Below are 109,326 nucleotides of genomic sequence, written 5' to 3' on the forward strand. Positions count from 1 at the left end.
ATGTACTATGGGCTATAGGTTTTCTAGAAATGTTGTCCTTAGATTGAAAGTTAGTATATGTTCAGAGTTTAAGCTCTTTAAGCGCATTTCTCCAATTTAACTTTACCCAAATCTTAAAGCTTCTTGACAGGAAGTTACAGCCTATAGGCCAGTGGAACGCCTCGTCTGAAAGCTACACAGTTCTACAATTGTGCTTTTTTTGTCGTGTTTATGTTGCTTTTTTGTCACATGTTTTTCATCATTCATGTCTCATTTTAGTTGTTATTTCAAGGAGCTGCTAGATTTGGACAAATTCGAACTGGAGAAAATGTGCTCTGTTATGTCAGGTGGTAAGAGGTTAAAGGTACAACACAACGGCATCAATATGCACTGCAATAAATCAATAAATAAAGGCTGCTAAAACGATGTAATGACTATAACACAATATTCATATCTAAGGGGAAACACATATGTCGCCCCTGGAAAAGGGAGATGAATGCTTGATGTTTTGTGAGTGAAAAGTTACCTTAAAGTCACACTGTGTAACATTTCACCCAATACATTCCCGAGATAAAATTAAAGCAGTACTAAGTAACTCATTTCCCTAGAGGCCATAAGCGTCACTGCAGGTGTCGTAGCATGTTCCGTTTTTTTTTAATTATTCATTGTCCGTGAGAGTAAATACTAAGGTGACAGAAAAGACAAAGGGAGAGAGGGATATTGTACATCCAATTACACAATGGAGATACATTTTTTTCACTCCAACTTGGCTGTAAATACTGTCTTTTCCCGTTAGCCTGTTAGCTTCTTCTTCGTGATTCCACTAGTGTATTGTGCCTCCAACCCGGTGCAGGCTCACCTCACTTCAGACCTGACTTTGCTGGGAGTGGGTTGTCTCCAGTTCGTCTCCATGCAGATGTTGACTAAAGGCAGCTAAATATGAGATTTGGATTGGTCATGTCCTCGTCCAAATCCATTCTTTGAGTAGGCTACCCACTCCAAAAAAATTCTGTGTCTCGGCTGCTTAATGGGAGCATGTTTTGTTTTGCTGGGAACAGTATAATCCAAAATGTTACACAGTTACCTAAGACCAATAAGTCAAGCAGGCTATAACTTACGGAAAGGACCCTCAACTTCTGCCACTTCACTTTTTGTAAAATAATGATGATTTATTTATGTATTTAGTCAGCACTTGTGCTTACGAGAAAATAAACTTCTACAATTTGATCCTTTTGAGAAAAAGCTAATGAGCCCGGTGTCACAGGCAGCTTTAAGTTCAGAAAAAACTTTAAATATTCTGCCTTATAGCAATACCCTGATCCGTACCCTCTTGTTCTGCATGTGCCTGCCTCAGTGTGGTGCAGTCCCGCTCTTGGCTCCAGTCCTGGTCAGAGACTGGGCTCAGGTTTCGTCTCGTGAGAAGGAGCTGTCACAACGACTTTACAGCACATTCATCATTTGCCGCTGTGAACGGCTGCATCCGCTTCTGAAGAGGGTTTATAATTAATACAGGCACAAATCTGACGGAGGAAGCCACACTTGGATCATGTGAAATATTAAAGAGCGGGTTAAACAGAGCTGTCCAAACAGCCATTCAGCAGAGTGACAGAGAGCAAGGAAAGGGAATACTCTAATACTCAATACTCGAGTACTTCCTTTACAGCGCTATACATCTATTGGTAGCTCTTCTTGAATGAGTACTTTCTTTTCATATCGCGTGCCATGTTTAGCGATTATTACAAAGTAGTAAATAGACAACATGACACAGGGATATTTCCATGTAAAGAAATGTTTTAATAGATAAGTCCATTTGCAAAAAAACACATAGAAACATTGGAAGACACTGCTTATGTACACTGTGTTCGCTACCTTGCAGCTACCGCCTCCTTGAGACAAACATGACTCTCTTTTTTTTTTTTTACAATTATCAAAAAAGATAGCAAGGAAAAACAAAGCATTTTTATTTACCTCATTGTAACAGAAAGCCTTCAAACTGTAGTTGTTTTAAATTATACACCTTACAATAAATACAAATCAGCAAACATTGTTGTTGAAATGAACACACAAAGATATAAAGACAGTGACACTAGAGTTGTGCGTGTCCGGGCTGAGTAGTGCAACTTAGAAACTACAGAAGCTTCACCTTTACCGAGTCAATTTGGTGCTTTTTTTTTTTTAACTCATCTGTGCAAAAATACTGATGGTGGACACGACGTCTGATGTTTTCCGTACAACTTAAAAAGTACATTTGGAGGAGCGGTGACCAGGCTGTATCAAGAGAAGAATGCCATTTTGTGGAGTTAAAGAATTACATTATAATCAAGCTCTAATCTAATCTTGGCACTACTCGATTAAAGGATTTCTTTTTGTATTTAGGTACCATGAAAATGGGAAAATTTTAATAATAAATAGTTTCATAATGTGGAGGGTGGAGCAAAATGCAGAAGACAAGTGCACCATTTTATTGTTTGAAGAATTGACAATTGACAACTTCCTTGATCATTGCTTGAGCCCGTCCTGTAAATGTAGCTTTTCGTCTCCTCCTGTGTACATTTGTCAAACGAGTAAATTTTTTTCAAAACAAATTCTTCGATGAGCCAGGTGTGCACAACACGTGTAACAAAAAAACAAAAAGTGTCTCTAAACGTAATTTGCCTCATTGTCACTAAAGTCCAAAAAAAAAGTGCTTGGAAACAACTACAAAATGTAAAAACAAGTTCCTGTATCCACAGGGTTTCTCTTGTATTATTTCTGATTGTCACGACACGAACACGAGAACCTGAGCCTTATTAAGGACCTCTTCCTTCAAAAGCGAAGGAGACGGACTTGATTGTCTTACATAAAGCTGGTGAGACGACAATAACGACACGATAATGCATACAAACGCTGATCAGGCAAAACATTATGACCCCCTTACATTACAAACTGATGCAATATTCTTACTTTTTGATGAAGAAAGAGCTGCAATTTTGGAGATTTTATGGCATAAAGGCTGACAGTAAGAAGGTCTCGCGTTAGATACCCAAACCACATGGCTCTCCTTGTGTGGAGTTTGCATGTTTTGGTGGGTTTCCTTTTCAATGCTCCAATTTACCCGTACATGGTTACATAAAGACACTGAGGAGTTGTTCAAATGCACAGTACAAATTTCTCTAAAGGAACAATAAAGTATGCTTAAACTGCTGCTCCAAATGTCTAGCCATCAATATGCCAAGCGAAGAGAGTGAATGAATAATGACTTAAATTGCAACTTTGAGCCTTTGGAAAAAGTGCTATTTGAGCCTTAAACATCATTTATAACCTACTGACTCACTGGTCACTTATCACCTATCAACGGTCACCATATTTCGCCTGATCAGCGTGTTTCTGTGTTAGAGGGTACTTTTACTGCATTTGTGAACACGCCTGAATTATACGTTTTAGGGCATGTAGACATACGGGGAGGACTTGTGTTGCCCCGTGCTCATGACGCAGGGCATGACGTTCCTATGCCCCGCCATCATCGACGTGCTCATCTCGTTCTCGGACCAGGGCGGCGAATCCATGGGCTCCCGCTTGATGGAGTGAATCAGCCCGTGGCCCTTGAACTCGTAGGTGCTGTGCTTGTTGTTGTAGTCCATGTACGGCTTGCTGTGAGCGTCCTGAGCAGATTGGTACGTGTGATTGTCAATGAGGTTAACAGACTGGTTGCTGCATAGGGAGTCATTATAGGCGAGTCTGTGCGGGCTGAAATGGCTATCGGACATTTCTTTGTTGCACTTGGCCAGCCGGTTGTTTACTGCATAGTTCTGGTAGTTGTTATTGTGGTTGTACGGCGGACTGATGCCCGCTTTCCCCCTCTGGCACGGCGAGTATTGCGGATCGTAATAATCGGCCTCCGATTTGAGCGGCACGTTGCTATGGTCGTAAATCCCGCTGTTGCTGTAGCGACGGTCGTAGGCGTCGTAAGGTCTGCCGTACATGTCGCAGCCGTTTTCCGAATCCGAATCGTGCTCGACTTTGATCGGCGGCATCTCGGGCATCATGTGACCGTCGTAGCATTCGCCGTAACCATTTTCGCTCTTCACTAAATCCACGCAGTACGCGTCTGGATCGGTGGGGATTTGGACGTTCCCGTACAACTTGGACACGAAAACCTCACCGCCCCGTCCGTTATGGCAATTGGGAGAGTAGCGGTAAGGTTTTCCAAAATGGCCGCCCTTTAAGCGATTCGGAGGGATGTAGCTGCCGCCGCCGCCTCCCCTGATCGCTCCGGCAGATCTCAAAGGCCACGCCCCTTTTTGATGAGCCATGGAGGATTTGCAGTAGTTGAGAGGCTCCTCCTGGCTGTAGTATCCGTCGGCCCGGTATTTGCCGTTGTCCTTGGAGAGGGGGGTCCAGGGGGTGTGGTGGCCGCGCTGGTTGGCTCCCGGAGTGGGGCAGGGCAGGAGCAGAGGGTCGGAAATGTCGCCCATGCCGTCGGAGAATGGGTGTCTTCGGAGGTGCTCCCCTCGCTCACTAGAAAACAGAGAAACAAAGAACAAACATTACATAACATTTAAATAGTAATAGTGATTATAATACAGCATAACCTTTTAAAGAGCCTGTAACGCTGAGGTGACAGGGCAGAATGAGAGACCCACCATCACAGACAATTTCAAAAAGAGAGAGCCCGCAGCATAATTGAGTGGATTACACTGTGTTTAATGTTTATGGAGTGGGTTTCTAAATCACAAACATCAAGTTATTCTCATGGTGAAGGATGATTCAGAGCTCAAATATCTAGGTTTGGTTCATTTCTGAGCACAACTTCCAGAAGTGACTCATCTCTTCCTGGGCTTGTCCTATCTGGAAATTGGGAACAGATTGGGGCAATAACGAACCAAAGGTATGAAGGACAGTTTATGAACAGTTTAGGGCGGGTTAAAGATTTCACAATTGCCTGACTTATTTTTTTGTTTGTTGCATAATGAATGCGTTTTGATGAATTTGCACTTTCCCCGGTAAATGCAGCCCTTCAAATTCTCTGCTGATTTGTCAAGTTTGTACACATTTTATGTTCATTATCTGCACAAAAATCAGATTCATAACTCTACGGCTGTCCTCAAACGCCCCTGTGTGACTGGGGAAGACTTTCAACAAGTCGACCGGGCATTTGTTGGGTCAGGTGCTCGTGACAAATACTGGTTTGGACGGGAATGGATGAGCAACGGCCCACACGATCCAAACAGAGAAACTGCATCGTGCTGTTTATTTTAGTTAACGGTAATAACATCTGCCTCAGTGCCAGACCAAAAATGTGCAGAAACTGTTGCACGTTAAGCCTACAGTGGGACATTTGAATTTCCCGATGTAATTTGCACATCATCAGTCAGAGGCTTTTTTATCTCGGCAGAACAACATGGCTGTAACGTACTTTTCAAGCTCGAAATGGACACAGCAGCTGCATGAACCACAATGAAGCCACTTATAATGTCTTTGGTGTTTTTTATGTAGCATTGTCTTCGCACAGTGACATTTCTCAGTTTGACCTCTTAACCCCCACCTCAACCGAGCGGAAAACTTCTTCCTATATCAGCCTATAGACCAGGGGTAGGCAACGTCAGGCCCGGGGGCCAAATCCAGCCCTCCAACACAGAATCTCTGGCCCCCAAGATGATTTTGAGAAATATTATTATGCAAATAATAATAAATAATAATATAAAATAATAAATGTCCTCTCAGAACGTCCTTCTTGGTCATATAATGTTAAATAGTGATTGTCTACTGGTGGGTCGGGACCCAAAAGTGGGTCACGGAACCATTTTCAGTGGGTCGCGAGTCTAAAGGGAACTTTTATTCAATATTTTCCATCTGAAACTGCATGGAAACACTAACTGCGTCTGTTAAAATGAATGTTATTGGGTTGTTTTGATCATAATTTCAGTCTTAAAGGGATATATACTGCTTGTTTAACAAAAAAATTGTGTGGAAAATACAATATTTTATTTCAATATATTGAATTACAATTTTATTTGGGTCCTTGGCTTGTCATCCGAGGGTAATGGTGGGTCCCAAAGCCCTGCCACTTCGGAACCACTGCATTTGCAGAAAATAGTTCTTTGCTTTAGGCTACAACGTTGAGGTTCGGCCCTGGGGTGTTTTGGCAATGATGAAAATTGGCCCTCCACGACGCAAACTTGCCTACCCCTGCTATAGACCAAGGTAAGGCCATATTTTGTCACTTTTGAATTGCACATATTTGTTGCTCTTTTATTGTGTTTTCATCCCAGTTTTTGTCTAAATTTGGCACTTTTGTCACATTGTCTGTTTTTTGTTCCTCTTTTGTGGCCTTTGTGCCCCGTTTTTTCGCTTATCAATTTGGGCAAAGCCGAACTGGAGAAAATGTGCTCTGTTCAGGTGGGGGTTAAGAGGTAATTACATACAAATGTGGAGCCTCCCTGGTGATCTGAATGTCTTATAAGTTAATTTGAGCCGTGTGCCTTGCCATAGAAACTCTCTCCAATCATAAACATGTAGGTAAACTATCTTTAAACTTCCAGGTAAATTTGTCAGGCAACTTTCCCCGTAGCGACCTTCCGTGCCGAGGCCTTAATGACCGCCGTGTGCTGTAGATGGAGGGAGGGTCCAGTGAACTCTGGCCTCTGAGTCTCCTTAAGTTCTTAATGAGGCCATGGCTTTGGATGTGCTCTTAATTGGGCACAGGTAACCAACCGGTAAATTGGTTTGGTGTCGGGGACGCTGAATATGTAAAGAAAAAGCGTAGGTTTTCTGAGACATACATTACAAGGGTGAGGTCTAGTAGTTTATCGATGTAAAGTATAGTAGTGTTAACAAGTAGTCGTGCAAATTGTTTTGTCTTTGGGTGTTGTCTTGAAATCTTAACAGGAAAAAAACTCAAAGTGCATATATAAATACAAATATTGCTTATTTAGACGGATAGCAGCCAATTAATGAAAAAATGTTGGTCAGAAAAGTGATTTTTATTTGAATTTTTAAGCTGCTGACAGGAAGTGACATAGATAGAGGTAAAGTTCCATATCAGTTTGACTTATTTCCCATTGACGTAACATGGTCGGCACGGCAACAGTTTAAAATTGTTTACCTCTATCTATGTCACTTCCTGTCATAGATACAGACGGCATCTCGACATAGAAGGGGGCGTGGCCTCGCCGAGGGGGAAAATAGAATCTTTTGGGAAACACAATTTTTCACTCTTTTTAGCCTTAGCCATTTCCTTGCGAAATATAAACGTATCTATCACATACACATAAAGTCAAGTCTAAATCAGGTCCATATGGATGTTTATTGACAGCAGATTGTTCAGTAGAAGTGGAAAAAAGGCAATTGTAGCTAGCATTAGCACGATGCTAGCATGAAGCACCATGTTAACATTCGCCGCTATTTATGTAGGCTATTTATGGAATGTTGAACCACTTTGCTCCTCCCCATGTCTTTGTATCTTTATTTAGTAGAAAACTAGTTTTTGAATAATTAGAGAAAGTTTAAATTTTTCTCCAAATTGTTTTCCCCTTTAACTGTTTAAAAAAATTACCATATATGGGCGATTCCAGAGATGCCGTCTATATATCTATTGTCCAATAAGGAAGTGGAACTACAAAGAAAACTGGGTAAAACTTTAGAAAATCTGAAATATAATTGTGCTACCTATGTGTCTAATGTGTCATATACACTTTAATGGTCTCACAGTAAATACCATTCCATCTCTTTTGTACAGCACTGTAATTCAAGTCACTGACATCCACCATTGTGCTTTTCCACATTATAATTGGCCTTTGTTGCCCTTTACTTGTATCTCTCACATCAGTGTTATCGACTGGAGGCCACGGAAAGGTGTTAAATACTTCAGTTTGCATCAGCCTCCGCTTTACAGTCGCAGGGACCAGTGTTGTCAACTTAACCTTTAGCCAAGAAAAGCCCATTAAAATAATCAGCGAATTACTCGCACCTTTCGGCAGAGTGAAGGAAAAGTTACGGGAGGAGACTTCATTTGCTCACGCAGCGCACTTCTTATTGTATCAAGACGTCTTATCTATTCTGCAATTAGGGAAATGTGCACATGAGAATGATCACGTGTGGCTGATGCTCGTGCCAGCAGCTTCCTCAATAACCGTACATGGGGTTACATTTCTTACCCGTTCTCCAGTGCAGAGAAGCCCCCTCCTTTCGCCTTGCCCCTCAGCAGCATGTTCTTCATCTTCATCTCGGTGATGGAGGGCAGCAGGAGCGGCACCGCGACGCAGAACAGACCAAGCTGTGGAGGCAGCAGAGCCCCGGACGCCGACTTCTTCTTCTGTCCGTGAAGGAATTTCAGACGGCCCTGGAACTGCATGGTCTGGGGGTAAAGTAAACAGGGATAAATAGAACGTCATTCATGTCATTCTTCTTCTTCACATTGCACCACATTGCCTTTAGCTCCCCAACCTTTTGCACATATTTTCCCATTAGTATTTCTAATATTTTTGTATTATTTGAATGTGTACATATACAAATCTCTGTATTGGTATTTTGCAAAATACTAAGATTAAACCTCTTAACCCCACCTGAACAGATCACCTTGTCTCCAGTTTGTCTTTATCCAAATCTAAAAGCTTCTTGAAAACGGCGACAAAAATAAGACAAATGTGATGAAAACGCAACAAAAAAAACAATGAAAAAGTGACAAAAAAGCAAAAAAAGACATAGAAAAATGTGATGGAAATGCCACAAAATACCAACAAAAACATGACAAAAACACAATAGAAAAGTGATGAAAAAGCAGCAAAAGAGTTACAAAAATATGATGAAAACACAACAAAAAAGCCACAAAAAGTGACAAAAGTAAGCAACAAAATGCAACAAATAAACTGAATAAAGAGCAGCAAAAGAGTGACAAAAGGACAACAAAAATGTGACTATAACACAACAAAAAAGTGACAGAAGTGGGATGAAGAAAAAGTTTGAAAAGCAATGGCAACATGGCAACAATGTGAGGCTATAAGCTCCAGTCAAGAAAGATTAGATTTGGGTAATGCTGAATTGGTGTGATTATGCACCACTGATTGACTGTACAACATAAATATAAGAGATTTTAAATGTGCATTGTAGAGAATCTTGTGCCAAACAAAATGCATGCCCCAAAAATAATAACTTTTATACTTCGATATCTAGATAGAATAAAATGAACTTTAGCAGCATCAAATCCATCATAACATTTTATTAAGTCTGGCTATTTGATTTAGGAGGAAGTAATAAGCACTTAAACAAGCTTGTTATGACTACTATTACTCACCAAGAAGCCAGAGGTGCTGTCCAAAAGGCATCGGACTCTGGCTATGAAACATCTGTTGAGGAAAGGGGACATATCTGCAGGAATACCCCCGGCCTCTGGAGAGTGGAACAGGCTGCTCACCACATACTCCTCTCCTGGAAAGGAACCAGAACGACATTTAATATCAAAGCCCATTACAGACAAGAGAGGCTGAATTTAATATAATACCATTACGAAAAAATTACTTGTTTTTAGAGGGACAAAAAACAGACCAGTAGAAATGTAATATTCCGGGTAATAAAGCAAATGCTACTTTTAGATCTAACTTTGAGGAATAAAGGGATAGTCTGTTCTTTCGGTGACATCACATCCAATAAAAACATCTGTCTAAACGGAACAAATTGGTGATAAAAAACAAAATGCTGCATTAAAGGCCCTGTTATGCCACCTTACAACGTATTGTAAAAGCAGACAAAGAACAGACCCCGTGTGCTTTCTGCATCTAATTATAAAACATTGCTATTGAAACTTGTAAGTAGCACTAATGCTATGTTCGCAAAGTAATTGTTGTTTGCATTACTTGGTCGGCAGAGTTCTGGAGGAAATCCTTGAAAGTTGTGAGACAGGCTTAGAAAAACTCATTCCCGTGATGAGTTGATGAAGTTAGGAATGAGTTTGAAGTCAGTTTAAACTTAAAGGGACTAAACGGAGTTTAAAAATGTTAAAACTAGAATGAGCTCAGAACTATTCACCACACCTGCCTCTAAAATCCTGCACTGCCACTCACCAAGGTGTTACTTCTGGTCGAAATTGCCGTCATGCACGAGCTTAATATAGAAGGTGCAGTTACATGTATGACCTGAGATGGCAGTAGTGAGTATAAAATGGCCAACTTGCATCTAGCCCCTTAAACTAGCTCCCTCTGTCACAGAAAAATTAGTACAGGCCCTTGAAATTGCAAAAGGGTGTATCACGTAGAACCTTTATCTGAACTTGTAATCGTTTTAAAAGATTGAATAGGTCCAAACAGCATTTATATAGTAGCTGCATTTGTGTTATTCAAATAGTAACCAGACATACTGTGATTTCAGGCCTAAAGCGCAGCATGGTATAAAATGCTTCAAATACACAAGTAACGTCATTATAGTAGCTACACACATTGTCCACTTGTTAACACTGTCTGTATATTTGTGTGTGACCAGAGCGAGGAAGCTACCGACCGGTGGGGCCTGGCAGCGGGTTGTCCTGGTGAGACTGCGCCCCCTGGTGAGCTGGAGGACACATGGCCCAGTGCAGCTGACGCCTGAACTCCTGCCTGTCGTCGATGTGGATGTAGTCGAACACGTTCTGGTGCATCACATCCGTCTACGAGAGAAAAACACACACAGGAGGACGCAGGTTAGTCTGAGATTTTAGCACCAGCGGTTTGAGATTCATTTAAATTGACTATATGTGCTTTGCAAAGTTATCTGAAGAGAACAAAAGAAGGCAGCGTCATACTGCCTGTGCAATCAATGCTAAATATTGGACAACTTGACCTAAACCTCTTAAACCCCACCTGAACTGGTTTGGCTTTACCCAAATCTAAAAGCTTCTTGAAAAAAAAAAACGGAAAAAAGCATGACTAAAGAGTGATGAAAAAGCAACAAAAGAGCCACAAAAAGGTGACAAAAAAGCGAGGAAAACACGGCAAAAAATCATCCAAAAAGGCACCGACAAATATCCCTGAAAAGGCCACAAAAAAGCCACAAGAGCCGCAAAAAAGATGATGATAAAGCAACAAAAACATGACACAAATATGACCCAAAAACTATGAAAACATGACAAAAAAGAGACAGAAAGCACGACTACAGAGTGATGAAAAAGCCACAAAAATGCCACATGTAATGAGAAAAAGGTGACCAAAATACAACAGAAATGTCTCAAAAACGTGGCGACAAAAAAGTTTGGTAGGCCTTAGCTTTCAAACGAGGCGTTACACTGGCCTATAGGCTGTAAACTCCAGTCGAGAAGCTTTTAGATTTGGGTAAAACTGAAAGTGTGCTTGGTTACGGTGGAGGGTAAGAGGTTAAAAGAGGGGAAAACAAACTAGCTATTATCTTTATAAACTAAAGGTACAATAATGTTCTTATAGTACATGCTACAGAATAAAGTAGCATTGTCAACCTTTAGAAAACATTAGCTTTTGACTTCCTAAGGCCAGATTAGATTAAAAAATCAAAAGCAAGATCGAGCCACACACACAACAAGTGAAATTCCCAGTAACACGCACATGTAAAAGCATTTAGAGAGTACAGTCGGGGCAGCTGCGGGGCCAGCGAGGGCAACTGTGTTTGGCAAACATCGCGTGACACCGAGCTCATAGTGTCCAGACTCTCTCCTCCTTAAACACTGAGTCAGGATCTCTCTCTCTCTCTTCCTTCTCTTTCAGTGGCGGAATGTAAAGAAGTAAAGTATGCATTTATTTATGTGCGCTTGCTCATGGATAACCAGATACTATCACTTCACTGTGGTTAAGAGAAAATACCATTTGTTTAGCTTGATTTCACCCAAATGTAACTTTATTTTTGACCATCTAAAGTGTGTGGCTGATAGTTAGAGTCATTCCCTCCTTGACAGATCCCTCACTAAAATGTCCAACCCTCTCCTCTTCCCTTCACCCTCTCTTCCCTCCATCCGTAATTTCCAGCACAGTGGCACGCGAGGCCTTTTGATCAGCTGCCCCCGAAAACTCAAGCTGTTCCCATGTACCCGTCCTGTGGTTTGAAACGCTATACCAAAATTCAGCACAAATCCACTCACTCTTGTTTATGCATTTTATGGGGGGAAAAAGTGGTATTTACCTAACCTTCAAATTCCCAGGAGGAAAAGGGATCAAAAGCTGAATGTGTTTTTTAAGGGGCGTTCTGTAAACCACTGTAATACACTGGGCTAAAGATGTGGCTAAGGATTGTGTGCGAGACCCCGAATGAAGGCCAGAAAACAAGTGCTTTGGAATGACAAAAATGCATCGCGTGATAGGAGGAAATATTTACATGACAGCCTCTGCAATACAACACAATCTGCGGATAGTTAATTTGGTAATTTAATAATGCACATGTGGAGTGAAGTTGATTTTATGGAAAGATAAACTCTGCATTTCTGCCCCATTGAAATAAATCTGCTTTACATATATGCCTGTCGTTTCTGCTATCTTTATTATGCGGCTTGGAAAGCAGTTTATTTGACAACATCTGGTTTATAATTCAAGCTATACCGCGTCGCACTATTGTTTGGTAGCTTTATCGATGAATGAACAAAAACATGTTGTTTTAGGCTTGTCCGAGATGAGCCAGACCATAGAAATCATAGAAATGCCTTTAGCTGTCTGAGCCTTTTCCAACAAATGTGTATATGTTGTTAGCCAGACCTGTTTGAAATTGAGCGTTGTATCCCTATTGAAATGAATGGTGAAGCCAGGCCCAGTACTAAAGTATGGCAAGGTATTTTATGCCCATTTCTTGTCACTTGTATCATTTCTGTGGCTTCTTGATCAATAACATCTCATAAAACGATGTTTAGTGGCCATTGGATTTGTGTATCTGACTCCACAAAAACTAAACACTTCACTGAATTTGATTAAAGGGACTATACTGAGTTTAAAAATGTTAAAATGATGTATTTTCCTCCCCTACATGTTCCAGCAATGTCCTATGGTGTAGAATGAGCCCAGACCTATTCACCACAACTGCCTCTAAAATCTTGCACTATCACTCAAAAAGGTGTTACTTCGGTCCGAAGTGCCGTCATGCACGAGCTTAATACAGAAGATGAAGTTACGCATTTGACCTGAGGTGGCAGTAGTGAGCATAAAATGACAAACTTGCATCTAGCCCCTTTAAACATTTAGCTCAGAGGCCGTCCGTTCATTAATGATTCCTAACTAGGCTTTGACCTCACCTAAATGTGGTCGATGGGTTAACAACAGCTGAAAACATCTGGATCGTCCACATTCCTTAGGATCGAAAGCCACTTCTCCTTTTTATTTCTATGAGCCAGACTGACGCAGTTTCGACATGAGCTTCGATCGCCCTGCAGTAATATTTCTGTCCTGTGTATTTTTATATTAAGTGTTTCAAACTTGAGAGAATAGACACTAGCTGAGGGGGAAGAAACCTCTCGTGGGAATCACAATGTTTCACTCTTTAGCCGTTTTGTGACAGACACACACCAAAAGGACAAAGACTGAATAAGAACAGCATCACAAAATAAACCAATTTGCATCATATAAAATAAAGGAAACCATCACAGTGACCTCAGTTCTGCTCTCATCCTCACAGCCTTCATGGGATGTATTCATTTCTGTTGTGTGCTTTAATATGTGCATCACTTACAATACCCCTGATTGACTTTGCCGACAGCCGTAAAACACAGCGGCACGACTCGTGGGCCGTTTGCTTTATAGTTTCCATGTCTATCTCATGTTGGTGCCTGGACGCCCCGTGAGCTTGTAAGCCAAGTGGATGCAGCGGGGCAGAAAGATTTGCACCCAAACCGCGTGTCTGTTGTGCGTATCAGCGGCACGGAGCAAACTGCAACAGCGAAAAGCACTTTATTCACGGCTTTCATGCAGGGGGGTTGGACAGACGTTATAGTGTTGATATCATCCATAATTAAGAAAGCGGCCGAGTTTAGCCGCTAGAGAGGAGGAAGCTAAAACATCGGCGACTTACAGCAACCCCAGTAACACCCAGTGGTAAGACAGTTGGGGTGAAGCAGAGGTTTTCACCTTCCTGTGGCCTCTTGTGGAGTTTTGGGAGTGGAGGAGGGGGGTGGGAAAAAAAAGTTTAATTTGGCCCTGACGCTTTGAAAAGGAGGATTTTGAGGACGGGGGATGGAAGTGGTGCAATACAGAAATTGGATATTTGACGCAATGTTGAGAAGAGGCAGGGGATGTTCATGTTTTTTTTCTCTAATACAACATTCGGTAAATGTAGGAAAATGACACCAAAATATTCCACTTTCATTATCATGTGGCTATAGACTGGAACTCACCTGATGGAATCCCAAATAGTCCACAATTGTTGAGGAGGCGTAGAAGACCATTCCATCGTTGCTGACCACCAAGGCGAACCCTGTCAGCGACTGCACAGAGAAAAGACAGATACAGAAAGTTAACAACACAAAACATATGTAGAAAATAAGTGAGAGTAACGAATGTCCAAAGCATTTAAAACCTTTGTTACACGCAAGTAGGCTGTACTATATATTGTTTTTGGATTGCGACTTGTCATGATACATTGAAGGTGGGTCCTGAAGTCACATCAGTAGAGATCCACTGATATAATATAAAGTTTTACATACTTGCACCCATACTACACTACTGTATACTATTGGTCACTACATTCATTATACATACTATATTCATAAAAGTACAAATACCATTTTAACCTCTTATCCCCAATTTAATCGGGAATTTTCTCCAATTCAGCTTTACCCAATTTTAAAAGCTTCTTGACTGGAGCTTATAGAGTAACGCCTCATTTGAAAGCTAAGACCAACAAAACTGATTGTACATGTTTGCATTAAAGTGACAGTCTGTAAGTTTAAATGTTGGGTCGGGTCCGATCAGGAGGGAGGGGGAGAAGCTTGTTTACTTTCGAAAATTGTGTTCCTGTACTACTCATTTTGCAAACTAACAAGGGTTGTCTGCTTAAAGAGGGGAGGAATTTGATTTACTGTCAAATTTCACTCTCACTTTGCATCACTTTAATGTCTAATTTTTTAAGCATTTTGTTGTGTTTTCGTCTCTTTTTTCACACTTTTTTGTCATGTTTTCATCACTTTTTTTTGCTCTTTTGTTATGTTTTTGTTACTTTTTTTCTGCATTTTTGTCACTTTTTTGTTCCTTTTGTGGCTTTTCCATCACTTTTTAGTTGTGTTTTTGTCGCTTGTTTATTGTGTTATTGTTGCTTTTCCGGCACGTTTTTATTATGTTTTCATCTCTTTTCTGAAGCTTTTTTGTTGCTCTTTTGTGGCTTTTCTTGCAGCTTTTCCATCACTTTTTACTTGTGTTTTTCTCACTTGTTTATTGTGTTATTATTGCTTTTCTGGGATGTTTTTGTATGCTTTTTTTTCCAGAAGCTTTTAGATTTAGGTAAAGCCGAACTTGACAAAATAAGCTCGGTTCAGGTGGGGCTTAAGAGGTTGAAACCAAGGCTAAATTTGACTGCTGTGACCACACGATTTTTGCAGATTTCAATATATTCTGAAACAACAAATCTGAACTAATAGCAGCACGAGCGCTCCGATGAATCCCAGATGCGTCTAAAGCCTATAAAGTGCGGCTATTACTTCTCAGACTCTTAAAAATATGTTTGGGTTGAGCGTGGTCTAAAAGTGGATATGTATTTCATTAAGTTGTGCCTTTGATGATGAAGTCTGTTTGGAGCCTGGTTTGATTTTTTTGATACAGATCAAACAAATTGATTAAAAGCAGTTAAATCTCGCACTCATCACTGGAAACGCATGAGGGGCGATAATGTGCCAGCATTTAACAGCCAAATCTGTATTAAGAAGAAGTCCGCTGTAGTAGCTGAGGTGAGAAAGCAATTGTGGGTAATTCTATAGTGCAGGGGTAGGTGAGTTTTCTTGGCGGAGGGCCCATTTCTTCATTGTAAATAGACCGGAGCTGCTGATTATTAGCCCAAAGTAAAGCACAACACTGGAAAAATGACCATCTTAAATGAGAAAACTGACTTGCTTGAATAAAAGTTCTATGTTAAATTTGAGTCGGTTGGAACTGATCCAAGATACAAATGCTATAGCGCCAATGGAACAAGAATAAAACCCACTTGTAATTAGACAAATAATTGTTTTTCACTTGAAATGATACAAAATGATCTGAAAATAACTGAGAATAACTACATTCTATATGATGATTTTATGAGTGTTTCACAACAAACTTATTACTAGAGAAACTTATTACTAGACCAGACCAAATCTACTCAAACCTTAGAATACAATTTATTCTATAAGTCATTCCAGTAAATATCCAAAACTGATAAATAACTTATTACTAGCCACCTCAGCATCTCCGAAAGAGGAAGGATGGGGGAGAAAAAGGCAGAAGGATGTAGGAAGCGACAGGAAGGAGGCGATCGAGGAGATAGCGTGAGGACGCTTGACTTGCGTGACTGCAGCTGCCACAGTCTGTCGCCTCGGCTTTACAGCGACACTTTGCAGGTCTCTCCCGGTTCATCTGTCCGTGTGTGTTTTTATTCACCGCGCGTCACTGCAGGTTCACGCCGACGCTCGCCTGTCTCCTGCCTCCCGCTCTCACTCGCGCTCAACATTGATCCGATTGCTTCGGCAGAGAGGTCCAGCTGCTGCTGACCAAGTCCTGACCACACGCCATGACATCACGTAGGGAGGGTATGCAAATGATGTCACAGCAGCAGAAGCCACTTGAGTGACAACGATGAAGTATGAAATTTGCTTTGGCACTCACTCAGGAATGTTCAGAAAATAGTCAATTGTTATAGATATTAACTGAGTGCAATTTCTCCAGATCAGCTTTAACCAAATCTAAAAGCGTCTCGACTGGAGCTGACAGCCTTTAGGCCAGAGAAGCGTTTCATTTGAAAGCTAAGACCTACCAAACTGATTTTTTTTTTTTTTCTGTCATTTTTTGTCGAGTTTTTGTCATGTTGTTGTCGCTCTTTCGTCATTTATTTGTTGTGTTTGTGTCACTTTTCTATTGTGTTATTGTTGCTTTTCCTGCATGTTTTTGTCGCTCTTTTTGCCGTGTTTTTGTAATTTTTTGTCTCTTTTTTTTGGTCATCTTTTTTACTTTTTTTGTTGCTTTTTCATCGCTTTTTTGACACTTATTTGTTGAGTTTTCATCAAGTTTTTGTCACTCTTTTGTCAATTATTTGTAGTGTTTTTGTAGTCTTTTTTCCTGCACGTTTATGTCGCTCTTTTGTTGCTCTTGGGTCGCTTTTTCGTCACTTTTTCGTTACGTTTTCATCCTTGTTTTTAAGTTTTTAGATTTGGGTAAAGTCGGACTCAAGTGCATCAATTCAAGTGGGGGTTAAGAGATTAAGAAGTAAGGCCATAGAAATGTTTAATAAATGTCGTCTCGTGAGATGAAAACAAAACAGCTGGACATTACTTAGAGTCCCCATGTGCATATTTGATTTCTTAAAGGCACGCTGCGTGACATACTGTTGCCAGAAATACAACACATGCTCCTGATGACCAGCGAGACACAGCAAATGCTTTTTTCTGCAGTGGTATAGGTAATCAAAGAACATCTCCATGGAGACGAGCTGGAGACGACCCGCTATCAGTAAAGTCACAGTGAGGTCTTAGAAGAGAACGTTTGTATATTTGTTTGGGATGAGGAGCAGGTTGTGATGTAAATGAAACTTATCTTGGAAACACACATGAATAGATGATGAGGAGAGGGTGAGGCAGGGGTGAGGGGGGGTTGAGTCAATTGTAGACACTGATGTTGTTTGACAGACAGAAGTGGCACATCCACAGAGAGGCCCCCAACACCGAAGCAACAGCAGGAGATACAGCCATGCAGGACCAACACGGCAACATATCACTTTTATTTACTGTGCAAAACAATATCCCACATATTGTCTATCATATTTTATCTGAATTCCATGTGCAATCTTTACAATTTCGAATTTGTAAACCTGACCATTTACTATTTTTTGCTTGTTGCCCCAGAACAGAACCTGATTAGCTTATCCATAAACTATGAGCTAAAAACAACAGTTTAAAAAGTAGAAAAAAAGATCACTTATCATTTATCACTACTCTTTTCAATGCAGTAACTGGCTATTGTTGAGGCCAAGATTCTTGTTAGCTTGTAGCGGTAATTGCCAAGTCATAAACATGTCAATGATAGCTTACACTTGTCCAGTTCACCTGCTAAAGCGCAGTGCAAACATCTGGTAACAGCATGTCATGGAACCATCCAATGTATCTACATCCAAAAAGCATTGGCATATCAAAACCAGCTGAAATATTTCAATAAAACGCTTGAGAAAGTTTTTCATGGAGTGAATTATTGTGAAACATAAAACCGTAGAGATGATATCGCACTTAAAAGAAAGCCACATTTTTTATCTTATTGTCTTACACACTTTTTTTGCATGGGAAATTTTTAACCTTTTTAATGTTGGAAAGGCCTTTAGCATAACAAGCCTCTTATATACTCTAATCTACTAAAAAACACTATGAAAACAATTGATTCACAGAAGTAAGTTAGTAACATAATGTATTAATTTTGCAATGCCGCATGCTGTTTTGACTTTCCCCTTTCATTCTTAACATACTAAAGCTTGTCGGTAATGGAAACAGGGCCCTGATGCTGAAACAACACTCCTGGCTCCCATACTGTCCTGCAAAACTGAGCACTTGGACTTAACAAGATGAGCTTTGCATGCAGAACCCAAAACAAAAATATTAGTGGACTCAGGGAGCAACCTTGTATATGTTCCTTATGTGAATATTCAAAGTAATATTGTCTCTTTTCTAAAACTTTGACCAGCTGAGCCACTGTCTCCCGCATTTCCCCCCCCTACTTTTGTAAGGCAATGCATGTCGATATCATTTTAGTGGTGGTATGGGAGGAGAGGGCATAAAACGGTGGTAGTAGGGGCAGCTGATTGTTTTGTAGCTGATCTGTTTCCTGCGGGGCCTGTGTTGAACTGAGATGAAAGCAGAGCGGGAAGGTTCTGAGAAACAATGACCCTGTGCCACCGGTAACAGATACATCCGACAATATCACAAAGCGGACTACGGGGACTTATATATAAGTATTCAAAGTGCAGGGAAGGATTATTTTTATGTTTTAAGGGGAAAATCTTTTTGAAAAGTCTGGCACACAACATGAAGCTGATAGTATTAAAGGAGATTAAAGCAATATTATCATTCATTCGTGTAAAAATTTATCTAACGGCGAATCTTAAAGGAGTTTTTACAATCCATATCAAGAAAAGATGAGTTAAAGCAACAAAGTCAGACCTCATCCAGGTTTTGGCCTTCGGTTTTCCACCCAAAATGTTAAAATTCAAGTAATTTAACCATTAAAAACAATGTAGCAGTATCTTTTAGGTCAAGGGGTTGACCAACATTTCAGGCCGTGACTCCCAAAATCAATCTACTTGGGACCCCATCCTGTAAAATGTAATTTGCATTTATAATAATTTAAGGTGCAAAACATTCCAAATCTGGTTTCATTATGTTTGTTTGGATACTGTATTTTGATATTTGGTTTAATTTAACTAAAATATGCAAAAATACACCAAATTCAATGTCAGAAATGTAAAAAATATTCATAAAAATCATCTTGCGACCCCCAATTTGTGAACCACTGTTCGAGGAAATGACCACATTATAGTTTGAATCAGTAATTGGTGGATCGGGTGGTCAAGTGGGCCGCAGAGCTGTTTTCTGTAGGTCACAAAAGCTTTTCCTGATAGAAAATCATAATAATAGAACATTATAGAAACATCAAAAACAAAGCACTGCCAGTGTGACAAAGACAGGGCTATTACTGTGCAAAAATATCCAAATTAAAAGGCCATAGGTTAATCTCTCTACCCTACATATGCAACAACAAGCACCTAATCAGATGTAATAGAGATCCCATTATGTACCTCGAGTAAACAAACAGTAAGCACGTAGCTCTCAAACCAAGACATGCAAACGTCTACGTCACCACCCGCCCCCCTCTCTCTTCCTCGCCTCACCACGCCATCACCACGAGACCTAATGCACAGCCGCCCCGGTCGACCAGTCACGCAATGGGAGCCCACGCATCACTACGGTCAATAAAACCCTTTGTACAGACATCCACAGGGGCTTAACCTGTTAGATAGTTCACTCATATAACTGTCTCGATGTCATGTGTGCCTATCAGGATATTGGGCGTTAAACATTGATATGATGTGCACAAATCCCATAGCGTGATCCCGTACGTGTGCGGCTGTGATTATGCTTCAGGCTTTTAGTGGGAAACGATAGGCTTTTCAGGGATTTGACTCATTAGGCTTGATGTAGTAAATTATATTACACATTTAAATCTGCTTTAGAATAAGAATAGTCTATCATGTCAACAACTGGAAACAAACATGGTTTCAGCATAAGCTTGTGCTTTCACCTTTTCCATTGTGATTCCCTCCAAAATGCTGTGTACTCTGCTTGCGGTCTTTAAAGGGTTTAATAAGTCGTTTTTCTAAATACTGCAGATCAACAAGCTATTTATCTAATCTAAACCTAATGCCTTTATTGTGTAGAGCTACAGTGATAAAAGAACAGTGGATGAAGAGCTGGCTGCTGAGTATATCCAAGTACAAACATACATTGGCAAACCTAAAACAGAAACAAAGACATGCATATCAAAAGTAAATTGACTTGTTTGCTGGATACAGAAGAGATACAGGCTTTTGTTCTGCACACATACATAATTTATAGCTATATTAATTGATTAAGCTTACTACTATTGCAAAGTATTGTAGACATTCAGGTCATTTTTTCCGATGAAGGGTGGGGGCCTATTTAACTCAATGGGCGGTTCACTGTTTCAATAATAATGTGTGTTAGAAAGATTGCATGTCCTCTTTGTGCACTGCAGATAGTCTCAAAATCAAATGACTGACCAATTAAAAATCCTTACAGAGATGACCAGCTATATTGTGACATCTTCTCAATGGCAGAACATCTCAATTATGGGCATACTTCATACTTCAATCGATCACACGGCTCACTAACTTTCTACTAAGCATGAAGCATTGACAATTTCCCTCGATAATGACTCACCAAGCTTTGAATTGACCATGTATGTTAGCCCCTATGCAATTGTAATCAGTTTGAGTGCCTCCCCATTATAAATAAAGGGAGCAACCGCCAGGGCCCAAATTGGTCTCAGCTATAATTAGTGTTGACAGCCATGGTGTGTTTTTCTCACCATCTTCTGCTCACTTTCACACAGTGAGCCTCGCATTCAGACAGTTGCCCCCTCGCGCACGGGGGGCAGCACACTCCATCAGCTCCGACACTCTCATCGCGCCCCCAAATGTCACGCAACACCGGGGCCGAGCAAAGGAGGTCAGCGCAGCGGGCAAAGGGCACACACGCATGCACCGCAACAATGGGATATCCCCCTCCTCGTCCGTTCCTCTCTCCTAGCCTGCTACACATCACACTACATCAGACGGGAGCGTCGACGCCGCAGCAACACAAGCTGGGACAGACAGGTCATGGGACACTGTAAATAGTTAAGAAATTATAGACGTTTACGATGTCGCGCTCCAACCATAGTTTTCCTCATATAGTTCCCTTTTACTCGCACTGACTGTATTTTTTTTTTTAAGTCTTGTTTTGACGCAATTTCAGGAAAAGAAAATGTGCCTGATTCAAAACATCAATATTTTTGTCATATTGTGCAGGAATAATGTTATGTCAAAATGCATGTGACCAATTTAATTCATGAACTTTCTGGGAGTTTGCATTACCTAGGGAGCAATTTTAAAAAAAATGTATATGAAGCAGATCAGAAGAAGCAGCAGGAAGTTAAGATGGTAGAAGCAGAAAATGTTAACGCATTTGTCATTATATGTATTTCATAGAAGGTGTGTGAGCACTGTTTCAACCTATGTACTGTATAAATAGTGTTAGGGATAAAAACGTCTATTTTAAATGAGAAAACTGACTTAAATTCAAGTGAGTTTAGGTAAACATGTGTATGATTCCTTACCTCCAGGAGGAGGCTGCTCTCGCTGACGACGGAGCCCAGGGGGAGGCTGTCTTTCCTGGGCTCATGGCTGGAGTTGATGACTTGCTTTCTTGAGCTCTTGTCTGGAGTCACTGTGCACAAAGATGAAAGAGCCACTTTAGGAAACATTCATAACACCAAAATCCCAAATCAATCACACGTTGGATCACAAAACAGAGGTGTATAAAGACAGGAAAGGCACTGTAAAACAATAGAGGCTGTTTTCAAAGATAGCATCATATGGAGGACACATTAACCGCATTAAAGGAGATTGAGATTGGCCCTACTCTGGTGCCAAGTGTTATTGCGCACCATGGCTTCAAAACAAGGCAAAAATGTGCAGGATTTAATGACTTTACAGGACCCTCTTCACACGACAAGCCCTTCTGAATCACAAAACAACAATAGATGGCAACGTCGAAGCTAAAACATTCAAATTGTATTTTTCAATTCACAATTATAAAACATTGGCTGTTGTCAATATAATCTTACCCACACAGAATAGTAAACACGTTTTCTTGCCAATGGCATGCAAAAAAAACAGAGCATGCTGTCACAACATTACTAGTTGCGTGACATTTAATAATGTTTGAGCACGCAATGCAACAGTTTTTAGCCTATTTACTGTCACGCCCACCCACTGCCCCTACACTCACTCCTATTGGTGAACACAAGTACAAGAGTGCCCTTGCAGTCACGAGTGGATGTAGCTACAACAGTGGTGCGGTATACCATCGGTGGACGGACTTTGAATACTGCAAAGGGATGCAAGCACTGTGAATAATTTCTTTGAAACATTATCATTACTATCATTCACTTTGATACACACTGGATACACATGTGCAAAATGAAAAATGTATTTACTTAAAGCATTATTTGTTGAGCGATACCAAATAATCTACAAAAGTCGATCACGTCTAAGGTTTTATGCCCATTATAAGTCAACAAGAGCGTCCAATATTTCTGGAGATAGACACTTAAAAAAAGTTGAAATAGGGCTCCACAAAGTATTTCTAAACTATTGTTATCTTTGGTATAATATCCATATCCATATCAAAGCCACAATATTCTTCAAAATCACTGAGCTCTTCCATCTGGCTGAGATTTATACTTTTTTGCTGACATGGTCTAAAACAAAACCGTTCAGTAGCTTGAACATATGCAAAAGTCCAGTCTTAGTCATTGTTTTTCTACTTTAGTTCTTCTTTTTATCTTTTCTTGAAAAGAGGGGGAATTTTTTTTTGAAATGGTTTAATAAAATATCAAGACAATATGATCGCAATTCACATTCTCGTGGCTCTTCCTGTTTTTATTCCCACCTATAACGGTTACATGGCAATTAGCCCAAGTTCAAGTGTGGCGTGTCGCATGTGCACTGGTGGGTCTGCCTGGTGCGGATGTTGCGTGTTGGAGGCATGTTTGCGTGTTTCTCTTACGGGCGTGCTGTCAGCCTACATGCGGCTCACTCCAAGAGATCAACCCTTCAGTCATTGTAGCAGGCGCGGATTAGTCACGCAACGCGCAGTCTCATTACGGAGAAACTACCTAAGTATGTATATATTTATGGATGGGTGCATGTCTCCCTGATACCATTGCGTCCCATGGCAGACCACACCCCACTCCCCAACCGCGTAACCCCATTAAGCTTGTCCGTCCTGCCTCCTGTTAACCTACGAGTATCATTGGCTCCCTATACGACCCCCATTGACTTCCTCATCGGAGTCTTTTGTTCAGCTCGCAGGCGATCACCGAATGATGTCATGACACAAGAAACGTTACTCTTTGCTTATCTTTAGTTCGAATCACGCAATCTGACAATTCAGCCATTTTGATAATATAGGTACTTATATTAAAGAAGAGTGCATGTCCATCCTCCCCTTGCAAGCGTGAGCATCATTGGCTCCATACAAGCCCCATTAACTCGTCTTTCTTTGTTCAGCTCGCAGGCGATCGCCAGACGATTTCGTGACACAAGAAACAATCTTCGCCTCGCTTGCGCTTGAGTCACGCAAACTTTTAAGTCATTTTCAGCACAGACCAAAAGGAGTAATCCAATCTCGGGCTTAATTAGCAACAGATAAGAAGCATTTGTTATGGAAAAAGCGCATTCTATATTAGGGTGACCGGATTTTCCACATTAAAAAAGGGGACACACTTGGGACAAATTGTGACTTTTTTCACCCACGTTGAATGGTCCTGTTTATGAAAGTCTAATCTCAATTAAATGGACCAATCAGCATCGAGGTGATAGACCTGTTCAATTGGTTCAGTCAATAAGCAAACTTTGTGTTTGACGCACACGTGGCCAGAAGTCATTAGGTTTCAAGTAGCTGCTTTAGGAATGGTACTGGTGAAAAAAATGGGACAACGCAGAGAAAATGTGTGTTAAACTGGGACAAATCTGTGGTTTTGAGAAATCCACTGTGACATGGAACAGAGGGCTCAAAACAGGGACTGTCTCAGGTAAACTGGGACATCTGGTCACCCTATTCTACATGCATAGAACGCGTATGTCACTGCCTCTTTGGAGATGCAAACAAAATTGCATTTTTCCCCCAAAATTTCCACTGAAGTAAACTTATATTTTACTGTATTGTTATCAAAATGTGTCAACTGAACTTCCTGGACACAATGGCTCACAGCGAGATGCTCCATCATGTTTCTTCTGGTTACAATGGTTTCCCCATCAACTCAAAACATGCACAGGCTGATCCTGCAGCTATAGTCCTGATCAAGCCTGGCTCAAGATCTGGAGATGGGTCCCCGAGAACTATAAACTTATCTTCTGAACATATCTACTAAATCAACGTTTGACTGACTGAAGTTACAAACAATACAGTGGAAGCCTATTAACATAAATTTACATACACGTTCACCTTGTTTCTCTCACATATCAAAATCCAATCTCAAATATTTTCCTTCGATCCTTCAGTGCTGGGAGTATTAAAAAAAAGGTGCCTGAAATGTCAGTTTGGGCGTTGGTTTAATGAAGTCTTGTGTCATCGCCTTCGTTAGGTGCGAAACCCATGCAAACAAACGCTCTCTGACAGCAGAGCGCTCAGGCCTATCCAAAACTATTCTCCTGTAATAGACCAAGCTTTTGGAAAGCCTTGCACAGGGAAATGAATCTATTCAGACTATTTTGCTTCTCCTTTCCCCCTTCGTCGCTCGGTGTATTTTTGTTTTCTCTCTTACGGCACATTTTGGAGAGAGCCACGGAAAGACCAACACTGGGCATGATTAATTATTAGCACTTCCTCAAGCTGGCAACAATACGCTCTTCATTCGTCTTTCATTTCTCTTTCCTAGCAAACTATTTTCTTCCACCGAAAAGGAAAACAGAGTAGGTAATGCTGAGGCGTTTATGTGCGCCGTTTTGAAGACGGCGTGTGGAGTTGAAGGTGACAAGTTGGAGGGATGTGGATACTTCCAAACGGGCGAGGTTTGGAGTCTGAAGGTTTGCTTTCACGACGTGCTCAGTGAAAAAAGGACCACCCTCTGAATGTTACAGGAGCCTAATCCAGCGAATAAAAGGAAACTAGAATGGAAAACACTTAAGCTTTGTGGAGAGCTGTATAATGTAGTTACTATACTAACAAGTAGTGCTGAAAGGTGGTCACAGAGGGAAGTCCAATGTCTAAAACGTGTCTTCCATTGAGCAGCCTGTTCAGGAACTATTTGGCCTTGACAAGTGCCACCCAGAGAGTGGATCTTATTGACTAATAATCAATTAATGTTTCCAACGTTTTTTTTTCTAAGAGTTGACAAATTTGACAATACTTACGCTGGAATGTAAAGCAAAACATGTTGGTATAAAACTTTACTTTGGAGAGCAAAACAGCAATACCGCCACAATAGGGTGATGATTATGAGTGTGTATGTTTTTGGCACATTTTTGTTGCTTTTTCATCCCTGTCTTGGTCGCTATTTTGGTGTGTTTTTTTATGCCAAACTGGATAAAATGTGGTTGGTTCATGTGGGGGTTAAAAGGTTAAAAGAAGCAGGGAAATATGGACAGCAAAAATGCATTATCGCTATGGTATTTTATACATAAAATAAGAATGCTAATTATTCAAGAAAACATCCTCTACTGTTTGACCAACGCATGGCCAGCTTAGGGTTATTAGTAGGGCAGGCTGGGACAAAATATTGGATCGTCTTGCAATACTTTTTGCTGCAAGGCAAGGCAAGGCAAATCAATTGCCATAGGCAGCAGTAAATAGGCACGTTTTCAGCCTGGAATTAAACATAGTAAGAGTTGAGGCCTGTCTCACGTCCTTGTTGAGGCTGTTCCACACTTTTGCTGCATGAAACTGAAACGAAGCCTCACCGCAATACCAAGTATCAATACTTTATCAAGTATCGCAATACTTTGCATCTAGTCTCTTTAAGGTAAACATATCACTTATCATAATTACTTAATGTATTGTAATATGTATGTATCGGCCCCTGAGTATCATGGTACGTATCGGATCATGACAAATGTGTATCATCCCAGCCCTAGGTATTTGTTTGCTATAGATTAACTTCGACACAAGAGTGAACAAATAAAAACAAGAATTTTATCAAAAACATTGGTATCATTCAGAAGCGTTGGCAGCACGGAAGCTGGTTCAAGTTGGTAAAAAAGGAAACGCCAGTAGAATTAGATAAATCACAATTGATCAGCCCTAACATAGTGAGATGGACTTTGCAGCGGGAGACGCTGAGTGTAGTGCCGTCTGTCAGTATAAGGAAAGACTCCAGCTCCGTTTTGCTCTGAGGAAGACACGAACTTAACAGACTCCCTGACAGTGACACCATATCCCCCCCTGAGACATCCCGCTCCATGTGGCATGCTTTCAGTCTGGAGATAATGGACGTTAAGCACAAAGAAATGTCTCACCAAAGGACAGAAACGCATGTATTAATATTTAGCATCAGCATGTACATTATAGGACACGGAGAGAGGGCATGGCATGACAATATGTACGAGGGATTTTAAAGGACTGAGGCACAGCTCTAGGATATGGAACGGATGTTTCCTAAATCGCGAGACAAGGCTGGCATGTATTTTGAACTAAAATGTCTATGGTGTTCACAGGCTACACTTAAGATCATGCCATAGTCTCCTGTTAGTTCATACTCGGCTGCTTTAAGGCATGCCAAGTCTAACATGGCCCTGGACTGGGATTTCTGCTTGCCCTCGTAGCTACAGGTCTCCATTAGTTACCATTATAAGCATTAAGAAACACATGGCTTTGCTTTTAAACAGTGCTGCCAATATTACCTGAATATGTCTTGTAATACAGTCATGCAAGGAATGCAGCAGAAAGTTTTTTTTAAATGTTCCCTCACATCTGGATCTAATGCATGGTGTGATGTTATAAAAGATGGCAAAGGAGGTCAGAACGGAAGGGTTTCTGACTGATAATATTTTTTGTCTGTATGTCTCAAGGTTTTTGCACAGAATTTTGTAAGAAAAAGTGGTGTGGGAATGAATTACACAGCGAAGAGGTGCAAATCGAGTTACAAGTATTTGGGAACAATGTTCGACAACAAATTGAAATTTGATGTAAACACGGATGCTATCGCTAACAAAGGTCAGCAGAGAGTTTATTTACTGCGCAAACTTAACTCCTTTGGCGTCAGTGAGAGGATTCGTAGAGCCTGCTACAGCTCCTACATTGAGAGTCTCCTCACTTTTTCTTTCATCTGTTGGTTAGGTTGTCTATCTGTGAGTGACAAAACAAACTTGAACAGAATTGTTAATACGTGTTCCAAAATCATCAGTGTCCGACAGACAGATCTGACCTCGCTCTGGAAGAGTCGGGTCACTAAAAAGGCTGGTCAGACCATAGATTTAGAGGCACATCCTATCGTCATGTTTTAGATTAATGCCCTCAGGCTGGCGTTTTTATTTGCCTGTGAAAAAAATCGTTATTCAAACTCATTTATCCCTTCCGTGATAAGCTTTTTAAATTCAAAACTAAGAGTTTGTGTTTTTACTTGGTCTTGCTAGACCTTTGTGAACCTGTTGTGGGACATACTGTAACTGTAAATGCTTGTTCTGTGTGTATGTATGGCTGGGTCACAGTTGCAAAGAATTGCCCTTCACGGGATTAATAAAGTTTTCTCATTCTCAATTATAGGTTCCTTTTCCAACACAGATATATATTATATATTGCGTGTCCTGTGTCCTTGACTGACAGGACAGCACATCTCCAGCCTCTAGTCCGAAAAGACACTGACTTCTGCTGAATGGTGCCATCTTTTGGCAGCTTTCTCCTGCTGTTCAGCTTGTATAAAACCGAAAAAGAAGAATGTCTCCAGTTTGCAGCGCAGTTCCTCCTCCTCGTACTAGGCTCGCGTGAGTACAGCAAACTGCCTGTGTGTATTTGGGCTGGGTTTGTGCCTACACCCGCCCACTCTCTCTCTCTCTCTCTCTCTTTCTCTCTCTCTCTCCCTCTCTCTCTCAGGAAATCCACAGCGGAGAAGCCCCATGCGCACACAGACACACACACACTCATGGAGAGAGAGAGGAGCTGGTAGATCAAGGCCTTGTTGTCACGCGAGCGAGCCGTCTGTCAATCTCTCCCCCCTCGCCTCTGACAGGGCGCTGGCAGCGGGCCAAGGGCTTGCGTGCAAACCGGCGAGCCACATTAGCCCATAAAGAATTTCATAATAGCAACAGCTGTTAAATATTGATGACTGCTGGCAAGCGCTCAATGGTGCTCCGTGAAAAAAGGTTAAGCCTGCGCTGTAATGGAAGCTAATACTTCATTATACCACAGATCAAATGTCTGCATCGCGCCCTGTCCGCAGCCAGCCCGGACTTTTCTGACTTTTCTGCTTGTTTTTGCAAAGAGGGGAGATCGCATGAGAAGAGGTCTTTGAGGGGAAAGATTTAGTTTTGAGCAGATTCATAACTTTTGCAGCAATGGAAAGAGCAACTAACACACAGCCAACAGTCAAAGTGATAGAAACACACTCTTATTCATCTACTCAATAAAAAAATACCTACTGTTTAACTGACTAAAAAGTGTACTCTCATTTAGATGGAAGACCTCAATGCTTCTTGCGATATTAACATTGTGTCTTATCATTTGTGCTGTTTAGCTTTTCCGATATAACAAATACAAGATTACAGGATTTGCCTCATGTTGTTGACAAAACAGTGGCCGTAATAAGCTGCGGGAAAATCACCAATTTGCAAAGAGGATTAGAACGACTGTAAGACTATTTCCAAAGCAGGAAAATAAATCTACAGAGAAACTTGACAATGGTCTTGGTTATAGGCCGAGTAATACAGGAAGTGCTGTTCTGACAAAGTAAGTGGCACTACGCGCAGAATGTAAACTCAATTGTTTCCAGTTTTGTGTTTTGCTTGGCAGGCGCCGCGTGCAATCCGCCGTGTTCTACAACAGGCCTAATGCGTCTCCGACAAGAGCCCTCGGGCGAAACCGACTCGTAGTTCGACTTCTTCGTCTGCTACTGTGAGTGGTACAAGAGCACTCGCCAAAGGGAGCCATTCACGCCAATCATTGTGTGTCAGTATGGGACTTATTAGGACTAAAATAGACATGTTGTTGTGGTTTGGTAGCTTCTTAGTGGTCGTTTATCCACAATGGCTGTCGAAATATCTACGAGTGTGAAAAGGCTGACGCTGTTTTGCTCTAGGTTCACGTCATGACATAATATGAGCTCTTGCCTATAGTTTAAAACTGTGTGGAATTGGCTTTAAAATGTGCTGACCTGGTTAATGGTTGAAATCTTGGCAATTACAGGATGTATCCACATGAAACAGAAACTGGCACAAAGCTTTTCTTTTCTTGCTGTAAACATTTGTTGTTCAACAAAATAGCAGCAAATGGACAATGGAAGTTAATGGTAGTTACTTTTCCCCCAAAACAGACAGTACCATTCATTATTGAAAGGCTACAGTCGACAGGATAATAATCTGCCATGTTGAAGAGGTACGAGTAAGCGCTGACTGACGCTAGCTGAAAATAACATTGCCAGTCCTGTCCAAACCCTTTTATGTGAACCACCCCATCCAGTATTTCACATTCTTAAATTCTCCATTGGCCTATTATCATGGGAAGCGGCAGGAATCCCAAAAATCTAAGCGATTTTGAATTTACTCGTACTTGAGTTGTTTCCTCCGGCTTTAAGGAATGAGCTCACAAAACTCGTAAACTCACTAAATTTGTCGTGTCAAGCCTTTGGGAAAATGAACCACAACATTAGGCAGACGTGGTGCAATATTTATGCACACAATTAGCAAAACTAACAGGACGCGGCTGGATGGAGGGCCCAAGGAGAAAGAGAGAGAAGAGAGAAATCCACACACAGGCGCAGAATTTAGCCTCGCGTGAGATGGGGCAGTTTTAAAGGAAGTCTTTTTATTTGACTGTACCCAAATGAATACCTCCGTGTGTTGGCAATCAAATATGAAGGGGGAAAAAGAAGACAGCCATGGAAAGAGATTTTAGAGGTTATTTGCACTTTTAGTACGTGTTGGAGAGATTTATTGGATTTTTATAATAGAATTGACAAAGGCCTAAACAAGGACTAACTCACCATTGGATTTTATTTCCTTTTCTGCTAATGTTTAACCTCTTACACCCGTCTTAACCAAGCTCATTTTCTCCAGTTCAGCTTTACTCAAATGTAAAAGTTTATTTTGTAGCCACTTTTTGTGGCTTTTCTGTTGCATTTTCGTCACATTTTTGTCTCTTTTTCATAATTTTTTTTCTTCTTTTCACCACATTTTTGTGTCTTTTTCATCACATTTTTGCCTTTTTTTTCATCACATTTTTGTCTCTTTTTCGTCACATTTTTGTCTTTTTTTGTCACATTTTTGTGTCTTTTCATCACATTTTTGTCTTTTTTATCACATTTTTGTCTCTTTTTCGTCACATTTTTGTCTTTTTTTCGTCACATTTTTGTTTCTTTTTCGTCACATTTTTGTTTCTTTCTCACCACATTTTTGTTTCTTTTTCATCATATTTTTGTCTCTTTTTCATCACATTTTTGTCTTTTTTTCATCACATTTTTGTTTCTTTTTCGTCACATTTTTGTTTCTTTCTCACCACATTTTTGTTTCTTTTTCGCCACATTTTTGTCTCTTTTTCATCACATTTTTGTCTATTTTTCGTCACATTTTTGTTTCTTTTTCATCACATTTTTGTTTCTTTTTCAACACATTTTTGTCTCTTTTTTCATCACATTTTTGTTTCTTTTTGTCACATTTTTGTTTCTTTTTCATCATATTTTGTCTCTTTTTTGTCTTATTTTTGTCTCTTTTTCATCACAATATTTCTTTCTTTTCGTCACATTTTAGCTTCTTTTTCTTCAAATTTTTGTCTCTTTTTCGTCATTTTTTTGCCACTTTTTCATTGCTTTTTTGTCTCTTCTTTATCACTTTGCTATTGCTTTTTTATCTCTTATTTGTTGCGTGTTCATCCTCGTTTACGTCTCGTTTTTGTCACTATTTTGATGTATGTATGTAATGTCAATTTATTGCAACAGCACCTTATTAAACCAAGTCCTAAGAAGCCTAAACCTAAAAACCTAAGCTTTAAAAGGCACAAAACTAGTTCCAAACCCAACTAATAATTAATACAACTCTCCCTCTGCTGTCATCCCATACTTTGCTTACTTTACTTTTGCTGGAGTCCTGCAGGCCATAAGCAGTGACCCGGGACGCGGGGGAGACTGGACGGGGGTCGTCCCAGGACAAGCTCAAGTCATGAATCAGACGCTGCTGTATATCCCGCCTCCGGGCAACACAGCTGCTCCGACCGAGGTAAAGGGAGAGTGCATTGTCCAAGGCTTATTCTAACGTGGGCTAAAAGTATGTGGCAAAGCATTCGGCCTCATTTATGTCGCTGTATCTTCAGCATTAGGGACCCTCAACTGTACCTTGAATAGATTCATTCATTAATAAATAAAAGATTGTAGATTCGGATTAGTGCAAAAGAAAGTTTATGGTGAGCTTTAAAACATGGGTATCCATTCAAATTAGCCCTTCAAATTGTTCCTTTCCATTTTATGACGTTGGAGGAAGGGGAAAGTGTATCTGTAACGTTTTATATCCGAGATTTCAAAGCAACGTCGAATTAATAGCTACCAAGCCCCACCAATAGCCAACTTTATGGGCGCATTTTTTACTGTATGTACTGTATGCGGCTTATTCTTGTAAAATCTATTTTGGAGATAGAGCCCCTCTGTTAAACGCTGCCTCTACATCTGAGATACATTACATTACAGCTAAACAGACCTGGTTCTCACTCGCACCAATGTGTTTCGTCGAGCGGTTAAACTATAAATAAGAGTTTCTCAGATTCCTTGTTTTAAAGACGGGGGGACTGTTCTCTTAATAAGACCAGCGTTCAGAAAAACCCACCTGGCCACAATAAAGACACGAGTTTGACTATTTGTGGATATTTGAGTGGAGTGGGAAAGGCGGGAGAGGTGAGAGAGTGTGGGAACTTTGGTGAGATAAGGTTCGGGAACATGATGAGAAACCATAGGCCCCCAGGCTATAAATATAATAGTCTTCTTTTTCAAATGGGATTGTACTGAGGACGTCTCATGACTAATCAGCCATGTTCTATGCCAAAAGTGCTTTCAGATCAAGTTGATAGTGATGTGAGTTGAAAATGAATTGGAAAAAGTGAGCTGTTTTGCTTCCCAACTATAAAACTGTAAATTGTTATATTTCGGTAAAGAAATTAGAGAGCTGTATTAACCTCTTAACCCCCGCCTAAACCGAGTGGATTTGCTCCAGTTCAGCTTCACCCAAATCTAAAAGCTTACAGCCTATAGGCCAGTGTACACCATTTGAAAGCTAAGACCAACAAAACTCATCTAAATGGATCTTTTTCTTCACGTTGTTGGGTTGGGATTTTGTAGCCCTTTTGAGGCTTATTAGAGGTTATTTTTTTCATCACTTTTTGGTCACTTTTCTGTTGCTCTTTTGAGGCTTTTTATGTTGCGTTTTTGTCACACTTTTCCCATCACATTTTGTCATATTTTTGCCATCTTTTCCTCGATTTATGTCCTTTTTTGTTGCATTTTTGTCACTTTTTTGTTGCTCTTTTTTGTTGCATTTTCATCCTCATTTTCGTCTAATTTTTGTCACTTTTTGCCGCTGTTTTAAGGCTTTTTTGTTGTGTTTTCGTCTCACCCTTTTGTCACATTTTTGTCTCGCTTTTGTCGCTCTTTTGTTGCATTTTCATCTTAATTTTTTATCACTTTTTCGTCTCATTTTTGTTGCTCTTTTGTGGCTTTTTTGTCAATTTTTTAATCACTTTTTTGTCGTTTTTTTTGTCTCATTTTCATTTTCATCTCATTTTTGTTGCTTTGCTGACACTTTTTTCACGTATAGCTTTTAGATTTGGAGGGAATATGCTTGTTTCAGGTGGGGGTTAAGAGGCTGAAAAATTAAAGACGACGGGGCGGTTCTTGTGACTGAAGACAGGCTTGGGGGGTCTCGAGGACTGCCCCCACGAACAGTCTGATGCAAAAACACCTATTGCAGCATAAGCGAGTTGTTCTGAAGTCACCTGTACACATATGTTAAAACTTTCTATACACAAAAACATGCCACGATCTCATCATAATCTTATTCTATCAACAATCTCATTAACAACTTCTTGATCATCTCATAACGAGGATGTAATCTGTTGAAAAGATTACGGAGTGACTCTCGACCCGTGATAAAAGGCAGATGGCCCTTGGGGTGGATCCATATGGGTGGAAAAACTACACTAATGCTCCGGTAGCACGCAAAGCTACACAATCAAAACCACAGGCATTGACGGGGATAAAAACGCCTTTTCAAGTGAAGGCAACCGATTAATCCAGGATCTTAACAGACTTGAAAATGGGCGTATCAAAAGATTAGGATTTGTTACAAAAGTGGAAAGTGAATCAACGAATGACGTTCTTGTACTTCCCTGCTACTACAGCCACTGCTAACAGCAAAAAAAAACCTCTCTAAAACTGAAAAAGAGCCGAGTTGAAACAGGTCCCAACAGGGGTTAAACTCCCGACATTAGTTTCGTCCTCCACAGTTTGGCCTTCTGTACACACCGGCAGATACAGGACACACAACACCACCCGCTGCCGCCTCTGACTGACAAGTTAATGTTTTCATGAATAAAGCATCAGAGCCATCACTCGATCCTCCGCTGCCCGGGACACATTTACCGCCTCACACCCATTTAATTACACAAGCCCACCTGCAGTGTGTAATGTTACCGTCGACGACGAGGGACAGAAAGTAGCTGTAAATCTCAAAGGGTCATGTACTGTCTTCAAAGTCCGGCATGTAACTCATTCTACGTTAAATCAAGTTAAGTGTCCTCGGCAGCGGCTGCTTTTGATCTTTAAATGCTGTCACTCAAATTAGGGACAGCATAATCGAATGATTCAAGTACAAAATTGGCCTTTCATTTGTACAGGAACCTGATCATTTGCAATCAAGTGCAGTCACTTGCTTTTTGGAAAGGAATCTTATCTGTGTAGCGCTTTTTGCACATGACACGAGTCACCCAAAGTGCTTCACACAGGGTACAATATCTTATTAAATTATTCATGTTTGCCTTATCTAGCTTTAAATATAGCTTTAAATCCTGCAGGAGTCTATAATGACAAGATTATGGTCTATTTCAGGCCTACACATTGTACTGTTTGGTCACTTTTGGGTCTTCCTTGTGGTCGTGGCCTAAAAAATCAACCAACATCACACAAAAGTTGTATTTCTGAACAGTGTTTTAGCTTAGATCCATGCTGATATATGGTGTATAGGAGTATAGTGTAGGATTTATAGGTGGAGAATGGTAACTAGAGCATAACATATGTGGGAGCTCCAATAGGATTGTGGTCAACATACTACAGTGAAGAAATGCTTTAAAGACTGTTTATTGTTTAGACAAGAAACAGATCAGATCACATTGTTATCACACAGATAGCAACATGATCACAGATAGTCGATTTATGATGGTGTTTTACAAATATTTTTCACTGTTGTGTGACCCCTGTTGTGTGACCCCTGTTGGGTTCGTATCAACTCGAACGGCTCCTGCACTTGACACTATCACCTACTTTAACCTGTGTAATCTGATTATACTGTACGACTCTCCACTGTCTCAACTGCAATGATACGTCCGGCCGCTGAACCTCCAGAACAACAAATCTGGGCTATAGTGTTACAGGACTCGTCTAACGTTACCGCAAACATGCTCGGCTGCAGACAAAAGTGAAAATGGTTAAAATTAAGCACAACATGTGATATTACGCAATCATTGTTTTTGTATGGGCAATGGCAATACATGTGATTCCCATTGGATTTGTGAAGTGCATATAGCCAAACTAAGCTACATAAACTTATATGGTGGAAGTGTTTTTATATCTTAATTTGTATTTGGAGAATTAATTGTGAGTAAAGAAATTTGTTCTCAACAGTCAGTCCATTATTTATGAATCACAGCATGAATGGAGAAGTGACCGGGGACTCCATGGCTCAGATCAATTTCAATCCATACGAAAGAACTAAGAGTAGCTGATATTAAAAAAAAAAAGGCATCTATTGATAATGTATGTCTTAAACTAAAAACACAGGATGATGATATCTGTTGAACAAAATGCATTATTATTTAGGATTAATTGAAATAGCCAGCAGATATTGTTGAAGTAGAAGCATTCGGGGCAGTATGTCCTGGTGCAATCAACACAAAGTAGTGGTTTTTGGAGCCCTGTAGCTCCAGATCTTGACCGAGGCACTTTAGATTTACTAAATTAATGATAAATGTTTATAACTAGTGATTGATGCTTATTTGTAATGCTTTGTCTTGTTGTTACTAACCCTCAGATACCGTAATACTGAACTTTTTGGTGCAAATCGACGTCTGTTGCCATCAATATCTTTAATCATGCATCTCATTCGGAATATTTCTGTCTATTTTTAGTTTGTCCTCTTCAGCAATGTTGTTTACGAGTCCAGGAAGTCTTGGTCGTCTTTCAAGCCTCTCTCCAATCCAACAGGTGAAAACGAATGAGGTGCCGAGAGAGATCCGCCTGTATCCCGTGACTGTCCACTTCACATAGTCCCATCTGTGGCCCTCGCATGTCAACACCGCGCCCTAATCCAACACTGTTTATTCGATCACTACACTCGCCTCGGCGCGGCATGGCACGGGGCGGGGCGGACACACACCCCCTTGTGTGGAGAGAGGATACGGGACGGGAGAGCCGCGGTCGCATCACGCAAGCTCCTTCTAAAACAGGCCAAAGTCTGCGCCGAAGTCACGCACGGCGGGGCCCTGTAGTCACCACTCACAACAAAAGCATCTGGTGTTAGCGTGATGCTACGAGGCCTGTGTATATGTGCGAGCGTTACCGTTAAGTCCCAGAGACCGGAGTCCGCTGAGGGTGAACAAACACCGACTAGTCTGGCCTCGTCAAACATGCTGTCACACTGGATCAAAGATGGATGCCGAGTCGAGCGCACTTCCCGATAAAAGCAGATGGATCACTGTATATCGGGATGCTTGTCTGTGCGCGTATCAAAAAGCATTAAAGCATTTGGATCAGGGACACGTTTCATAATTTCCTGATTTTAGTCCATATTTATAAGCTGGTTACAGGGAATGACGCACTTACAAAATCTAAAATGTGACCACCAGAGGCCACATTTTAAATCCAGGGTCCCAAATGTGTTGGGACAATAAAGCCATATTTGTTTGTGGCTAAAGTTCAAAATGCTTTTATAATCTTGGGAAGGTAAGGAAGGGCTGTTAGTAGAAATGTGTAAATCTCTGTGATTTTCCGACATATTGTGTCTTTTTGAGATATGAACCTATCTACATGACTTCTGTGTGTTTCTAGTTGTGTGACTGATAGGTAAGCCGCTGCATCCCTTGGGTTCGGCCCTGGTCATGATCTCATCAGAGAGCGCTTTAAATCTCTTTGTCCCTGGAAATTACACCGCACTCTGCACGCAACCGTTGCATATTGGGGATACGTACAGAAAAAGGACAGATTGTTTTGGATGAATGAGCAAGAGTACACACATTATCGGGCTGTTCCTTTCGCTGACCCAAAAATAATGCACGTTTTTTTTTCCCAAGCTGCTCTAAGAAAACCATGAACTTCTGACTTCGGCACAAACTTGAACAGTACCTGATGGTGCAGTGATCCACGGTAGCTGAGGATAAATCGACACGTGTGCGCAGGTTTTTTGAGGCTTGGGAAATAATGTCAGACAAACAAAGGGAAAAGTGCAAGTGCAAGGCTGCCCCAATCAGCACACATTTTCTCCATTTTAGCATTACCTAAATCTTAAAGGGACATTTCAGGATTTTTGACATAGGGCCTCATTTCCTAGTTATCCAGAGTGTTGTTGATTTCTGGAGACTTTTTTTTATTTTTTATTCATTCACTCCTTATATTTGAAGAGTTTAGTGGTGCTATGCTAGTGCTAGGCTAGCGCATGTCTATGGTAACTAATAGCTTGCACTAAAAACCTCTTCAAAATCATCAGGTAGTCCTCCAAACGTTGCCAAATCTGATTTGTAGAAAGCTCCTTTATGAATTCCACGTGTAGTTATGCCAGCTGCAGGTAAACAAACTACTGTAGATCCAGCAAGCTTACAACCAGGAAGCTGCTGCTGCTGCTCAAATATAAGTTTTTTTTTAATGCAAAATGGTTATATTCCAAAAATTATTCAGTCAACACAGACATTTATATCGGTAGTCTGGTGTTATAAGTGATTTGCCTCACGTGCACTGTGCTTGGATTGACTGTTTTTAATGCAGGCTACTAGATACCATAGACATGCACTAGCCTAGCACTAGCCTAGCACCACTAAAGCACCACTGTTTTTTTTAATGCTTTTCTGGAATCTTCATTTCCATTATGTTTTCATCACTATTTTGAGACTTTTTTCAAGAGGCTTTTAGATTTGGGTAATGCCTGGACACCTGAATAATGTCAGGAGAAAATGTGCTTGGTTAAGGTGGGGGACAAGAGGTTAGATTGTTATTATTTCCTGTTGACTTCTCCACATAAATATGCACAAGGTTTCCAAACTTTCCACACATTTCAATAGGCCTGGGGGCATCATTTCAAAAGGCAAAAGGCAATACATTCAAAAGGCATTTGAGGTCATATTTTGTGTGCAGAAATTATGTCACTTTCTTTCCCTTTTGACCCGACGCCATTGGGTTCGTATTGCTGCGAATCACGCTACGTCGCGCAGCGCTGCAAATAAATGTGGAAAAGATTTCAAGGACGTTTTGCAGGATAATTTAATCGACGTAATAGTAAGTAACATGCAGTCATCATCGTGTAATTCAATTTGTCAGGATTTATGTTACTGAAGGAGACAGCCATTTACACAAATCCTCCAAAAATGTGATGAGATCATTTCAATATGGGCTTCCAAGCAAAGTCAAACATAAAAAAGGAAAAAAAACATGCGCTGGGCAAAAGTCAGTGGACAATGAAACTAAGAAGCTCTTCTGGTTTCTTTACAGTGCAGTATATTTGACTGTTTATTTGTTAAGTTTATATCCTACTCCAGCCATACCTCTACACCAGTTTGACATGACCCAAATCTAAAAGCTTCTTGAAAAATAAGCATCAAAAAGCGATAAAAATGAGAAGAAAACAAGGATGAAAATGCAACGAAAAGTATCAAAAAGTGACCCAAAGAAAAAGCCTCAAAAGAGCAACAAAAATGTAACAAAAACTTAAAGGAGCTAGATGCAAGTTAGCCATTTTATACTCACTACTGCCACCTCAGGTCATATGTGTAACTGCACCTTCTATATTAAGCTCGTGACAGTGACAGTGCAGGATTTTAGAGGCAGTTGTGGTGAATAGATCTGGGCAAAAATGTGATGGAAACACATTAAAAAAGCCACAAAAACACAACAAGAGAGCGACAAAAAAATTAGGAAAGTGACAAAATCTCAGCAAAACAGTGGCAAAAAGTGAAATGAAAAAGAAAGTGAAAAAAGTGACCACAACATGGCAACAACGCAAGGAAAAAGATCAGTTTAGATCAGTTTTGTAGGTCTTAGCTTTCAAATGAGGCATCACACTGGCCTGTAGGCTGCAAGCTCTCGTCAAGAAGCTTTTAGATTTGGGTAAAACCGAACTGGAGAAAATACACTCGGTTAAGGCCTGCCATACCCTTGACCTTACATGATGCAAAGTCGTGTCTCGAACTCAAAAAAACTGCTTTGAACGTCGTAAACACGAACACCAACGGGGAAACGCTGTGGTCCAGCCTCGCAATTATCACCTCTGCGCTAATGAAGTCGGTGTAACAGCCAGTGTAAGTAAACCACTGCCGGCTGTTTAGCTTCCTTTAGCCCTCCACAAGCCCAGGATTGCGGGTAACACGGCTGGACCAGACGTGCAGCTGCAACCTTATCTGAAACAGAGGAGGCGACGGCCATGTTTTTTTTCACTTCACTTTAGCGGATTACTGCGCTGTACACTGTGGGAAGATGTTATTAGGCTAATTACTTACACTAATGCCCCGAGAAAGAATAGTCTGTTTCCTGTGTGTTTACAATGCACACGTGTATTTACAGAGTCATTAAGCATTTTTCAAGCCCTTACGCTATTGTAGAAACTGATAGAAGGAGTAGGGCTGGAAACACTTAACGATATCTGGAATCGTAAAAAACAAAAGTATCGAAAGCAGGTACCGAAAAGAAATATAAATTCTTTATATTCAAGATTTTTAGTGCTGTGAAAGTTGAAAATTAAAGAGGAGCAAATTGGGGAAAAAACAAGTGGGGGGGAATAAAAAATGGAGGAAAAAAAAAAAAACACCTAGAAAAACTAGGAAAAAAAAGTGGAAAAATTGGGTAAAATTTAGGAAAAAAATTATGTAAAATAAAAAATAAAAAAAATTAAAATGTGTTTAAAATGGGGGAAACAATATTAATCTGTTTTATGGTTCTATATGACAAACAATTTAGTATAGGCATCGGAAAATTTTTTACGGTACCCAACCCAAGCAATAGGAGGATATGCCCAAAGTTAAAAGTGTAAAAAAAAGTCAAATTAAAACGTAATATATGACTAAAATGCTACAGTATTTGTAATAAGAATACATATGTCAGGTAGTGCATGGCTATCTAATCAAGTTTGAGATGTGTCTATTTCAGCATCAGTAATATTTGCTTGTACTGCTCAAAGTAAAAGGCATTTAGTCAAGTTAAAAAAGTTGCTTAAGATATTTCTGGCTATCATAGTCAGCTGCTAATCCTGTTGTCATGATAAAACGTGTATGTTAAGCTTTTCGTCAATGTGGAAACGAGCTGAGAGCTGTTTTATCCAATCCAACCCACAATCACTCTTGTGTTTAAGATAGGATTTATTACACGGAGCTCCCCCTTAAAACACAATAATGTCTTGCGGTTGCAAATGCATAAACTGAAGTAGCCGCTTTGTCCTTTAAAAAAAAAAGTCAACTGAAGTGCTGTGGTTTGTTTTAACCATGAGATTGAGTTCAGCTGGAGTCCTTGTAAATCATGTGCCGGTGCCCCTCTGACTTCACTGGGAGATATTTCTAAATAAATGAATGCTAAGCGGGGCTAAAAGTCAGCGTTATTTATAACAATAGGCCAAAAAGTACAAAAACATGCCAGATTGTGCAGTACATCACCGTGATAGTCGAGTTTTATACTTGAGCTGCAGCTGATTTACGATAAAGGCCATAAGAATTCCTTCGCAATCGCTTCAGTGTGTCCAGGATAAGAGAAATATCTATGATTTGGAGAAGTATTAGCAGATCAAAATGCTTTGGTGTCACTGCAAGAATCTCACGCAACGCACCAGCACCTTATGGGACAGAATGTTCCCGTAGGCCCGGGGTAGGCAAGTTTTCTTGGTGGAGGGCCGATTTCTTCATTGTAAATAGACCGAAGCTGCTGATTATTAGCCAAAAGTAAAGAACACTGGAAAATTACCATCTTAAATGAGAGAAATGACTTAAACTTGCTTGAATAAAAGTTCTTCTGTGTTGAATTTGAGACGCTTTGAACTGATCCAAGATACAAATACTAGCGCCAATGGAACTAGAATAAAACCCACTTGAAATCAGACAAATGATATGAATTAAGAGAATAACTACTACTAGAGGTTTTATCTCATCTAAGACCAGACCAAATCAACTCAAGCCTTAGATTTAATCTCTTAATTGAAGTATATTTGTGTCATTTCTTCTTTAAAACGATTATTCTATTTCCAGTGCACTTCCTACAAACACCAGTGTTGTACAGAATATGTGACCCAATTGGGTGTATTGACAGTATTTCTCCCTTTTTTCTCCCATTTAACCCTAAAAATGTTCAAAGTACTCTCTGATTTGTGTAATACTGTTTCTCAAAATCATCTTGAGGGCCAGAGGTTCTGTGCTGCAGGGCCGTATTTGGCCCCCGGGCCTGACGTTGCCTACTCCTGCCGTTGGCCAATGTAACGCCTCATTTGAAAGTTACAAAGCCTTCAAAATGTATCTAGTTTTTGTCACTTTTTTGTTGTGATTTTGGTTCTTTTGGTTCTTTTTCATCACTTTCTGTTGCTTTAATGCGCTGTGTTTTTGGCCTCATTTACGTCTCGTTTTTGTCGTCATTTTGCCGTTGAACTGGAGAAAATGTGCTCGGTTCAGGGGCTAACAGTTTGTAATTTAAAATAAGAAAACAAAATAATGTAGATTATCAGACGCTGTCAATTAGAATTATAATCCGTGCTTGGTACCAGTTACCAGGGCTCGGCCTGTTGGTACACGTTATGATCCCTATGAACTGTACTGCTATCAAGTGTTGTTGCTTCTTTTATTGCTTTTTTTTATAATGCTTTCATAGTTTTCTCATTGTACTTAATCTATTTTGTCTTTCAAGTTTGTGTGTGTGAATGTAGATCGAGCACTTTGAGCAACTTCCACCTATATTCACATCTGAACTGAAACTGAACTGAACTGAAAGACACATTGACTCTTTTGAAGTAAAGACATACGGAGGCTTGTTAAAACACGACTTAATGCATATTCAATATGTTCAGAGACCACATTTCAACAGGTCTGCAGTGATAAAGCACCGCACAAATGCCATGGATAATAGAAGAAGCATTTGAGCAGGTTAGCATGCCCCTGAAATCGGTCCGTCCTGGCAAAGAGAGCCCAGTGCCCCGCGCCATACTTCAAATAAAAATAACTACATCTTCCTTAGCCACAACAACCCTGCAACTGTTCCTCATGTGACACACGCAAGAGGAGGGAGAGAGAGAGAGAGAGAGAGGAGGAGAGAGACGAGGGGAAAGCAAAAAGGAGGGAGGAGGGAGGAGGGAGGAGGGAGTGGCGGGGAATAGCGTGAGAAGACCTAATGCAACGTTTCAAGCCCAGATGGGTCACATCAGTAGCCCGCAATCAACAAATTTTCACCGCTGCCAAGTTTACACACTTCTTACATGTCAGTAGGCAGAGAGACACAAACCTGTTGCATGTTTTTTTAATATCACCGATCGTCTTCATTGCCCTGCGCTAGCTATTTTTTAACTGGCAAATTGGGAAAGTGGAGAAATGAATGGAGTGAATGACATGATTTGCGTGGAATTTCTAAATGCCTGTCGAATTCAGTAACACCTGAGGGATAGACGCTACAGTCACGCTCTTATCGTTATTGCTGCAGGTCGTAATGCAAACTGAAGTGCGCCTCAGTTTGATGAAAGAAGCGTATATTGTTCGCACCAATTGAAAGATCTGAAGAAGGCACTGCTTTTATAGATTGCCCCCGTGGCGTCGAGAAAGGGTCAAAAGCAAAGGGCAATTTTGTGCAAGGAGGAAATAACGTTTTCCATCCCGTGCACGAGAGAATGTAAGTAAAATGTCCTTGGGAAACAACAAAACATCCGAGTCTCCATGGGATCTTAAAGAAAAAACTAAAGCTGAGACCAAACATGTTCTGAGATGTATAATCCGAGTTTGTTGGTCTTCTTCAAATGTGCAGGGAAATCTGAATTTGAATCTTAACCTCTTAACCCCCGCCTTAACCAAGAACAGTTTTTCCAATTCAGATTTACCCATAGCTAAAAGGTTGCAGCCTATAGGCCAGAGGAACTGATCTTTTTCCTGGCATTGTTGCTTCTTTTTTGACAGTTTTTCCTTTGCATTTTTGTCACATTTTTGCCACACCTTTATTACTTTTCATCACTCTTTTGTTGATTTTTTTGTCACTTTTCTACTGCTCCTGAGTGGCTTTTTGTTGTTGTCTTATCACACATTTTTTCCACTTTTTCTGCACATTTTTGTCGCTCTTTTCTTGCATTTTCATCCTTGTTTTCGTCTCATTTTTGTTGCTATTTTCACACCTTTTTCAAGAAGCTTTTGGTTCAGGTGGGACATCCAGTACATTACGAATCCTGCAACTGCATGACTTAAAATGGGAAATAGGTATGTTTTATCCTCAAATTGTTCAGCCCTATGATTAAGTGAAGGACAAACTCCACTTTGAACTGAACAAGAAATTTCGATCCCATTTTTCATTTATCGCCCATAACAAGTCAAAGCTATCATTATATCACAATCAGACTCAACCCTTTATGAATGAAAGACACTCATTTGGTGCCATTTAAAATTCCACTCCCTCAGCCTCCAGTAATGATGGGAAAATATCTGGAGTTTTTTTTTTTTCTTTTCTTTTTTTTTTCTTTACAAAAGCACGGGGCTCTGTTAAATGTAACTGGACGTGTCTGCTTTTCCAATGGACGGATCGCAGACGGCTTTTTAAAGACAAGAAAAATGTGAGGCCGCGCCGTTAACAAAGACTGAGTGACGCGACCACACACCGCTCTGGGACCCGCTCGTCCCGCACGGTGCTTACATGTGTTTGTGTGAGGGGCGGGCAGGCGTGGGTGCGATCTGCCACTGATAACACGAGGGCAGGATGCGTCGTATTTAGCCACCGCGGGTTATATAGCATTGCTTCGTTTCCCCCCACGAGATTTTAATCGTGGTTTATTTAATTTACCCTGCTGGGGAGGCCTCTGTTCATTAACAAATCAGGTGCATCATCTTTAAGGCTTTGGGGAGGCAAAAATGTGTGTTTTTGACTGAGGAAATGCTGAAGGAAATGACAAAAAGATTTGAAGGGAACTTGTACACTTTACAAATTTTCATATGACATGAAATCATTGTATATCCCAGGATCTACCATTAGACAGAGATTCAAATATGTCACGGCAACTGAACCTCTTAACTTAACGCCTGAACCAAACACATTTTCTCCAGTTTTACCCAAGTCTCAAAAGCTTCTTGAAAAATGTTTCAAAATAGGAACAAAAATTAGACGACAACGAGGATGAAAATACAACAAAAGAGCAACAGAAAAATTAAATGAGTGAAACGAAAAATGAGATGAAAAAGTGACAAAAATGTGATGAAAAAATGATGAAAAAGTGATGACAATGTGATGAAAAAGTGACAAAAAAGTGATTAAAAAGTGACAAAAAAGTGATGAAAAAGTGATGAAAAAGTGATGGGAAAAGTGATGAAAAAGTGATGAAAAAGTGATTTAAAAAAAAGTGATTTAAAAAAAAGTGATGAAAAAGTAATTAAAAAAAGTGATGAAAAAGTGATGGGAAAAGTGATGAAAAAGTGATGAAAAAGTGATGAAAAAGTGATGAAAAAGTGATGAAAAAGTGATGGAAAAAGTGATGAAAAAGTGATGAAAAAGTGACAAAAAAGTGATGGAAAAAGTGATGAAAATGTGATGAAAACACAATAAAATAAAATTCTAAAAAAGTGACAATAACGCGGCAACAACGCAAGTAAAATGATCTAATCTGTTTAGATGAGTTTTGTAGGTCTTAGCTTTCAAATGAGGCATTACACTGGCCTATAGGCTGTAACCTTTTAGATTTGGGAAAGCTGAAATGTAAGCCTTGTGCCACTGATCACGAGAGGTTTCCCCAGCGACAATGAAGAACGGGTCAACGCCAAAATCAAACAAACATCTTCAACCAAGCTCGGTGTGGTGTTGCAGTTCGTCTCCCACGGAAAGAATTTCATCTTGAGCGTTTATAAAACCGCTACGAGAGGTGATAACGAGAAGCCTAAGAGAGAAGGGAAGCGTCTTAAAAACAAGATTCAAAGTCCTTATTTCCCTCTGGACAATAAAACATGAAAAAGTATGTGCGAGTCGGAAGGAGAGATCCTTTTTGGCCCGGGACGCTGTGTCCGCTGTCCAGATGTGGCTCCAACATGCTTCGGGTTTCACTGTGATACTTAGAGGGTCTTAGAGGAAGAAACCTGCGCTTGTATTAAACCCAACTTTCAGTACGTTCACACAGGCAGATGGCTAACACATGCTGCACAATCTGACCTTTCTGCTGTGCACAGTTAGCCACTTCCAACATGATTGTGTGGACATACTCTCCCTCGCATCTGTGATAGCTGCGTGATGCAATTAGCTCTAAAGGGGATCGAGCTACGTGTGTTTACGTCCCATGTGTGGCTATTCAGGCGTCAAAGCACTTGGAGTTAATCAGTTTGAGCAAATGTAGTGGATTTGTAGCTCATCTTACACATCAACACTTGATAATAGTGACAGACAGCTTTTCCCATAAGATTTCCCTTTTCTGTCGTCTCCTCTATCCAGACACAGACACAGATTTACAAAACCTTTTAACATCTTTTTTGTCTGGTTTTCATTGTTTTTTTGTCTTGTTTTTGCATTTTTTATTGCTTCTTTCATCACTTTTTTCCCCTTGCTCTTTGACACTTTTTGGTCATGTTTCGTCGTGCTTTTGTCACTTTTTTTTTATTGTATTAGTGTTGCTTTTCCGGCGCGTTTTTGTTGCTTCCTTGTCACTCTTGTCCCTTGCTCATTGTGTTTTGTTGCTTTCTTTGTCAACTTATTCTTGTATTATCATCCAAGTTTTTGCCGATGTTTTGGAGCTTTTTTCAAGAAGCTTTTTCGATTTGGGTAAAGCCAAACTGGAGGGAATGTGCTCAGTTCAGGTGGGAGTTATCTTTAACGTCGCCCTCTTTGTCCTACGTTCTCTGCCACCGTGACTGCATTAAGTCCTTACTCTAAATTACCGCTAGTGACAGCGCATGACAGTGAATTGTTGTTCGGATTAAACTCCCGTCTCCTCCCTCAAGCGCAAACAAGAGGATAATTCATTTATTCCCCTATTTCATTTCATTCAACAAGCACTCTCCCACAACAGCGTCGCACAGTTGCAAGCCCCACATAAATCACATTCAATGTCATTAAAGCATTGTGATCACTTGCCAAGTCGCTATACAATACGACCAGCGGCGGTTGTTTAATTTGGCGTAACTTCAGCTTAAAGTGTTTGGTCTGAGTCCAAAAGCCATAAATCTGCCGATAAAGTTACTCGACTGTGTCCAACCGCAGCTGATAATATCTAAATGAAGCAAATTGGTATTAAACTGTAAACAAGCTACTGCACTGAGCGTAAATCATACTTCAGGCAAGCAACACAAAAGAGGATCGAGGAGGACAAAATTTCCGATTAGAGCAGTACATGCCACCAGGCTGAATGATAATGATTTATAGTTTGCCATTTGAACCCAGTGATATCTTTCTTTGCTTTTCAGTAACTTCAGGTATACTACTACTGAAACAGCTTCATTTTATCAATTGGAGCTCCTCTTCTATCTTTTCACCTGAGCAGCGTTGGCCCAGTCAGCGCTTTATCCCTGAGGTGCATCGAGTGCATGTGTGGGTGGAGGAGAGTGGAGAGAGTGAAGGGAGAGAGAGCTGGGATTCCCTAAGCGTGTTGAGTAAATCCTGCCGCAGCACGGACGGCCAGGCATCGCGTGCAGAGGGGCGGTGCTTCCGGGGCACGCACCCCGCCCACTTGCTCATATACAGCGACATACACTGGAGCGCGGAGCAGTAACAGAAGCCAAGCGGGGCGGTTAGGTCTAAGCTGCTGTCGTGGGAGCGGTAATGGATTGTCAACCATTTATTCACCTGTCAGTAGGGTGCTTCCTCGTACTATGTAAAAAAAGGTTTTTTTAAATCTGCTTTCCTCCAACCCTGCATTACATGATGCTTGTTATAGAGAAGCTGTAAAAAAAGTTTTAGCTGAAAATATTGATATTTAGGACTTGCTCAACTCTATTGAAGTTTTTACCTTTTAAGTCACATGGCGCCAATCCAAGATTCAGACATTTTTATTACTTTCAATTAAATCAAAACAAGCTCAACTATATACGGTCTAAAAAGTCTACAGTTTTGGTGTCAGGTGGTAAAACCGATGTAAATATTGGAAAATATTACTTTAGTTTAAAAGTCTTCAGTTGTTTTAAAAGAAAATGTTTACCCATGCTAACAAATGCTAACGCTAATGCAAGAGTCCACATAAAAGCCAATTTAATTTGAAATTAGTTGCTAATGTCAGGTGGTGCAACTGCAAAAAAACAGCAAATAACCATCTGAAAAATATAGGGATGCACCGATCCAACACTGGTATAAGTTATCAGAGTCAAAACTAGAAAAAAAAAATCAGATATTGGTTTAAAACATCCGATACTGAACCGATCACTTTTTTGGGCTGACACTGAGCACTCTGTCCGTGGTCCTCTGGCTTTATTGCTGATTCCAGCATCAGTCAGTTACAAATTACTGATGAAATGTTCAGAGGAGAAAGGCTGTCTAAGATACACTTGGCAAAGATTTGACTTTGTACAATTTTTTTGGAAACTATTTAAATTTTAGAGAAAAATCCACCTGACACTTTTTATACAGAGAAGCTACAAATACATCAAAATACATTTAAATACTTGTTAAATGTTATTTAACAAACATAACTTGTTTAAACACAAAATTATCGACTCAAAAATATGCATGCCATCAGTTTTGAAAAAACATTTTGAAAATATGCTTCTAGACCCTAATACAACATATCCATCCATTTTCTTCCACTTTTCCGTTGCCGGGGTGTGGGGGCAGCTGTTGGAGCTGCACCAGCCCCTATGGCGCCTCCTGCAGGTGGTGGGTCCACAGAAGGACGGCCTCATGGTTCTGACCGGGCCTGCTGGTCTCTCATAAGGGGCTTCTGACTCGCTCTTTGTCTGACCCGTCACCTAGGACCAGTTTGCCCTGGGAGACCCTACTGGGGCACGAAGCCTGTGACAACAGAGCTCCAGGATCATTCGATTCTATTATTTATATTTTTGAACATTAAATCGCATTGAGCAAGTTCTAAATATTCTTTGAATTAAATAATATTTTGGCTACTGAATCTTTATATGACCCATAGGTGCATCCCTATATTTTTTAGATGGTAATTTGGTGTTTTTTGCAGTTGCACCACCTGACATTAGCAACTAATTTCAAATTAAATTGGCTTTTATGTGGACTCTTGCATTAGCGTTAGCATTTGTTAGCATGGGTAAACATTTTCTTTTAAAACAACTGAAGACTTTTAAACTAAAGTAATATTTTCCAATATTTACATCGGTTTTACTACCTGACACCAAAACTGTAGTCTTTTTAGACCGTATATAGTTGAGCTTGTTTTGATTTAATTGAAAGTAATAAAAATGTCTGAATCTTGGATTGGCGCCATGTGACTTAAAAGGTAAAAACTTCAATAGAGTTGAGCAAGTCCTAAATATCAATATTTTCAGCTAAAACTTTTTTTACAGCTTCTCTATAACAAGCATCATGTAATGCAGGGTTGGAGAACACTGCCCTGAAACTTTCATTTTTTAGAAGCACCCTACCTGTCAGGGTTATTAAATGTATGGCCAGGGCTCTCGTGACCAAATGAGACCTCTCGCACTGCTAACAGCGCTGCTCTGGTTAACCTCAAACACTGGGTGAAATGCATATCTCCTGTTCACTGTCGAAACAAGAATTTGTACTTGTAATCATAAATAAAAACTATGGTAGGCGTTATTGCAGTGAGCGGTAATAGTTTTCGACTATGTTGGCCCCCGGTTCACATTAGGAGATATACGTTTTTAGGGTTTTGATAACTCCAGAGAAAAATATATATATATACATTTTGTGGGAACTGTGATAAATAACAGGCTCTTTGTTCTGTTCCATTGCTTTTATGTCTTGTTGAATAAGCCCCCCAAAAAAGCTAAGATTATGATCAAAACAACCCGACAACAGCCAACATAACAAACTCAAGTATGATTCTATACTATTAATGTGTCATCATACATATTAAAATAAGTGTTTTCTGGGAAAACCCACTTTTGGGTCCCGACCCGCCAGTTGAGAACCACTTTTGTTCCACTTGAATAACCGGTGCGTCAGACTTTGCCTTTTAAGCAAGCATTACCATGACGTGTTTTGAGATCCAAGAATGAAAACAATCTGTAGGAAAACATGTCTAACATGCTTAAAGGTCATTTTTATACTCACTACTGCCACCTCAGGTCTTACGCGTAACTGCACCTTCTATATTAAGCTTGAGCATGACGGCACTTCAGACCCGAATTAACACCTTTTTGAGTGACAGTGTAGGATTTTAGAGGCAGTTGTGGTGAACAGGTCTGGGCTCATTATACACATTAGGACTTGGCTGGGGGAGGAAAACTCAGAATTTTAACATTTTTAAACTCCGTATTGTCCCTTTAAGAAGACAGATTTTTTGTATAATGTACTCTCTAACATATACAGTTAGTAGTAGTAGTCATGGTGGCATGGTGTCTCTCCCCTCATAGCAAAAAGGTCCCAGGTTTGATTCCCAGACCAAATGGGACCTTCAGCTGAGTTTGTTCTTCCCATCAATCCAATAACTGCATGGTAGAAACAGCCAAATCCTTCTGTTTGGTACTCCTACAATTATAATTATATTTCTGCATGCTTGTGTATGACTCTTTCCATATTGTACGCACTTAGACACTGTATTCCTGAAACTTGTTATTTGCTTTGGTTACAGCGAGTGGTTGGCTTTGTCACATGTTTTGGTTTGATCTAACACAGCACAATGCGATGTCAGCGAAATCGGTGAAGCGTGACGCAAGGACAGCTGTGGCAGAAATGTGGCAATGACCAATTTGCCATATCCGCTTTGTCACACAGAAATCTGAGAGTGTCGTACAACTGCTAACTAATCTTGGATTGTGGTCCATATTTCCTATTTTTTCAGACAGGAATTATGAACCACATTAACGCAATTCAAGAAACATTTGAACTTTTATGAGGCATTTTCCAATTTTCCATTTTATGATTTAAATTTGAAATAATGCCCATGTAAAGAAATCCCAATATCCCAGTAGATGTTAAATTGGGCCGGGATGCCTCCTGCGGGCAGCAATGGTAATTATACATTACAAAACAGTGCAAACAAATTGATGGTGCCATGATGAACACACTTTGGGCCTGAAGCGTTTGCACATGAACAAAACAATGTCACTGCTGCTTCATTTTGGGATCCAGCATGTACGTACGTGTTTATTTCTACTGAACACATGTGCAAAAGTCCACAGCGCAAACACATTTTACATCACATTGGCACCGCTAATAAAAGGCAGTTTCTAGTGATAAATTAGGTGCAACATGCTATAAAATTGCATGTGCTAATTTTATATGTTACTTGCAATTTAGCACCTCAGTAAATCAGGCACTAAGAGCGCAGGACGGCTCAGAGAGGGTTTGATTGTGGTTTAAGAGCTTTAAAGATGTTCTGAAGAAACATCTGAAGAAACGACCAATGAAGAAGATTACTTACAGGGATATTTCAGGATTTTTGACATAGGGCCTTATTTCCTAGTTATCCAGTGTTGTTGATTTCCTCTAGATTTTTTTTTTTTTTGTAATTCATGCAGTTCTTATAATTGAAGAGTTATGTGGTGCTAGGCTAGTGCTAGGCTAGTGCATTTCTACGGTTTCAGCTTGCCTGCATTAAAAACAGCGTCATTAAAAACAGTGTCGATAGAAACATTTTTGGAATATAACTGACCTTGCACTGACCATGAATGATCGCATTTTGAGGGACTATTTTCTAGCAGATCACTCCGCCGCTGCTTAGCTTAGCTTAAATGGGTAAGATTATTCTATCGACAGATATTTATATGGTTAGTCTGGCCTTAGGTGCACTGTGGAGCGGGTCAGACTGTTTTTAAAGCAGGCTAGCTGATACCGTAGAAATGTGCTAGCCTAGCACTAACCTAGCACCACGAAACTCTTCAAATATAAGAACTGCATGAATTACACAACAAAAATATCTCCAGAAATCAACAACACTCTGGATAACTAGGAAATGAGGCCCTATGTCAAAAATCCTGAAATATCCCTTTGTATTGAGAGCTTTAAAGATGTTTTGTGTTGGAGCGCTTCAACAGTAGAAGAAGAAACGACCAATGAAAAAGATTATGTACAGTATGATATGGTTAAAAGTTTGAGAAGGAGTAGATTTCGAATGCTTTTCCTTCTCTCTGTATTGCACCTGCCTTGCGAGCCCTCTCCTCTGTGGCCACAACAAGATGGATTTCGATGATTGCAGTTTTGTCATTGGTTTTGACACGAGTGCGGTTTTTGTAGTTACAGAGCACTTTGGGGGTGAGATGGGTCCCACATGGCGAGCTCCGCGCCGTGGGTGGTCAGATTGGAAAGTGTTTTCTAAGAGTCACAGTCCACTGTACCAAAACATGTCATTGCAGAGAAATGGCTCATTCTCCACCTCCGCCTATAGTCTATTCACTGCAAAAGTAAAGGGGTAAAGAAGGTTTTAAGAAAAGCTGGGGAGCTAGAAAAAGTGAAAACATATCTGCTGCAGACAAAGTATTTTGGTGACTCAGATTGAAACTAAGCTAAAGTACCTTTTTTTTTGGGCGAACTACTACAGTACCGGCATGGCTTAGTGACAGCTCTAAGACAATATGCAAATTTAAAAACAGCTAAAATAAAAACTTGTCAGTCAGGGGCACAGCAGGCTCGTCACTTTGAGCCACCACGATGACAGCTCATCTTCAAGACAGATTAACATCAATAAACAACAGTCGTCCGCGTGATACAGGTGTGGAAAGCCAAAAAAAAAAGAAAAAGGGAAGTTTGTTTGCCAGTTTTATTGACCAGACATTTCATTAGCTACACCATTTCTCCCCTTTCCTTTCTGCTCATACTCCTTAGAGGAATAATTTGCACAATAGTAGCCAGTCATTGTTTTGGTAATGTCTTGATCATTCAGAAATGGCTGATTTATGAAAGAATTTTAACACACACAAACAGTTTATCATCAAATTCGGCTGATTATGATTTACACTGGAAAGCAGAAGAGATAGGCCAAATAACTGAGAAAATATGTCATAGCTTTTAGCAGACTATTGTTATTGTCAATGATGATGTCAACATGTTACTGGTTATGTCAATTGCATTCTGAGAACTCAACCGTATGTAAAATAGCAACACCAAAACTAAAACTCCGTCTAAAGCCAATGATTGATTTCTTTTATGCACTCTTGTAATAAGTGTGTGTTCGTATTGTGGCCGTAAATGCTCCCGAAAGACAAGCCACATTAAAAGACTCAGCCATCTCACCTCAGACTACATTTGGTGAATTCTATTATCATTAAGCAAAACGCAGTGAACTGAATTTCAGGAGAGGGGTGTGTAATTTAGTATAGCTGTAAAGTAAGTATTGAAATGAAGCCAATGTTATGCTAGGAGTTCCCTTTAAGAGCTTGAAATGTCAGTAATTAGGTGCTGATTGCAGTATTTCTCCTCCCTGTCAGTAAACCTAGAGTTAGACGAGGTTTCTGTATCCTCGTGTTGAAAGATGGCTCCTCTGCACAGTAACACAGTGGGTCACCTTGATGGCAAATGGAAATTACAAGCAGTGTGCCAATGACTCCGATGCATTTGTCTGTCTGTCCCGGGCAGGTCTTAAGCTTTCATCACATTTCAATTATGAATTTTCTGGACTATTTCTAAGCGATTATCCATTTTACGAGGAGTAGCCATTCCCCCCATAGGCTACTCTTGTTTTTCTGTAAGCTGGAATAGACAGGCCTTCCGTAATACCTAATGCTGTTCTATTTTGTCTTGTTTTGATCAATGTTTTTACATGACCTCATTTACAACGTTGCTGTTTTCTCGTGTTTTTTTATATGGAAAGCACTTTGGTCTGCCTAGTTGTTAAGTGTTATAGAAACAAACTTTGATTGATTGATTGATAGATACAGACAGACAGACGTCAACACGTGGCCTAGCGAGGGGGAAGGAAGAACGTTATGGAAATCATAATTGTTCTACTATTTTTACACTTTTTTTCTGGTGGAAAATGAGCATACTTAGCACACACAATTAAAGTAAAGTAAAAAATGTAACTATGAATGTTTTTACAGAGCAGATTGTCCATTTGAAGTGAAAAAGCAGCACTCGAAGCTAGCATTAGCATAAAGCTAATGTTATATTTATGGTTAGCATTCACTGTTATATATACAAATTTCAACCATTATACCACTTTACTCCCTTCCGTGTGTATGTTTATTCTGTAGAAAATACATCCATATTTCAGCATTTGTTTAAAGCAGAACTAAGTAACTCATGCCCCTAGAGGCCATAAGCGCCACTGCAGGTGTCGAAGCATATTGCGTTTTTTTTACTCATTAATTGTCCGTGGGAGTAAATACTACGATGACAGAAAAGACAAAGGAAGAGAGGGATATTGTACATCCAAAAACACAATGGAGATCATTTTATTCACTCAAACTTGCCTGTAAATACTGTTTAAGTGGCGCTAGCCCACAGTTAGCTTTGCCCGTTAGCCTGGAGCAGAGAAAGCTGCAAGTGTTGTTTTCTGGCCAGAGACTGAATCAAATTAACACTTGTTTTATCTCCCAGAGGGACTATAAAAAGGATTTATTAAGGTAAACAAGCTACTTACTTCTGCTTTAAGTATTTGTGCGGTAATAAATGAATGAATAAATGAAATAATGAAAGAATTGTTCATTTTCCTCTTTGTTTACCCCCTTGGACGTGACCATTTATGGACGCCGTCCGCATCTATAAGCAGTGGTGTGCAAACGTTTAAGTTCACTGTATTTTTCTTGCATCCAGCCCCATTGCTTTATTGTGTGCATGCAATAGAGAGGTCCTCCATGTGTAGGGCTGACACCAGCGCGGCCTGTGATGCTCTGCACCTGAACAAACAGCTCTACAAAGACTTCCCTGTTTTCATGGACTGGCCTTTAATTGGGCTTTAATTATCCGACTGCTCCCACAGAAGACTGCAGAGGAAAACAGCACAAAACGGAGATTAACTCAATAAATGGCTGGAAAATGTCCCTTTCTTAAATTAAGGTCCATTTCTGGTGCTGCCATAGATCAATTTAAAATTAAGTCTAATGACAGAAAAAGGTAGTCATGTCTGTAAGATTGAAAAAACAATAAGCTCAGAAAGACTCAGTCCAGAAGTATGTGTTTTGAAACTGTTGTGTTACAGTTTATTAAAAAACGAAAAGTCTGAAGAGAATGTAGACACTGTTGCTTCAAAGTTAAGCAACAAGTTAGCTACAGCAAAACAAATGAAAAACAAAAAAACTAAACATTTTGCATTCTGGATCTCAGCATGAGTAGTATATTAGGTCAAAGTTGTTTATTAGGCTATTTTTCACACACCTCTCCTCTCGCTCTCCTCCCTCGGGAAAACTCCATGATTTACAAAGTGCGTCCGCGGAGTTATGCAATCCTAAAAACATGTGGCTGGCTTTGAAAACAGACCGTGGCACGCAAGCGGCCGGCGGGTCATTTTACACCCTACCTGCTCTCCCCGTCCCAGCGGAGCACTTGTGGCTCTCGCGGGGGAAAAGCGGTCAGACATTATTAGCTCAGCAACATGCCAACAAGTTTTCCCTGACATAAGTCCAGACGCTTAAATAGTCACAGAGACGGAGGCACGCGATGGACAAGACTTAATTTGAAAGTCAGCAACAGATTTCAGCAGTGAGCAATCCCAAAAAAAGATATTTAAACCAGCAGTAAACAGTAAACTCCAGATGCCCTTCCTGCTCATACACTTTGAAGGCCTTGCACAATGGACACAACCAACGTCTGCAGGAGCGGGAAAGCGCCAATAATGGTAAGCAGGGGACTCACTTAAAATGACAACATTCCAGGCTGCATGTTTGTCAAAAAACTCAAAACATAATAAACACAGCAATACCAAACCCCGAGGACACCATAAAGTTTCCTTTTGCAACGGGTTATCGAAAAGCAGCAACATCTTGGAGACGTGCAACATCATCACATTAGAGACGTTTTTAGCCGTTTTCTGCAATGTCAAAAGATCCAGTGTTGTATTCATTTTTCACCACGTGCTATTGTTGATGATGGGAGAGAGTGACCACTACGCTAAGCTTTCTCCAGCACATCCCAAAGATTCTTAATCTAAACAAGGCAACTCAATGCGCCTTGTGTACGAAATGCGTGGTATAAATAAAGTTGCCTTCAGCTCAGCATTACCCAAATCTGAAATTTTAAGACCTACGAAACTCATCTAAACTCATCTTTTTCCTCGCGTTGTTGCCATGGTTTCGTCGTCACTTTGCACAATGCTTTTTCATTGCGTTTTCGTTACACATTTTTGTCACTTTTTCACCGCTTTTGTGTCTCTTTTCTGTTGCTCTTTTGTAGATTTTGTTGTTGCATTTTCAATTATTATTTGTCACGTTTTTTGTTGCTCTTTTGTGGCTGTCTTGTTAGGTTTTTGTCACACATTTTTGGTGCTTTTTTGACACTTTTTATCAAGATGCGTTCAGATTTGGGTCAGGCCAAACTGGGGAAAATGTACTTGATTCAGGCGGGGGTTAAGAGGTTAATTGGGTTAACATCTGGACTCTGTGGTGGAGAATCCATGTGTGAAAATGATGTCTCATGCTCCCTGAACCCCCCTTGTGAGAATCCTGGCATTGTCATCTTGGAATATGCCTGTGACATCAGGGAAGATCAACTGCAGCAACCCCAGATCAGAACAGAATTTTTGTTTTTGGTGTAAAGTGTGAAGACTAATGCTTGTATTTTAGTCTATTTGGAAAAGTTACACAGCATGGCTTTATCTTGCTTTATATCAACCACAACCACATCATCAGATAGTCTCATAGAAATTGGACAAATTGATATATTTATGACGTGTAAATTTTGCAATATGCGGATCTCTGAAAGTAGTTACCAAAAAATCGTTTACATTTTCAAGTAACTAACTTTCCAGCCTAATGTCTCAGATGTCCTGCTAAAATAAGATACACAATACAAGTTATTACTTGTAGTGAAAAGAGACACAATGTCCTAAATCCCTTTGCGGATAAATTAAGGGTACGCGGCTGTTGTTTTGGATCAAGTGGAGCCCGTTGAGTGAAGAGACTAAAGAGGACAGAAAATGACAATGTAATGCTTGGAAATGGCTTGGATCCAGTCTTCACACCAAAGACGCGGCGGAGGAGGCCAAATCGCCGAACTGAGACGAAGCTAAAGCCTGTTCTTAAGGCCTGATATGAAACATGTGACAGTGTCTTTGAGGTGCGGCGCGCTGTGTAATCTTCATGTAATCGCTACCACACTGGAGCGGCAGGCAGCCAAGAGGGGCCTGACCCGGCTCTGCGGCGGAGCTCGGCACAATACAGAGGAGGGCTTGTTTTGTCTTTACTCATTTGCGAGCATGTCAAGGGAGTATTATGCGCAGCTTGTAGATAATAATTCGGAGAGGGGAAAAACTAAACTGATTTTGACAAACTTTGATTTGTATATAAGACATTCGAGGGCACATTGCATGGTCATAATGTAATCAGTAATCAGGAGGGTCAATATTGTATGCTTTAAAAGGTTAAACGTCACTCTAGCCAAGCACATTTTCTCCAGTTCGGCATTACCCAAATATAAAAGCATCTTGGAAAAAGAAGTCAAAGTGTTGAAGTGACAAAAAGGGCAAAATGTGATGAAAAATTGACAAAAAATGTGATGAAAAATTGACAAAAAATTTGATGAAAAATTGACAAAAAATTTGATGAAAAATTGACATAAATATAATGATTATGCAACAAAAAAGCCACACAAAAATTACAAAAATGTGATGAAAATGCAACAAAAATCTGACAAAAACTGACAAAAATGTGATGAAAAATTGACAAAAATGTGATGAAAAATTGATAAAAATGTGATGAAAAATGTACAAAAATATGATGAAAAATTGACAAAAATGTGATGAAAAATTGATAAAAATTTGATGAAAAATTGACTAAAATGTGATGAAAATTTGACCAAAAAAAGCCACAAAAAATGGAAAAATGTGATGATAAATTGACAAAAATGTGATGAAAATTTGACAAAGAAAAATTGATGAAAAAATTGACATAAATATATATATATAAATACGCAACAAAAAAAGCCACACAAAGGTGGTGAAAACGCAATAAAAAATGAGATGAAAAATTGACATCAACTGACAACAATATGTGAAGACCTCTGATTTCCCTGTATGGCGTATCTAGCTGAAAGTTTGAGCCTATGTGTGTATATCTTTTCTTCTGCCCCTGATAACAATAAAAGTTACATTCCCAATCCTGGAAGTAACCTGATGTTCTGATATGCTTCATGGCACTCAGGAAACCTTTATAACGGTTCAGTGCAATCATTTTAGGATTTTATCTGGGAGAAGTTTGAAATATCCTCCATATGGTTCAACGATGATTAAAAAAACGTGTGAAAAAGTGCAACACAGATTCCTCCACCCGTTTCCTGGCTGCGGTGTTTGATGTGAAGTCAGCAGCAGGTGACTCCTTAAGTGATTCTCTCCCTCTCTCTCTCTGTCTTTTACTGAAGTCATAAATAAGATGGACTCTACATGTGTGTGGACCATTGTTCTGCCTCTCTGTGTTTGAGGAAGATCCTGTGGAGAAACAAAGGGAAGTGCCCAAATCTCCTTCCTACTTCTACACCAGTCCACAATAAAGAATTACTGCTGTTCAACTGTAGCGCTTTTTGTTAATCCTTTAAGCTCTGACACTGTATTGTGTTAAGGAATGATTGCTATAGTCTTTGTACCAGCCCCAGACCTGGATAAACACTATAGGAAGCTGATTTATAATTGAGAGGAGGAAGAACAGACATTTGAATGCTATAGAGTTTGGCATTATGGGATTAGCAGCAATTATAAACTAATGGAGATTTTAAAAGTTAAACTGGAATTATTGTTTATAAAAAAAAAAACACTTGGACACCACAGTGTGTTAGATGTTTTTACCAGCAGTAACTCAGCAACTCTGAGCAATTTTCTCCACTTTTCATACTGTTTTTAATGTTAGTCAATGGAAATGTATGCTAACAGCTGCAAAGATGGCGGATCTCCATGGTAACTGTGGAATTTCCTGAACTCTATGCTACTTCAGCCACTTAGAACATACAAGTAAAACATATAACGTAACTAAAACTACAATGTAGGAACTAATTAAAGCACAATCAATCAAAGCAGCCGGATATACGTATATATAAGTCATTTAACTTAAATGTAAGTCTACCTTGAATGTTGTTGATAATAACGGAAAAATAAAGTGTTCTCCAAACTATTGCAGCATTCTTCAAACCAAATTGTCCCTTTTGAGTAAAATGCACACCAGACCCGCATTTAAATGATTTGCATTCTTTACAATCCCACAAGAAAAGAGGCAGGACAACGGGGACGTATTCATTAAAAGGCCATTACCCCTCATTTGTAGGAGATGTTGCAAATGTGCGGCCAAATCCATAAACGTAACAATGGCACAAATGACATGCACACAATAGAAAACATGAAGCGCAACATGAAGTCATTTTAATCCTGTGATTTCCCTGCGTTAGATCACATGTTCTAATCTCTGGTGTTTTCCTCACTTTGGGCTGTGTTTGCAAACAGTGACACGTCAGGAATAATTTAAAGCGCCGCGCTCATCACTAATTTAGCTGGGAATCCGGTTGAACTCGCTGTGGGCGCCCTGTGGGATCATTCCACGTTACGTAAGAAAGTGAGTGTTTGTGTTTTTGCATGAAACGGTGAAAGGTGAACCAATTAGATATTTAGCGGATTAATGTGCAGCAAAGACTGTCATTTTGATTTATTACAATGAATATGTTTTCATGTTGGAGATGAAATCACTCTGCAATGAAACTCCTAGTCGGGTTAGAGATATACGCTAGCAGCTAGTGACCAAGAAAGCAGCAGTGTATATTGTAGTAGCTGAAGTAGTAGAAGTACACTGAGTTTGTTTATTTTGCTTTCTTCCTGGGTTCATACAGTAAATTCACTTTAAAGTCAGTTCCTTCTAGTATTGTAACATGTCAGTCTCAGGTGTTCAGGTAAGTAAATACGTTTCTATAATAAAAAGTAGCCATCAGTACTTGCTTTTAAGAGTACAAGTCAAAACTCTTTTGTATTGACAATAAGCAAAGAGTAAACCGGTCAATACATTCCCCTATTCACCTTATTCCGCCCCGCCCACATTTGCCTCTTTTTGCCTCTTTATTGACACTTTCGGTCGAGTGAGAAGTCCGTTTATTAAGCGGAGAATGAGGGAAAATGCTGATGTTTCGGCACTGTTTCTCTGCGTGGCCTAAAAACGGCTTTGTGTCCACGTAGAGCTAGCCTGGCCTAAGCTGTCCGTAAACTCCGGTCAATTATAATTTCCCTACATGTACGTCTGTGCTTGATCTCAGTGGTTGCGTACATTGGTTGAATTTCAACCTACCATTCAGCGAGTGGGGGAGGCGGGTGTTGTAGGTGACGTCAAGCATTTGCGCCGCATTTGCTGGTTGTAGTTTGGCAATGGCGGTGGATACAAAAGTAATGGAAGCTCTTCAATCTGTTCTGACTCAGCTCACAAATATCCAGAAATTAAAATTGAAGCCTTGGAATGTGCAATGAATGTCCCCAAGAGTTATAATAGCTGCTTCACTCACTCGGGCGCATTACAAACGCTAGCGAAAATCAGATCGTTTCAAAGGAGTTCAACCCTCCCACCTGATAATGGAGCTCAGTTGTGAAGGTCCAGACCCAGGGTATGGTATGGACCAGGCTAGTGTAGAGCTGATTTTCTCTTGTCCGGTCCTATGTTAAAGGTACACTGCGTAACATTTTGGAGTATACTGTTGCGGCAAAACAAAACATGCTCCTAATGACCAGCTCAACACAGAAAATACTATTACTGCAGTGTGTAATAGATGAATGGATTTGGATGAGAAATTAAACTCAAATTCTACTGACTTTAGTCACATCTCCATGGAGACAAGCTGGAGATGTACCCACTCCCGGTAAAGTTTACAGTTACAGAGGGGTGAGCCTCATAAATGTGTGTTTGTACATTTAAGAGGTATTTTTCAATGATGAACATATCTGTCATAAAATAAATGCTTGTATTTCAATGTTATTTATTGGGTAAAATTCAACGCTGTGTGGCTTTAACCTGTTAAGCCCTAGCCGTTTTTGAGGACAAAAACACCCAAAATGAAATCTCAAAGGTAAACCAAGAATGGCTCTTCAGTAATTCACTCCATATGCATGTTCTTGGTGTCTATGGACAGCTATGGACCTGAGGAATTCATTCCCAATGTTAAAATTATTGATTGTGTTACTATGGCTGTGTAAATTAGGATTAATCTAGAGTAATTTGTACTTTTTTTAACCTCCGCCTGATGTTTTATGATATATAACAATGGGTAACACCATGTTTACACAGATTCTATGCACACAAATGCCTTTGGTTATCTAAAGTAACTTGCTGACTACACCTCTACCAAATTTTATTTGAATTGGATGAATGGAAGGGCCTACACACTAGGTTTGAAACATGATTTTACCAGGCGAACCCTTCATTTGGCACAAAATGGCACATTTTGGCACAATGTGTGCCAAAGGTTTTTTTTTCCACTTTCAAAGTAAACTGGTTGAATATTTCTACTTATGAGCATTATCTGAGTCAATTGCCATCAAATGGTGCTTTTGGAAAGAATATATAGTTGGCGCATCATCAATTACCACCATTGTGCACAGTAGAAATTCATACACATGACATCAAACTAGATTAGTTTGTAACCAAATGAGTATTTTTACTACAAGAACTCTCACAAAATGCCATAAATGTCAAATAACAATAATCATAAACATCAATATTATATAAAACATCCATATAAAAGGTAATAATAACTGTCAAATATGTACAAATATATAAAAGGTTGATTCAAACTTAATAAAATAAAATCTCATATCATTTCACAGCACAGTACAATAATTGGAGAAACTATAGAACAATTGTATGTGCAAATTCAGTTGACAGATATATACAAAAAACATTCAATTGGATTCAAACAGCCATTAAATCAATATTTATGAAAAACTACAGACATAACACAACTCTTTTTTACTAGTGATGGGCGAGTAAAGTCTTGTAACACAGCAAAAAAGTGCTGTAGCTAGTCCCTGAGCTGTTTCATTCTGTTTGAACAGTGATCTCTTGTGGACAAACGTTATTACTTCTTTATTTATTTATTTACTAACTTAATTACTTCTCATAAACACGACTGAAGCACCAACACGAGTAATTTTCTTTGTATTGTGGGTCTGTGCTTCACGGACTAATTTTGGCACTATTTGCTGTAGATGGCGCTCCTTTTGTTTCCCTCGCCTGATCAGCTCCACGCCTGCTTTTGTATCTGTTCAAAAGAAGGACCCTTGTGAAGAATAAGAAAATACAAAATGTATTCTGGCCCACAGTCAGAATAAGCCAATGGAAAATGGGGGAAATACAGCACATTTATCTATGACTAATGATTTACATAACTATACGGACAAGAAAACCTCCGTTGTTTAGCGCCTAGCCACTAAAGGCAGCTCAGTGAGACGCTCTGAACGATGACCCGCTTTGAGACACGATACGCAAATCACAGAATGAAGCAGTTTTCGAGACAGTCCCGTGACCAGGTGTTACTGAAAGAGAAGCAATCTGGAAGTAAGTTTGTCAACATTGTCAACAAGGTCTAAAACATATATAAAATGATTATATATTATATAAGAAATATAAGTGCTCTTTCAAATAAAAGTGCCTATAGCAGGATCTTGCATAAACATGTACCCTTTAAACAGTGAGATGTGTGGCAAGAATGGATTAGGGGACACGTTCTATTACAAAAAGGTTTATCCTTAATTTTTGCATGGACACGCCGATGCATTTTGAAAGTACAGAGTCTTTGTTTGCCCCCGCCAAAGACTCTGTACTTTCAAAACACATCGGCATGTCCATGTAATAATAAAGGACTTTTAAACTTTTTTGTAATACAAAGTGCCCCTAATCCGTTCTTGCCACACATCTCACTGTGTAAAGGGTACATGTTTATGCAAGATCCTGTTGTCCTGCTACATTAAAACACCATTTTGCTAACAGCATTTACATTTACAATATTTACATTTACAAGCCATGAAACTCCACAAAGCAGTTCCTTCCAGGAACAAAGCAGAGAGACACATCACAGCTGGAACAGTAAACGGGTGTCTTGATGTTTTGCACTTTGTATCCTGGCATCTGCTTTGCCTTCTCCTTCTCTTTAGCAGCACATACCACACACCTTCTCCGCTCAGATGAGCTGTCTCCTCTGAACATTGGCATGCATGTGCTGCGCAGGGTGGGGCGGGGTGCAGAGTCTGCAATTAGAGCTTTGGCTTGCGCCACCATCTCCGTCATGAGAGCTTCCCGGAACATCTTGTGGGTCATGAGGGATGGAGACTTGTTCACACGCTTGTACAGGATATAGCTGTTGACTACCGCTATGTCAATGAAATGATAAAAAAAAGTTTTGTACCACCTCATGGTCTTATTCAAGACGGAGTAGTATTGAATAAGGGCATCGGACAGGTCAACTCCTCCCATGTAGACGTTGTAATCCTTGATGGCATCAGGAATGTCCACAGCCGTCCTACGCCACTGCCCGTCTGCCCCTTTCACCCTTCTGAGAGCAGCATTCCCGCTGTAGGCGCTGTGAAAGGTACTGCACGCGTTTACGACCTTTGTGTCCATCCACCGCAAAAAGAGCAGGTTGTTTTTCCTGATCCAGCGCATGTCTCCTCTTTGTGGCCTGATTGGGAGATCATTCAGGGTTGTTTTGGGAAAGCCTTTCCTGTTGGTTCGAATGGTGCCACATGCTGCAGTGTGGTTCTGCGCAAGCTTGTGAAACAGAGGCACACTTGTGTAAAAGTTATCGACATAGAGTCGATAGCCTTTCCCCAGAAGCTCAAAGTTCAGCAAGTCCATCACAGATGACACACTGAGGCCCTCCTCCGCTTGCCTCTGGACCCTGCGCTCTTTGTCCTTTCCCTGGTAAACAAAAAAATTTGAAGTGTAGCCAGTTTCCGAATCCGCCAAAACAAATAACTTGTAGCCAAATTTGGTGGGCTTATCCTTCATATATTGCCGAAATCCAATACGGGCCTTGCTTGCAACCATACGCTCGTCAATTGTGATGTTTTGGTTCGGTTGAAAATGGGACTTGCAGGCATCAACAATCTCAGTGTAGAGGGGTTTAATTTTGAAGAGCCGATCATACTGGGGGGTTCCTTTTTTTTTCTCATTTTCTTCATCTTCAGCCAAATCAGAGAGATGAAGGGACCAAAAGATGGCTTCAAACCGGTCCCTGGTGATAAAAGAGCGAGGAAAGGGGAAGTTGTAGGGAAAGGTGGTTTTCCACATGTCAGACCTTTCGTGAGTGTGCACCAAACCAGAGTAAATGATAACAGCTAAAAACACAAAAAAAGTGTCCGGAGACAAGGGGGACCACTTATATTTTTTGCCGCTTGCCAGTCGCCTTGCTGCATTTTCATTAGTATTCTTCATGACAGTGCGCAGCACCCTGTCACTAAAGAACAACTTGAACAGGCTTAAAGGAGACCAGCTCACGGTGCCGTCAATTCTTGGGCCTGGAGGATGTTTGGGCTCAAAGGGTGGGCTTTCCGGTGCAACATCCGGGTCTTCTTTGGTGCGCCATGCCTCCCCTGCATCTTCAGCAGCCAAAACACGCCTTCTCGCTAGCCCTCCACAGCCTTGGGCATGGCCTCTTCCACGCCTTCGGGCACGGCCTCTTCCACGCCCCCCTCGTGTTATCCCAGGTTCAGGGGATGCAGGACTGGAGGAAGATGAAGTGGATGGTACCCTCTTCCGCTTAGGGGGTGCATAGTCCTCATCATCTCCAACATCATCACTGTAAGAAAAATAATCACCATCAATATAAATAAATTACATCAACTTCTGATTTCAGACAAGATATGAGTATTAGATGAGTATTGCAACACAAATCAGCACACTAACCTCAGAAAGAGAGGAGACTCTGCACCACGGTGGGTAGATGGAGCTCCACCGTTCTCCTCTGCTTCATCTTTCCCCTCTGCTTCATCTTTCCCCTCTGCTTCACCATTCTCCTCTTGATCACTTTGGAAATAGGACAAAAAAAGGCAATTGTTACCCAGTAATTGATAAAAAAACATGCTGCGTGAATTATTTAGTGTATGAAATAGAAAGCAGGGAAATGTAAGATCAAAATAAAAATGCAACATTTTATTGTAGTACTAGGATTCATTAGTGCATTTTCTAAACATTTTATTCCTTTGTTTTCATTTGTTTTTTCACAAACACTCTTGAATAGATACAAGTAACTGTGAGGATAAAATAAATCCATACACAATTATTGATGAGGGAAAAAAATGAATCATATTCTCCTCCAAAAAAAATGCTATTGATTTTGAATAATTCAATATTTGTAAAACGTCTTCAATAACTACTTTTTATCATAATGTCTATTGTTATTACTATTTTTATTATTACTGTAAACATATGTTGTCATTTGAGCGTCTTGAGGGTCTTCACGGAAAAGTAGAAAGTTGCAGACACCACATTCTACATCACATACTAGTAACAAGCTTGGCTAGAATTTTGAGTGAAAGACAATAATTATGCGTGTTATTTTATATTATACTATCTGAAAATACATAATGTACAATAATAATAATAATAATAATAATAATAATAATAATAGTAATATAACAACTAACAAATAAACTTACTTGTAAACAGGTACATGCAAGATGAACGCCTCATCTTCTGACCGCTCATCATCGTCGTCCGAACTGTCCTCCGTATCAACCGAATCCTCCACTTCCACATCGGACCGCCTCTGAACCTCCGCTAAAATCTCCGCCATGTCCCTTTCAATGTTGTACATCTTCTTAGCCATGACTTCGAAGAAATAAAACTAAATATTTCGCGGAAACTCAACAACAAAACCTCGCAGCAGTCGCCAAACCGAGGGGGAGTACGTGCGCTCTGTTCACTGTTTCGCGCCGAAGAAGAGAGCTCACGGAAGCGGAAATAGGGCGCAGTGTTTACGCGTTCCCTTTGCAACACCGGGGTGTTGTAGTTTTTAGAGTAATTGTTATCATTAGATTCAGTGACTTCTCCCCTTTCACAGGACTACAAACTTAGCTGTACGTGGATTTCAATGGCAACGCAAACAACGTCTTTTCGTACAAAACCAAAGGTTTTCAAAACGCTCTTTTGCGAACAACGGGGTATAAAAATGGCCTGTACAGATAAATATGTGCATAAAGATTAACATTATGGTTTGTTTTGTGTGCATTAGGGTGTACACTTTGCTTAAATTAAAAAAATAACTTCGTGATAAGTTTTTAAGATGTACTCCACAGAGGTTTATGATGCAGTACCTATTTTGGTCCCACAGGTGGGACCGTCGGGCTTAAGGGGTTAGTATGTTATAAGGTGAATATGGAGACAGTAAAGTGTGCCAAGTTGGACTGCATCACAAAATGATCAACAAAAACATGAACAAATGTGCAAAAGGTCAGTTTTAGTCATGGTTTTCATAATTTTGTTTAATTTTTAGCTTTGTTTTGGTCCTATTTTGACACAATTTGATCAAAAATGCACTTTTGTATAAATGTAATTGAATGTACTGTGTTGAAATGATTTGGCGGGGATAAAAAAAAATTGAATACCTAAATATTGATGACACCTTTCTCTCATATTGTGCATTCCTTACATATACTTTCATCTAAGCCTTAGTGTCAAATCGAATAGTGTCTAATAAGCTCGGCTCGTCCCGTGTGTGTTTGTTTGTATGTATGTGCAGCTTACAGCTCACACCCAAAGCGTGAGAGTTGGCATCCTCCGTCCAAAACAAAGCTGGCGATTGTGGTGACACACACTCGCTCACCCCTTGCTCTGCCTCCTCTCACCCCTTCTCGGCCCTCCCCTCCGCTTGTCCCGCCGCGCCGCTGTCCCGTCGGCGGATACAATGTGCTCCACTGTGCTCTTTGAAGGCTGTAGCATTAAGTGTTCACACGCAACGGCGCCTATCTTCGCCTCTATCTTATCCGCTCCTCTGACTTTTATGCTTAGTGGTATTTCCCAAAGAGAGCCTTCTATTCCTGCTTCTAATTTACTAAATCTTTCTTTTGCAGCCCGAGTCACGAATATTTCTTATGTACATCAAAATACGCCGCGACTCCATGGCAAGCTAAATGAATGGCTTGCATCTCTTTGATTACACGCTACCCAATTTGCAGACGATGTTGATGGCCAGACGAAATGAAAGAAACAAGCCGCTGGTCTGACCACAATCGCATTAGTGAAGCTAACCTGATGTTCTAGTAATTACTTCAAACTCCCCGGATACATTATGTCACATTACGAGTCTATGGACATGGATGACAGAGTGGACTTTTGCCGAACTTCCCAGTCTAAATGGGATTATTGCATTAGATTTGGTCATTACAAAAACAAAATGAGATCAATGCAGGGCGGATTAAGGCTAAATAAAGATCACTTACTTTGGAAAGGAAATGGGGAAGTATGCATCGAAGATTGATTCAATATCTTTAGCATTCTTCGAGCAAGTGTAGGTTGATTTATCCATAAAAAACATAAACAGCTTAGATGTAAGTACTTCACTATCCCCCTACAACTGCACTTCATTTGTTTATACGGGTACTGTTCCTGCCCGAGCCACAAGAATCTCTCGTACTTTACAGAAACACAAAACTTTTTTTTTCTCAGACCAACTGCTTCCTCTCTCTGTATTGTTTTTACTCCATCGCTGACCAGAATATTTCTAATTCTGAATCGTCTCGTCTAGGCACGCGATTGGCTGCTCTCGTGACTGGGGACATGTCAGTGGTTGGCGTTTCCAAATTTGAACTTTGAAGTAGAATAACAGGAAATCATGTTGCTTTATAGTATATGCGATAGCTCTCTGTTCTGTGTTGGATTTGGCATGGCACAGTAGTTTTGCATTATTACGTGGTACATATTTATTTGATTTTTGATGGCACGCTTGGTAATTAAAACTCACATGTTGTCGGGTGGTGTTGCCGCAGCACATAAAGTAAACACTTTGCCGGCATTAGCGTAATCATTTTGCCCAATGACTCACTTTTCACCCGTTTCATCCTGTCCTGTCCTGTCCCACAAATCCGGCCTTGTTATGAATGCATTGTGAAGAAAGTGGAATATTAACGGCCCCACACCTGAACTTTCCTCACGCAATTCTAACATCCCAAATAAGTTTGTGAGCTCAGTTTTGGAAACTTCAGAGAGCAATACTGTCACGGTAATGTAAACGACGGCAACTATAGCTGCTAGCTCTCAATTGATAAATGGTTTAATAACTAGATGCACAGCCCACAAAGATCATATTTCTCTTCTTCTACAATATACTGAAGCAAAACAAAGCACATTTTATTCCGTGACTTGAATAAAACAGGTATAAGGCCGTCAATAAGTGTGACTTAGGATGCATTCCGTTCAATTTCTTTAATTGATTAAGTCACTTTAACAAACAATTATCGATGAACTGCTTGATGCTATTTTACATTACATTCTATATAAACTACACACTGCTTTCCAGACTCATTATAAAAGACGCTGGATTATTGTCCACACATTAAAGACTTAACCTCTTAACCCCCGCCCTCACCAAGTGCATTTTCTCCAGTTCAGCTTAAACCAAATCTAAAACTTTACAGCCCCTTTATAGGCCAATGTAACACCGCATTTGAAAGCTAAGACCTACATAACTGATCTTAACTGATCTTTTTCCTCACGTTGTACTCATGTTGTCGCAAACCTTTTTCTGTTTTGGTGCTCGTTTGTTGCATTTTTGTCCATTTTTCATCACATTTTTGTCACTTTTCTGTTACGCTTTTGCGGCTTTTTTGTTGCTTTTTCATCATCTTTTCGTCACTTTTTAGTTGTGTTTTTGTCACTTTCTTGTTGCTCTTTTGTGGCTTTTTTGTCACTTTTTCCATCACACATTTTTGTCACTTTTCCATCACTTTATGCTCACTTTTATGTTGTGTTTTTGTCCCTTTTTTTATTGCTCTTTTGTGGCAAATTTGTTGCATATTCCTCGCTTCTTTTGCTGCGTTTTCATCCTAGTTCTCGGCTCATTTTGTTGCTACTTTGACACTTTTTTTTCAAGAGGCTTTTAGATTTGGGGAAAGCCAAATAAGAAAAAAATTTGCTCTGTTCAGGTGAGGGGTTAAGACGTTAATCTATTAAGTCTGTGATGACAATTCATGGATTAGCATTGTCTCTCTGCCTTAATAGAATAGAATAGAATCCGATATTTTCCATTTGTGTCCATATCGTACAGTAGCCTTTATACACGTCTAAACTAACTGTTGTTAAAAGTCTCTCTCACACACTTTCTTCCTCCCCCCTTTCTTTCTCTCTCTTCTATCATCTCCTCTCTCTCTCTCGCTCTCTCCGCTCGTTCAAACAGATCATTTTCATAACCACTTTTCTGAGGTCACGGCGGTCTGCAGTAGTCACGCAACCTCCTCTGCTCTGTCTGCGCCTCACACACTCGCCACCAGCGCACCGACGCGCTGCTCTACTGTACGGCTCTTAAAGGGGCAGCGCGGCGGCGAATTATCCGACAGCCACAACATGTAACAGAGCAGGCTTTTAAAGAGTCGACTGGGCTATTTTTATCGCGGGGAGCATTCCTCGCCGTACGCATGCGACCTGTGGCTATACTTTGAGAGGCTATACTTTAAGTGCACTCAATATTAGGGAGAATGTGGATGGTGAATTAAAACTATGTCTGCAACATTTTATGATATTTTTGGAAACACATATTGTTTTGAATGATTCACTATTACATTCAATTCAAAAGACAATAACAAGTTCAGGCACAGCAACGACAGAAAGGCAACGGGGTTTAGTGCAGCGTTCATTTTCCACATAATCAATAGCAGTCTCAATTTTTTTGCCCCTAACATTTATTTATTTATTCAAAGGGATGGAGGGTATAAGTTGAGAGGAAAACTACATTTCAAATATGAAACATTTTAGGAAAAGATTTTTAAAAATGTTGTTGGTTTAGCAGGAAATAATGTTATACACATATAGTTTAATGCTTAAAGACAGAAAGTAAATAAAACCATGGGAAGTATGAGCTAATGTGCATATAAGGACTTTGAAAGAGGGGGTGGCAATTGATAAGTGTTTCATTCCACCCCTTTTCGAGCAGCATTGATTTGTCTCTGTTCTTTCTGTTCTCTCAAAATCAATAAAAACAATAACTTTAAAGCAGCACTAAGCAACTCTTGCCCCTAGAGGCCATAAGAGCAACTGCAGGTGTCGTGGCAAGTTGCCATTTTTTAACGTATTAATTGTCCGTGAGCGTAAATGCTACGCTGACAGAAAAGCCAAAGGGAGAGAGGGATATTGTACATCCAATAACACAATGGAAATAGTTTTTTTCACTCAAACTTGGCTGTAAATACTGTTTAAGTGGTGCTAGCCTGCAGTTAGCTTTGCCCATTAGCCTGTTAGCTTCTTCTTCGTGATTCTATTAGTGTGTATTGGTTGCTCCGGGACGGCGAAGGACAGCATGACTGCAAAAATACCAATTTCATCACATTTTGACTTAAACGCTTCAAAATTAGGTATAGTCCTTTTAAAGAAGTAAATAATAAATCACTTTTGTCATATTGATGAAATCACTAGTCTGTGGCCCCCAGTAGTTTTGTTATTATTATAACATTGTGCCAAGAGTAGATTTGCAAACTGCTCTTCCTTTAAATCAGGTTTAGTTTAGTTTATTGGTTTATTTGCTCGGGACATGATGTCATGTTCCTGCCCTCTCAGCCAGGACAAGTTTGTGCTCTTCCCACTTGTTTCTTAATGTTGTGTCACCCAAACGACACGACGTCACTCTCTCCTGTCATCTTCATTTTGTTTTGTTTTTCCCCCACACCTGTCGAGCCTTTCAGCACCTCAACTTTACCAGGATGTCCCAAAGGAAGGAACTACCGACGAGGTGACAAGGAGACCAGAAAGTGGACACAAACAAGTCAAATGCCCCTTGACAATGACAGGAGTGGTAAATAACTGTATCAGGGTGTCTGATGGGTGTTATTTTAGAAGGTCCTAGGTTTGACTCCTTGGGGCTTTTGTGGAGTGTTTCCTGTCTATAGTGGTCAATAAAGAGATCCAAGGAGGGAACGATGATGAACAAGCAATAGATAAAGGCTGGAGAGAGTTAAGCATATACTGTATCATATCATAAATGAGAGATAAGGTTAAAATCTGAGAGAAAAAATGCCTAAATTAGGGAAGATGTTACAATGTTTTGCCTATATTTAATATTTATGATGTTAATTAACCTCTTATCCCCCATTTTAAGGTAGCGCATTTTCTCCAGATCGACTTTACACAGAAACTGAAAGCCTCTTACAACGTATAGGCGTTGTGTATGCCTCATTTGAAAGCTAAGACCTACAAAACTGATCTAAGATGTTTCCTTGTTATGCTTCCATTCGTTGTTGCTGTCATTTTGACGCTTTTTAGTCACATTTTTGTTGCTTTTTTGCCACATTTCTGTCACATTTTTGCAGCTTTTTTCATGTTTCTTTTGCTTTTTTGTAACTTTTTTTGTTGTTGCATTTTTGTCATGTTTTTGTTGCTTTTTTTGCATCATCTTTGTTGCTTTTTTTGTTAGGTCACATTTCTTGTTGCTTATTCATAACTTTTTTTGTTGCTTCTTCATCTTCGTTTACCATTTTGAAGCTTGTAAATTTGGGTAATGCCTGGATAATAACAGGAGAAAATGTGCTCGGCTCAGGTGGCGGTTAATACACACACATCGACTGCATAAAATTAGGAGAATGTTAATTGATCTGGGTGAATTTCAGTTGTGTGATCTGTACAGGGAAATTAAAGAAGTTTGATTTAAGAGTTAAACTTAATAAACAGTACTTCATGTTGGCAGGAAAATTGTTGCACATATTTACACTAAAAGTTTGAAGCGACATATTGATCAACCTGCTCCTTACTGTTGAATTCAAAGTGAACTTTTTGATACACAAAGTGGTGAACATTTCTCTACCAGTTGGATTTTTTTTTTCTTCATGTCATGACATCAGCAGCAGAGCGGGTCACAAAGCTGCCTGAAAACAGCCTGGAGACGGTATATGGGAATTTGGCCAGGGCAGACGTTGCATGAGAAGGAGCGCGGCCTCGGAGTAGCAGGCAGGAGCGGGATGCCAAGAGAAAAGGCTGCGGCCCGAAGGCTTTTGGCAGGTGCTTTGTGTCTGCGATCCGTCCAGGCCAAGACACACACAAGACGAGACTGTATTAGCTCCGCGGACAGGCTGTGACGATTAGAGTCGGGCTCATTTAAAACTGTAGAAATAGCCAAATATTTCTATATCATAAAGGTTTCTTACAAAGGGTTTTAAGCAGTTAGTTCAATCAGCTGGTGGCCTGGTGCAGTGAAAAGGCTTTAACGTCTTATCAATTTAGACAAACAAGAAAAAACAACGGAAAAAGAGTATGTCCCGATAAATTATGCAACGCGCTTCACCCCTCTTCGCTCATGTGTCCATCCCCCCACTCTCTCCATGTGTAAAAATCACCGGAGGTATTATCTTATTGCGTGACACGTTGACCCCGTTGCACTCCCCTGGATGAAGACGGCAGCGAGCGTTGACTTCAGTTGAAAGCACGGAGAGGGCTGCGCCGCGAATGTCAAGTTGAAATTGCGCAGGCCTTCAAGTCGAGCGGCAAAAAGGAAGGATTAGACAGAGATTAACAAATATAAGAAGGAAAAAGGGGGGAAACACTGGCACCTTATGAAGCACAAAAACACAATTCAGCTGGAAGAAGGGGATTACTGGCTCCGGGGCTTAACTCGGCGCTATTAAATATAACTATACAGTAAAAGTTGAAGATTTGAGTAATACTTGGATTGTATCTTGTTTAGAAAGAAGTCGATTTAGACAGTTTCTAAACGTACTTTTTGTCTATGTAGATTTAGCACAAGACAAATGCAAAGTCAGAATCTAAAACAAAAGTGGAAAATGTTTTAAGATGAAATAGACGACATCTTACATAAAACGTAGTCATTTTACATTTCTGTCTTAACAAAACGATCAAATGCAATATACAGCACTGCAAATAGTCCAGTTCACTATGTTTGGATTTCCACAGTTGGTATAAGCAATGAGAAAAAACAATGTTTCCATTTGCCCTTGTCATTTGGTAAAATTGTGCTGTTAAATCATTTTCCATTAGTGTAAATAGGGAGTTCTGGTCATCGCTACGGTAACGCCATGAAACATATGACAAGGGTTTCATTGACTTCTTTTTTATACACATTAGAGCAACTGGAAACAGTGTGTTTCTCATTGCTTCTTTAATAAAGTTTTCAAAAATGTATAGTTTTGACAAAAAGAAAATAAGAAATTAGGCCTAGTATTTGGACCCTCTGTGATAGTTGGGGGTCAAAGTTGAACATCATTGTCAGTATCGGGGCCTTGACCTTAAAAAATGGTGAAGATCCCTGCATTAAACTGAACCAATCAATCGGAATTCAGAATTGACACAAAGCTATACAGCAGTGGCTCCCAAAGTAGGGTCCGGGGCCAACTGAAGCAATGCAGGGGGCCCCAAAGTTAGGCTACAAAACATGTATTTCCTAAAATGTGCCACTTTAAATCTGTATTTAACTACAGTCGAAATAAAAAAGACCTGCTATTTATCAATCAGGTCAATCGCATTTTTATTGCTGCACAAGGCGCCAGTGCTCTAACAACTTGCATGACCAGGACTTCTCTTCAGACTGAAAGACCGTTAAAGCAGATGATGACACTGCTGGACTGCACGACCACAGCGGCCGGCCCTCGCTCCTCGTTCCTGGCTGCAGCCCCCTCGCTGCACGGGGAGTATTTATAAAACTATCAGCACATTATCAAGCTCCGGACATGTGAGCGGGCGCGGCGTCTTCACCCTTAACACGGTTTAGGACATATTGAGGTCATTTTGCCCCCGCGTTTACACAACATTGCGTGAGAAGAGGAGAAGGCAATCCGGTGGATCCAATTGCCCTGTGTCAGAAGCAGCAGCGCCTCCGATGAATGTGTCCCATTGAGCAGCAGCAGACGGGCAGACAGCGGCCGAAAAGCTTGTGCCGTATCTGGGAATTGGCTGATGAGACTTCAAAAGGGCTACAATGATGTTATTATGGACCTCTCTGTCTCTTTCTGAGAAGTGACTTGCTGCGGGTGACTCACAGAGAGGAATCTCCCGCGATTGGCTGCTGTTTACGCTAATTTATTTATTTATTGTAGAGTTCGGGAAGATCACAGTCCTGAATTAGGGTTTATTAGGCAAAAGGAATTTACTGATGGTGACGTCAGCAGAGACAAGCCTGAGGGGGGAAGTCATCCAAAAGTCTAAATCAAGTCAGATTTATTTAATTTTTTTAAGCCAGAGTTTTGAACATGACATACTGCATACCATATAACCCAGTAAATACAATACAACTCAAGCCATTAGTTTGTATTGAGTGTAACTTGTTGCTGGAATCAGAACATCACCATCATCTGCTGAATTCTATCGCGCTCCTCTTTCAAAAGTACGATTTAACTTCTTAACCGAGTGCATTTTCTCCACTTCAGCTTTATCCAAATCCATAAGGTCACAGCCTATTCATTTGAAAGCTAAGACCTACAAAACTCATCTAAATGGAGCTTTTTCCTTGCGTTTTTTTGTCACACATTTTTGTCACATTTTCATCAACTTTTTTTTTTTGCGTTTTTGACACTTTTTTTGTTGCTCTTTTGTGGCTTTTTTGTCACGTTTTAGTCACTTTTTTGTCACTTTTGTTGGGTTTTCATCACTCATTTATGTCACTTTTTTGTTTCTCTTTTGCTGCTTTTCTGTCACTTTTCTATTGCTCTTTTTTTGCTTTTTTGTCACTTTTCTTTTTTTGGCTCTTTTGTTGTGTTTCCGTCACAAATTTTTGTCACTTTTTCATACAATTTTTTGGCATATTTCATCGACTTATATTCACTTTTGTTTTTGCTCTTTTGCCACTTTTTTTGTTGCTCTTTTGCTGCTTTTTGTTACTTTTCTGTTGCTCTCTTTTGTTGGGTTTTTGTCACTCATTTATGTCACTATTCTCAGAGCTTTTTTGTCCCTGCTTTTCTGCGTTTTCATCCCTGTTTTTTTTTTTGCACTATTTCAATGCTTTTTTTTAAAAGGGACTAGATGCAAAGTTGGTCATTTTATACTCACTACTGCCACCTCAGGTCGTACGCGTAACTTCAGCTTCTATATTAAGCTCATGCATGACGGCACTTCGGACCTGAATAAACACCTTTTTGAGTGACAGTGCAGGATTTTAGAGGCAGTTGTGGTGAACAGGTCTGAGCTCATTCTACACATAAGGACATGGCTGGAACATGTAGGGAGAGGAAAATACTTAGTATTAACATTTTTAAACTCAGTATAGTCCCTTTAAAGAAGCTTCGAGAATTGGGTAAAGCAAAACTGGAGAAATTGTGCTCGGTTCAAGTGGGTGTTAAGAGGTAAAACATGCCAGGTCTCCTTGGAAAAGTTTAGCTGCTCACGTGACGTAGCAACACATGACTAGGAATGTCTTTAATTACGGCGACAAGTCTCATCTGGATTCATTGTATCCAACAGCAACTAAAATATTGATCTCAAATAAATCACTCCAATAGCAGAATATCGGGCATTGAATATGAGTGAGAAAAGGCAGGAGTATTTTTGAAAAGCCAGACAAGTGCGGCAGTCAGTCTGGAGCTCTCTATTTGACAGTTGACAGAGTATGGAAACAGGGATTAGGCTGTCAGTGAGTCCCGCTGGATAAACATAGTATAAGTGTATGAAAGCGGTATGCATATTTAAGACATTTGCAATTTGATGATGAAAACAAACCACATTAGCATGGAGAGTTCCCCGGCTCCGCACGCGAGCTCACGGCGAGGGGAGGGCGCCCGGGCAGCTGCTGGGACTCAACACTGTCACTGCTGCAACGGGCCAATTCAAACACTACAGCAGGAACAGGCCGAGCGAGAGGCACAGGCGGACTATTTAACTGACTCGATGTATGGTCTACATGTGAGGAATAGAAAGGGAAATACGCATGAAAGAAGGGATGAAGATATGTAAAAAATAATCTACTACTGGAATATAGGTTGCACCGTGATTGGCCACAATTTTAAGCCCTTCCTGAAAGAACTTCTTGGCCCTGACTTTAGATCTAAACACAAGGCTTTACCCAAATTGAAAAGCTTCTTACTGTACCGCCTCATTTGAAAGCTAAGACCTACAAGATTTTCCCTTGTTGTGTTTCCATGCGTTGTTGCCATGGTGTCGTCACTTTTACGTCACCTTTTGTCATGTTATTGTTGCTCTTTTTGTTGCTTTGTCATCACGTTTTTCTTGCGTTTTCATCTACTTTTACATCACGTTTTTGGTGCTAATTTTGGCGCTTCTTTCGAGAAGCTTTTAGATTTAGGCAATGCCTGGATACCTGGATAATAACTGGAGAAAATGTGCTCAGATAAGGTGGGGGTTAAGAGGTTAAGAACTGGCTTCGATGGTGACACTGCAAAAAGTAATCTTCAAGAAATCTGTCCATGTAGGAAGATATTTACACTTAAATTAAGATAAAAGAAATCACGGCTGTAGGTGTTTTATCTTAATTTAAGTATAAAAAAAAATAATCAAATGAAAGAAGACTGAAATCAAAGACATATTTTTGCAGTGTACTTGCAAGAAAATGTCCATATTACTTCTACACTCATTATTTTGATACATGTTCGTCATCATGTCAGATTTATAAGGGGATTTCGGACGTTGACAACCCTGAGCTCATAATCAGGCCAAGCATGACACAGATTCACTCTGTCCCGCTCCACAAAGTAGTGCCTAAAAACGTCTCATCCCAAGTTGTCCTTCACATATAGTATTCAGTGGAGTGAGTTGATCCAATAATGATGCTGAATGTGTTTGTCAGAAAGCATCTTTAAACATGAATAAGTCATTGCATCAGTGCTGCGTTCACAGACTCACTGCCAGTGGGTACAACTCATAATATATGTTCGAATATTGACACAGATTGACATTGATTAGGCTTATTACAACAACACGGAAATAACAGCATTCGACTCTCAATTTTCAACACTGTAATGACTAGAAAGCTTCAAAGAAAAGCAAAACTCTTTCTCTCTTTTTCTTACTTCCAAACGTGAAACTGCAGCTAAGCTCACGCTAAAAAAGCCACGGTAAGCTTTTATGCCATCATGACCTCCCCATGGACCTGTAGCACGTGCTGCCAATGTCTATCCAAATCTCAGAGGCGCCAAGTGATCCGGGACGCTCCTCTCTGATAGGACAAACACAACAGTCCGCTCTGTGAAGGTCAGCAATTGCGGCCAAAATAAAGGAAGCGCTTGTCTGGAGAATGCTTTGGCGACACACAATGCTATTTTGTTTGGTAGTTCCCGCGAGGATATGAGAAAGATGCTGATCATTTCTGTTCGCGGCGCGCACACATCCTCGGCGAACCATCCCCTCGGGCTGCGATGTGGCTCTGTTTACAGTGAAACACTTAAACCTTCTTTCTCTGATGGTGAACACAGATCGCCTCGAGGGTTGGAGCGCTGAGCCGAGCGCAAGTCACGCAACGCTCACGCTCACGCCGGCGCTGTCCCGCCCTCCCTGCCTCTCCTCGCAGTCACTCATCCTCCCACATCCTGTTACCTCCGCTACCTGCTATTGGTGCCTGGCTGGAATAGCGGCGTTTCACCTGATTGAGCTCTGCATAAAACATCATCATTGCTGTTACACTCACATGCTGGCATTTATTTTTTTATCTTATTCATATTTACAGATTGTTTATTATATTATATTATGCACTGGCGCCTGGGTAAACAAGTGGCCTTTGAGTCATTACAGCGAAGCATAATGGAAATACTGTATGTACCTCCATAAGTGAATTCATCTTCTACCTTAACAGATCACATTTTCTTTCTTCTTTTTTACCCTAATCTAAAAGCTTCTCAACTGGAGCTTACAACCTATAGGCCAGTGTCACGCCTCATTTGAAAGCTAAGACCTACAAAACTCATCTAAGCTTCTTTCTTGTTCGTTTATCACATTTTTGTTGCTGTTTTTGCCACATTTTGACAAATTTTTGACACATTTTCTTTGTTTGTTGTCACATTTTTATCACATTTCCATTGCTTTTTTGTTGCATTTTTGCCACATTTTCTTCGCTTTTTTGTCATGTTTTTGTCACATTTTCACCGCTTTTTTGTTGCATTTTTGCCACAATTTTCTCACTTTTTGTCACATTCTTATCACATTTTCTTTGCTTTTTTGTAGTTTTTTGGCCGCATTTCATTTTTTCAGTGTATATAATGTTACTGTGATCATGCCACAAATAAGTGTCCAAAACATGTAAAAAAAAAAAAGAGGAAGAAGCTTAGATCAGTTTTGTAGGTCTTAGCTTTCAAATGAGGCGTTACACTAGAGATTTTGAGCTCCAGTCGAGAAGCTTTCAGATTTGGGTAAAGCTGACCTGGAGGAAATGCACTCGGTCAAGGCGGGGGTGAAGAGGCTATGGCCATACCGCCTTTGCTCTGCCCAATCCCGTCAGACCTTGGAAGCTAAGCAGGGAAGGGCCTGGTCGGTACTTGGATGGGAGACCGTTTAGTAACACCAGGAAGCCTAGCGAATGTAGTGAGTGAGAGGTTGGTGGTGGTCGGAGGGGCCGATGGCGCAGACTGGTTGCCTCGCTTCCGTCAGTCAACCCCAGGGCAGCTGTGGCTACAGTAGTAGCTTACTACCACCGAGTATGAGTGAACGAATAGTGAAATGTAAAGCGTCTTTGAGTGTCCAGAAAAGCGCTATATAAAACCAATGCATTATTATTATTATTATTATGTCTGAAGTATGATTTTTATAAAGTGAAATTGGTGTAATTGAGGTGACAGTTGGATAGACCTTTGTCAATGGTTGATCAATCAAGTGTGATCAATCCAAATACAAATGACCATAACGTTTCTGTAATTTGGCCAGTTTTTCGTCATTTGGTTTGCCTTGTTCACAAAGGTCAAAAGTGTTTCATTGAGCTTGTATGAACTACTTTCTGTATCCCGGCTTTACCCGGCGCTCACGTTGTCGTCCCGCATGTGATAAGGGACCATCTTCGGCCGCCCCCTCCCGGCCCGTATACCCTGGCAGTACCCTTCGCTCGCGTCTCTCTCCACCCTAAAAATATTTTGTCAGGCTCACTCATTCGATCATAATTCGGCAGCGAGCATGAGTTCACGGGGAGTTCAGGCTGCTCTGGGTGCATGGAGTGCACCGAAAAACCCTGCCAGCCATGTGCACAAAAAACTCAGATAACCCCTTCTTAAAAGCCCTGCGCTTCATTCTGTTTACATACACAGCACTGTATTTTTATTTTTTCTGTTGGAAATGCTCTTTCACAACAGAATTTTAGGCAATCTTGATAAAAATAATACTAATATTGATGCTTACACTTGTATTTCATAGAGCTGCTATTGTTGCTATGACAACAGCCCGACTTTTACATCAACAGAACCATATGGTAGCATGTCGGCACAAGTCATTATACATTTTGGGTCAGTATAAAGAGAGAGGAAGGACATCAGGCGTAAAGACAAATCTTACCTTATAATTGCAGCTCACAATGAGACAGAGGAATTGACAAAATTTCGCTTTGCACATGATTTTTGCGTAAGCTCTCAGTCAAACAGACACTTTCCGTTGTAGACAAAGGTTCTTGAGTCACAGGTTCACAGGTCTTAGCTTTCAAATGAGCCGTTGCACTGGCCAAGGAGCTTTTAGATTTGGGTAAAGCCACACTGGAAAAAATGCTCTCGGTTAAGGTAAGAGGTTAAGTGTTGCCAGTTTTACTTCATACATTATATGGAACGGGCATTGGGAATCCTGTTATCAAAGCGTTTATAAATACACACAGACAAACATGATCTTTGTGCCAGTCCAAAGCTCATAAAAAACATCATCAATAAGGAAAACACCACTCACTACGACATTTCTCAACACTTCTGCTGATTCAGTGCATACCATTCCACATGTAAACCTCTCCCACTGACCCTCATACTGTATTTATGTGACATGATCAAAAGAACAGTTTTTTTTTTTCACTCACAACAAGCCTTTTTTCCCATATCAAATGCGGATGAAAGAGGACCTCATCTGGCTGGCGGTAGTTAGCCTATCGAGCTGTATCGGGTCAGATGCCACCTTTGGTTAGTGATCTTTCCAACCACACGGAAACATATCGATTTACATTAGGGAACAACAGCGGGGACCGGCGAGTGGCGCAGCGCTGCACTGAAGCATGCCGCAATTAAGATAAATGGAGGTGACAGACAAAACAAACGTCTCCTGATGTATTGAGTATAGCCTTGGACCTATATGAGATTAGACTGACTTTATGGGCGGCTTTTTAAATGCTGAATGATAGGGTTGACATGTCAATTGGGTTAATATGAGAAGAGCCTAAAGGGAACAATGATATAATGCAGGAAATCCAAGGGAAGTTATCCTCACAAATCAAACTAAAAGGCAAACAAATCAGCTAATATGCACGTGACTTTTCAGCGTGATCTCCGGAAGTGGTGATCTTTCCTTTCTCGCTATTTTCCCAAAAAGGATTAGTGAAGTCTTGCACAAATCAACAAATAGTAATAGAAAATAAAATATATGTAGTTACTGATGGGAAGTCGCTGGCTACGTGTTAAACACGTTGCATATGATGACGCAGGAAACAGTAGGCAGCACGGTAGCGCAGGTGTTAGCGCCTCTGCTTCACAGCTAGAAGGTCCCAGGTTCAATTCCCACCAGGACGGGGCCTTTCTGTGTGGAGTTTGCATGTTCTCCCCGTGTCTGCGTAGGTTTCCTCCGGGTACTCCTGTTTCCCCTACCACTAAAAACATGTGCAATAGGTGAATCCTCCAGCCAGGTGATTCTGACCACCAGCCTGGCTCTACATCATGGAGACGGGTCCCCGGGCGAGATACTGCTCCTTACCGGTCGCCCCCAGCGGCATTGAAGGATGGGTTAAATGCAGAGGGCAATAAAGTATACGAACAAAATCTGTGTTTATTGAGATTTTTTTTCTTCTGTGTTATATGAAGTCGATTTTTTTTGTTTATCTCAGAGCTAATGGCTAGTATACCACAAAAATTAAACTAAGAAGTATAGTAAAGACAGGACGATCTTGGTGTTATTTTAATGTTATTGTGTTAGCCGTTAGCTTCAAGACAACACGTACCGTAAGGAGCACATAAGTTTCCTCCAGTGAAGTCAGCCCTGAAGCGATGCTAGTGACTGTCCACCAGTAACTCACTGTCTGCCACGTAATCTTGAGCTATTTATTTATTTGGCCAAAACACAGCTACTAACTCATAGGGAAATAACAGGACAGGAAGAGCAGCGCCCCCCGAGGATCCACTTAGAAGTCACGTGCCGCTCGCGTGCATATAGGCCATTATATGCTCAAGACTAGAACATAATTTAGATTAGCAGAAGAAGAAGCCAGTATTGCAAATGGGATGTAAAGGGGAGAGTGATGCGTGAGTAAAAAATGCACAATGACTGCTGTGCTGATCCACTTTTGCACATGCTACAAAAAGTTGTCATCTGGACTGGGACAAGAGCGAAAAAGACTCTTTAACTCGAAAGACGACTTTTTAGTGACACATTTTAACACATGAAAAGATGTGTAAAGGTCACATAGCACTTTAGTAAATCATATCATTGAATCTGCCAGTCACACAAATGGACCAGCCAAAGTTCAATTACTGCCAATAAGGGATACACGCCAACACCTTATGACAACTACAGCTCCATAAATCTAGTAGTTGTGGTTGACATGTCAGTGCTTTACATGACCGCCTCGTCTGTGACTCCCAACCGGTTTAGCGTTTATAGGCGTTTGCCATTGTGCTGCTCCGGCCGGTATCGTGCTACGGCGGCGGTGTCAGCGGGTTCATTCATCAGGCCTTTGTGAATAGCATCTCCATTCGCTCGGTTTAGCCATCAACAGATCGCATTACTGACACCATGGGCTTTTGATGAGTTAAATTGGATGTGCAGTGCAGCTAATAGGCAATGGGTGTTCGCGCAGGGGAGTCCTCAGCTGCACTGTTCTATATGATCAGGACGGGACAAAAGAGGCTTGAAGTGTTTCTCTGGCGCGATTTTGAGTTAATCATCAGACTACAAAAAGTGTGTGAATATGCTTTTTTAAAGAGTTCCTCATTAGTAACAAGACTAGACATTTGAATTGTACCATCCTGCGGAAATTCCAGTCGTTCAGTTTTGCATGTTTGGTTGTAGAGTGAAATGGGGGGAAAAAAATGACATTGTGAAATTATTTATTCAAAGCAAAAAGAATCACGTGGCCGGGGTTAGAGTGGGACAGTTGCAAAAATAGACGTGCTACATTTGACCTAAAGCTACTCTCGATTCACTACAGTCCGCACAAAATAATGGGGAATAAAGAGCGTCTTGGTTTGATGAGAAGAGCAGGAATCATGTTCCTATTCTTACATTGTTGTAATAGGTGTGCCGAAGTGTCTTTTTATTTGTTCATGTTTGATTGTCCTGTTGAGAAGATATTTGAAATCAGCCAAACAAACGTCATTAAATCTCCTCATTATATAACAACTGGATCCTCATGTAAAAATAAGCTTACATTTCAGGTGTATCTCTTAGTGTATTTGATTGCAGCCCTTGTGATCTCCAAATTGTGCCTATTGCCATTTCAATGTAACAGTGGTTATTTGTTCAGTGCTCCAAATGCTTCAATAATATAATCTGGGAGCTTCTTGTTGCTTTGCCTCTTGTCCCTGTGCATCTCTCTCTCCCGCTCAGGCAGCGCTGCACACTAAGCGGTAGCACTGACAGTAATCACAGCAGACAACCTCCAACAATAGTGTTGGCCCAACAAAGACTGCTGCTCCCTCTGCATGGGTCCTGCCTGTCCATTCACACTAAACTCTCAGCCACACTCTCCCCGTCGCTTTGCACACATACTCGGCTCCTATTGCCGCCACTAGCTGTTACATTTAGCGTCTAATGGGGGGGCCCGTTTAGCGCTGATTTCGGTAATTCACTTATGGCCTTTTGTGATCCCGGGGGGGCCAGCGGGCGAGCTCCACTCAAGCGAGTTCACGGTGCATGGCACAAGAGGCCGCGCCGGAACAAAGCCAGTGTCATCCTTTGATTCAAGCAACTAATGAGAGAGCTGAGAAGATCCTATACGCACCATTCATGCCACTCCACACATACAAGGGATTAGCATGGCTGGTCTGTCGCGCTGGTTAACAGCTATTGTGTGGCTCATTACAGCAAAGAGGGCAAACATACATGCGACAGGGTGGGAGACAGAGTATGATTTAGCATGGAAACACCAGGTTTATGAATGTGACACAAGGAAACGTGCTGGCGTTTTAATCACCAGTAATCAGGGGCAAAGCATGTAGGGGCAGCTCATGTTTGACGTATGTAATTAAAGTGTGAAATTGGTGGTGCTTCTGCAAAAGAAAAACATCAACTTTGTCTATGATGTGCAGTAGATTCAGGGAATCTTTGTATCTACTTTTTATGATGCTTGAGTCTGATGCTGAAACTTCCTTTTGACCTCTTGACCCACGCCTTAACCGAGCACATTTTCTCCAGTTTGGCTTTTCCCAAATCTTAAAGCTTATCGACTGGAGTTCACAGCCTATAGGCCAGTGTAACACCGCCTTTGAAAGATTTTTCCTCGTGTTGTTGCCGTGTTGCTGTCACATTGCAGTTTTGTAGCGCTTTTTGGTCATATTTTTGTTGTTTATAGTTACTTTTTTGTCTCGAGTTTTGCTGTGTTTTCATCACTGTTTTGTCGTATTTTTTGACACTTTCTCTTTGCCTGTTTTGTTGCGTTTTAGTCACTTTTCATTTTTCATCTTTGGCATTTTTAGTAACTGTTTTTGTCCCCAGTTTTGTTGCTTTTTCATCACTTCTTTGTCTCTATTCTGATGCTTTTGTCCGCACACTTTTCTGTATCAGGGCAATAAGTAGAATTTACCATTGACCTACACTTTTATAATAATAACGTTGAAAAACAGCACCGTTATGATTGGGGGTCAAAAGCTGCATTCATTTTTGGCCGAGTAGATTGTAAAAATGTTGTACAATAAAACAATGAATGAAAGATAGGGGGGAAAAAGTCAATAGGAATCTCCCAGGCACGCATCACAAATCAATTGTACATTAACAGATCAATAGGCAACAACAGACATGTTCAAATACATACATGCACCGCTGAATTAAAAAGGTTTGCCAATACCAGGCTGCACAAAACAATCAGCAGAAGAGTAGATACAAAGCACTGTGTTGTACTTGCCATGAAAACATAATATTTACATTAAACTATAATGTCCACAGTCCTGTATATAGAACCAGCAGTAGCACGGAGCTGCAGACATTGCATGCAAAGAGAAAAGAGGAAATAGAAAATCCTTAGTGGTGGCATTTAGGCCGATCACGCACTGGTCAGAGGTGAATCTCTTTAACAGAGGTCAGAAAGACACGGCCTACAGAGAGCAACAGGAGGAGGGCAGATGTAAATGTTAGCTATGGTCAAAGAGCAGGACAACACGGGCCGATATAACCTTATACTTTCAATACTTTACTAGGAAAGATGGGAGGATTGATCAGTGTTCACTTGGGCATATTGTTTTGCTTTGAATAAAAAGAGAAATTGTCGCTACATTGAAATTGGGTTTATAGCAAAAATCCCAAAAGTTGATCGAGTGAAACAATGTAAAGGTGCTAGGAAAGAATTATGGCAAACCAATCCAACAAACAAAGTGGACAAACATCTGTCTCTCCATTTTGTTTGTTTTAACCACCACCCAAACCGATCACACTTTCCCCAAATCTAAAAGCTTCTTGGAAAAAGCCACAAAAACGACAATGAAAGTGCAACAAAAAAGTGACAAAAGCGTGATGACAACATGACGAAAAAGCAATGAAAAAGAGCCTTGGAAAAAGCCACAGAAAAAGCCACAGAAAAAGCCACAAAATCAAGAATAACATAAAAAAGCAACAAAAAAACAGCAAAAGAGTGATGAAAAAGCAACAAAAACGTGACAAAAATGAGATGAAAAAATTATAAACAAACAACAAAAAAGTGGTTCCAAAATGTGACAAAAACCTGATAATGAAAAAAAAAAGAAAAAAAAGCAATGATAAAGCAGCAACGACGCAACAAAAAAGCTGAGGCATTACACTAGGCTGTCAGCGTTTAGATTTGGGTAAAGCTGAACTGAAGAACATGTGCTTGGTTAAGGTGAGGGTTAATGGGTAATAGGTGAATACTCAATTCTGATTGGCTGGTTGGTGTCGCAACAGTTAAATCACATTTACTCCACTGTAGCTGTGGGACCATGGCATAGAGTTCGGGAAATTCCACAGTTACCATGGAGATCCGCCATCTTTGCAGCTGTTAGCATACATTTCCATTGACTAACATTAGCTGAAAACAGTATAAAAAGTGGAGAAAATAGCCGTGGAACAACTGCTGAGTTACTGCTGGTAAATACATCTAACACACTGTGGTGTCCAAGTGTTTTAATGTGAACAGTAATGCTTAGTGATATGACATCACATTCCCACAGTCCATTATAAGCAATAACTGGACTCTGATAATGGACACCTCATCATGCATTATCCCTTACTTACAAGCTACTCTACTGTGCACTGTACATGAATACAATGTGACACGCTGTCAAATGTTGTGCTGTATAATGCAAACATTTCTTTACACCACACCAGCACTAAACCCTTTTCTTTCTATCTTCAGGCCTGTTTTGACACATGACATTTAGCCAACACGACGGTTCAATGGCTGCTTAAGTCCCGTCTCTTGTGATAAGCGGCAGCATTAACACGTAAACACTGATTCAGAGCTTGTCACATTGATACTAATCGCCCGAGAAAGTCGAACTAACTTGTCTTAATTGTTCGCTAGTCTGACAACAAAAACTGAAAGGAAAAAAGGTGAAAGGCCTCGTGACCCGAGTGTTTACTTCAAAAACAAAGATGTGGCAAACAGGTTAATGAGCGGCGCGGCTAATGCTAAGCTAAAGTGGAGCGTATTACGATACAAACGCCACAGGTCAAGCGAGGAACCCCAATTGTCTCCATTGTCGGGAACTGTCAGTGGAGCAGCTTCTCAAATAGGTTTATTCAAAGGTGACAGCGGAGAAACAAGGGCCTTTACGGGAGGTTATTAGACGGATGCATTATTAACGACGCTATCTCTGCCCTCTATTCAAATACACAATGAAAATAAATATTTAATCAGCCAAAGTTCCCGGAGGGAGGAGTTCGCCCACGCATGTTTATGCCAAAGAGTGATTAATTGTAGCAGCCGACTCGAGATGGTTTTGTCAATAGACGATCTCGAAGGATCGAAATGTGTACTTTCCAAGCAGCTTAAACTAACATGGTTAAGTTCAAAGTCTTGTGGGTTGTGTCAATACTTTCCTAATTTAGAAGAGCAAACCAGAGCGATGCCACAAAATGTATAAACTGTGTACCATCCAGAAGGAAATTTCCACAAAAGGCTGATTTAGAATTGACTCTGCATTTTCGGTCAGAGAAAAACCAACTCATGACGGTCTCTTAAACAGAAGCTTCCGTATTTTCTTTGTGAAGTTCAATATTTTGTTTGAATTGATTGCAAATATAGGACAAGGCTGAAAACTACAAAATGAGAGGCTATATGTCTATTTAACCTCTTAACCTCCACCTTAACTGAGTGCATTACCCAAATCTAAAAGGTTATAGGCCAGTGTAACTCCTCATTTGAAAGCTAAGACTTACAAAACTCATCTAAATGGAGCTTTTTCCTCACGTTGTCGCTACTTTTTAGACATTTTTTTCCATCGCTGTATTGTTGGATTTTCATCACATTTTTGCCATAGTTTCATCGCTTTTTGTCACATTTTATTTGCCTTTTTGTCACTTTTTTGTTGCTCTTTTATGGCTTTTTCGTCACTTTTTCATCACCTTTTTGTCACTATTTGTTGCTCTTTTGTAGCTTTTTGGTCACTTTTTCATCACTCTTTCATCACCTTTTTGGCACTTTTTTGTTGCTCTTTTATGGCTTTTTCGTCACTTTTTCGTCACTTTTTCATCACTTTTCTCACTCTTTTGTTGCATTTTCATCCTCATTTTCGTCTAATTTTCGTTACCAAGCTTTTAGATTTGGGTAAAGCCAAACCGGAGGAATCGTGCTCGGTTCAGGCCGGGGTTAAGACTTATTTACTAAAAGCTCATGAGCGAGAGTTCCTATTTTTAAAACTGTCGCAATGAAACGACCAAAATGTGACCCTTCAGTTTCTGCTAACCCCTGTCCTCTCGTCCCGCGGTGCGTGAGCTGTGCAGAGCGGGGTTGGCCTCTGATACTACTGCCTTTGGGTAACACAGTGAGGAAGGAGGGGAGGGGGGGAAGGGGGGGGGGGGGATGGAGTCTGGAGGGTCAGGCAAAGTTTAGTAAACACAAGGTCCATCTATGGCAGGCAAAGAAAGGGGCACTTATGACGGGCTGAATACAATTAGATGCACAGGAGGATAACCCTAAAATTGATTACTCGGTGCTTTGAAATTTATCTGATAACACATGGGAACTTTTAGAGAATTTGTTGCCCTTCATGTCTTTAACAGAGGAAAATGAAGTAGAGGATGTGGTGCAGAAAGATTTACAGATTTGGAAAGAATCGAATTTACCCTATATATCATGTAATGTTATGAGCTTACTGAAATGACCATCGTGTGGTGATGTTCATATCAGCAATGAATTTCAGTGATGCCCCTCCTGATAGAATCCACAATGTAAGAACAGGCCAAATAATAAAACGCACTGTGGTTTAGCGATAATCAGACACAAGGTTGGACAAAATAGCTTAGTCACACACTTCTCCTTAAACTTTCTTAACAGTGCGTCCTGTCTACACGCTGACGTCACGCCCGGCGCAGGGTTGGCGTGTGTCTGTGGGCTCTGCGGCCGCTCTCTTCCTCTTTCGTCGGCAGCCAGACGAGCACCAAGAGTAGGCGAGACTTATCAACACTTAGGTTTGTATGATTGCAAACACTGGCGGCTCGAAATGTTGAGATATGCACAAAATCTAAAATGTGGGGGAAAGGCTAAGGGAGTATAACGATTGTGTCATGGAGGTGAGAGAAATGACATTAACTAGAGTTGACTGCAATGTGGATATACAGTAGTGTCAAAAAGTTTAAACACCATTTTTTGGCCATTTCTCAAAGAATATGAATGAAAACACACACAAAAATTTCACCCATGGTCAATGATGTTGTGAAGCCATTTATTGTGAAAAAAATGTGTGAACTCATTTCAAATTACCATAGAAAAAAAGGGCCGATAGATAGATAGACCAATAGAAAGGGCCAATAGATAGATAGACCAATAGAATATATACAGATTATATACAGAACCTTCTCCACAACCATGGTCAATGATGTTGTGAAGCCATTTATTGTCGAAAAAAGTGTGCGAACTAATTTCAAATCATCATCGAAGAAAGGGCCAATCGATAGATAGACCAATAGATTATATACAGAACCTACTTCACAACTACAACAAAAGACTTCAAGCTGTCCATGGTGCGAAAGGGGGCAATACACAGTATTAGGAACTGGGGTGTGTAAACTTTTAAACAGGGTCATTTTGATATTTTATTTTGTTATGGTGATTTGAAATGATTTTTTTTTCTCACAATAAATGGCTTCACAACATCACTGGCCATGAGTGAGAAAAAGTTGTTGTGTTTTCATTCATATTCTTTGAGAAATGGCCCAAAAAATGTTTTAAATAAAATCCACCAGGGCGTGTAAACTGATTGGCACAACTGTATTTGCACAAAAAGGAAATAGAAAAGATAAATGACAAGCTCAAGCAAGCTCACTCACTCAAACACATTTTAACTATTCTTGTGCAAACTTACACACCACTAAATACCACACTGTCTGTTTGAAAGTATTAATTTATCTGTTCTATCTAAATGCAAACCTTTTCCCATCCATTGTAAAGCTGTTGTCACGGGAGACAAGAGACAACATAAACACAGAGAGAAAACGTCTGTCTCGAAAAAATCATGTGACACCGGCCACAAGCTCCACCGATACAGCAGCGACGCGACCGCAGCGAAACATGCAAAACATCTCCCCCAAATGGAGCCTCAGAGTACCATAATACACAACCACCGCCAGACCAAAGACAAACACAATAGAAAACTACACTGGTGACAGGTTTACCTCATAGCATTTTACTACCCTGGCTACGGCTAACTTTTACTAGCTCAAGATTAGATAGAGTTGAAGTGCAATTGAACATCCTGTGACCAATTCTCCCACACCAATATTGATTATTTGGCTAGAGCTGGCGTCAGGAGAGCTACTTTGAGCTTGAGGCGGGCGTGATAAGGAAATATCAACTACTCCACATTACTCCAGTGTTGGGCAAGTTACTTAAAAAATGTAGTATATTTTATATTAGTGACTACAGCTTTAAAAATGTATTAAGTTTGTATCACATATCACATAGCTGAGTTACACTACTTTGAGCTACTTTTGAGTTGCTTTTGGCAAAATGCAAACTGAAAATAGTAAAAATGCCAAAAGTGAAGTCGGAGATTCCTTTTTCCTTCGCTTTCACTCATTCTCTTGTGTTTTGTAAATGCAGATCTAATACACCAGTGTCCAACTTGATATGGCATGTTGCATGTTATTTGAGGGGCATTTGCCATTTTTTCATTCGTACATTAAAATGCACTTGTAACATGAGTTACTTGAATTGTAGTGACTGGTATATTCACGTATTTTGACCCCCAACACTGCATTACTCAGTCTACATTGTGACCAAACTCACAGATGACATGGCTTAAACACTAATAAAATACATGCACTCTTTGATATTGCTGGGTTTAATACGTATAGGGCTGGGCAATTAATCGAAATTTAATTGAAATCCCCAATCTCCACTTTTAGTAAGGTTTACAGACGTTTCCTTGGCAGAAACAGCACCTAGTTTTGCAGTTTGGACGAGACAAAGGAAGACTTCGGTGTTAAATAATACTGGATTATTGTTAGAGTTGAGGTCTGTATAAAAGCTCTGGCTAAGTTCATGAATCAGCTACATGACTTTATTTTTATTATGAAAAAATAAAAATAGTTTTGCCATATTGTCCAGCCCTAGTTATAGATTACACTCATGGGCCTATTTACTACTATAGAACTACTATAAAAGTTATAGATATATTTTCCTATAGGATATAAGTCTACGTTCTATATTGGTTCACTTTTTATGTATAGGTGTGCGTTTTTCTGTGAACTTTCAATGACAATGAAGTATCTACCGGATCTATCAGTCTTATAAAAACATCATAATCAATTCACAAATCTGGCTCCTTCCTCACTGTTTCACATTATTACATCGTAAAACAACCAAAGAGCACATTATTGAACCATAAATTCAACAAAAGCAATCATCTACATTAGACCAAACTTTTATTTATAGACTTGATTATTACAGACGTTCATTTACACCGTGGGACGACCGCAGCTGAAGTCTGTCATTTGTACCGCGCGCTGTGTGGTCTTAGCCGGTCCCAAACTGAACTCCCAAAATGCATCAGTGTAAGCAGGAATTAGTGAAAACGGGAAAAAAAAAAAAAAAAAAAAACGAAGCGAGGATTAAGGATTTAAAAAAGGCGAGGAAGTGTGTCACTGAGTCAAAGTCCGCATCAAAGCAATGAAGCCCAGTCCAGATGTTACAGTAAGTGCGAGGGGGGTTTATAATTCCTATTATAGGGCACAAAATACAATAGAGGACTTACAGAAATAACATTTTAACAACCAAATACAAACTGCAACAGGATCAAGAAAAATAAATTGCTCCTCTATTACGAAGTGTACGGTAATTTCATTGTTCCACAGTTTTCTTTCCTTGTTGTCTCCAATGAATTACCTGCTGCTGTAAAGCAATAAACATCGCAAAAGCAACTAAACTGCTGCAAAAAACTGCTCGATAAATAGGTCAATAACACACAAAAAACACAAGGTAGATTTAAAGAGACTTAATTTAGTATCAGCTTATTAGAAATCAGTGTTGGAAATCATACTTTGCCGTCTTAATAATAGCTTAATTAAAAGTGCTTGGCCTTTTTAAAGTCCAAATTATGCAGGATAGTGTAGTCACCAACAATATTTGCATGCTATGTAAGAAAAGCAATGGAGGGATAGTTAATCCTTGGGGTAAATATTTAACAAGCTCAGCAATTACAAGGTAAGGCAGAGGCCGAACACTGGGAGAGGAGGGACCACAGGCTGCTGCTGTCAACACATTCAGATGAACAACAGATACGGAGCTTAAGACACAAAGGTATCGGACCGGAACATGCTGAAAACACAATAATTATGACCCAAAATCTGACAGGGACGAACAAAAGTAACAAAAGGGAGGGATGTTTTCGCATAGGTGCAGTTATAGCATGTCTCTCGTAAGCTATGGCTGTGTAAGTAAGTTTTGTGACAGGTAATTTATATTTGCACATTATCTCAGTGAAATGACCGTTCCTAAAAAGCAGCTTTACTGTTTGTTCATATACAAAGCCTCATATGGCGCCGCACGCACATGGCCCCAGGCTGTATTTGCATACAGTAGAGTGCCCTATAGGTACACTTGACTTTACTCCGCCCTCAGTCACGCAACAACGGCCGAAATCCCAAAATGCCCACCAACCACCTGCTATCTACTTCATAAACATCCTCACTAATTCAAATGGATCACGTTTACGATTCACTATATGTCAAACTTTATAGCTAGTCAAGTTGATTCACAAAGTTTCATCTTTCATTCAGTTTAGTTTTAATACTTCGTTGATACTTTAATCATATACCTTAAACACAGACATAAAACAAAAAAGCTAAATATGAAAACTGTCTTAATGGTCATGCTATTCAGTTCCCTCGTCCACAATAGACCCACTACATTTCCCTCAATCATAGTTATGCTTCATGTTTGTTTTCATCATTATTCATTGCCCGTGATGCAGAAAGGTGCCATCTCTATATCAGCATGAGTGAACATTTTCAGCACTAAACTTAGGAATAAGATAACAATAAAAAGAGGCAAATGATTGCTTTGTGAAACCACTGTTCATGCTTTAGTCCACGACGTCCCGCAGCTATTTCGCCTCATATAGCCCCTCTAGTGGTGGACACACGGAACTGCAGGCTGATTACACAGAGAACGCTCTCCGTGTTTTAATTCACATTTCATAAATATACTTTTATTTCATTCATTTTATGTCATACTTTAACTTCTACATTTAACCTGAAAGTTACAATCACAGAGCAATTTACATTACTGACTCTAAAATGATAAAAGTAATGACTCCAAGCCATGCCTTAGGTCACAGTGGATATTGATACAAACTTGTTGCTCATCTGAAACATATCTTAAGACATTTCTATGGTCAAAAAACACTAAAAGCATGAGTGTAAAATAGCCAAGAGTAGAGAGCAGTGGAGCGTAGATCACAGATGTAAACGCACCAAAATCCCTCATGTTCTGCTCTAATTAATCTCATTATGGCCAGCATCAAAGCGGACCAGCGGGGCTGGTCACTACTGCCACTGATAACGCGGCATCAAGCAGCGGTGCATGCAAACAAATATGAGTTTCCCAAGGCTTTTATGCAAGAAGTAAAATATATAAAACCTAGAGATTTTTTTTTTTTTTAAACAAATCAAGCATTTCACTGAGATATTGAGGAGAAATAGTACCTTGAGTCTGCATTATGCATAAAGCATGGTTATAAAACGGACATTATTATTAGCATTTTAAAACTATCTCATAAACATTGTAATAGATGCAGTATATCATTCTTATGGCATTTACAAACTACACTATATACAAATTGACCACCCTCAGAATCACTAAGTACAAAGCAGCAGTGACATCTCTCCCTGCGTGATTCCTAATCCACTAAAAGACACCTTTAATAAGTCCAATTATCTCCTTTGCCACAACTGTGTGTGCTGACTAAGCTAAACTGGGCAGAAAACACCAAGTGTAGCCCACTGACGTTAAGTTACTTGTGTTGTATAAAGCAACAGGAGATGATGAGGCTTAGCAAGATTTGAGAATGAAAATATGATGAAAGAATTGTAAGTATGTAATATCAACAAAAATGTGCCTATACGTTTAGTAAGAAAAAAATCAAAAATGCTTTATTGTCACTTAATCTATTGTAATGTCAGAAGCAGAAATGTGGGCACACACGTCGGTACAACAAATCCTTTTACAAGTAAATTTGAATGTCCTACCTTGGAAGAAGCTCTTGACGCGGAGGTAGGAGACGGCCAGGCGCAGCACGGAGAGCTTGTCCAGTTTGGAGATGACGTCTGGGGGAAAGGGGAGCAGGTTGGCCAGCCGGTCCAGCTCCGCGTTCAGCCGGTCCCGGTGCCGCTTGGAAGGGTTGGTCTTCTCGTTGTTAGAAGACGGCTTCCTGACGACACAAAAACAAACAAGGAAAAAGATCAAATAAAGACATATAAAGCGGAGAGGACAGGGTTAACAAAAAGTTGGCAGGGAGCAAAAAGAGAGGCTTTAATGGGTAATTTTCTCACTACTCACTGAGCGGTTTACACTTGGAACGGCTTCAAAAACAAGCGAAAGCAGCACGCACAAAATCGTTTTAGTTGTTTAACTTATTGGGGCTACTGCTAATTCATTAGGCGGGCCCTTTCAAAACATTCCACATTTTAAAAGGCAATGTTTTCAAGGCCTAACTAATGAGGATATGTGTAATAAGAGAAAGAAAGTGAGTTTATCGCACCAATTCTACAACTAGTAAAATCTAAAATACACCTTTTTTATAAGTTTGTCACGCATGCTCACATTTTTTTTGGGGTAAATTATGGATTCATTTCTTGGGCTTACGTTTGAAAAGAGATCCGAGCCAATAACAGAAGCAATGTCGCTCCGCAGAACATTCAACATGTGTCGCTGCCCATCCAGGACTATCTAATTTAATGCGGCCGCACAAAACATGCAAACTTTATGAAGTCAAATCGCCATGACAACCCCACCTCGGGATCCCGTTTATGATCAGAAACATTTGCAGTTTATGACATGAGGTGCCGGGTTTTGTGTTTGTTTTGTAATCTCGGGGGGAAAAAACAACGTGGGACGATTCTGAAAAGTTGGGAACAAGTTTGCGGTGGCCCGGCGATAACCGTGGAAAGATGGCGTGCAAAAGTTAGGGCGAGTAAAAAGAAACTATCCAGGGAAATCCACATCTTACGCCTCACCGCAATGTTGTTTTGTCTAATTGTGTTTCCAAATAAGTTGTGGCATCAAAGGGGGGATAAGGAGAATAGAAATATACTGCCTTGCATGGTCCCAAATGTGAATCTAGATCAGCGGTGCTTCCAGATTCTAACTTGCATTGGCCGAGGAGGGAAACACACATTGTGCCACAACTCTTTTTTGTTTTGGTTCTGATATTATCTTAAGTGTGCCAAACTCAACTGTTTTTGGACGGGCTTCCTCCGCTTCCGTCCCGCGTACATGCAGTCTCCGGGAGGTATCATGATGGTCCGGCGCTCCGTGGAGGCAACAGGTGCGCTGCAAGAGAGGACACACACACCAGCCATAACTTTACACGGTAAAGCAAGGGGAAAAAAAAGTTTGAGAGGAGAGTGAAAAAGGTGCATGCATGGGATGAAATTAATTGAATGTGAAATGCAGGGGAATGTTGGAAGCACAGGTACACGATCTTGAGATGATCTTACTCTGTGATAAAAGTTCAATACAGAAGGGATCATGCAACTTAATCACATATACACATAAAACTCCCCCCAAAAAACAAGGAAGATCCAGGTATAGATCAAATTAAATTGAGTGAATTTCGCCCACATGCATAGGTAAAAATGAAAAGCACGAACCCAAACGCCTGTTGACAGTCAGTTAATTCCAGTATAGAGCTGTATGTGGAGTCTCATTCACTTCAGAAAAAAATAAATAAGAGCCGCGTCTCCCAGGGATGCACCGAGCCCCGACTGTGCCAAATGATAAATCCAGTGGAAATCAAATAACGCAGGATGTTTTTGATCAGCTGTAGAAGAAGCTCGAGGCAGATGTGGCCTGATGCTTTATACCCAATTGAGTCGCCTTCACTTCCTCGCGTTTCAGGTGGCGGATTCCTCTGAATGACATGTCGAGCTCTTCGCACGCAACTCTGTGCCTCACAAACAGCGCCGCGGCCGGGCTGCAGCGCACACACCGGAGCGCGCGCAGGCTCGGGGTGCGTTCAGGGACGGCGCACGGGTGGGAATTTGTTTTTTCGGCTTTCAAGCGAATACGGGCAGAACGTTTATAGTCTATCAGGCGGCAGGACAGTGTTTGAGAAAAGACGTTCAAAGATTGCGATTGGGAAAAATGCTGTCAGGAAGTTTGGGTAGCCTTGTCTGTGTAAACATTTGACCTGAAATCCATCGTGTGTAAAGATATTGTTTGAAGCCGGTATTTCATTTAGACAAGGGCTGCAGAATATATTGCAAAAAAAAAAAAAAAAAAAACTGTATCGCGATATAAGGTGATGCAATATCCGTATCAGAAGAAGCCAAGTGTTAAAGTTCAGTTTTAGTTAAACATTTCCTAATTTAGTTTAATTTTAGCCTTGTTTTGGTCCTAATTTAATGTTTATGATAAATCTTGTTTGATACAACTTGCCAAAAAAACTCTTACTTACTTACAATTTGGGATTAGGATGGAACATATCTTGTTTAGTGAAATATCGCAATAATATCATGAGTTAGCCTAGGCCTACTTCATTATCGTTTAATTTGGACATAGGCCTAACAAAAGTGCTATGTGTTCACGCCTGCTGTGAGCTCATGCTTCTGTTCGAGGTAGCCTTTTGTAAACAACCCTATAGGGCCTTTACGCACAACCGGTTACCTAACCTATAACCGGTTGTTCGTAAAGTTCCTTTTTCCTGACACCCTGAACGCAGCGCTCGCCCAACCCGGCCCGAGCACTGAAAAGCGCACAGTCCACACACACAAGAGGGAGGGATTTCACGCGAAAGGGCAGCAGACGCGCACAAACATCCCCGCTCTCAGAGCGAGGCAACCCGCGGTCGACGGCGCTCGAGGACCGGAGGGCTTTCTCCGCGTCACGGACGAATATCCGCAATTTTACAACAAAAAACCGGCTGCGAGTGAACACAACGGCGCATTGGACATAGCCTGGGTCGGAAAGGGTCACAGAGGCACTTTGTGGATGTGGGTTTGAACGGACTTTTGTGGATAGGCGCGTGTATGGGCCGGAGTTGAGCTCGATGGAAAGGCAAGGGAATAGAGGGGGGAACTACGATAAATGTTTGTTATAGTCATAGTTTTGATCTTTTATTTTCAAAAGTATATGTTATAAAACAGTTTCCAATAGTTATGCATAAAAAGAAAAGAAAAACAAGCCTCCACTCAGTATCATTTTGTTGGAAATCACAGGCCAGCTTCTAATCTACTCGCGAGTTTTAAGCCTATTACAAAAGGTGCGGTAAGATCGCCTACATTATGTCGGCCTACTAGGGACAGGCTATAAATAGAGCAGGATGCACAGCTGTGGGGCTTGTGCTTCGCTTAGCCGCTTTGAACCCAACCACATTAAACAATGTGTCGCACTTAGCGAAGCTTTTGTGTTTGAAAAGTCTTCAGCTGGTTTTATGTAATCTGCTCTTTATTTCCCTTTGGTTTGTACGTGGACTGAATATTGACTGTAAGTGAAATAAAGTGGAAAAACATTGTTAACATACTGCACCTTGGTGTCCAACTCTTATGGTTGTAGGCTTTTGCAAATGATCAGGGTGATGTGAATGTGAGAAGCCTCTATGAATGTGACAAATCAAAACATAATGAGTGAATGAAGTAGGTTATAGGTGCAAAATGAACAATAATACACTGTAAAACACACACAAATTGCATTAAAAATCTGTTGGCGTTTTAATAATGCACTTGAATAATTCTTTTCAAATCAGGAGAACACTAAAAGTCAATGTCACCTGCCTGTTTAGAGTGAATCAAAAGTAAAACTTCCTTTAATCTGAGAGCTAATTATGGGCACTTCGAAACCAAGTCAAGGGGCCATTTTTACACCACACTTTACATACTTCTGTAGAAATTCGTGAACCACTTCCCTGCACAACTTGATGGAGTCTAGAAACAAAGTCATAGTAGAAGTGGTTGTTGTTGCAGAAAGAATGTCCCAGTGTTCACTTGGGCCTTTCTGTGTGGAGTTTACATGCCCTCTCCATGCTCCCATCCCTCCCATCAACTTATAACATGCCCAATAGGTTAATCCTAGGTATGACCAAGCAGCTCAGTAGTCATAGTCAGCATCCATCAGTGGGAGTGTAAATTGCAGTGACAGGTGGAGGCAGGATCGGGGAGGTCCTTAGGTCCCGTTAACGCTGTCAGAAGCTGCCATTAAAGCCACAGGGAGCTTTGGTATCAATGCAAATCCACAGGCAACACTATCCGAGCTGCCTTAAGATTAGCCCCCAGCTTATGGCATGATTTACGGTGCAGGAGCGGGCTTCTCACGCAACCGCCCCGTGCATCTGCGGACATCTGTGGCATATATATGGGCACAGGTTACTTCAATTACATTTGGGAATTTTGTTTAGTAAAGACCAGTGGCACCTCAACAACAGTCGCCTATTGAACAAACTTACTAATAGTTACTTAATATCTCACATAGGTTTGGTTCAGGTGTCCCTAAAGGAAAGCGCCAAGGGATTCAGGGGAAGAACATGCAAACTTCACACAGAGAGGCCCGCTTGGTCTGGGAATCAAACCCAGGACTTTGATGCAGTGAAGCGAGAGCAGTTTTCACACATCTGGCTGCCTGTGGGAAAACTATAGAAAAATGTATAAACAGGACTGAGCCTTCAAGCAAACCAATGCTTTCTAACTTTATTTGAACTATACACTGCAAAAAGTATTTAACTAGATCAGTATAAACATCTCAATTTGAGCATAATCATCCAAATTTTAGTTGTTTTGACTAGTTAAGAAGTTCTTGGGCATTTGTCCCAGATTATTTCACTTGTTCTGAGATGTTTCTGACTCGTTTCAATACATTTCGTTCTTATTTCAGGTCATTTTCTTTGCCAATGGGGTAAGAAAATTGGTCTTATCTCATTGGCAATTTTACTTTCTTATTTCAAGCGAGATTTACCCTAGAGCTGGTCTGAAATATCCTCAAACAAGCAAAGTAAACTTGGTCCGATCAGGAAAAATGTCTAAATTAGCGAAAAACGCTCAAAACAAGATACATTTCCTCAATTCAAGTCATTTAAGACAATGCTTGATATTTACTTTTTGCAGTGTAACAACCCACTGTACTAAAGTATTTCTTCTCGGAAGCAATATCAAGGATGGATTTATTGAAATAGAGGAATAATAAGAATAATCTTGTTTTCACTGGTTTTGACTAAGTAGACTTTTCACCTGATCGGACCAACATTACTTTGCTACTTTGATGACATTTCAGACTTGTTCTAAGGTAATCTCACTTGAAAAAAGAAAGTAAAACCGCCAATAGGACATGCCTAATATTCTTACCACATTGGTGAAGAAATTAATCTGAAATTAAGACATAATGTATCGAAACAAGTCAGAAACATCTCAGAACAAGTGAAATAATCTGTGGTCAAATGTCCAACTAAATCTTCACAAGCTTTCAATGTCTCAATTTGAGACATTTAAACTAATCTCGATATTCATTTCTTGGGGTGGATAACAAACAACACACCCAATACTTTGAAGTTTGGGTACTTTTAGTATTTATACACAGTAATACTACAGTATTTGCATTTCCTTCTGGCTCTTCCCTTCACAGGAAATCCTCTATTTTCTAAAAAGCAGTGATTTGCATTGTGATTAAGTGTTCTAACTAGATCCTCTTCCTGCCACAACCCTTTCTATGACTGCAGGCATGGGAGCACACATGTTTTACAACAACTGCAATGATATTATTTGGAAGTGGTACTGTAAAACTTTTCTCTACATCACTGAACCAAATATCGACTGTAGAGCTAATGGCAGTGCACACAGAGCCGAGCATCAGGTGCAGGAGAGTGGCTTTCATTGATTATATTCGTTACTGTATGATTTTCAGAAGCACATCTGCGGCACATGTATAATATATGACACAAGATCAATAGATACAATGATTTGACGATATATTGCCACTTTAATCTAGAAGTCTGTCTGTCATTAGGTGTGCTCGGATTGTTTCATGTAAATAAATCAACATGTAAGTGACAACCTCGAAACAGCTAATGAGAATAATTCAGATACAAACAATGATATATTAATTTTAGAGGTGGGACTCAGTTACACAGATTCTAGTATTTTTGACTTTTCTTTTGGACCATCTGAACTGTTGAGTAGTAAAAGTTACTTCCACAGAGAGTAAATCTTTCCGTGGCAAAAGCATGCATATAAACAGTTTGCAACAATTCGGACATGCAGGAGGGATTGTGACAGCTAGAAATTAGTTTGGTCCAAATCAAAAAATGTCAGAGTTTGTGAAGGAAATATCAGGTACCCTAGCTTTAATTCTTCAGAAAAAATATTTGTGTGTGTTTTTGGGCATTTCTTTTGTTAATATTAGGATTTTTACATCATTTCATGTTTTGTTTCGCATGTCACTACTGAATCGTGAATCAGCTCAGTTACTCAATACTCACAGGGATAGGGATAGCAGCATTTTCCTCAGATACCTTTTATTCTTACTAGAGTAAGTCTTTTGTTTACTAAGTTTTACTTGTTCTTGCGTAAAATGATTTCAAAGTAAAGCTTCTCTACCTACCTCTGATTGATTTTGAACTTTCACAAACAGAAGGATAGCCTGCAACATCAAAAATCCTCCAATTTACACGAAAGCATTTTTATAAATGTTGTAGTGAGTGATTGACAGGCACTGTCAGTAATATATCTTACTTAAGTTAAAATTTAAACCAACTAAACAGACTTATTGAATATTCTGAGGTTACACCCTTTTATGATGATCCTTGTGTGAACATTAACTGCAAATACGCCTTACAAATGCCTTTTAATTTTGCTATAAAACTACATTTAGACAAGTTAAAAAATAATAGATCTACTTCACACCTTTTATTCCCACAAGACTATTTGACTAATCTACATCCATCTGGCCATCTAGCTTACATTTACATTTCCAATCAGGGGTAAAGACTGACCCTGATTGCACTTAGAGATTTGACGAAAGGTTTGCTGTCTGTCCAGACTGAGTGGAAGTATAATCCATTACAGACGAGTTGTTAATTCAAAAGATCAGCTGAGGTCTCTCTAGGACAGAGCGAGCACACAGATGCATTTGCCCAATCGGACAGTCATTTAAGAACAGTAAGTCTGTCCAGAGTAGTACTGATCAAGTAGGGGAACATTTGAAGTCTTATAGGGTGCAAGTAAATCCCATATAATCTTATGCTATAAAACGTGAATACTGGGTCTCCACAGTTGCAATTTTAAAGGCTGTAATGACTTTGGATATACTATGTCCTCTGAAAAGAACAAAAAGTCTGTCTTCCTCATGTATAAAACCTGCTAACCCTGAACTGGACACCTCGCTAAACAAGTTCTCAAATGGACAAGTTATATCAACGCTTCCAAAACACAAATGCGCTTAATGCTAGCCAAAAATATGCACAGAAAACCAATCAATAACGACGAGTCACAAGACTAGACGACGGTAAATCAGAGCGTTTTACTTCCATCTTCAGCTTTATGGTCACGTTTCTGTTTCAAGAGCGGCTCCAATCATTTTAACAGGGCAAACTTTCCACTTTGAAGGGATAATCTTTTTCTGACATTAGGATTTTTGAGTTGCTCCATCAGGTCAGCTCGTGGCCAGCGGAGAGGTCAGTCAGGGGTTGGCTTGGTCCTGTGCCCCTGAAAGTCCAAAACTACATGTCCCAGTTTTCAAATCTCTCTCTCCTCCCTCACTGAGTCGTTGAGAATCTCTAACCAGAAGCTACTGAGTCACAGCAGAAAGGATGAATGTTGACAGAGTAATGCTAATCTGGAACGGGGCAACAATTGTTTAGACGATGTTGTATAAACTGTGTGAAACAATAGTAATGGGTAAAATATGCGTCCAGGTTAAAATGATTGTGGTATGTTCTTTATTTTCTGAATTACCTACTCTACCTACATCCTTCCATCGTTTTGCATCTTATTTCAAATGTATTACATTTTGTTCCTAAAATCTTGTGCCTATACCACATGACCACGGCACTGACAAACAATACTCTTCAAACCTTATGCAGGAAGATGAACAATATGAAAGTGGAAATAGAATGAGTCGGGTAAGTCTGAGCTCTCAATCTGACTCATTTGGAGAGAAGCCGGACTAAGTGATGCTTTCCATTAAACTCTGTGGGAGCTCAAACATCGGCATAAGGTCATATCTTATTTAATAACCTGAACGACTGCCCACTACTGTATTTAATTAATTTGCTTTGAACAGAATGGTCTTAAAACTGTGCCTGCATAAAGATTACATTTCAAGGCAATTAAAAAAGGGGGAAATAAAAGTTAAAAGTGATTTGAGACAGTTTGGCCGCAGCTGATCTATGGTGTAAGAAGTGTGTCAGGGATTAAGAGACTGACACGTGCAGTAAAGACAATTTACGCCATCTTGTGGTAGAAAGAAGCAACTTCATCAAACTGTCACAAGCTTTGTTTGAACATGACATTGTCCATAAAAACTGACATGGCAGTCTAACACTATCTGTATTTGCCCAAACTGTGTGTTCTCGCACCAGTGATCCATAAATTTACTCCTAACGATACAGACTCTTACCGTAAAACATGTTTTTCCTTGACAAGGGAAATGTTTGGTCTTTGTTAAATGAAACGCATTTATAACCCCAGGCTTAGTGCACTGTCCAGAGGTTATGCTAAGAAAGGTTCATAAATAAAAGACTTATAAATGGTCAAAACCAGTTTTTTTTTTTATCACATTCTCTCTTCTCACGTCCAAAGTGGGAAAAACAAAATACTGCATCATGATGTTTATTTTTCATTACAGCAAAGTTATGACTGGGAGTCATCTGTTTACATAGTGGTCCATAAAAATCAACACATGTTTAACAGAAAACTAAAAATCCCTTTCTCTCCATCATCAGTGCAGACGGTTTCCCTGTTTTCAAGACTGCATCACAGTCATAATGGTGAACAATGATGAAAGTACAAAAGAAACAATCCTTCATATGGCATTTGTGCAATTCATATGCTGTTTCTCACATTATTAAAGTAAAAAATAAAGATCTCTTTATCTTGGTCCCTTCTTTCCTTATTGTTGACATCAAGACTAAAATGATCAACAATACTTTTTGCATAGAATATTAATGAGCACATTACATCCCATTGTATCAGCAAGGTACTAAACCGGTTTGTCCTTTAGGATCAACAAAATACAACTTTCTCAAGGACAGAGGTTCTCAAACTTACCTACCAAGTGCTTCATCTTATTAAATATTAGTTTTTTGCCAACAGACATTTGATTCAGTTGTACATTACTATTTCATATCTCTGTTTTGCAGGGAACACTATTTTCATTTCCAGGTAAAAATGTATTCAGACAAAATAATTCATTCTTCATTTCCTAGTTGGATTAGTGTGCCACCAATAGGCCTCAAACCACATTTTGAGAACCCCTGCTCTACAAAGTCATGCTCTACTTTTTACCTTCTCTTTCTGACCCCACGTGGATTCCACTCCACTATTATTGTATATGTCCAGCAGCTTCGTCTAAACTCTAAGTACCTTTGGGCTACCTTTTGTTGGAAGAGCGAACCTGGTGTCTCATCCAGCCTGTTGGAGCTATAATTACAGAGCACACAAACATTAAAAACAGCAACCACATGAGTATAGGTGACAATTTATTGAGATGAGTGAGTGACTTACATCGAGGCTCGGCAGCTTGTCTCGAGTTGCTGGCGCTGCTTCCAAAGGAGGACTGGAAGTTATGGATGGTCTCTTGAAGGATCTGCCTTTCTCTACCCTAATAAAAAACAATAGATATTATAGGTTAAAGAAGCATACATTCAGCATAGATTGGTGGAAGGATGCTGATGTATGGATGGAAGCAGCGATATCACAAGCAAGTGACACTTTCCGGAGATTTCCCGGGAAGATTGTACTCTACTAAAACGTTTTGACACTAAACAGGGCACGTTCGTGTGACTGTATGTACCTTCCCAGCATTCAGCTCTGTTATCGCAGCCAAGATCTGCTGCCGAGGCCCGTCCGTTTTGATGCCCAGCTCCTTAAGGTCTCCGTCGGTCAGAGTCAGGAACGCCTCCATGTCGACCTACAGATGAGAAACAATGACGAGAAGCTATAATTGTGACTACATTAACTGCAGAATGATTGTTTAATGGGAAGTAAGTGGCTATAATGGTACCTCTTGTTCTTCAAAAATGGGCTGGTACTTTTCCAGTGACAGTTTCTTTAAGATGCTGGACAGCTCATCTGAAAAAGGTCATGAGATTTATATATATTGGGCAGTTCATTCAAGCTTAAAAACAGAATTTCCCACAGTTCTTTCCTCAGCTTTTACATGACACTAAAAGAGAAAACAATGACGTGCAGGACGGCTCGGGTCTTTAAGATGATACTTATGTGGTCTTAGTTCTGCATTACCTTCATCAGTGATGGTGCCACTGCTGGAGCCCCCGCTGCTCTTGGACCGTGGATGTGAGGAGGCAGACGACAGAGAGTCCCCGGGCCCAGTCGGAGGCTTCGGCGTGGGGGACGGAGACGGTGTGAGTGTGGGGGATGTGCTTTTGGACGTGGAGGAGTTCCCAGATTTCGGCCTCTTTTTTAGATCTATTTTCTACAAAGAGGAAGAGACACGTCAGCACTAATGTCTCCGTATTTAAAAAAAATGCTGTAACTGAGAAGCCATACCCTCCTGGAGTGAGCGTCTGACGTGACCATGCTGGGGTGGGAGTGGATATCGGGCAGGTTGATGTCAGGGAGAGGGTGGGAGGACGTCGCCGGGATTTGGACTTGGCTCTGATTGAGTTTCTCTGGACTTTGGGGCTTCACGTCCACAATACCCGCTGCCCTCTTCCTTTGGGCTGCGATCTGGGAGAGAACGCTGTCTGAACTGCCCCCTGGTGGAATAAAGAAGCAAGTAACCAGAATGATGAAAGGGTAAAGTGACAAAAGCTGGAATGAATCACAGGGTACCTCACAATTCGAAGTAATACTGATACTAGTCGGGGAACATAAACTGCAGTAAGTTATTATGTCATGGCACCTGATCGGTTGTGGGAGTCCCGGTTGAGTCCTGCCACGCCGTTGGATCCTCCAGAAGAGTGGGGCGAGTGGTAGTGTCCCGAGTTTGAGGGGGACGTGGAAGAGGGCCCTTTGTTAATGCTGGGAAACTTTATGGAGCGGTTCACCACTCGACTGATTGATGTCTTGGAATAAAACAGAGAAAAGATTAAAACTATTTCACACTTTGTTTAAGAAGTTAAATGACTCACAATGTCAGAGTTTCCGCTGCTGTTGAGTTTCCTCTGGGGGGGCATGGGCAGGCGGGGCGCTTCACTCTTGCCCTCTTTGAGCAGGCGGGTCCGGTCCGAGTTCCAGGCCTCGAAGTTGGACGGTGGCAGAAACGGGGGGATCACGGCTTTCAGTTTGTCGTTAGGGAGGCGAGTCAAGGGGGCGCCACTTCTCAGCTGTGATATATCCACAATAAACACCACTTTAGCGTCAAACAAACTACTGTATAGTAGTTTGTTCTAGAATTGAAAATGTCCTACCATTGTGGTGATTAGGGGGTCTTCTTTTTCTCTGCCTAGTCCTGGGTTTAAAAAAATATATATAATTAATTGTATTATATTGTATAATATTTAAATTTGGTTGCACTTCACTTTGTAGCACGGTGATAGGATGTTCAATCAGAACCAACTCTGGCATGGTGACTTGGAATAACAAAAAAGCATACTGTGTTTTCTGATTACAGTATTCTATTACCATGCTATTACTGTGCTACAAAGTAAACGGCTGCTCAACACCTCAGACAAGCATTGCTGGTGAATACTGCCATTGTCTCTCACCTGCGTCTTTAGTCTTAACCGCCCAGGCAGAGCTGGTGTCATTCCCTCCCATAGTCGGGCTCGGTGCAGTGCCGTTCGAGTCCGCTGCCGGCTTGTGACTGGCCTTCATGGTTGAATCGAGTGAATTTATGACATCGTCGGGAAACGGAGCGAGGCGATTGGACGAGAGGCCGTGTCTCAACGTGTGGGTCAACTTCAGCCTACGGAAACGATTGGACATCCTACTCCACCAAGACTGTTGTTAAAAAGGTTAAGTTACACTCATACATTCAACAGTAAAAAACAAGAAATCGCATCTTTTATTTACCTTAAGTCCTCCTTTGTCGTCAGGCGGCACTGGGATATGATTGAGAGATTGTCTGCTTTTGGAGCGAGCCATCAGGCTTTTGCCCCTGTGCTTTGCTTTGTCTTTATCCACTTGCATGCACACCGACGCTAACAGGCGCACCAATTCAGTGTCTGTCAAAAAAAAATCATCACTCATGGCTCACTTCATTAGAGAGCAGAAAGCTACATTGACAAAGCTTGCACCAACCAGGGTCATTGAGGAGCATGACCAAATCAAAGGCTGTGTATCCATTCTTGGCCCGAAGGTTGACGTCTGCACCTTGACCCAACAGGTACTTGACGATGTCTTTATTGCTGCAAAAAGAAACCAGCTTTGGTTCAGCGCCTCACAGCATTGTATTGCCTTTAACTAAGTAAAAGCATGAGAAACTGACACCTACCCGTGATAAGTGGCTTGCATTAACGCGGTCCAGCCATGCACGCCGTCTTGTTTGTCGATGTCAGCTTTCTTCTCCACCATGAGCTGCACCACCTCCAGCTGCCCGCTCACTGCTGCGATCATGAGAGGCGACGCTCCCTCCTGGTTGGAAGAATTCACCTGTGTGGGGTCTTCCTCCAGGATTTCTTTAACAAGCTGAGAATTACCTGCAAGTAAACATTGTATACACGAGATATTACTTACTTAAAACTGGCTAGGCGCATCGAGTTGCCTTATGTACGAAATGCACGGTATAAATAAAGTTGCCTTGCCTTGCCTATGGTAATAATGAACATGATGCAGGTTTATTAGCAGCCCACCAGTATATAGATTTAACACATTAGAGCACTTTCCCACTCCTTCCCCGCTGCCCCCATTCAGTCACAAACACGATCATTTTGCTTAACATGTTTTCATATTAAAGGGACTAGACGGAGTTCAAAAATGTATGTATTTTCCTCCCCCTACATGTTCCAGCAATGTCCTAATGTGTAGAATGAGCCCAGACCGATTAAGCCGTCCTGCACGAGCTTTATATAGAAACTGCAGTTACACGTAAGACCTGAGGTGGCAGTAGTGTAGAGTATATGACAACTTGCATCTAGTCCCTTTAACAAGGAAAATCCCACTAATATTACACAATGTCTTTTGGGCAACGTTTTTACAGGTGTCAGCAAGTCACATTTAATGCCAGAAATGCACAAATACTAATATTTAATCGTATGATTTATAAACATTCAATCAAACAGGGGAGTAAAGGGAAATTAATATATTCTTAACCTTTTTGACACAAATGCAGCTGAATTTGATTTAGTTTTTGACATGTCTGCATTGAAAATAGTTGAGCAATGTCATTGTTGTGGTGCCAAATATCGATTATAGTTTAACAGCAGTGAAGTGGCAAAAGTTGGGAATGTTGGCACAGGACTCTTGTGTACAGAAAGGTTGCATAGTGACAGTGGGTTAGTGTTAGAATGTGTGCTTCTTGCCCATGTCCGATATCTAAAAGGAAAAACATTACAAAGATGCACAAGGGAAAAACTAGGAACTTATGTGTTAACTTTGTGTTAGCAAATGGGTATCCTAACCTGTCATGTGCTATTTACAATAATGTGACTTACAAATAGGTTACACAGACCAAAAGCCTTTCAGTTACCAGACAATTTAACTCCCTACAGCCTTCATAAGAATTAAATTACATGTAAAATCTATTACGTACCCAGCTTCAGTGCACTGAACACATCTGGTCTTCTTCTTTCATCGTCTGTGAAGCAGGAGAGAGCAGAGAAGTGATGGACTTAAATAAACATGAGTTGGCCGGATACCACATAACACAAACTCGGCCGTGAACACCAAAGAGTTCAACAATAATAAGCACAAAGAAATAAGGGCTAACCACATGGTCATTTAGCTTGGACGTGGATTTTGGCTTTGACTAGTAAAAACCTTCATGTTACTTTTTGGTACATTTATGCAATTGCTTCTACAGCAGAATGAACTTGTATCCCAAACTATACAGTAGGACATGGTAACACATCAGTGAGTAGTGGTGGAACTTGTACCTTACTTAATTAAGCACATTTTATATAATCAGTATCTTTATCTGTTGCCCCTTGGAGATATATATATATAAGTTTTCTGAATCTGAAGTGCTCACCCGTCAGGGGTCGGACAGTGGTGATGGAGTCCAGATAACCTTTGACGTCTCTCTGTTTTAGCTGCATGGCCAGTTCAAATGCCGTCTTCGAAAGGACGTTGAGTCTGTCCGGGTCAGCTCCTCGCTCCACCAGCTGCTGAGCTACTGCCACCTGCGGAACAAGCGCTATGTTTGTTTGTTTTTACACTCTGTTAGGTTCAGTTTTAATATCACAACAGAAACTAACTACTAACTAACTACTTTATGATCTTATTCTTCAATCTTTCTATAGTAGTGCGGCTGCTAAAACCGTATCAGGACTATGGTGACAGGATTTTGTCAACACTTCAGTATTTCTGTTCAAAGTCTGTCTGTCTGTCTGTCTGTCTGTCGATCTATATTTATACAGTATCTATCTATCTATCTATCTATCTATCTATCTATCTATCTATCTATCTATCTATCTATCTATCTATCTATCTATCTATCTATCTATCTATCGAATCAGCAAAAACAATAATTATGACAATGTAGCATTTAGCAAAAAACATTATTCCCCACAACAGCTTATGTTGTAACACACAAACAGATGTTTGGCTATTGTCTGATCCAGTTACCTTTCCACTGAGGGTAGCCACCATCAGGGGCCCCCAGCCTGTGGTCTTCTGGGTGAAGCTGACGTCAGATCCCCACTCGAGCAGCAGACGGACAGCGGCTTCATGACCGTGCTGTGAAGCCACCATGAGAGGAGTGATGTCCATAAACTCTCTCCCTCCTCCACAGCCTTCCATCCCTCCAAATCCAGTCACACTGAAGGACACACATGCAAAGTTCATAAAAGTAATCTAGAACCCCACACCCATGGACTCTAACCTGTTGTTATTGTTGCCATTCGAGACGGCATCAGCAGCCACAGCGAGGTGGTCATAGTCGTCGACGTACGCCCCGCTCTCCAGGAGGAGTTTGACCACATGAGCGTGTCCCCCGCGGGCCGCCATCGCCATGACACTCGCCCCGAGACGGTTACGGCCATTGATCTCTGCCCCATTCTCCAGCAGCATATGTGCAACTGACAGGTGACCAAACCTTGGACAAGAGGGGGAGGCAGTGAGGCGTCATCATTACTATGAGACCTGAAAATATTCTAAAATTTATATTCAGTAAAACAGTGACTAGTTGTTGTCATAAAAGATACCGTATCTTACTTTTTGTCCCTGTTATTTCAAAATAAAGGGCCAAAATGACTGCGCAAATGTGAATTACTTTGATCACATTAAAGCAATATTGTGTACCACTTTTTCTTCATGATTACAATGCAATGAAACATGTCTAAGTAGTGACCATTTTATTCGCACTAAAGCATTAGATTTGCATAAAAATATGGTAACATTTCACTAGTATTTTAATATTGTTCATATTGTGGATTTTGTGGACTGTAAGACTTTGTAGTTTCTAAAATCTGTGTGAGTAAAACAACTTACAGGTGGTGGATGTCAGGTAACTAAAAAATATTAGGTATCACACTACAATATATCTCATTCCATTTCTTTCACAACTTTACACTGTACATTTGCATTTATTATAGCATTATTGAGAGATTTCACAATCCGGCCCCACCTGGCCGCCTGCATGAGCGGGGTCCAGCCGTAGTTGTTGCGTCCGTCCACGGAGGCTCCCTTCCTCAGCAGGAAGCGGACCAGGTTGTCGTGCCCGCTGGCCGAGGCGAACTGCAGGCCGGTGTTCCCCTCCTCATCCGTGCAGTCCACCGGCACCGCAGAGCCCAACGTCTCCGACTCCTTGGGCTCCAAAATGCTCCTTGCCGTGTCATAGTCGCCCTCGTCACAGGCTCGGAATAGCAAAAGCGAACTTGCGCAAACGCCAAAATTCATCTCCTCATCTGGGTTTTCTGAAGCATTATCTCAGTTACTTAGGATGCCCAAAGTTGTCTCCCTCCTGTCCGTCGGCCCGCGCTTGGAAATCATGACGCACCGCAAAACACTTGGATTTAAAGATAAAAAGTTTGTTACGTGTCATTAATACACGCAATGACAGTAAACAGTTAAGGAGTTGTTGTGAATATCACTTTTACACGCAAAAGTTTCTACATAGCTCCCTGTGGGACAGTCGAGCTGCGCCCCGGTCCCGTTACTTGTTTTGGGATCTGACTGAAACTTCCGCCTGAACCTTTCACAATAAAAGCAAGTGCCATTTTTGAACATAAAACTTGTGGTAGATATATTTAAAAAATAAAATAAACTTATTAACCTCTTAACCC

At 40.5% G+C, this 109,326-nt stretch overlaps 2 protein-coding genes across 2 annotated transcripts; both read right to left on the minus strand.

The window, feature by feature from the left end:
• Positions 1 to 3,321: 3,321 nt before the first annotated feature.
• LOC306978107 (uncharacterized protein) lies at positions 3,322 to 94,656 on the minus strand. Its single transcript, XM_079576583.1, has 9 exons — positions 94,430 to 94,656; positions 94,014 to 94,109; positions 92,807 to 92,988; positions 21,987 to 22,096; positions 14,264 to 14,353; positions 10,450 to 10,594; positions 9,251 to 9,384; positions 8,115 to 8,314; positions 3,322 to 4,476 (listed from the first exon to the last, which is right to left on the minus strand). Exons 2-9 carry the CDS (start codon positions 94,073 to 94,075, stop codon positions 3,399 to 3,401), a joined length of 2,001 nt encoding a protein of 666 aa, XP_079432709.1. The 5' UTR covers positions 94,076 to 94,109; positions 94,430 to 94,656; the 3' UTR covers positions 3,322 to 3,398.
• Positions 94,657 to 102,237: 7,581 nt separating this feature from the next.
• On the minus strand, positions 102,238 to 109,197 carry anks6 (ankyrin repeat and sterile alpha motif domain containing 6). The gene is made up of 18 exons (XM_079576451.1): positions 108,669 to 109,197; positions 107,925 to 108,137; positions 107,669 to 107,861; positions 107,073 to 107,223; positions 106,635 to 106,679; positions 105,378 to 105,582; positions 105,185 to 105,291; positions 104,957 to 105,108; positions 104,650 to 104,884; positions 104,353 to 104,393; positions 104,074 to 104,268; positions 103,845 to 104,007; positions 103,490 to 103,698; positions 103,223 to 103,415; positions 102,984 to 103,051; positions 102,774 to 102,890; positions 102,485 to 102,581; positions 102,238 to 102,400 (listed from the first exon to the last, which is right to left on the minus strand). Exons 1-18 carry the CDS (start codon positions 108,938 to 108,940, stop codon positions 102,351 to 102,353), a joined length of 2,706 nt encoding a protein of 901 aa, XP_079432577.1. The 5' UTR covers positions 108,941 to 109,197; the 3' UTR covers positions 102,238 to 102,350.
• Between the last annotated feature and the right edge of the window lie 129 nt (positions 109,198 to 109,326).

Source organism: Gobius niger, assembly GCF_951799975.1.
Source record: "Gobius niger genome assembly, chromosome: 18".
Classification (NCBI taxonomy): Eukaryota; Metazoa; Chordata; class Actinopteri; order Gobiiformes; family Gobiidae; genus Gobius; species Gobius niger.

Bases quoted from the DNA above. Each gene is read 5' to 3' on its own strand.
- anks6 (XM_079576451.1), bottom strand. From the start codon at position 108,940: ATGAATTTTGGCGTTTGCGCAAGTTCGCTTTTGCTATTCCGAGCCTGT. The intron at 104,008-104,073 runs GTGAGTCATTTA...TTTTATTCCAAG, and splicing joins GCAGCGGAAACTCTGACATT to ACATCAATCAGTCGAGTGGT. The intron at 103,052-103,222 runs GTAATGCAGAAC...GACCTTTTTCAG, and splicing joins TGGCACCATCACTGATGAAG to ATGAGCTGTCCAGCATCTTA.
- LOC306978107 (XM_079576583.1), bottom strand. From the start codon at position 94,075: ATGATACCTCCCGGAGACTGCATGTACGCGGGACGGAAGCGGAGGAAG. The intron at 22,097-92,806 runs GTAGGACATTCA...CTTTGTGCACAG, and splicing joins CGTCAAGAGCTTCTTCCAAG to TGACTCCAGACAAGAGCTCA. The intron at 9,385-10,449 runs GTCGGTAGCTTC...GTTCCTTTCCAG, and splicing joins CCCGCTGCCAGGCCCCACCG to GAGAGGAGTATGTGGTGAGC.